The sequence below is a fragment of the Triturus cristatus genome, chromosome 11, assembly GCF_964204655.1.
Source record: "Triturus cristatus chromosome 11, aTriCri1.1, whole genome shotgun sequence".
Lineage (NCBI taxonomy): Eukaryota > Metazoa > Chordata > Amphibia > Caudata > Salamandridae > Triturus > Triturus cristatus.
Genome location: NC_140594.1, coordinates 423,946,491 through 424,090,669, shown reverse-complemented (window position 1 = coordinate 424,090,669; position 144,179 = coordinate 423,946,491). Strand labels below are relative to the sequence as shown.

The following is a 144,179-nucleotide window of genomic DNA, read 5'->3' as shown; positions in this document are numbered from 1 at the left end:
TGGGACCTTATAAGTGTTTAGCCATGCAACAGTTGCATAACTAAATACTTATTAGGTCCCAAATGCGAGACCTATTGGCTATGCAAAGCGGCCGCGAAAGTGAAAGTGATCGCGATCGCGATCAAATATCAAAGCGGCCGTGCGGCTGCGAAAGTGAAAGTAATCGCGGTAAAGCGTGGCGTGCACCCGCGCATATGCACTGTAGCTCTAGGCTGGCCTGGTAGCACTTTTTGGAGCCCTCTCAATAAGTCTCGCCAGACCAGCGCATGCGCTGGGTCAGGCGAGACCTAAAAATGAATGTGTCCTGATGTAATGCAACTGGTACTATGTAAAGCTCTCTGATACCTGAATCGGGTCAAGTTTGCGCTATATAAAACTCTTAAAAATATATATATATATATTTTGTCCTTAGCAACGATTCTATTAGAACTTCTACGAGCGTAAAATGGCACAGTATTTCATCAGAATAAGAAGGAATGATCAGAAGGACAGAGCTCTCAAATTACGCTGTCAAATTTCCCAGATTGAAAGATGAGTAGCTTGTTCATATAAAATGTATTTTTCTTTACCTTCGGGTACTTGTTATTTTGATTTTATACCGCGATACATAGAACACAAAGCACACAGGCTAGATAAGTATATCTTTCACAATGACCTGGGAAGTTTGAGAGTTCTGGCAGCAGACTGGCATATGGGCCAATCAGGAGGCTGGATGAAAGGCCAATGCTTATTAAAGGGCCTTCAACCGATGTCTTGGTTCCGTACACGCCCCCCACCCCCACCCCGGCCCACTGCATCTTTTGTTTAAAAATCACTACATGCTTCCTGACAGGACGCAGTGTTTAGTTGTCTGTGAGAAAGAGCGTAGGATGTGTTACAGTTAGCGCTCTAGCGTTAGACGCTAGAGCGCAAGAGGATACTACGCAATGCGTACGCCACGAACGTGGCGTACGCCGATGTATAAAATAAAGGGGCGCAGCCTGATGAGTCAGTCCGCGCTGAGACCAAGACACGGAGTGTGGTGTCCTTCCTTGCGGCTGCGAGCGTGCGCAGCGAAGGCCTCCAGCAGCGCCAGCGGCACTATCACACTGGCGACGAAGTACGGGATAATCGACCCCGTGTGCCTCAGCTGCAATCCGCGCCCCGCGGCAGTCCCGCGCACGCGCACGTGGACCTGACGGCCCGACTGGAACCGGCTCCTCCCCCCCCCGGCAGTGAAGCTGGGCCCCACGTGTCTGATACGACCACCGGTGAGTGCACGTGTGCACCAAATCACGTCCATTTCGGCAGATGAACATTCCTGCCTCCTGCCTGAGTGACTCTGTTTGGCAGCTGTGCCCTGGCTGGGCCCTGAAGCCCTCTATACATCCCGGGTGTGGGGATCTTTTGCCTCTGCGGCCTCCTCTGTCTACTCCCGCTACTCCCGCTGTGCTGTGTCCCAGGGAGCCATGGGTGATGATGAGCGCCCTGCCCAGGCGGTGCCACTGCACCCCGCGTCCGGCGTCCTGCCGCCCTTCAGTGAGGCTGCTGACCCTTCCACTGCCGCCCCACGCTGGCAAACGTGGATTGGCCGGCTCGATAATTATTTCGCTGGCACCAGCGAGACCGACGGAACCGTGAAGAGGTCCCTACTGCTCCACTATGCAGGGGAGGAAGTATATCTCCTATTCAAGCATCTCCCTAACACCGGGAACGCAGACGACTATGATGCGGCCGTGACGGCCCTCAATGCACATTTCGACCCCCAGTTGAACCCGGATTTTGAACACTTCAAACTACGCCAAGCGAGGCAAAGGGAAGGGGAGTCGGTGGATGCATTCCACGCTCGACTGAGGGTGCTAGCAGACACGCACCTCGTCGGTGATAGAGCCAAGGAAGAGATCAGAGCACAGATAATCTGCGGCATACGAAGCAAAAAGTTACGAACACTCATTCTCCGCCAACCAAACATCCCGATGGCGGACATTCTGGTGCTGGCACGGTCCCATGATCTATCCGACGCCCGCGCGGAGGAGATGGAGATGGCGCTCACACGAGGGGCCGGGTCAGGAGTGACAGTCAAAACGGAGCGGGCCGACGCAGTACAGACGCGTGAAGCGCCCCGCCGACCGGCGGCCAAGAAGCCTGCGGCCTCGTGTGGGTACTGCGGGTATGACGAGCACGGGGGCAGGACGTGCCCCGCAAAAGGAAAAGCGTGTGACAACTGCGGCGTGATGAACCATTTTGCGTCTGTTTGCCGCAAACGATCCACGCAATGAGACCGAAGGGGAAAGAGGCCAGAGAAGACCATGGTGAGACAGCTGTCCCAGCTGTCGTTGTCTTCCCACACCAACTCAGGGCGCAAGCAAGCACAGGCCCTGCGGGAAGAGGCAATGGAGTCCGATGATGACGAGGGAGAAACATACCTGATTTCATTCACTAGAGCCCTCAAGAGCTCGAGAAGACCACAACCGAGGTGCGACGTCCTAGTCGCTGGATCCCGGATAAACGCCGTGATCGACACGGAGGCGTCAGTCACCGTGATGGGAGTGCAACAGTACAATCGCCTCCGACCCAAGCCCGAGCTCCGACGGTCGAAAGCCCAGATTTATGCCTACGGAAGTGACACACCGCTGCCCCTGGCAGGAAAGATGACGGTGCCCGTGAAGTCGGATGACGCAGAGATAACAATTGACATACATGTGATCAATCAGGAGGCAGACACCCTCCTAAGCGGGCATGCAGCCGAAGACCTAGGGCTGATCGCATTCCTCCGGAAGGTACAAGAATCCCAAACGACCACCCTGCTGGACCAGTTCCCGGAGCTGTTCACTGGCCTGGGGAACATCCGACGACCGCCGGTCAAGCTCCACATTGACCGCTCAGTCACACCCACAGCGTTAAAACACAGGAGGATTCCCTTCCACCTACGCCCGCTAGTAGAAGAGGAGCTGAGGAGGCTGGAGGAGCAAGGCGTCATCGAGACAGTAACAGGACCCACCCCCTGGGTATCACCCATGGTGATAGCAGAAAAGCCCCGGCAACCAGGCAAGATTCGGGTGTGCATCGACATGAGGCTGCCCAACAAGGCCATCAAAAGGGAGAGACACATCACGCCCACGATGGATGACATAATCGCAGACCTCAACGGAGCCCGGTGGTTCTCCAAACTGGACCTTAATGCGGGGTACCACCAACTAACGTTGGCCGAAGAGAGCAGATATATAACTACCTTCAGCACGCACCTGGGGCTGCGAAGGTACCGACGCCTTAACTTTGGCATCTCCTCGGCAGCCGAAATATTTCAGAACACTATCAGAGACATCTTGCAGGGACTACCGGGGGTACTGAACGTCAGTGATGACATACTGATACACGCCACAACGGTGGATGAGCACTACCGGCGGGTCCGGTCTACACTGACGAGGCTGAGGGAGTTTGGGGTCACGTTACACAAAGAGAAGTGCCAGTTCTTTCAGCAAAGCATCGAGTTCTTCGGATACACGTTTACCAATCATGGCATTCAAGTGGACCCGAGGAAATCCCAGGCTATCAAAAACGCCCCAGCACCGACTTCCGCGTCGGAAGTCCGCAGTTTTCTCGGGATGGCCACGTACTGTGGGCGGTTCATCCCAAATTTGGCTACCACGGCTGAACCTCTCAGACGCCTCACAAAGACAGACACCCTGTGGCGCTGGGGGCAAGAGGAAGAGGATGCATTCCACGCTATCAAGACCACACTGCTGGACCAAGCTACTCTGGTCTACTTTGATCCGACCAGGAGGACCGAACTGCTCGTCGACGCCAGTCCGGTGGGGCTGGGCGCTGTCCTCACACAAGAGCAGGAACCGGGGAGATGGGCCACCCTGGCCTACGCCAGCAAGGCACTTACTGCAACTGAACAGAGGTACTCTCAGATTGAACGCGAGGCACTAGCCATCCGATGGGGCTGCCGGCACTTCCACCTGTACGTCTGCGGGCACCCTTTTACAGTAGTGACAGACCACCAACCATTGGTGCCCCTGTTCAAGGGGACAGCGCCCCACCCCCCCCCCCGAGGATCGAAAGGTGGGCCATCGGATTACAACAATACCAGATGGAGGTGACATATCGGCCAGGTGCGAAAAACCCGGCGGACTTTCTGTCGCGACACCCGGAAAGTGAGGTGACGTCTCCGATCGGGAAGGAAGAGGAAGATGAAACCGAAGCACACATCGACTTTCTGGCCGCTCTGACCTGCCCTCGGGTACTAACAATCCAGGAGATCATACAAGCCGGGGAGCACGACGCCGTGTTGGCAAGGACACGGGGAGCTCTTCAGAAAGGGTCATGGGCTGATTTCCTACACACCGCCAATTCGTGGGCAGACGAGGAGAAGAAGGATTTGCAGCAGATGTGGCGAGTGCGGAATGAACTAAGTATGACCCGCGATGGCGTCGTCCTGCGGGGATCCAAGATCGTCATGCCGGCCGCACTGCGCCATCAAGCCACGATCATTGCTCACAACGGCCATCAAGGGACGGAGAAGATGAAGACCAGGATGAGGGCAAAGATATGGTTCCCGGGGCTGGATGGCATGGTGGACGATGTGGTAAGAAGCTGCTCCGCGTGCCAGGTGACGAGCGGCCCTGAGCCTCCGGCCCCTATCGTGACAGAAGAACCGGGAAGGTACCCATGGGACAAGATTAGCCTAGATTTCGGAAGCATCCCAAACGGAAAAGTGTCGCTGGTGGTTATTGACAGCTTCTCGAAATATCCCGTGGTGGAAGTTCTACCGTCCACAGCCTTCATGTTTGTGGGACCAGCGCTGGAAAAAATATTCACCATGTTTGGGCGTCCCTCGGAGCTGAAGAGCGACAACGGGCCACCCTTCCACGGTCACGAATTCAGGGAGTTCCTCCAGCACCAGGGAATACAACACCGGCGAATCACCCCTCAGTGGCCACAAGCCAACGGAGAGGTGGAACGGTTCATGAGGACCCTGAATAAAGTGATTCCAATAGCCGGCGTGGAGCAACTAGACCCCGAAAGGGAGATTCAGCGATTCCTGGGAGAGTACCGGAGCACGCCCCACTGCTCCACCAAACAAGCCCCGTGGTCTCTCATGCTCAAAGGCACCCGCCGCGATGGGCTACCCACAGCCCCTGGGTGGGCGCCCCCACCGTTCGAAGCGGAGCAGGCCTTTCAACGACGGGCACACCGAAACCGGCAAGTGAGCCGGGCCAGAGGCAGTCGAGACCGCGACATCAGACCAGGGGACAGCGTCCTCGTGAAGGATCGAAAACCGGGAGGAAAATTCAAACCCCGATATGAACCAGGTAGTTGGACTGTGGCACAGAGGCGGGGTACAATGATCACAGCGGAAAGAGGGGTGGAGTCGACCACCAGGAACATCTCGTGGTTCAAACGCATTCCGGAGGCCACTGACCGCGGCCGGGGGGGGCTGAACGGAGGGGAGGAAGAGATCTCAACCCCAGAGCTGGAACCTGGACTGACGCCCAGCGGAGCCAGCAGCACCCCAGAGCAGAGCCATCAGGCCCCGGCGGAAAGTGAAGCCCCGAACAGCCACCCAACCAGCTCCGGCACTCGTGCCACCGCAAGGTATGGTCTGAGAGAGAACCCCACGCCAAGCAGCCGCCTTAAAGACTTTGCCTGCCAAGCAAGTGAGTGACTGTTATGGACTTCCGTTTATTTTGTTATCGAAGTTGGGGAGGGATGTTACAGTTAGCGCTCTAGCGTTAGACGCTAGAGCGCAAGAGGATACTACGCAATGCGTACGCCACGAACGTGGCGTACGCCGATGTATAAAATAAAGGGGCGCGGCCTGATGAGTCAGTCCGCGCTGAGACCAAGACACGGAGTGTGGTGTCCTTCCTTGCGGCTGCGAGCGTGCGCAGCGAAGGCCTCCAGCAGCGCCAGCGGCACTATCACAGGATGTGGGGCATTTGCTGTTATCGATTGATTATGTAGGTTTGTTCTAGAATGTATGTGTAAATGTTACTTGAAATCGGTGTTTTCATTGTAGGAATTAGGAATGGTGTGAGGATTTGCAACAGAAATGTGCCTGCCGGATGTCTATCGATAATACAGCGAAAACAGGCTGTTTTTCTGGTATAATGCAGTAATTTAGCTTAACACGGGGTGGAGCCCTAAGGCTGTGTTATCTTACCTGTCATTCGCAAAGTGTCAATATCGTTCATGCATTATACTCTGAGGTACTTTTGTAGAAAGAAACAGACTGTAATACCAGCCCCCGTCTCCTGAAAATGTCAACATTGAAGAAATGTACGCAGTTTTTCGGTTCTCTTTTATGTGAGTCTCCTTCAGGCAAAGCACTATCTGCAGGATATTCTTTGAATCTGAGTTAAAAATTTGACACAGCACCTGCCAGAGGAATCATGTTAGGAGACCACTATGCGCCAAGTCCTGGCCTTCTGTGTAGCAGCAGCACACTGCATGCTGGGACTTGTAGGTCGACAAGTCAGCAATGTGAAAGGTGAAATACAAGGTACAAGATTCACAATTAAATGAGCCAGTGGCTAAAAAGCCGACTCTGGCTGACAGCATCACACATTGTATTCTCATCCTTTTATTCAGTGTATTTATTGTGCGTACCTTGCCACAGAGGGCTCGAGTGTGATTGACATAGAGTAAGAAGCTATGTACAAAGCAGGACAGGTTGCAGAGCTATGGAGGGACACTTGCATAAGTGCCGACATGCATGGATTTCCACCAGCCCGTGATCAGGTGTGAAGCTTGCACTAATAGTGCTCAATTTGTAAAAAGAAAAAAAAAGTGCCAGGGCCCTCGTCAGGAGGTCACTACTTCTTGCCCCACCCATTGCCCCTGCCAGCGCTGCCGATGGCAATTCAGACTATTCCCTGCCCCAAAGCTATAAGAATAGCTTTGGAGGCAGCTATTAGTCATTTTGTATACATATTATATTAATAATAAGGGGGCATAATATCAAGCCAGGCGATAAAATTATCGCCGCTTTAGCAGCAGAAAACTGCCGCTAAAACGGCGATAAGGGGCTTGATAATATGCTCTATGGAATTCCAATTGAAGCCCATGTTAGATGTCCTTCACATTTAACATGGGCTTCAATTGGAATTCCATAGAGCATATTATCAAGCCCATTATCGCCGTTTTAGCGGCAGTTTTCTGCCGCTAAAGCGGCGATAATTTTATCGCCTGGCTTGATAATATGCCCCATAGTGCTGTTCTGCTCATCTCTAATTTAAACAGACAGCACCACCATGTGGGAGATGTCACAAGTGCCAGTGTTTACAATTAAGTGCCGGTACCAAGCACCGGAAACCACCGGCCAAAATTAAGCACTGGCACTAACCCATGTGGACATCAAGGATGTATGCTATGTAGGCGGTGTTTGGAGGAAAGAACACACCCACATCCCACTCCTCTTCTAACTAGATTTAGATCGTTGTACACATTGGACGTGCTTGGATAAACTCATGTCCACTTCTATTATACCCCGAATAAATAAGAGAGACAGAGAGCGAGCCAGAGAGAGAGATAAAGTGTGTGGGTGTGTGTGTTTCATGTGCGTGTGTGTGCGTGTGTGTGTGTGTATTTCACGCGCCACTGCTGCCTCTGATCTACCTGCTCTCTGTTGCAAATAATGCAGTATTTTTAGATTGTTGGATGCATGTAAGTGGATGTTTATGAGTGTGAGACTCTGTCTCTGCGGCTACCTTTGCTGTATCTTTTCAGTGGGGGGGGGGGGGGGAAATGTGACCTGCAGTGGCTCATGGTGTACCTGTGTGTTTGCAATCGGCGCCTGCACTGCTGCTACTATTATGTATTCCAGCTAAATCTTTTTTTTCAAAAATGTCATCAGCCCATAATCCCGTGGTCAAAATATTATAAAGACATAAGTATCGTGGGCTGAAATACCGAATGTAAGTATTTCTTTTTTACTGCTTTAGTGTAATATCGAAATTTTAATTATTGTTTACTTTAACATCAGCTTTTATTATGGTGTTGTACTTTTAGATATATATTACCGTAAAACGTATTTAATTAGTTTTTAGTGTTATATGAATGTATAATTATTTCAAGTTGTGTTTATTGGGGATTGGGTGGGTAATGATAATTTTGCACCAAGTTATTTTAGTGGCCAGTACTTCATCATAAAACCCTATCAGTGCTACACCTTTACTGTGTGAGTAAAGCGGCATACCTTATCGGTGTAAATAATGTAACATGTATTTGTAATGGCACTTTAAACTGTTGGGGCATCTTGGTGCTGAATAAGACATCGTTATTGACAGCCCACTCATCAGTACTATTTTTAACTACCTCAGGAGGATGAAAGGTTGATTGGACCCACATGGCTTTGAACCTGAGAATATCAAATCAAACACAGATTTGTTGCTGTGGTGTCCCTTGACCTGCTGTTGCCTCATTGTACTTGCACATACCTTTGAGGTTTGCACTGCTGCTGGCTGTGATTTACCAGTTTCTTGTGTGAGTGAATACCACCATACGTCAGCGCAACAGATGGCCTGGCAGCAGCGTGGGCAAGGGTGTGTGTGTGTTTTTTGTGCATGCACAATTGCATGCTTGTATGAAGATATCTTTGTGTACGAGGTCAACATGTATGGTAAAATTGCTACAGAGAGACTGGAGTGCCACTGACTTTCACACTAGGGGAGACATTTACACACAGAACCACAATTGACAAACTAAAAGCCTCTAAAGGCCCCAGGGAGCCCTCCCCCAGGGCTGAAAATTCCCAAAATGGGGAGGGGCCTGTCTCCTTGGGGCAGATTCCTTTAAGGGAGGGGGCCCGAGTGCCCCTCCCACTCCAAGCCATTAATAGCACAGAGACCCCATTCCCCAGCTCCTGCTCACAGGCTATAACCCGTGCAGCCCATCCCCAGGACATAGTGGTTTCGAAACCTGTGTTTGCTCTCACTCGGCAGGAGCAGTTTAAAATCTCTCACCAAGCAGTAGCAAACACCAAGTCTGCTTCCAGCTGGTGGGAGCTTAAAAAATGTTCCCGCCCACTGGAAGCAGACTTCATATCTGCTTCCCTGCACGCAGTTATGGGGGAAGGGAAACAGATCTAAATATTGCTCCCACTCATAGAGAGCAGTATTATAAGCTACACCCTGTGGGCAGGAGCAATACGCCTCCTGCTAGATGCGGGGACTCAGCTGGGCTCGCGGGTGCCTTGGGGTTCCCCCATGGTCCCCAGAATCAGTGTGATATTAAGCCGGGCCACGGGGGATGAGGTCCCATGTCATGAGTGATGTCACATGTGAGGTCATAAGCAGTGCATGGCGGCGGCACAAATTATAGTTAGCACTGCTAGTAGTGTTTCGCAAAAAAGAAAAATAGTCCCCAAAAAACGAGTGGTCATGGAAGAATGCAAGGAGACACTCAGGGAAGTAGCAAACAGGCTATGAGGAAGCTGGACAGCCTAAAGCAAATCAAACCAGTGAAAATAAAGCATGCACATGTGAATGACAAAAGGCAAAGCCAATGGTAAACAATGGGGGGAATGTATTTCCAGGTCAGTCTCTAGCATGTTCACCGAATATCTTTGCAACCACACAGCTATTCTGTCTGGTAGGTTTTCGACCTAAAAATACATTGCACACACACAAAATTTACCTGACATCAGTGTAGCTCTAACCTTCCACTTTCGGTATCTGGTAGCCATTGTGTGCAGACAATTGTGTGGCATGACGTAATTGGTGAATGAGTTGCTGGCATGCCCTTTAGGTAAGACATTCCTTATTAAAAACACTTTATGCACACCAAAACCTATTTTGTAAACTGTGAGCAAATTTCCAGGAGCAGTTCTGCGCTAGCCACCATAAACACTTGGAGCATAAATCAACCCGTTGTCCTCGGAAAGCTAAAAAGCTGAGTGGTTGCTGGAGCAGCACCAGCCTTTAGCGTGGGCAGGCTGGGCCCACGCCCAGGGCGCCGACTTTCAGAGGGGCACCGAAGCAACCTGAAGCAGCCTGCAGCAGCCTCCCGCCAACCCGGCTCTAAAGAAAAGTGTGTTAACTGTTGTTATGAAGTATGCATTTCTCCTCTCTCTCTTTCCCCCTCACCTTCCACATTTCCCTCCCATTTTCCCAACCCAATGACAATTAACGAGGACGAGTGTGTGTGGGGGAGCAGGGGTAACTGCATTTTGACCAATGCACTTTCAGGGCAAAGGCCAGCTTGGTGGGAGGGCTCGAACCAGTGATCTTCGAAATACTCTGTAGAAGGCACTCAACCTACTAATCTATTTACAAGTTTGAAGTGGGAACTCGAGGTGGCTTGTCCTCGTTAACGCAGACTATGTAACATTTTTCTGAATTGGGAAGTAGTACTGTACAGTGCACCGTAAGGGGGGTGGGCGGGGGGGCGTGTACAGGTACTGGTCTCTGCCCCTTTCAACAATGGGCCAGAGGCCATGAAGACATATATGAAACCCCCCGTGCGGGATGTCGGGTTTCCCCGGCCTGCATGACACCTCTCGGGAGTGCCGGGGATGGGTTGACGGGTTTCTGAGAATGCAGGGAGTCGGAGACAGGAATGCCAAGCATTGGTCCGGGCAGGTCCAGTCACATGCATCACCACATGCAAAGCGGACAGGGAGACATTCCTGGCACCCAGAGAATAAACCTCCTGCTTGGACCCGAACCCGAGCACAGAAACCGCTCTCTGCCTGGCTCGCGCCCACAGGCCTGGACGGGCCTGGAGAACGGATGAGGTAACCCTGGGATTCCCAAGTGTCTCGAAAGGCGGGAAACGTCCCCATCAGCCTACTGGCGTGGTGAGGGTACCCTCCCAGACGCAGGGACACAAGATTACACAAGGGATACACAAGCCACATTCCGAGGAGAGGAACCGGCAGGCAGGTATCGCCAAGATATCCACTTAGAACAAGGCCACAGTTTCTGTTTTCTGACTCTGTGGGTGTCCGAGTCTTCAGAGGCCAATGTTTAGGCCGAGGGGCCATGTTGGATCTGTCTACGGTTCTGGCGCGTTTCAAGTCTCCTGCTGGCGTTTCTTAGTTTCACTCTTGCTATTGGACAAGACCCGAGAATTTCTGTCTCGTTGGTTGCAGGTGTTCACAAACGCAACCTGGGTCCAGTGGGAGGAGCGGGGCAAGCGTAGAAGGAGCAGAAACTACGGAAGCAATCCTACAGTCTGTTACAGTTCATGACCCCTGACACCAGAGGTTGCAAGGGCAATGCCAGAGGCACCGAAGAGCAAATCAGGGGTGCTAACTACTTTTTCTGTTTGCACCAATCAAAGTCCATTGACTTGTCCAACATGGAACTAAGGGGTATATTCACAAGAACGTGTGATAACTACCGCAAGAGTAGCCTAACGCAACTTCCAACATCGCAGCCCAACGCGGGAAAATTACGCCTTGCCAACCAAGTATTCACAACCCGGCGGTATCATGTGATAGTCACCAGATAACGCGTCAACGGCCGTGCAGAATCCAACGCCACACTGCAAAAATGCAAACCGAGAACGCAAAAAAACATGCGACGAGGTCAACGCAGTAAAAAGTCACGAAAACCCCTGCAAATACCACGCGTCTGGCGGGCAAATGCACCACAAAAAAGACAGAAACAACACACCAGAAACATGTCAAAGCACATAGCAACATGGATGCAAAGTGACCCAGCGCAGAGGCCAACGCGAACCCCACAACCCCCACAGACCACCAGCAAGGAACAACAGGGTCGGGGAAGGCCAAGGAGAAGAGGGAGAGGAAGACAGGGTGCAGACCGCAGGACAACAAGAGCAGCGTCACAGAGTTGACAGACCACTACCAGCAACTGACCCACAAGCAGACCACCCGGAATGCAGTGGGAGTGCTGAGGAGGCCAATCCAGGAGGCCAAGAGGCGCCGTCATGACGTGACAACCGGAACGAGGCACAAACTCGCTGCCAACAGGAAGGCAGCAACGGTGATAGGAGGTGGCAGTTCAGCAACACAGGAGGAGCTGGAGGAAACCGAGGCCACAGTCATCAGTGTGGAGACAGTGCAAGGAGTAGGGAGTATGGACACAGCTCGAGAGGACCTGACACAACATCAACAGGGACTGGGGGGATGGGGGAAGATGGGTACAATGGCACACATGCACAATGATGCGTAGCACGCTGCACACCCACAATCACCCAGGATCATGTCCCTCATCCCCTTGGCACACTGCAGCACACACACATAGCAAGAACAGCACACCCACATTGATGACAAGGTGGTACACTGCACATAGCGCACACTGCAGAACAGAGGACACAACTGGCTCCGCACATGCACAGAAACATGCCTACTACATCTGACAGAGCAGGAAACTGTGAAAGGGAAATATACACGTGCAACCTCACATCCGTCATGTAGTCCAAATGTACACTGTCCCGCAGCAGGATTCAGCACCTCACGAACAGTCACATTGCACACTGTCATGAGTGCTTGGTGCTGGCACCCACTTGAACAGTGGACACCAGTGCAACGGAAACTGAAAACACCTGCATAACAGAGTCAACTGCTGAGCAACATGGAGGGAGACAGAGCAAGTCCAGATGACACACAACATGCAAACAGAAGTCTCCATGAGTTACAGTGCACTGTGGTTGGGGCACTAGAGATGAGCGCGCTCATGTGAAGAAAAGGTCTCGGATTGTGTCCCTTCGAGATATTCCTGATGCAGATGCAGTGTGGTGTGTGAGACCTACATCAGCTTCCTCAACAACGTCCCAGTTCTCCCACACTGCTTGAGATGAGATTGCTGCGCAGCCTCTCCACAGCACAAAACACAATCAGTAACAGACGATGGCTTGTGGGGCAATGAGTCAGTGGCTCCTGGAGTGCATAGCAGGGTATCAGTCTGATGATGGCATCCACAACAGGTGTTTATCAACTTCGTAGGCTTGTCAGGACCACCGTTTCGACTCTGGCAGATGGCGGTTGTCCTGGCGGAGGTGGTGTGTACCTCCTGCGGTGATGCAACATCCGGGCCGGTCAGGACTCGGTTTGATGTGCGAGCCCTGGTGGGCCGCAGTTGAGGCCAGAGGCAACAGACAGCGCAGGGCCACATGCACATGGCTTTGATGACCCAAGGACCACTGTCACAGAGGTCATCCAATATTCAATCAGACAGGGTCCCTGACGTGCGCTGCACAGTTAGTGGCCCCGGATGCACAGCGGCCGGCACAGGCACCCTGCCATGGGATAGTGACTTGCGGTGCAGTCAGATGGGCCATGCGACCTGAGCGAGTCCTCATCAATGTCGGAGGTGTATGTTGCGGAGTGTTGCGGAGGACAGTGGAAGGTGTCCTCCAGGGCATGAGGCGAAAGGTCTGATGTTATCCGGAAGCAGCAAATGGTGGGCTGGAATGCCACAGCCTCATTTTTGCCACAAAGTCAGTATCACCGCAACGACAAGCCCAAGTCCATGGACTCAGTCGCTCCCAAAGTCCAAACAGAAAGTGACCATGGGTCTCGGGGAATAGACATCTTGGCACCTAGGCTGAAAGGGGATGCAGTCTGCAATGAGGCCTGTACAATGACACAAAGTCTTCCATAAACATACCAAGGCTAAATTTGAAGGTGTGTGTGACCTATTCAACCGCAGTGCAGGCCGGGGGCAGCGGTCAGCAAGGGCCCACAGCCAGCTGTCGTTGGCTCGCAATGCACAGAGTTAGTGGCAACAGGGCAGTTGTTGGTAGTGTTCGATCACCTCCGTGACGATGATCCTATTCCCTCCAGGCTGCAATGCGTCATCCTCTCACGCCTCTCCCTGCGTGCATAGATATATACTATGCCATTGAACAATCGATGTTCAGTTCCAGTCCTGTGACCTACTCGTGCGCAGCATAGACCGAGGGCAATAGTCCGCGAAGGCCAACAGACATGTGTGGTTGTAATGCTATGCACAGACTTGGTGGCATCACATCGAAGGGAGTATAGTGACATGAACTCTGCCTTAGATAATGTTCACTGCCATGGTGTAATTAAGACTCAGTTCCAAATGTGTGACCTACTTGACCGTGGTGTAGGCCGGAGGCGGCAGTAGAGTACGTCAACGAGAAAGGACTTAAGCAGTCCTCTGTCGTGAAGACCGTCATGGTCTGAGGAGGCTGCCAAGATCGCGGGCCTCGGGCTTGGTGCTTGCGCCTGCACGTGGTGGGCCCTCCGTGACACTGGCGGTGCAGGGGCGGGCCTGATGGGTTCGGGATCCGGCGGTCCGGGGTACGACATGCACACAGGATCGCGGGCAACTCCGCTCACGAGGCCAGCGTCAGCCTCGTGGCTTGGTGAGCGGCGCCACCTTGGCAGAGACGTTGGGCTTTCCAGAAGAGGACCACGCCCAGAGCTACGTGCTTTTTATTCACACCCCTACGCTGGCCTGGCGTACGCCGGGCCATCCCACTCCGCTCACGTTTATGGGGGGGACGTAACAGGCAACATTTCCTCAACCTCCTCCAGTGGCCGGGGTGAAATGGTTGCGTCCACTGTCCATTACACTCCATACACCAGTTGTGTATGTCGCCATGGATATGGGTGTGTTCTGCATACTGCGGTCTGTCCAGCACATCTCTGCCACTCTTGGCATTGTGTAGTTTCCCAATCATGGTTCTCCTGCATCCTTCACACATGCCTGGTTGCCACCTCTCCCCACAATCGGCTATTGTGTGGCTGAGGGGCCATGCCGATGATGGCTCATGTTCACAGCTTGCCCAGGTTTCCATTGTGAGTTGTCCTGTCATGTCTGGTGGGTGGGCATGTTGTTTTGCATGTTGGTTTTGTTTTTGTGACGTGTGCATTGCCAGAGAGTTGTGAGTTGCATGGTTGTGGAGTTGAGGTGAGTGGGGTGTTCATTTTGAACTTTCCAGGGGGCTGTGCATTTCCCTTGGTGCCATCCCGGGGACTCTGGTTGCTGATGGACTGTCAGAGGTTGGAGGAATCGTACACAGTGGGTAGGTATTTGGAGGCGAGATTGGTGGAGGTTCCACGGTGTTCGGTTGTTGCCAGCACATTGGGGTGGGATGTGTGATTTCTGTTGCGGTGATTGCGTGCATCCAGCTATGGCGTATGGTCCTTGCTTGGTCTCCAGCGGATCCTGCGCATTATGTTTGATGTATGGGGACTAGGGTACCAGGCTGTGGTGATGTCCAGGACAGGTGTGAGTGACTTGGATGTGGCTGGCTGTGTGACTCCTCCGACTGTGGCGGGTGTTGGTTGGGGGGTACCAGGGGCCTACAGGTGCAGCACAGCCAGCAGCTTTGTGTGGGGTGGGATGTTGGTTGTCCGCTGTGTTGGTGCCGTCGGCCTCTTGGGCGTTGTTGGTCACGATGCATCTCATTAGTGATAGTTGCGGGGGTCATCCGTGGCGATGTTTTTTGCAGCTTCTATCGTGGGTAAACTGGTGTTGTGGGCTGTTTACACCAGCTTGTGAATGGGGCGATACATTTATCGCAACTTGGCTGCGATAAAGTGCCGTTAACTTGGCGATAGTTCCTTGTGAATATGGCCATAAGTGTCTGGAGCTTGCGCCTGTCACTGGTACACAGACATTGATTTGCAGAAATATGGTAGCGTTGTTGGCCAATCAAACGACCATGTAGTCAGCCATCTGGATGCTTGTGATTTTCTCAGTATCTGTGGATCGAATTGAGCCGCTGAAGTGGACTCTGGCTCCTGGAAGGGGGTGAATGCTGGAGAGATGTGGTCTGATATCAGTGCTTTAAATGGGCCGGTACTGTCCCGTACTGAGTACATGCACTTTTTTATTTTGAGAGGGGGAAGTACCTGCACTTTGCACTTCTCAAGAGTGACATAATACTTTTAATTGTAGAGTACCGGAACTTCTCAGAAACAAGCAGGTACACCGCTACAGGGTACCTGCACTTCTGTTTTTCCATTGCAAGCACTGGTCTTATTTACAGCCAGATGTGATGAAGCAGCATGTTGAACTGCCTGACGTGAGAACCGCCTCCATGCAGGAGTGATTGTGCCAAAAAATACCACAGTTCATTCAGAAAGAGAGAGACACACATGAATGACTATGAGACAGAGCAAAGACAGAGCTGGAGACTAGGTAGTCTGTTGGGCTGCAGCAGGCAGAGGGGGCTTGAGGCCTTTATCTGCTACTAGTAAGTACTTTCTATATATTTATTACCATCCAACAAGGATATGTCATTTGTATTACTCTCAGGCTGGCCCACACCTTCAGTCTTTAACTCCCGCTTTCAAGCACTCAGACTGAGGCCTGTGAGAATGGAAAGAGGAGAAACACTGAATTCCATTGAACTAAAATAGTGTTGACTAGGAGGCAAAAGAGGTGACACACATGACCGTAAAGCCCAAGTGACATAATAAAATATATTTATTATGCATTATTATAAAGTGTTATATGTATATGACTCTTATTCTTTCTCGAAGACCTTTTGGGTTGGAGGTAAAGCCCAGAGTTATGGTCTGTAGAACAATTTGGTCCTGGTTAAAAAAAGCTCCAGTGTTAAGCCTGGCAAGGAGTGACAGCAGTAAGCTGGGTAGGTGGGTTGTGCTGGCAAGAGATTCAGTGTTAGCCCAGACAGGTGTTGCCTACTTTCTTTACCCAATAGAGATCTGGTGTTAGGCATGACAGGTGTAATCTGTCGGCAATAGAGATTCAGTGTTAGGTCTGGCAAGCAGCTGCGGCCGGGCCACTGGGGCTAAGAGGCCACGCCCCCCACCTTTTGGCCATGATGAATAGTGTCTGGCAGTCTGATCTAAGGTCATCCTGACGGACACTGTTCATTTTCAGGTCAGGCAGCCAGGAGCCAGACATGCGCTAAATGCGCAGGCACCTGGTTGCCTGAGCTGAACTTTGATGGGCTGAGGAAGTCGCATGAGGGTTGTGTCACTGATTGCCTCACACCTGGGTGCTTCAGTTTTAAGCTCTGAAGTGCCCAGGTTGAGTGTCAATCAGTGACACTTCATCACAGAGTGGGGTGGGGTCAGCAGTCTCACTGCCCCCATCCCACTCTGTGATGACGTTGGGACTGCTGCCTTCCCTGCCAATGAGGGAATGTAGCAGTTCCAAGCCTCCTTCAAGGCAGAGCTGCAGGTAAGTGTGTGTTTCATTAAAATTAATGTTTGGTTAGTGCGTGTATGTGTGAATGTTTGGTAATGAGTGTTCTGAATGGATGTGTTTGTGTGTGTGCGAGCGCGTGTGAATGCATGGCTGTGAGTGTGTGCGTGTGTGTCCCGTCCGCCCCTCTCCATCCTACACTTACCGGCCGCCTCTGCTGGCAGGTGTTGTCTGTTTTCAAAAGATATTCAGTGTTACACCTGGCAGGTCTGGTCTGCTAGCAGTAGAGATCCAGTGTAGCCTGGCTGCTGTAATCTGTCGCCAAAAGAGATCCAGTGTAAGGCCTACCAGGTGTTGTTTGTTTTCAATAGACATTCAGTGTGAGGCTGGCAGGTGTTGTCTGTTGGCAGGAGTGATCAAGTGTTACACCTGGCAGGTGTCGTTTGCTAGCAATAGTGATCCAGGGTTATGCCTGGCAGGTGTTGTCTGTTGGCAGTAGTGATCCAGTGTTGCACCTGGTAGGTGTCGTCTGTTGCAAGTAGTGATCCAGTGTTACGCCTGGCAGGTGTCATCTTTGGCAGTAGTGATCCAGTGTTACACCTGGCAGGTGTTGTCTGTTGGCAGTAGTGATCCAGTGTTACCCCTGGCAGATGTTGTATGTCGTCTTCTGCTGGCATGAATCATCCTTCTTGTGTTTGATGGCTGTTGGAAAACGAGGCAGCATCTGTAAGGCCTGCACAAATAACATGACTACATTTGTCCTTCACTGGGAACCAAACACCCAATTGTAGCGCCTGACTCTCAGAGGGTAGCATTGCAGAGCAATCTGAGGCTTACTCAAGGGAGGTGGTGTGGGCTAATAATCGCCATTTGCAAGTGCGCAAAAATAACACTCAATAATTGATTGTCCAGTCTGTACTTTGCTTCATAAAAGTAAGAGTACATTTATTAAACACACACACTACTCAATACTATGCACCAATTTACAAATATACATAAGCTGTTGGAATTACTTTGTGACATTGCATAACATCCCCACCCCTCCCGCGGGGGGGGGGGTCTAGTACCACCACTCCTATGTATGCACATCATCTTGCCCCCAATGCAATTAGCTGAACATAACCGGGGGTGTGGGCCCTGCGCACTGGCACCATCCCAGTGTTGACCCACCCCATTACCTCAACAAGCATTAAAAAGGGGTACACCTGCCTTGGTGAAACACGTCCCTGACTGAGCATCCCCTACTGACCATAAAGTATGCACCTCTACATCTTAAGGGCTAGCAGTCTGGGGTCTTCACCTAAGTGCAGCAGCAAGAATACATGTTTAAGCACCCTTTAGAATGACAGTACTCAGCACATTTGTGGATCATTATAGTGCATTGCAATTACAGCCCATAAAGGCATCACAGATGGAATCACAGGATCACGCTTATACAGCCAGACACCCTAGCAGGAATGTCTGCCAACATAACCCCACTTTGCTTATGACATCACTTTTATCATGTACTTCATATTAAACATGTGAACTTCAGTCCCTTTAAAAGAAATAACCATTAGTAAATGCATTCTGGTGCAATTAGACCACTTCACCTCCGGGGGATGCCCTTCTCCAGACATCCCCAGCTCAGCCCTTCACTCCATGATGCACTTCGTAGTACACCCTCAGCTGTAGAACATAAGTTTCAGCCCAGAAGGTATTAAATGCTGGCTGAGCCCTTGAGCGGTTAATCTTTCAGATGCCCCGTGAAACTTATGGGTGGACTGTTCTTCTTTATGCTGGGGGAGGCTGCGTTGCTCCTGCAGCCCCCCTGCACCTCTTTTCACACATGAGGGTGACACCCTCCTCCGGGGGCCACCAGGTCCAAAAAAGATGTTCTCCACATGCCTTGCAAGGCATTATGGGGCACTTCAGGCTCCTTCTTATGCATAATAGATGAGCGGCTCTCCCGCTGTGCTGGTGATGCCGTCCGCTCAGCCGCATCTTCCTGCTTCGGTGGGGGGCCTGGTCCCACCTGGACCACAGCTGAGGGTAGGCAGCTCGGGGAGCCCACCCCCGGCCGCTTCTTTGGTTTTCTGGGGCCGGTCCCACCCGGGCCCCTCGCACCTCCTTCGATTGTCTGGGGGTCACGGTTCCACCCAGGGCCCCCCGCATGCCCATTCAGTGGAGGGCAGCCTGGGGAGCCCACCCCGGCTGCCCCCGCCGGCACTCTTCTGTGCTGCCGCGGGAGCTGGCTCCTGTCTTCAGGTCTGCCCGCTCTGGCGGGCAGATGCCCGGAATCCCGCGAGTCCTCCTGGACCACGGGGGAGTGCGAGGGCACTCCCCCTGCCTGCTTCTGCACATCGGGGCCCCCAGGGTCATCCTCACGGGGAGCACGACGGCGCTCCCCGTCTTTACTTCTTCGCAAGGGGCGCGATGGCGCTCCCCCGCCTCCGTCTTCGGTGGGGGCCAGGGCGGGCTCCTTCACGGCGCTCCCCGTCTTTACTTCTCCTTGGGGGCAGCCCCTGGGACCTGACCCACCCCGGGGGCATCTCTGAGACCGGCGACGGAGCCCCACGCGCTTCGTCGTCAGTCTTCTTAGGGGTAAAAGGTCGCCTACCTTCCAGGGGCCATATCTCAGCCCCTGGGGGTCCGATCTGCCCCATTTTCGCGTCTTCTTGCTCCTGGTGGCACCCCCAGCCACTAGGAGCATTTTCCTTTGCCCTTCGGGTCTCCAAGAGGGTGCATTCTGAAGGGAGCGGTCTTCACTGGCTCCCTGTGCCAGCCTTTCCCCTGACTCTCCTTCTGGGCCTCTCTTCTCCCTGCACAGAGACCCCTGCTTCTGCGCACTGGTCCTGGGCTCTTATTCTGGTGCTGTTAGGGCCCTGGGGGGCAGTCAGGGGGTACCTCCTTCCAACTGCCCATTGCCAGGCGCCAGCACCTTTCGCCTCAGTAGACCACACCCCAGAGAGAGCTTCTCTGTCTGTGCAAGCACTTTTTAAAAGTTGAGTAGGGGGCTGGCAGGAAGTCTCCATTGGTCCTATCAAACAGCTACACATCACTTCCATGCCCCTGATCCCTCCACTTGTCCAGCCTCTGGGTTTGTTCAAAATGGCGTCGTCCAGTGTCTCTAGCCACATGGTCTCTCAAACCCAACACCTTCCCCCCTCACTGCCTTCCTTCCTTGGTGCAGCCTGGTGCCTGGCACCCAGTGACAGCTGCTAATGGATGAGCCTGTAGCCCCACCCATCTTCTCTTCGTGGAGAGGAGGCCTTAGCTTGTGGAAGAAAGGTTATCAATCCATCCAGCTGAGGTCAGCCCTCAGCCTGGGTCTGGTCATGGCTGGCTCAGAGAAATATGACAGTTCTGTATGACCCAAAAGCATACAAATATGACTTTGGACTCTGCAGAATACTTCTTTTCACATCCGCTACAGTGGACTTCAGTGCATGTCTGGAATCTGTAGGCCTTATGGAAGTTACCCTAGCCCATGGATTCCACCTCCCCATAAGGGAATAATGAAGTGAAAAACACAGTAAAACACACTGACTTTCCCTGGCATGTTTCTTTCCAGTGTATAAAGCCTATTCCATGTCACCACCCTATTCTGCATAAGTCCTGCCACACCAGTCTATCTGCACCTGCTCCTTGGCTGCGCATGCTAGGAATCTCCCCTGTGCAGCCCCTACATGTGTGCACACGCAGGTACACATGTGTCTGCATGTAACCAGCCCGGTGTTCCTTACTCCCGCTGCTGCGCAGTGGCCTGGTCAAGCCAGGGGGGCACCAGTAAAATCCCCATGCAGTCTCTTACATCCTGAGTTCACTGTGGGTGAGTCCCAACTTGTGAGGCTTCCCCGCAGTAAAAGCTCAACAATTAGGTGCTCAAAAAGTGAAAAATCTGGGCGGCCTATTGTATCAGAACCACCTTCTAACAATGGCTCAACGGGAGCCTTTGTTTGGGTAAACCACAATATTCCAAAGCTTGCCCTATAAAGGAAGTGACCCGAAAAGGGCCACCCGGGTCATTCGCGACTACCTCTCAGCCTTTCACACAAATGAAGTGTTGGTCAGACAGTAGAGAATACAAACCAAAGATATTTATTATAGATACACTCAAGCGGAGTCCAGTGTGACCAGCCTCCTTAAATTGCCGCAGAGGGACTGACCTTAGACAATATGGTAAAGCATAAAGTACATTCCCAGTACCCTTAAAGAGCCGCCCAACTATGAGTTACAATCCTGGGACCGGGCACACATTATCTCGTATTCAAGGTTACTTCGACTGCCCTCACTGCTCTGAGCAGTGGGAGCAAGCCTATTTAGTAAGAAAGGAATGCAAAATATAAAACATTATATTCATTAGCACAGTAAACTCAGTCTTGGAAAATACATGTACAGAGGACCGTCGGCAGCTGCTTCTCAGTGAGGCAGACACAGAAGTCAGTTTTGATCTTTGCTCAAAATGGCGGCTGAACACAGAATGGTTCAGCGAATGCTAACTTAAATAGTACAGTGTATAGAGAGCTCGCCAAGGGCATTTTTCCAATCCAACAGACCCTCCTTTTAGCATTTGATAACTGATTTGGCTACTATCTAGGAGCTAACAATACCTACATAGCAAGAGGACTACCAATTGCAAGCCAATACATGTGTTATCAGTATTCAAAAGTACCTTCATCGATGGACATGAGGTCTTGTATACCCTGCATCATCAAGGCTGTTGCCTTAGTGTCAGATACTAGAGCATTCTGTTTCGCTGTTAGAGCCTTAGTACAATGAGCACAGCAAGTAGGGAGACAATGTATGCACAGGCAACAGGTGAAAATTCTACCAGCAACTACAGCTAGGAAGATGAGAATCTTCCAACTCCAGGACGCAAGACGCGAATAGACCCTAGAACCACCCAGAGAGGGTCCAAGTACCATTGTCTTGGTGAATGTCTGATGCGAGCCTGTGCAGCTTCTGGATGGCAGAGTATACATTAGGGGCGTGGTCTGAGATGTATACGCAGCAACTACTGCCAATGACGCAACAGGCCCCTCGCCGATCAGCAAGGATGACATCTAACACCATCCGGTTGTGTAAAGCAACAAGCCTCGTAGCCTGGAGCTCAGCTGTAATATTTGTCAAAATACCAGCTGTGGTATTAATGACCCCCTCTACTGCTCGTGTAAGGCGATGAATATTGAGACTGTTAGATATGGTGCCCCAAAAGGGTACAATACCCATCATTGCATCTGTGAACTGTTGCAAAGTGGCATCTATCTGATATATATCTTCTGTGTTGATAACCCTTCTAACTTGGGGCAGGTATGCACTCCTACGTTGTAATCGATGGGCCCTATGGTAAGTGGATGTTCTATATACACTGGGGGAAGAAGGAAGGAGAGATAACAAGTACCTGACCATCCCCTTGGAAGCCAAACATAAGCTTGAGACCCACAGACAAAATAAACATTAGGTGGTGGGATCAAAGGCAAACTACTGCTCTTGTTCAAAATATAGGTGTAATTACAATTGCTCTCTTCTACTTTGACCGGGCCTATTCCCTGAACACAAAACTGAGCTGTCGTGTTAACTATTGGTATTGGCATTGCTTTATCCTTGGTAATATTACAAGACTGAAAACATGTGAAATATTCAGTAGCATTGAACCCCTGGAAATCCGACATTTCATTTTGAAGCCATGTTGCATTTTTCTTCTGCTCATATACATTCATACAAGCTGTAAGGGACAATGTATCAGGGGTCCCTTCCCTTCCTGGAGTAAAACCTTGGTGAACAAGTATATATTCCAACACTGTGTTGTAATCAGCTGTTGTCATATCCATAGTAGAGGAGTGATAATGTATGTACACCATAGTAAACAATATGAACCAACCCTCACAGCTCCCTAAATATGAAAATGGCATTGAGATCAGAACATCACTTTTATGTGTTACTGAGGGCAGTAGACCACATATCCAACAATCTGTAACATTAGACGTATCGTGTGCCTGGTGCAACATCTGCAAGAATACATTGTCAACATATGTTTTGCGATGTTCACCTTTGTGAGGGGCCAAAGTAACAAACATGTGTTCGGGGGTGGTCAGGTGTTGTACCAATCAGGGAATGCACTGGGTATTTCTCCTCCAAGAACCATACTACTCCAAGTACTGTTATCAGAAATACTACAACAATTACTATGAAAACTATTTTACTCTTTAGGGACCAACTAGGCTCATTCTGCTCTAAACTTGGGGCTGCAAATGGCTGTTCTTCCTGAGCAATGAGTCGGCCAAACTGGCACATTATGGAGTCAAGGGGGAAAGAATGCAAGGGCAAAAGACAAGTGTTCCCAGTGTCCGTCAGAGCATCGCTGGCAGACTCCTATTGTTCATCAACTTTGGCGCTGTTGAGCACCGGCAGTGGAGCTGTACAATCCAAGCTCTTGAAGGAATCCCACATCGTCCAGGATACCGCACTCTCCTTCAGGGAAGCACATTCGATTGATCCTGTCCAATGTCTGAACAGCGCACCAATTTTCACCTTTCCCTAAACTACAGTTGGTACCATCAGCAAGGTACACCCTAACTGTCGCAGTCTATTATTACTAATCTGACTTGTCATTTGGTGAACTGTTCCTCTGTCGGGCCACAAATTGTACTTAGCTACTCCAGACACAGAGGGGTCAGCAAAGAGGGGCTCAAACTCAGAGGGGCAAATGGACTGGGGCTCAAGCACAGATTGGCCAACAGAACAGGGCTCCTGAATGGCCCTGACCTCAAGAGGCACTGCTGCATTCAGCACTGCATCATTTTCATCCTCCGTTTGCGTCCACATTAGCCGGGCACCTGAAAAAAGGAACAAAGCGGGGCACCTGCTCCCACTCTGTATCGCCGATGCCGTCAAGGGCCCACTGGTCGTAAGGCAGAGGAAGAGGCATTTTCTGATAATGCTGGGTATGAATCCACTTCTTCCGGCCGACGAACTTGACTGCAGTGCGGGTAGCAAGGAGCACTTGGACAGGCCCCTTGCACCTCAGCTCCAAGGCCTTCTTCCTCTGGAAATTAATTGTTAAAATAAAATCTCTGGGCTGAATGTTGTGCCCAGGCCCCTCAGTTGCCGGCCAAAGTGTTTCATGTATCTGTTGGTGAATAGAACGCAGACTTTTAGTTAACTCATACAAATAATCTATCAATAGAGGATATTCAATCTCAAAAAACTTACGAGGTCGAGGGACACCCCAAACGTTTGCTGGGAGCCCAAAAACGACCTTGTAAGGGTATGACCCTGTTCTAGAGTGAGCAGTCATTCTTGTTGACAGGAGGGCTAATGGTAAAGCGCCTGGCCATTGCATCCCTTTGTTCTCCTGGATCTTTGCCAATTTCAGTTTGAGAGTACCGTTGTACTTCTCAACCAAGCCTGCTGACTGGGGGTGATTTGCAGCATTGAATTTCTTTTTGATATGCAAACCTTCACAAACTAACTGGATGGCCTTTGCATTGAAGTGACTTCTATTATCACTTCAAATCAAACGGGGCAAGCCAAAACGAGGAAAGAACTCCTTCAGGAGTGCTTTCGCAGTCGCCATGGCTGTATTCTCTTTAGTGGGGTAAGCCTCAACCCATTTACTGAATGCACAAACAATCACTAATACATATATCAAATTATTGACCTTGTCCATCTCAATGTAATATATTTGGAGGAACTCAAAAGGGAAAGTGGGAGGTGCAAAATTCCCAGGTGGTGTAGGGATACCCTTTCCATGATAATGCATCATACACACCATACAGTATTTAACCAAATGAGCAGCTGTCTTCGGGTTATAGTCATTTTGCCAAACAGGGTCTAACAGTTTGCAAATACCTTTGGCACTGATATGAGCTGGCCTGTGCGCCATGGTGACTATGGGAAGTACATATGCATCTGGTAGCATCCATCTCTATTTCCCTGACTTATCAGTCCAACACTCATCCTCATCCAAACGTGCTGTGCTAATTCCTCAATAGTTGCCACACTCTGAATCTCCTTGACATTTGCCATTGTGTCCTCAAACATGGCAACCTCAGGGACCCACCTAGTGGGACCTGCTACAAACATCCTTTTCATTTTTGTTCGCGCTGTCTCCTTAGCGGTCTGATCTGCAAAGGCATTGCCCTTACCCACATTATCAGTTATTCTCTTGTGTGCGCTGCACTTCACTATCGCCAATTTATTGGGGGGGGGTCAAAGCTGACAAAAGCCTATGTATCGGGGGGCCATGTAGGATCTTCATCCCATGGGAGGTGAGAAACCCCCTCTCTGCCCAGAGCCATTCAAAATGATGGGTGACTCCGAAGGCATACTGACTGTCAGTATAAATGTTAACAGCCAGTCCCTCACTCAACTCACAAGCTCGAATAAGGGAAACAAGCTCTGCAGCTTGTGCGGACTGATAAGGAACCCAGGAGGTCTCAACTACTGTGTGTGCAATGTCGTTATTGCATATGCAGCTGTTGTAGTGCCATCTTGTAATTTGAAACAAGAGCCATCGACATATAGTTCCCCTTGGGGGTCAGATAAGGGAACATCAGTCAGTTCTACCTGTCCTTTCGTCTCTTCCTCCGTTCGGAAGATACAATCATGTATATCAATATCCTCACTTTCCAAAGGGAGGGGTAGTAACGTGGCTGGGTTAAGAGTGGCACATCTTTTAATAGTAATATGCAGTGCAAAGAGAGTTAGCTCGTAACCGGTCAGACGTGCACTGGTGAGGTGCTGTGTCTTTGTCTTATTCAAAAGGGTATCCACAGCATGGGGTACCATGACTGTGAGGTCAGTATCAAGTACGAGCCCAGCCGATGGCCTTATTGAGACGGCCACAGCCGGGACCGCTCTTAGCTCGGGAGGGCTCTGGCGACGAGGTCAAGCAGGGCAGAAAAAAAGCACATGGCCGTTGCTTACCTCCAATGGCCTGTCTTAACACAGAAAGCACACAGCCAGCCGCTTCATGCATGTACAACATGAACGGCTTCGCATAATCAGGCGTGCCTGGCACAGGTACAGAGCAAAGCGCATCTTTCAATTGCTCAAAAGACTGCTGGCATTAAAGAGTCCAGGGTAGGGGTTCATGCACATCTTTAGTAGCAGGGGTTTGATTAGTAGGGAGTAGCATGGGATCCACTGGCGACAGTAGGAAGTAATTTCAATAAAAGTGCCCACATACTTTTGAGTTTGAGGGATAGGCATTTTAATAATTGTACTGATGCGTTCAGAAGTCAATCTCCTACCCTCCTTTGACAGTAGGTGACTTAAGTAGGTGACCTCCTGTTGACAATATTGACATTTGGAAAGGGACACTGTATGTCCATGATGTGCCAAATGCAATAACAATTTAACCGTACTGTCTTTGCAACCCATTCCTGTGTCAGAAGCTATGAGAAGATCGTCAACATATTGAAGCAACACATTACCTGAGGGAAGTGTGAGGGTGTCTAATTGGGCTTTTAAAGCTTGGCTATATATACTGGAGCTCTCAGTATAGCCCTGGGGAGCGCAACAGAATTGAAAGCTTCTACCAACCAGTGTAAAACCAAACAAATGTCTGCTATCTGAATGGATCGGAATACTGAATAATGCAATTTTCAGATCAATGACAGAAAAGAATTTAGCAGAGGAAGGTATAATTGTCAGAAGGGCAGTAATGTCAGGGACCACCGGAAACTGAGGAACCATTATCTTGTTAACTTCACGCAAATCAATCACAAAACAGTTAACATCTGGATGATCATCAGCGGAACCCAAAAGGGCCCTCTTAAGAATGGGAAGAATAGGGCTATCGAATACATTTTCTGCCGTCTCTTCAACAACCCCTGACTTAATCAAGTTGTGTATAATTTGCAACAAGGCTCGTTCCCCAGCCTGCGGTATCTTATATTGAGGAATACGGGGCAGGCTAGCATTGTGTTTTATTTTGATGGAAACCGGGGGCATCTGCAATAATTCTACATCCGTATCACCCATTGCCCACAACGTGGGCGGCAGGTCTTTGAATTCAGCAGGGAGTGGCGCATCCTTGGACAGACACTGTTTAGCAGTAACCACATTTGGACCCATTGTCATGTAAACACCTTCTGAGGAACAATAAATGGTTGCATGCAGCTTCTTCAGCAAGTTTAAACCCATCAAATGTTCTCCATAGTTAGACATTAACAAAAATGGTGAGTCTACAGTAAAAGAACCTACAGTCAGTGCCAGTGGTTTGGAAATGGTGCTCAGAACCGGTACACCAGAAAAGCCTACCAAAAGATTTTGGCCAGATAGCTGCCCCGGGGACCAGTGAACGAGAAATGGAGCTATTCATTGCACCTGTATCCACCAGAAATTCCTTGGCTGAGCCAGGCAAATCCGTAGTAACATACAGACCGCGCTGATCTACAGGTATCGCAACTGGTCCCTCACTCTGACCTTGGCCGTCTTAACTGTGAGACATCCCCGTCACCTCATCCATGTTGTAGTCATCATGATAATACTGTCCACCCCTAGTGTTGGCAAAATAGTTACCACCCAATTCTGGGAGGCTGCAGCATGCTGGCCTCTGTCCTGTCCACCAGCTCCACGACCCGTCCATGAGATCCACGTCCTCTAGGGGCTGCGACTTTTTTGCAACAACACTGGCTACGCCAGTGTCCCTCCTGTTTACAATATGCACACTGATTCGGCCCTATTGGAGTGGTAGTCTGGCTGGTGCGCTGAAGCTGCCGGTCCGAACCACCACGTCCTCTACCATTCCCCCTGAAAGCCTGCTGCAGCAACACCTTCGTCTTCAACTCTTTATGCTTTTTCTCCACCTTCTCCTTCTCCTCATTCTCCCTATGCTCATAATACTGCTCCATACTCAATATTACTGAAGGGGAGGACGTAGTCCAAGTGCTCTCTGAAGCCTGCAACAGAGTCGCGATCTCTGGAAGCAGGCTTCTAACAAATCCATTAATGAACAAACGGACTTCCCCTTCTACTGACAAGTCCTGTCGTCTAAAATCCAGAAATACACCTTCAAACCGTGTGAAAAAATCTGACACACTTTCGTCCTTCTTCTGTAGACATGCCGTTAACTTGCCCCAATCCACCCTTCTTGGTGGGATGAGAGAGTGCATGTACGTAATTATTCGACAAGGCAAAGCTAATATCTTGGCCGTAGGCTTCTCCCCAAGCTTCCTTTCTTGGTCCCATGCTTTAATCTGATCCCATGTACCACCCAATTCCACAACGTGGTCCTGCGTGTGCACCTGTCTCCAGATATCCACGGGCACCAATAAACCAAAGAACTTCTCAATATTTGCAATTGTCATCACTGTCGATGAAGCAGCCTCTGTTAATTCCTTAGAATATGCAGTAGGAGTTTTCCTAGGATCAGGTAACTGAGTCTTAAGGGACAAAACCTTGCTCCTCTTCCATGGAGTATAAACCCACTGTTCTTGGAACTGGGCCTCTACCCTTGGTCTGATAACAACATCATGCTGGTCCCGTTGCTCTGATATTTCAGGGTGATATATAGGGTGCACCTCCCTCATCGGGAACTGAAACACCATCTTCGGGCTATTATCAAGCAGCCTACTCGGATAGGCAACCAACGTCACAACATTACCAAACACCTGGCCAGGGGCCATATCTGCTATGTAGGCATGATCCTTAATATCGTAGATAATCTGTGGCACTGTCTCATTCAAACACTGCTCCCAAAGCCCAATCAGAGTAGCCGACATGTACTTAAGGGCATGCTGCTGGACAAAAGGCTCATAATCTGTCATCACTTCCCACACATCCTCCACACTGCAAATGGAGTTACGAGCCCACTGAGCTGCCTAATTAGCCACCAACTTTTTCTCGGCTTCCCCCACATCAGATCATATCAACGTTCGTCCTAACCGATCCTTGAGTTTTGTCAAGTCCCTGTCCTCGGGGCCACATACTGGCATCTCAATATTTTGTGATAAAGGGGAATAGGGGGAAACAGTGGAGTGATAACAGGGTTACCAGGCAATAAAGTTACTATTGGCTGGGTCGTGGGCGTAAGAGCAGGAGAGAGAGATGCCAAAGCAATAGGTGTCACCAAAATGCCAACAGACGTAGTTGCCACAGATGGCGGAGACAGAGAAAGGACAGGGGGTGCCGTGGCCAAGGCAGACAGAGCAACAGTAGCAGAGACAGGGACAACAGAGACAGAAGGACCGGGCAGCTGGGGCTGCGAGGGAAGGATGGGGTATACCCTATGTGGGGCATACGGAGGCGGGGGTCGAGCATCCAATAATTCCTACACATAAGTATCATTCTCGTCTCGAGAAACATAAGACTTGTCAACTTGTAATCGAAACTTCCTATCAGCACATTAAATTCCTTTTTTTATATTCTCTCTATCATGCACTATAGCCTTTTGGGGCACTGTCTGCATTCTCCCTTTCCAGGCCTCTTTCTCTTCTTTCATACGTCTCTGTTTAGCCTCCTTCTGCCACGTTCTGAGGGAATCAAACATCGACTGCCTACTCCTTCTCGCAAATAATTTCTCCTGCAGGAAATTCATTTTCTGTTCATCAAAGTGCCAGTCAATGGCCATTGTAACTCGGCATTGTCCCTCGTATATTTGTGCATAGCGTACTAAACATAACAGGGTCATTGCCATGTTTAAATACAGGTCAAAATATGGGGTGCCCTCCGGAGGCCCTGGCTGACTTTTTTCCAGTCAAGCATCAGTAGAACAACAACAGCTCAAACACAGCAATGTGCTACAACAAGGCATTTTAAAAGAAAAACAAGTTCATTACTTATACCCAACAAATATCTGCAGATTTCCTTTACCCAGATCGGTCCTCAGACCTCTCCAAATATGGATCTTAAATGGTACCATGTTCATAAAGAACTCAAACAAATGTAACTGCTTGTCCAAAAACGGTCCTCAGACCGTGCCAAATGCAAACCAAAATGGCGCAATCTCCACAAAGAACCAAAGCAAACTCACCTGGTGCACGCAGGTCAAACAAGTTTATTCTCCACTGCCGACACTTTGGACCAAATGGTAAGATCCAAGGGTTTCACCGTTCAGGACCCCAGTCGGGATGACCTCTGCACGAGGCACTACCCGGTCAGACAGACGGGGCAGCTGCGAGTTCGAGACTCTCTCGTGCAGGGATCCCCGATCTGCCCATCCGACCAGAAGTGGCCCCAACCACCCCACCCGTTTACGGGAGGAGATGGGTCACTCACCCGATGGGGTCCCTGTTCGGGCACCAAATGAAGAAAGTGACCCGAATAGCGCCACCCGGGTCACTTGCGACCACCTCTCAGCCTTCCACACAAATGAAGAGTCAGTCAGACAGTAGAGAATACAAACCAAAGATATTTATTATAGATACACTCTAGCGGAGTCCAGTCTGACCAACCTCCTTGGATTACATGGTAAAGCATAAAGTACATTCCCAGTACCCTTAAAAACCCGTCCAACTTGAGTTTTTCCAGTTGGAAGCTAATGAACAAAGAAGGCACAGAAAGATGAGTCTGAAACAAGCCTGGGACTGGGCACACATTATCTCGTATTCAAGGTTACTTCTAATGCCCTCACCGCTCTGAGCAGTAGAAGCAAGCCTATCTAGTCAGAAAGGTATGCAAAATATAAAACATTCTATTCATTAGCACAGTAAACTCAGCCTTGGGAAATACACGTACAGAGGACCGTTGACAGCTGCTTTTCGGTGAGGCAGACACAGAAGTCAGTTTTGATCATTGCTCAAAATGGCGGCTGAACACAAAATGGTTCAGCAAATGCTAACTTAAATCGTACAGAGCATAGAGAACACGCCAAGGGCATTTTTCCAATCCAATACCTATGACAGTTAGGGGCTAATGGACAGTGCTGCATGTCTGACCAGCAGGAAAAGTCTGTGAGTCAGTGAGCACAGCAATTGGGCTTGGTGGTTATGGTCAAAGTAGTCACTAATATATTAGAAATTTTGCCGGCTGTTTTTCAGGCCTCGTTCGAACTTAAGAAAATTGGCCTTGAGTTGAAGAAGCAGGAATGGTGGCCAAACCAATGAAACCCTGTGCATGATGACATCTCAACCCCCAACCTCTTGTACTAGCGAGTCATCTCATGTACACCTACCATGGGCATCTGAATGAACTCAATGAGGAGGAATCACTGTGGCAGTCTAAGTAACCTTGGGTGTTGCTTTCATCTTACAATGCTGGGTATTGCAATTACAGTGGAGAGTAGTTTGGTCTGAGAGAGATGCAGGCTTGGCTGCCTTGTCTCACGCAGTGGCGTAGCAAGCAGGGGCCTGGGGGGTGGGCAGTCCACCCCGGCTGGCATGAGTTTTGGGGGCGAGCGGACTCCCCTCCAGCTCTTACATGCGTTTGCCAAGAGGGCGACAAATGCAGGAATCATCGCCAGCACCCCCTCCCCGCTCTTCAGCGCATCCGCAGGGTGGCAAAGGCAGGGACCGCCACTGTTCCCACGATGAAGATGGCCAGGCATCCCGGATTTCCTGAGACATTGCCAGTTTTTCACCATCGGTTCCAGCAGATTTCAGTAAAGTTAGCACATGTCCCAGTTTTCAGAGATGGACGACTGAGCTCAGAAGGTGGGCTAGATTTCTTGTGTTCCCCCGCAGGATTCGTTAGCTGCGTTTATCAGGATGTAACTTAATGTACATATATAATATTGTGTTTAAAAGTTGCATTTAATTTCACCTTAATGCCTTATTGTCCGTGTTTTCTACATTGCAAGCACTGACAGTAAAGTTCTTCTGTGCAACCTGGTTGATGCAAAATAGCAGTGGTGGCTGGTGACATTTGAAAGTGGTGTGGCGTAAAAGTTACGCCCGAGTGCACCACAGCCAGCGAGAGCAGAGAGCAAGCCCGAGCGACTTAAGGGGGGTTCGGGGAGGATCTCCCCCGAGACATTGTTTTTAAAAGATTGGGCGAATGGTGCATTTTCAAGCAAATTTGAGAAAGCAAGAAGGTTAATAAAGCAATTGTGAAAGTGTAGTTAGTACATTGCACTTCCCCATTCTGGAACTGGCCCCAAGGCAATGGTAGTAATGCGCAGAGAGTTAATATGCCTACTGCAAAGAACATATAGCATGCAGATCACAAAAAGGTCATATAATGTAAATAGTTCAGTGGATTACTGCTTTTGTTACTTGCAGTTTAAAAGTTCCATGCCCAAGTTAGTGGATAGAGCTAGTAACTGTCATCAGAGAGCTGCATACAAATTGCAAGGCATAGGTTAGAGCGTTATGATTTTTTGTCTCCAGTCATTCATTATCCCAATGTTGCGAAAAAGGGTGCATTTGGCTAGAAATTAATTCTTATTTGTATAGTCAACACAACCATGGTGTTACAACTGGTTTTAAATTATACGTTTGCGCTGCTCCAGACCAAACAGTCAGTCTTAAACTATACTGCCTACCATTATGGATGACATGTGACAACTGCACCATGGAGTCCACGTTTGTTTTATGTAACATTCCCTATGCAATGATTTACACATGTATGTCATTGTCTCTGTATAATGTGTGTGTGTATGAGATGTAAATGGCTCTGAAACCCTACACTACACAGCACTATAAAACAAAAGAAATGCATGTGAGAGAGGGACAATGGGGAGATGAGGGAGGAGGCTATGTAGGAGCATAGTAGATGCATAGAGGCAAGAGTTTCAGATGGATTCGCCTTACAATGATTGCATGTAAAGATGAAGTTTGTCTTAGCCCACTGTAATTCAGTTTATGCCTTGTATAATGATGATGACGCATAACACAATTGCACGCTGTGCCATCCGTGGATTGGAATTTGTTACCAGGTATGTTTTGTTAGTTTTAGTTTATACCCTGATTACTAGCTTGAATTTTACTGCTAGCATTTGGAAGCGGCTGCTTTCAGCACAAACCAGTGTGTTTATCACTTCCAAACGCTAGTAGTAAAATGCAAGCCATTTCGCATCCAACATAAGCCATTGGTCACTGTCCCCCTTCCCTTCCCAGCAAGCCATTCGTGACAGCTGAGTGATTAGCCAGGTAGTACGTCATCATCATGCACATGGCAATTTGGGGATGCCATAATCTTCATACCAGTAAGAAAAACCCATAAAAACAGCAGCAGCATTCGACCTGTGTAATGTAACTGGTGTTCGTGCAGGCATTGTGCTTGTGTAAAGCGCTCCAAGAGTTCGCGCTATATAAAAACCTGCACAAAATACACACACACACACGCAGACCAGGTGACTTGAACCGTGAGTTTGGGTCAATAAACAAAAGATGCTGCCATAGATTTGGGGTCATTCTGACAGTCTCTGTGTTGGACTTGGCCCTTTTTCCCTGAATTTTTTCGTTTTTTAATGCATGTTAGATCAAATAACCAGTGTTAAGGTGCAGGTGCTCCCTTCTCCCAAGGTGGCTGCCACAGGCCCCTGCTACTGCGGAGTGGTCTCTATTAGTAGCACCCTAGATGCCAGGAGATGGCTGGAACCCCACAACAATGTTGCGACACCAGCCCGCCTTTTTTGGTCCCATAGGTAGAATGGGGAAACTCCTGGAATGTGCTGGAACCTTCTAGAAGGGAGGTGTGGTTTTTACTTTTGCCGCCTTGGATAGAGGTCACCTGCCCTAGGGCTACTTAACAGAGGGAGGGAACTTTTTCTAGTCAGTTGGCCAGTGGGAGTGAAGCAGACCTGGGGAACATCCACGCAGGAGTTTTAGGCGTTAGGGCCTAGCCAGGGACTTATGCCTCTGAAAGTGACAGGACTTAGGTACTGCCTTTTAAGTGAGTGAGGGATCCTGTACAGCCCACTGATCTAGCCCAGTGATAGGAGAACCCAGGGGCCATCTGCTAAGCTGGACTAGGAAGGAACTAGTCACCAACTCAATCCCTAACCCCAAGGAACAGAACCCCCCAAGGGCGCCAGTGACATCTGCGCCACAAAGAACTGAATGCTGAAACTTCCTGCCAGAACTGAAGGCTGAACCTTCATGCCAGAACTGAATGCTGAAACCGATTACTGAAACTTCAAGTTACAACTGATTGCTGGACTGCTGGGGATCAACCAGGTACTAGCGCTGTGACCCCTGCGCTCCCTGACCTGGCCTGGGATCCCCTGTGTCAGTACCACGCTGAGCACGGAGCGCTTAATCATCGCGCTTAATTTGTCAACCCCCCCTGGCGCGGGGACCAGAAGCGCGCTCACCGCCGCAGCCCAGAGGCCAGAGGTTGCCTTCAGCGAGTCGGGCCCGCGGAGCAGCCCGGGGCCCCGCTGCTGCCGTCGTCGCCGCTGCCGGGGTCGTAAGAGGCTGTGGACCGTTCCCCCGTCGCCGAGCGCATCACCTGAGGGGCCCGGAGCGGCGAAGAACGCCTGCCGCAGTGAAGACTCCGAGGACGCCGAGATCAAAGTAACCCCCGGGGGCTGGGAGGTAGCGTGGCCGTGCGGAGGCCTGGGACTCACCCCCCTGCTCCCCGGGAGGCTTGGGAAGGACCCGGTGCACCCCCTGTCGACTGGGAGCGGCACCGCACTCGGAGACTCGGGATCCCCTCCGCGGGATTCCCTCCTTGCATCGGAGACCCGGATTCCCCTCCGAGGGATTGCCCCCCCCCTTCCTTGAGACTGCCGCGTATCAAGAGACCGCCTGCTTGAGGCCTGTTAAGTACGGGTAGCGCTGAAGGTTCACGAACTGCTCAGAAGGGTGTAGTGCTATGTTCTTAGATCCTGCCCACAAGTGTTTAATGCTTACTTATCACGAGTAGCACTGTGTTCTTAAGGTCTGCCCAGAAACGTTTAATGCTTGATCATTACGAGTAGTGCTATGTTCTTAGATCCTGCTCAACAGTGTTTAATGCTTGATTATTATGAGTAGTGCTATGTTCTTAGATCCTGCTCAAAAGTGTCTAATGCTTGCTTATTACGAGTAGCGCTATGTTCCCAGTTCTGCTCCAACGCGCTTAACGCCTGATTAGTTCGAGTAGCGCTGCGACCGCCAGTCGAAGCGCTATTGGTATCACGAGTAGCGGTAAGCCCGCAAAGTGTGCCCTGAGTCGCTACTAGTTCCCAGGTGTGGCGCTACGGTTCCCAGTCATATTTCATCGTGCTGATCATTACCAGACGCTGCGCAAGGTGCCACGGCAGAGCGAAACGCTAGAGGCGGGAGGGGCGCAGCGCCAAGGCTATCCGCTGTGTTTACCGCTCTCCCCAGGTTTGCCAGGTATCCCTAGTGAAACTATGAAGAAGGGCTCACGAGTCTGATGCTAAGGTTTACAGGTGTGGCCTAGTGCCTCTTAGGGAATCGCTGGTGAATAGAATGCTGATGTATTCAGGTACTGCCTATGGCACCATCATGAAATGCTGGAGAATCATATGCTAATGTATTCAAGTAATGCCATTGCCATCTAATGAACTGCTTTTACATCTGACTGCTTAGATAAACTTGAGTCATTTGCATAAATCCTACTGTGTGGCGTCTCTAATTGTGTGCATCTCCTGCTTCAGAGGATGTGTGTGTTGTATGGTCGCTTTACACATAAGCCTTTGGGTGCCCAGCCGCTCGAGTAACGTTACCCCCTTAGGGCTTGGTGACCTACACTCACTTTCCTCATTTCAAACCTCTGCTAAACTTTTCATTTTTTTCTCAAACTTTTCATTTGGGTGACCGTGTCAGTTTTAAATAAAGCTAAAAAATTTGAAAGGCATGCAACACTTTTCTCGTTAAGTATGTAGCAATTCAGGGCCCGGTTCACAGAACTAACTTAAGACAAAATCCTAAACTTACTACCATTCTGGAATTCACAGAAGGCACTTACTCATTTTGGTATTCACAGAAGGCACTTACTCATTTCGGTATTCACAGAAGTTAGGACTCCTAACTTTAGGACTCCTAAATGCCTTCTGTGAATACCGAAAGTCTTAAAGTTAGGATTTTTCTCAGTTTAGGAGTAGTAAAGTTAGGACTCCTAACTTTAGGACTCCTAAACTGAGAAAAATCCTAACTTTAAGACTTTCGGTATTCACAGAAGCCATTTAGGAGTCCTAAAGTTAGGAGTCTTAACTTTACTACTCCTAAACTGAGAAAAATCCTAACTTTAAGACTTTCGGTATTCACAAAAGGCATTTAGGAGTCCTAAAGTTAGGAGTCTTAACTTTACTACTCCTAAACTGAGAAAAATCCTAACTTAAGAACTTTCGGTATTCACAGAAGGCATTTAGGAGTCCTAAAGTTAGGAGTCCTAAATTTCCTACTCCTAAACTGAGAAAAATCCTAACTTTAAGACTTTAAGTTTTCCCAGAAGGCATTTAGAAGTCCTAAAGTTAGGACTCCTAACTTCTGTGAAAACCGAAATGAGTAAGTGCCTTCTGTGAATACCAAAATGGTAGTAAGTTTAGGATTTTGTCTTAAGTTAGTTCTGTGAATCGGGCCCTTTCTGTAGATACCTTTTTTGACCAAGGGATTTTTTAAATTGTATTTTATATATTACTCTTGACAAAAGTGCACCAAAAATGTATTTCATGGCATCGTCTGGTACTAAAAAATAAACTCCTATAGCCACAAAAATCAACAACTTACTTTTCAAACAGTCGGGTCTTCAAGTGTTTACAAAATAAACTGTTACTGGTTTTGTGACAAAAGTGACAGGTAAGATTTTTACAGAGTGCGACCCACGTGTTTGGCCAACTGTGAGCCCTTTACGACGACAAGGCCTGGCCACCACCAAATTCATATTGGAGGAAAAAAGATTCTGGCCAGAAATACACTGGTCAAAAGCAAGAGCCAAGTTGCAACACCAGTGATAGTCCTGTGACCTATATGAAAAACGCTGGAAATTATGGCCTGACAGAAGAAGTAAATAGTATAATTTTGATCTTACTGGCTAGCTGAGCTGCCTCCCAAATACACATGCGAGTTCCTATTTCTGTTGATGGAAGATCTTTTACCAAAACCAAATTCAGCTTATTTGCACAACAAATAATGATTTCCAACAATATGAAGGGGGATGACCATGTTTGACGTTCTGTAAGGTTCTGAGAATGTTATTGTTATTATTAACCTAACCTTTACCGAACACGTCCTATCCTCACCTCTGGCTGGCCAGAACACCCCAGCAATGGCAGAAATCACCATTGCTCCGTAGGCAGGCCCTCCCGCCCCCGCAGTGCCATGTGCACAAACTGCAAAAGAACACCCAGGCAGGTAAACCTGACATACAGTCGGGCCGGCAAGCAAGGTGGGGGGAAGGGGACAGTAATTAAAATTAAAAACCTACCTTCCTCGAAGTTCCTCAGCCTCCGGATCAGTAGCACCGCAGCCTCAGCTCCTGCCTGCCGCTGCTCCTGGCCGCGTTTTGCCTCGGCAGACTCCCTCCCCTCCCCTAAGCCAAACACAACGCTGCGATGGCAGCGTTGTGATTGGTAAGGCGCAGCGGAGAGCGCCCCAGCCGGGCCATTTTCTCTATGTAGGCTGCATGCAGCAGCCTACATGGAGAAAAAGAGGGAGTGCGCATGACTGCTTTGTTCGGCCCTGGGGCTGACGAAACAGTCAGTACCCACAACAGTGGGTAAGCCACTGCCCCCTGCCCTCATGAAGGACCGTTCACCCGCCCGACCCTAGCCAGGCACTCCAGGCAATTCTGCTTTCTCGCAGTGCGAGAAGCAGAAACATAAAATGGAAGTTTTACCATTTTATGTTTCTGCCTTCTCGCACTGCGAGAAAGCAGTGGGGCGACGCCCCCATGGAGGAGCCGCAGCTGCAAAATAGTAGTCCTCTCCTAGTCCTGTGGAACGTCCCAAATTTTAACTTTCCTCGTTGGAATGTTTGTTTGCCATCATCATCGCCACTAATAAAACATTGGGCAAGAGTCCCAGAATGTGAGCATTCAGTGCTTTGTGGTACAGGCAGAGTGTCTGCAAGTGGAATCGTTCTTTTATGGGGAATTGGGTAAAGTCTCAGGTCATGGAATAAAGTGGATGGTTAAAAGGCCTGTGAGGATTTGCCAACACTGATGTCTCACAATTTACTGTATTTCTGAAAAAAATATACTAGGATCAGAAAAACAAAATGATGTGGCTGAGCCGCTGCCATAGTGTCCAAAACAACTGAGGAAAGAGGGGAACCCAGATCCCACCAATCTGATGCCCGGCCTGTGCTGAGGAGGATGTCCAGCAGCAAGGAGAGGTGATTTTTAACTATTTAATCTCTGATAAATTTAGGAAATCATGCATCTTTATGAGACATAAAATTCCCCGAAGTTGCCCAACTACATAGTAGGCCTGGGTGGTGAACTCTACTCCGTTTGTGGAGTTTTCCACACTCTGCGGCGCACGCGGAGTTCTAAATAATTTTGCTCTGTGAAGCAGAGATTTGTCCTTGCTTGCACTTGCCAACGTTTAGTTGGCGAGCAAGGAAAATCCAGAGCTAGACCACCTCCCAGCAACATGCCTCAATGCGGGCGGTCACGAATGGTCGCAACCGCTCACATTGAGAAATCATCCCTTCGCAGTGTGAAGCTGCTGCTCGAGTAGAAAATTGACTTGAGTGGCAGAAAGAAGCAATGACCTCTTGCCCTTTCGTGTGGTGCCGTTTGCGCTAGACAAACACCCGGCAGTAATAATCAGCACCAACAGCATGACCTAACGCACTCCGCCACTTGCGGACCACATACTCTGCCCAGGCCTACTACATAGGGCGAGAAAGCAAAAGACACACAATTGATGGACGGAAATGCAGAACAAATCAAAACATTCACCCTCAGTCAAGAGATCTGGGTTAAATCCATCATTCTTTTGCTCACCATGTCACCCCAGTTTAGACTTGGCCATATGCAATCAGTCTTGACCCTGTGCCTCATGGGAACAGTCCAGCCTGAACTGCCAAGCCAGGTCCTCCCTGGACCAGAAACAAGCATCCTAGGACCAGTTTCAGGGTTTCACCCCTCTTCAGCCAGGATAGCTTGATTCCAGTGGCACAGTGAGCCTAGGACCCACGTCTGGGCATACCTGACACACTTAGTACGAGAAAGCAAAAGACACACAATTGAAGGACAGAATGCAGAACAAATCGAAACATTCACCCCCAGTCAAGAGATCTGGGTTAAATCCATCATTCTTTTGCTCACCATGCCACCCCAGTTTAGACCTGGCCACATGCAAATCAGTCTTGACCCTGTGCCTCATGGGAACAGCCTAACCTGAACTGCCAAGCCAGGTCCTCCCGAGACTGGAAACAAGCATCCTAGGACCAGTTTCGGGGTTTCACCCCTCTTCAGCTAGGACAGCTTGATTCCAGTGGCACAGTAAGCCCAGCTCCCACGTCTGGGCATACCTGGCACACTTAGGGCGAGAAAGCAAAAGACACACAATTGATGGACGGGATGCAGAACAAATCAAAACATTCACCCCCAGTCAAGAGATCTGGCTTAAATCCATCATTCTTTTGCACACCATGCCATCCCAGGTTAGACCTGGCCATATGCAAATCAGTCTTGACCCTGTGCCTCATGGTAACAGTCCAGCCCGTACTGCCAAGTCAGGTCCTCACTGGACCGGAAACAAGCATCCTGGGACCGGTTTCGGGGTTTCACCCCTCTTCAGCCAGGATAGCTTGATTCCAGTGGCACAGTGAGCCTAGGACCCATGACTGGGCATACCTGGCGCACTTAGGGCGAGTAAGCAAAAGACACAAAATTGATGGACGGAATGTAGAACAAATCAAAACATTCACCCCCAGTCAAGAGATCTGGGTTAAATCCATCATTCTTTTGCTCACCATGCCACCCCAGTTTAGACATGGCCATATGCAAATCAGTCTTGACCTTGTGCCTAATAGGAACAGTCCAGCCAGAACTGCCAAGCCAGGTCCTCCCTGGACCGGAAACAGGCATCCTAGGACCGGTTTCGGGGTTTCACCCCTCTTCAGCCAGGACAGCTTGATTCCAGTGGCACAGTGAGCCCAGGACTCACGTCTGGGCATACCTGGTGCACTTAGGGCAAGAAAGCTAAAGACACACAATTGATGGACGGAATGTAGAAAAAATCAAAACATTGACCCCCAGTCAAGAGATCTGGGTTAAATCCATCATTCTTTTGCTCACTATTCCACCCCAGTTTAGACCTGGCCATATGCAAATCAGTCTTGACCCTGTGCCTCATGGGAACAGTGCAGCCCAAACTGCCAAGCCAGGTCCTCCCTGGACCGGAAACAAGCATCCTAGGACCAGTTTTGAGGTTTCACCCCTCTTCAGCCAGGATAGCTTGATTCCAGTGGCACAGTGAGCCCAGGACCCACGTCTGGGCATACCTGGCACACTTAGGGCGAGAAAGCAAAAGCCACACAATTGATGGACGGAATGCAGAACAAATCAAAACATTCACCCCCAGTCAAGAGATCTGGGTTAAATCCATCATTCTTTTGCTCACCATGCCCCCCCAATTTAGACCTGGTCATATGCAAATCAGTCTTGACCCTGTGCCTCATGGGAACAGTCCAGCCTGAACTGCCAAGCCAGGTCCTCCCTGGACCTGAAACAAGCATCCTCGGACCGGTTTCAGGGTTTCACCCCTCTTCAGCCAGGATAGCTTTATTCCAGTGGCACAGTGAGCCCAGGACCCACGTCTGGGCATACCTGGTGCACTTAGTACAAGAAAGCAAAAGACACACAATTGATGGACGGAATGCCTACTACATAGACAAAATTATAAATGCTCCCAACTCTAATTGTTATCTTACTGTGGCGTGGAGGCCCAGGTGCCAGGGAAGAATGGGTTGTGTTCACAAATGTTTGTGGTCTCTGGGTACCTGATTTCTGATGGGATGAGGTGGTACATAGATGTATGTCCTCTATTTCAAAAGGTTAAACTATATAAATAAACTTCCAAATTATGGCAGTTAGCTTTGCATAGGTGATTCTTTATTTGGTAATTTACAGTACTGACGATTTCTTACAACCTGGTTGACGACACCATTATGGTTCAGACTTGAAAGCAAACAACAATGAATTTAGATGTGCATGGGTCTAGCTCAAAGATCTGCAAGGATTCTGCCTCCATTTTTGCTGCCTGCACTCAGCTCACGCCTCAGTACCAGCTGCAACCTACAGAAATGCAACAGACCCCCTGAGACCCTACAGCTTTGACCGTCATGATTGATGCATTGCAAGCTCTTTAAATTAGCAGGTAGTCAGGTGTACCTGCACTTCTTAATTTTGAGAGGGAGCGTACCTGCGCTTCTCAGCAGAGGTGCAAACATGTAGCTGGAGAGTACTGACACTTCTCAGGAGCAAGTAGGCATTCTGGTAAAGGGTAACTGGCCTTCTATTTTTCTTTTTAAATACTGTACTTAGCTGAAGCTCTCCACTAGAAAGTGAAACCCGTGTTGGCAGCATATGTATGTCAAATATTTGGAAGTATTAGTTAATGATCAATGAAAGAAAAATTATTATTGGTTGTATTGCAAAATCACTAGGGGTGGGAGAATAATTCTGCTCCTCCTGCGGAGTTGGCGGAGTTTTGCCTACTCCACATTCTGCTTGGAACGTGTAGTTCCGGAAGAACTCAGCACACCGCCTCATTTTTTCTCATGCGCAGCTCGCGAACGTTAAGTTGGCAAGTGAGAATTTGCATCCCCAGGTGCGATTTTTGTGAGCTAGAACTCCTCCCAGTGAGATTTCTCAATGCAGGAGGTTGCAGCAGGTCCCGACCATTCTCGTTGAGATAGCTGCCACTCAAGGACGGCAGAAAGAAGCAGCGCCCTTTGGCGCACTGCATGATGCCATTCATGCTGATTTCACAGCACAGAACAAGCTCCCAGTGCTAAAAGTCAGCGTGACAAGCTGAATTCCACATACTAGCAGAACTCGGCAGTCCGTGTGTCTTGTTTTCGCCTGTCAGATTACATCTGACAGTGGTGAGTTTTTGGATACCGAGGCGATAGCCTCATTACTCCACATTCCTTTTGAGTTTTTTTTAGTCGCTGTTTAGGTTGTCTTATTGATGTGTGACGCTTTGTCACAGTAGAGGGTGGATCACAAGGTCAGCGCTGTGATAGGCCTCGGGTTGCGGTCAATTTTGGGTTGCGGAAGTGTCAGCAAGTTTAGTCGCAGAGTCTTGTATTCGTCTGCCAAATGTCTTCTGGCGGTGATGAGCTTTTGATGGCTGCCGCGGCGGTCAGAACTCGGCAGAATCATGTTGAGCTTTTATGTAGCTCTGTGGAACTCGGCAGATTGAAACTCTGCGAGTTGGGCCCACCCCTAAAAATGACTATGCACTCAGTGTTCGTAAAATGTTATTCTATCTGTGTTATGATAACATACACTCACAGGTGTCCATGCTCCTATAACTTCTGTACTTTAACACCAACTAATATTTAGCTATTCAACAGGGAATACCTGAATCTGGGGCGCTCAGTTACAGCACTTCAAAGCTCGCACCTGACTTTCATGCATACGCAACCCTGGGTACTGGTTTCCTTTGTAAATATCACATAGGATGCAGCAGAGTTAACAAGGTAATTTCATGATGTGTTTTAAAATATAGATACACTGCAAAACAGACCAACCTCTTCCCACCTCCCCTTAAGAGTGTAAGACTCGATCATTGGCTGTGGACTGTAGTAAAATACTGCACAGAGTGTTTTGACTTCTTGCATAGTGTAGCATGGTACGCGTCGGGACAAGATTTTCAGATATAATCTCAACAATAAGCAGAGGGTTTACCAACAACAAACTTTGTATTCATTCGCCTAACCTCTGTGTTGAGTACTGATAGCACAACTCCAGGAAATGTGCAAGACGTTTAGGCCTTCCAAGCAAAATATTATTTTACCTTCTGAGGTTCTCCTCAGAAACTGTAAAACAACATTTTCAGCCTTAATTAGTAATTTGGCACCAAGACTAGGAAGCACCCTATGGTGGGTGCATTAGCTTACCTTTTGGAAGCACTGACATTGAACTGCTAACACGCCTTTAGCATTTGTCAAGGGTTACAGAGCCCTCTTGAAACATCGATATGTTGCTCAATGTCAGGTGAAAATACATGATACCTATCAGACTGTGTCCACTCTGCAAATAGCATATTTCTCCATTCAAATGTCTCACCTCACATTCTCCTAGTCCCCTTCCAGTGCTAGAAGGGCGTTGGAACCAGCCGGATTCCGGTTCTGGCAGGTTGGTCCCTGTTTCTCGGTGCAATGACAGAGCCTGGCCTGGACAAAGGCAGCAGAATTATCACACTCAATATGTGAATAATTGTGAGCAGCTGCCTGCAGAGGGCGCTGATGGGGCCCCGTTTCTCCTTCTCCAACCCAACATGATAAATAGTTGTCTTTTCACTCTAAATTGTTGTTGTTGAGCTGTTGTGACTATGCTGTGTGCTCTAATGTCGACAGATAATTAATTTCTTTTGGTAAAGTCCTCCCTGGGCTGGGTCATTCCTCAAGCTTGCTGAGGCTGCATAGTTCACAGACAACGAATCCATTTTTACCAGATCCTCTCTATGGTTGGTGCACAGGCCAAAACTCACACCTCATGACAAATGGGGGAGCCAATCACAGGTACAGTGAGGCATCCTATCTGCACTGCGGGGGGCAGGGTGTGTGTGTGTGTCTATCCAGCAATCGTTTACATCTGTATGATTGTCTAGTGTGCACGTGCAATCACGTTTGTAGCTACAATAGTAGCCATTTGTGCAGCACACAATAACTTGCTTTTCACATAGTAGCCAAAGTTATACTAAAGATTTCAGGTCCAATACTATAATGCTGCTTAGTTGCAGTTACATAGCGCTTCTTAGCCTCGATGAAGCACTATACCAAATAATATATTACAAAATAGTATTTTGTTTCAGGGGTTTTTCTATTGTAGATTAAGCAATTGACACAGAAACACCTTACATACCAATGCCTCAAGTTAAAGTTAACCCATCACAATGCAACATCTGGGGCCAATTTATCCGCACTTTGCACTGGGTTTGCATCTCAATAGTGATGCAAACCACCACAAAGCGTTGATTTTGGGAGTCGCCTTCACTGGAAATTAGCCCCAAAGTAAAACAAAGTAGACCTTCCCACTGCCTTTGGTACTCAGCATTAAGGGGACATGCCATTGATGGTACTTTGGTGATCCCATGAAACCGCCCAGAGGTTTGAATGCAAACCCCTAGCTACTCACATTGCTAGACAGGAATCAACACCATAAATGGATGCTCCCTTGAGGCTGGTGCAACCTAAGAGAAAAGTTTTCTTTTCTCAAAACTTTACTAACTTTGCAAGTGTGTTGTACTGTACAACACACATACAAAGGTATAAAGTGTTAGACTATGTTAAAACATAGTATATTTTACAGATGTACAAAACTTTATGTTTGACATTCCACACAGACCCTTGAATGATGGTGCAAGAACATGTGAGTTGGCACAAGGCAGCCTAAAGTGTGCTAGCGCAGTGATAGAGAGTAAAACAGCACCATAACTTAATAGACATGGCGCTATCCTGCTCTCTCCCTTTAGCACAACTGTGATCACTGTGCTGCGTTGTGTGAATTGTTTGTATATTTCGGTGGCAATGTCGAAGCCTGTGGGGTGTGTAAAATGGGGTTTGCGTGAGACAAATAAATTATGCCGGCAGAGTTTTAATACTGTATTTATACTTGTCAATTTCTTTTGGAGAAGAGTTTATAATAGCAACACATATGTACTTGCAGACCTTAGCCTGACCGCCACTGAATGCACCACTTCTGACACTGCCATGCCTAACTGGAATATATATCCCTAGGCAATATATTTAGTACGTTTATAAATCATTAGACATATTTGTGCAGTTTAATAAACAGTAAATCAGTAAATCTTTGCAAAACAATCACACTTTTTGAAAAGTCCTATATTGTTTGCCACAAAGAAACATGATTTCTCTTTTTATTCATATATGTGATTGTTTTGCAAAGATTTACTGATTTGTTATAGAGAAATACTGTATTTTAAATAATTGTCATTACTGTTTATTAAACTGTACAAATATGTCGATGTACATATAACTATATACACAAGAGAGAGAAAGATTGCTGATCGATGTATAATTTGTATGTATAAGATAAGGAACTATAGATCAAGTTGTATTTTAATTGCTTAATAAATAATTGTTTTTATGAGAAAAAAAATTGGCAATTTTTAGCCACTTTATGTTTTACACTCAGTTTACTATATCTAAGATGTACTTGACAGACATGAATATCTAATGATTTATAAACATACTAAATATATTGCCTAGGGATATATATTCCATTGATGTTGTGCCCTGCCCTAGGAATTGCTACATAAATTGGACAGGGGGTCCCTGATACTTTTCACTAACTGCCGTGCCTAACCCCACCGCCTTGCTGCCCTGTCCTCTGACCTTCCCTTTTAATATTCACAGTGTCCTTCTCATCGTCGGATTTGGAGCGGTGCGACCGGTGCAGCCCCACCTGGCCTTGTCCTAGGTCCTCTATGTTTAGAAGTAACTTATTAGTTTAAAAGCACCTTTGTGTGTCCGCAGTTTTGAGATAACAATTAATATGTCAAGCTAACTCTGTTGATTATTGTTCCTCCTGTAGTGAGATCAGAGATTTCTCTAGTGACAGTTTTGAGTCATCATAAAGTAGTAGATCAAATAACTGTATTTTATGTGGATAGCTCAGTGGGTTCCTGCATTTGTCACAGAGATGCTTTTGTTACTTGCAGTTCATAAGTAACATTCTAAATATAGCAGAGTGACCTATGAACTGCCATCAAGGAGCTGCATTCAAACTGCATGCTATAGGTTGGAACATTATGTTGTTTTTCTTCCGTCTTTCAATATACTAATACTGCTAAAAAGAGTTTGCTTGGGTAGAAATAGATTTTTATTGGTAAAGCCAATCGCAACCACTGTGATACATTTCAAATCCTGAGTTTGTTCTTCTCCGGAGGAAACATGCTTAAATTATGCCGCCTACTAATATGGATGGCACGTGATTCCTACACCTTGTAGTCCTAGACTTATGTAACATTTCCTATAGAGTGATTTACACATGTATGAACCATTGGCTCTGTATAATGTGTGTGTGTGTGGTGTAATGTGCTCTGATGCCCTGCCATGGCATGAGTAGCAATATAAAGCAAATGAAATGCATGGGAAAGAGGGGCTTTGGAGATATGTGGGGCACTGTTAGAGCATGATAGTGTGGGAATTCTTGGAAGAAGGTCATAGGGGGTGGGGAGGGGCGGTTGGGGCGCCAAAAAGGATTGTCGCACCAGGCACCACCAGCGCCCTATTAGAGGGCTCCCAGTGTTATTAGGTCTTGCTGAGCCAGCACATGCACTGCTCTGCGAGACATTTAGTATCGGGGTTTTCAAAGTGCTGCCATAGGCTTTTGGTGGCCTAGCGCTTGCGTTCATGCGAGCATGCACGCGCGCAGCCGCAATCTGCCTCCCTTCCAGCGCGATCACTTTCACTTTTTCAGGTTGCTGCATGCATGCGTGCACGCATCACTAGCGTGTTTTTTTTTTACATTACTACAAGCTTCCCGCGTCGCACGGCCAATGCTGGTTTTATTGGCTATGAGGCCATAGAGAGGCTCCGTTGATGTCAGTAGCCGGAAGATCCTGGTGCCCCATGTGAACTGGATAGCTGCTGGCAGGTAGATTTCCCCAAGGCGGGCTCACTTAAATTCGAACAGGTCTGTATCATTTTTACTTCCGTAAGAACATGTGTGCTTGCCCCACATCGGCCCTTGACATTTATGCATTCACCTCTTCCTCGCTGGGTTGGTCTGAAAAGCCGCTTGTGTGCCTTGCTGCCTGCAGTAGCAGCGGAAAGGACAACCACCACTATATATGGACTGCTTGCCCACTAGATGCATAATATTTGTGTTTGCTGGGTTCCTGTGTGAAGCTTGGTACATCATGTGAACACTGTTGTCTGCAGACAGTGGTGTAATACTGTTTTAGCTAAAGCTGTTTTATGTTTATTAAGAAAACACGTATACGTTCCCGATTGCAATGGCAACATCGACTTAAAGCTTTTCATACCACACTTCAGCCATTTCTAAACATTATTAATAGCAGGTGTTATTGCCCATTTGAATAGTACTAAATTTACCGACTTCTAAAGAATGGCTTAGGTTTCGAACTTGGTACTTGCCTATAATATTTTATTCCACAATTGAGCGTTTAATGCACTGTGGCCTGAAGCACTGTGAAACAGCTGCACTTGACATGGTACAGACAGACATGTTCAAATTAAAACCACTGACGTTGTCTTGTGACGGACCCCTCGCTAATATTTTTTTTCTATTTCTGGCTTAGACGTGTATTTCTTTGGAACAGGAAAAATATGTTTCAAGCGAAAAACATATCTTTATATTTTTCACAACATATACAATACAAAGATCCTGCATTTGCTACATTTCTGAGTAGCTCACCAAGTTATGTTTTTCCTTGCGCTGTCAAACTTTTCAATTACAAATGTAAATTTACAAATATATTTGTGCTCAGAGGTCAAGTAAACACATAACAAATTGCAAACTAAAAAATAGATTTAGTAGCTTACACTTGGGTTCTCATTTGTATCTAAGCTCAGTTTTGTATATATTTTCTTGTATTCCTGGAACTCCACTGAAAATCATGCTTGTCAATTTATTAAATTATGGGTGCACTTCCAATTACCACAACTAATCTGTTTCTTCATCAAGCTCATAACATTTTAGTTACATTCAAAGATGTGAGTTAATAAGCAATTTCTTCTTTCATAGTCTTATTTTAAATGTTTTGAGAAAAAATACACTCCACTCTTAGTGTAATAAGAAACATTTCCTTGCTGCTTAGCAATGATTTTAATTGTTCTTCATGCTTTCCAATCAACATTTATAACTTTATTGCTTAACGCCATTGAAAGCCTATACACGTGTTTCAAAGCAGTACATTATATTATTTTGCAACCCCTGTGAATACTGCATGCTTTGTGTTGTGATCACTTAATTCGTAGTCTGCCTTTTGATGTTCTGCCTCTTACTGATGAGCCTGCTCATGAAATACATGTTTGAAAGAGAAGAGCACAATGTCAGAAAGGACGTCCTATTAACATTTTTCAGCAGAACGAAAATGCTGTGTGGCAGATGTATTGTTAACAAGTCCCAGCAATGCAGAATCTGCTATAATTTAATGCAATATATTTGTGACTCTAGGGAGCCGAACCCTAATAATGTACTGCACCCCAATATTTTGGTCATCCGTATATTTACCTTTGGCAGATTAGCTCTGGCACCCATGATCTTGTGATAAGTCACCACTCTCATTGACATCAGGCCCATAATCTCAAGTAATTAAAATAGTGACTAGGACCACTCCAGTACTGAGTTCTAGATCAAAAAACGTTAAAGGGTTTTATTGCAAATCTCAATAGAGGCATTACAGAGAAATGCAAAATATATTCAATGATGGCTCAGGTACAGAGTACATAGAAATCTGGATTTTTAAAGTCCCAATAAGCAACAAAAATCATAAGTGGGAAGGTCAGCATCCCTGGGAGGAAAAAGGAAAGGTTCTTAATTTAACTGTCAGAATCGCAAAGGAAGCCAAAAGCAGCTCTAGTAGAAAAGACAAAGTCTCTCTGTCTGTTGTAAAGAGAGACGGGCCAGTTTCGAGGCAACATGGTGTCCCTGGAAATAAAGCTGAAAGATTCACACTTCCCTCTTCCTGACCTCTCACCCCGTTTTTAGGTCTCGCCTACGCAGCGCTCTCCCTCTCTCTCTCTCCCACTACCTCTCTACCTCACTCTACCTCTCTACCTCACTCTACCTCTCTACCTCTCTCTCTCTACCTCTCTCTCTCTATCTATCTCTCTCTACCTCTCTCTCCCTTTCTCTCTCTACCTCTCTACTTCTACCTCTCTACCGCTACCTCTCCACCTCTCTCTCTCTCTACCTCTCTTCCTCAACCTCTCTACTGCTCTACCTCTCACTCTACCTCTCTCTCTACCTCTCTCTCTCTACCTCTCTCTACCTCTACCTCTTTCTACTGCTCTCTCTCTTCCTCTCTCTCTCTACCTCTCTCTCTACCTCTCTCTACCACTCTCTCTCTACTGCTCTCTCTCTACCTCTCTCTCTCTACCTCTCTACCTCTCTCTACCTCTCTATCTCTCTCTACCTCTCCACACCCCTCTCTCTCTACCCCTCTCTCTCTACCCCTCTCTCTACCCACCTCTCTCTACCCACCTCTCTCTCTCTCTACACACCTCTCTCTCTCTCTACCTCTAAGTGGTGACCGAGCCTGATAGCACTGCTTGACCTTTTATTTAAAAAAAACAAGCATTGGCACAGCCAATAGGTCTTGCCTTTGGGGCCTTATAAGTGTTTAACCATGCAACAGTTAATGTTGTTGCACCAATGATATCGTGATGCATAACTAAATACTTATAAGGTCCCAAAAGCGAGACCTATTGGCTATGCCAATGCTTGTTTTTTTTTTTATTCCAGCGCTGCCTCCCTCACATATACTTTGGAATTGACCTCACGCGCTTCCAACAGTGAAAGGTCCCAAGCAACCGACTTCAGCCGTTTTCTTCACTCCTACACAAAATGTGAGAAGTACACAGTTTTCTTTGTCTTACAAGAGGGAGTGTGGATTGATGAATGAGAAGAAACATGAATGTGACCGCAGTGCTGCGAATCATACGTCGCATCCGTATTCTTGGATGAAACAAGACGAAATTGTACATTTCTGCCACAAGATGGCGGCCGCTGTCCTTTGAATTTAGCTTTCCGATGACAAAGCAGATTTTTAACTTTAGAAACAGAAATAGTGGAAAGATGCGAAGTCCATTGAGATTAAACGACGCAGTCACTAACCTAGTGTATTCTAAGAAGAAAGCAGGACCCGCAGAGGTGTTTTACAGCTCCAGGGGCCATTTGCTTAGCTAGAGCTCAAAATAAAGTGTCTTATGCCATGTCATGGCTTAAAGAAGGCAATACAGCCAAGAGTTGCTGTTTTTGCGACAGGTCGAAAAGCCGGTAGAGGAATTGTTGCCTTTTAATGCATGTATAAGGAGAAATATATAATTTAATCTGTCCAAAGCAGTTATATTAGCTCTGTCGCAATACCTTATACATTACCTCCATGCTGTACACAGAGCAATCTGCAGATTTTAACACAAAAGTTGTTGCTAGCTCACATAGTTGGGGAGAGGATGTGTCCTTACGCAGCAGCAGCACAGCTGCCATAAAGTAGTGGGGTGGGTGGGGTCCTGCGGGAGGTCTCACGCGGGGGGGTGGGGATAGGGGATTCCAAAATAAAAAAGAAAATTTACCTTTTGCTACCACGACCGTCCGTCTCCAGCGTTGCGTTCGCCGCCTCGCCACTTCCTGGGTCCCAGAGGCCCCTGGGACCCAGACCCCCATCCCATCCCTGTGCTGCAGTTCAGCGCAGGGATTGGTCTGAGCAGGCAAGAAAGACGCCCTGCTCCGACCAGGGAGTCTGTGGGGTTTCTCCAGCCCATCTGGTCAATGCAGTGGGGCTGCAGAAAACCTAAGTGCACGTGTGTTTTGTTCGGCCTGAAACGGCCGGTCAAAAACATATATGCACTTAGGGAGTGGAGTGCACGTAGCACTTCTCCTCCCCCTCCCATGCCTAAGCCCCACCCCTCCCAACACAGCTGGCTAAAAAAGGGCAAATGTCAAATGAAACGATCCAAGAGCATCATTTTATTTTACATTTGCTGGCTCTGAGCCGGGCAGTGTGGCGGTGCTCCACTGCCATTGCGGAGGAGCCGCTACTGGCCTTAAGGCTAGAGCAGTTAACCTCAACGCTGGGGAACCGGGTTTGAGTCTCGGCAGGGATGCTCAACACCTTGTGATTCTGGGCAAATCACTTAATCTCCCCGTGCCTAACAAAAAATAAATGTGTTCATCTTGAATTCAACTGGCACTCATGTACGGTGCTCTGATACCTTCGGGTCAAGTTCGCGCTACATTAAACTCCAGGGAAAAAGATAAAGGTACTAGAAATGCAGTGACATGTTGCCATGCAGTGGAAGACCCTCTCTGCAAAGGTTGATTGGTACCTTTCTGTTGCTTATTGCAATAATTGGATGTTAAACTGGTACTACCAATGCCCAGACAGTGTTAACAAGCGTAAAAATGACAAAATAATGAAATAATACTATCACAATATGTGACATAATACCCTGCATAATTTATTCAACCCTGCCGCAAAATTTGGGCCTCCACTGCACATTAATTCTAGTGGCCCTGATTATGCCTCTCGAGAAATATTTGATTCAATAACATCCCATATATACCACAACTGCAGTGCATATATAGTACATATACTATGTCATGTTTTAAGCTGTTCTAAGAGGCCCCACGTAGAAAGTGTCATTAAGTAGGTCACCAGGCAATAAATTAAAAATACAGTGCTGTATTGTGCTGCACACCTGCTTGCAGGTGTTGGCTTGCGTTGTGTTGTTTTTCCCCTTCTATAAAACCAAATCGAAAACATGCCTGATTTAAATCACAACGCACCCGAGCAGGGAGAAGTACTCTTTAGTGTATCCTCACAAGTTGTTTTTACTATTGCATTGTAAGTTTTGCAATTGCATTTATATAGTGCTTACTACCCCTGATAAGGCTCTGAAAAGTCTCATGGCAAAGCGCACCCTTTCCGTAAACCAAAGTTAAGCCAGTGGGTATTAGTTATTGATGTAAAGGGAAGAGGTGTGGCGCCGCGGCCAGGGCGACTGACTATGGAATCTGGGGATCACGGTTCGATCCCCGGCGCCGGAGGCAGCTTAGCCTAGCACCATGTGACTCTGGGCAATAGCTTGCTTAATCTTTCCGACGGCCCCGGCGCCTAGAGACCCTTACGGGTGATGGTTCGCGCTTTACAAATGTGGATTATTATTATTAAATGTGTTGACTATGGGTTAGTATTCGGCTCTAAGGAAACTGAAGAATTTCATCCAGTTTCAAGAAGTGGATTAAGTTAATAGGAGTTCGGTATAATTCTTAGAGTGGGTTCATACTAAGGGAAGAATTGATAAGTAAATAGGGCCGACAAGTTGAGATATTGGAAGATTGCAAATGGAGGTTAAACAAAAGGAGAAATTGAAGTTTATGGGAATGGGATATGTAAATAAATTAGAAGAGGCTAGGTGTTGCAGTAATAGCTACTCAGAAGGAGAGTTTATGATGCGTAAGGAGGGGTATGGTACGTTTACTGAAGTATAGTAGAAAATAAGGCAGCAGGCATGTGAACGAGTAGGGTACACTCAGTGGCATTAAGACAGGCAGAGAATTGTGTATTAGGAGATTAACATTCTAATAGAAAGGAAGAGTATAATCTCTGGATAAAATCTGGTTAATTTCATGCAGGGGTTTTCTTTTTGGAATATTGAGATAGAATGCAATCTGGAGAAGATTAAGGGTAGAATAATAGGTTGAAAGTTGAGTACATGTGGGCAGGTGATATACGTTGTTGTGTCTTTCATTCTACTGTTTGGCTGTTGTTGGTGTTGATACAGTCTGTCCGTTTTTTTACATACATATTGAACATGAATGAAATCGTTTGACCTTGTACTCGTATTTTAACATGGTGTACTGCTTTACGCGGTATGTCTGATAGAAGGTTGTTTAGGTTTGTCTCTATATGCTACACCATCATATTTAAACCTATGCTATGCTGTTCCATTGTGAATTGCGTTGTGTTGTGCTAGGAAGCACTGAACTATTTTGCTTTGCATTGTGCTACTGTGCAATGTATTGTACAGTGTTCTGCTGTGCAGGGTTACTATATTTTGTTACAGTATGTCATGCTGTATTGTATTTGACTTTCTATACTGTGTCACTGTATGTTGTGCTGTCTTATGCTGTGCTTTGTTAAACAGCATTATCCGATTATTGAAGGTGATCCTTGCCCAGGATGATTAATTACATATGAAACTATGTTCCTCTAGGAATCATTCAATCAATAATTGAGACATGGTCGACATGATTACATAGAAAAAATAAATGAAATTAACACAAATGATGATTGATGCTCTTTATTTAAAGTGCAAAAAGAACAATAGATGGACAGAATGCAGAACAATGTAATACATTCACCCCAGTACAGAGATCTGGGCCTAAAACCGGTCCTAGGATGTTTGTTTCCGGTCCAGGGAGGACCTGGCTTGGCAGTTCGGGCTGCACTGTTCCCATGAGGCACAGGGTCAAGACTGATTTGCATATGGCCAGGTCTAAACTGGGGTGGCATGGTGAGCAAAAGAATGATGGATTTAACCCAGATCTCTTGACTGGGGGTGAATGTTTTGATTTGTTCTGCATTCCGTCCATCAATTGTGTGTCTTTTGCTTTATTTAAAGTAGCATACAAAAAAGATCAACGGGTAATCAAAGTAGTCAAAATCAATGCAGTGCTCCAAGTGGCGGTGCAGTGAAAAGGTAATTAAGTGAGCCATACTGAAACAAACATATATCAGACTGACACTATTTACAATTTCTACAAACGTTCCCCGCCCACGGGACACAAAATGATTTCTGAGAAACCATTTGTTCTGAGCATTTCAGTTTCAATAGGCCGACATTTCGACCCCCTCAAATTATATCACATGGGGTCTTCATCAGGTCAAAGTATATCACATCAAAAAAGGTAGAAACCTACAAGGGAAGATATGGTAACTGTCAGTACCAAAATGGTATGAATATATCTATGAGGAAACTAGATCTCACCTGACCAAAACAATCTGGTTTCTATTCACACGTGTATTTAGGACAGAAACAATCTGCAAAAGTCAATCCAGCGGTCAATAAGTAACAAAATATATTTTTAAACATGGCGAGGAAAACAGAGACAGCAACTCTGATATAACAAAGGACGAATGCCCTATGTGTTACTACAGCGTGTTGCAAAAACACCAGAAAACACTCCGAAAACAATCCTGATATTAAAGTATGTACAATGGTTTGGCCGCTGTAGGCTGAGTATAATGTTGTAGTGAAACAAAGGAGATCATGCAATAAATGGTGTGGCTGCATGTCAGCCCATGTATTGAGCAAAAGAAGTCATTGTGAGATGTGGCAAGAAAAAACCCGTGTTTCATAAGGGCAATACTGCATGCCAACAAATAAAAACATGCCCTAAATGGTGAGGTAGACAGGATGTATGTCAACTTATGTATAATCGTGAAAAATCACCATGGGCAGAGGTAAGAACACAATTGAATTTAATAGGGCCAATGCTTTCAAGCTCACTGCCAGAGAAGAATTGCACAAAAATTTAGAGTAAGACATAAATATCTCATCTGTATACCATAAACCAAGAGAACAGCCAAGCGGAATGTACCTGAGGCATGCCAGTATGGAGCTCCTGACAACACGTGGCCTGCCCGACACAGTGAACCTCTGATAGAAATAGGTTGAGAGTGTCACGTGAGAAGAAGCCCTGCATTCCTGTGTCAGTAAACGACAATGCATGTGTGTCAGGAAACTTTATTGGGTCTGAGCAGAATTTGCGGTGTCGAGATACGTGGAACTCAGCAAAGTGCAAAGAAATACTCCACTGCACTACGTGGAGTTCCGCGAGCAGCAAAGTCCGGTACTTCGCACTTTACAAGCGGATTTTTAGTGCCAGGAGTTGATCCCACGCTGTAAAATCAGAGCAAACTGCATCACACATTGCGCCAGAAGCCGCTGCTTCTTTCTTGCGCCTGAGTAAATTTTTTACTCGAGCAGCAGCTTCCTCAACGCGAGTGGTAGCGACCTGCCGTGACCGCCCATGTTCAGAAATGTTGCTGGGAGGTGGTCCAGAGCACAATTTCTCTCTCTTGCGCTCGCTAACTTATCGTTGGTGAGCCGCAAACGAGAACAAACTCAATTTCGCATCACTTCGTGGAGTTTTTCAGAATTAGTGGGCAAAACTTTGCGAACTCCGCCGGCGGAGCATGATTGTTTGCCTACCCCTAGTGTGCGCTAAAGAGAAGAAAGGTGCCACATGATCAGGAGCGTCATATATGTATGTATGGAAACTAGAACGCATCACAGCGATTCGTGTATGTGTCTAAGAATTTAGAATGTATCCTAGAGGAATCGAAAGCAAAAAGAGGCATATACAACTGTTCATTCTTCTGAAAAGAGAGTTCTCATTCATGACCTCATCAAAAAGGGGTTCCTAAATGTTTACCGCGAAAAGGACTGAAAAAATAATAAACAGGGGGCCAATTCAAATACTCCCTTCTATAAAGTAACAGATCCCATATTATAGGCAAAACAATGTGAGAAGAGAACAAAAGGGCCCAAACACTGTACACAGAGTAGTGTCATACAGAGAAGGTAAAGATACCAGAAAAATAGACCATGCTTCATTCAATGTACATACAGACAAAAAACAGTCAGACGTGTAGCATGTTTGGACAGAGACTCCCGAGGTAAATCATGCTGTGCCGGAGGGCATTTAAACCATTCTGTGAGCGATAAACTGAGTATTTAATCCATAACTTATGAATTGCATTCATTCAGTCCATCTGCATTCAAGTTTCAATAGTCTGTTCATAGAATTTCCACCTCAAGAATCACATCTCAACACCTCCACCATCTGCCATTTGACGTCCTCCGTTGTGTGGCCATGTTGTTCGAAATGTTCCACCCATGGAGCTCCTGGTGTTTTGCAGTGATATAGATTTTGGAGCATGGGCACCAAACAGCATCGATCACATTATCATAATTACAATTAGAAAAGGAACGTAGTTCATGCTAAACATTTTCTTGTACAAACAATCTAGTTTCAAGACAATATTTACACAGTGGAGCCTCGCTGAAAGCGCTGCGCTACGTAGGGAAGAGCAAAGGGGGCAGAGGACAATACCGATTGCAATGGCGTGGGATATGCTATGTACAGCGTTTAAAAGCTGGGAAGAGCTAACGCAGGCAGTGGAGGTATGACACTTGCAAGGGTTTATTCAGCCGTGGTCTCAGGTCCATAACCACTCTGAGGTATACTACTAGCGGAGTTCCCGGATGGGGAGAACAAATGTGTGTAGAAGTCGGACACCGTTCATGTGGTACAAGGGTAAATGCTGTGGTATACTGTGGTGTGCTTCTGTCCGGGTTTTTTTACATACCAAATTGTGGATTATGAATGTCATAATCTGTATGATGGAGTGACTATCAATGGTGCTCCCAGTTAGCTAACTGCGGGAGGGGGGGGCGGTGGGAGGGATCCAGGGTGGTTCTGTATTAATGGCGTAAAACTGCAACTGTGAGATTAAGTTCCTGAATATGGCATAGACCAAAAGAGAGTTCATACCATGTAACATGTTGATATCAATAACCATGTGCACTGTTATGTGGGACTGATATCAATGTACCTAAATGCATTTTATGGAGTGTATGTCGATGTACCACATGGGTATATGCGAGTACTGGCGGGAGCACAATTGTTGTAACGTGCACTGAAAAACTCAATAAAGTTTGTGTTGAAAAAAAAGACAATATTTACACGCTGAGCTTCTCCCACACTTATAATGGCACTTAATAGGTGGAAGGCCCCACTGAGATTGTAGTGTGGGGGCGATTGGGTCCGTTAAAGCAGCCCTCACCACTTTGTTGCATATGTTGGGTCCCGTTTTGAAAGAACATAATGGTAAATCCTCATGTTTAACAGTGTCCCTCATCAAAATGACAATATTTGTAACTAATGCTCCTAACAGCATTGCTATCCATGTGAAATGTACTCACAAATATATCACGGTCCACTGCAATGGAGTGTACTTTGGGTATTAGCAGCTGTTCCCCGTGTGCATACCAGGCCCTTTTCAATGCTTGTTTAAGCAGTCGAATGGCTATCCCCCATCAGCCAGTCATCTAATCCATAGATCGGATTCATTGAAAAAGTCTTCTTTTCTAGTACAATTCCTCCGTATCCTCAGTAGTTGGCCATAGGGAAGGTTGTCTCGCAGGCCTCTTGGGTGATGGCTAGAGTACCTAAGCAAGGAGTTCCTCTCAGTAGGTTTCCTGGACAATGAGGGGTATAGTGAACCTCTGTCTACTTTGACGGTCAAGTTAAGAAATGTTATGCATGTGTTGTTATAATCCACAGTGAATTGAGTGTTGGAGGAGCATGAATTGATCCAATCAACAAACTATTTCAGTACTATATCATTTCCATCCCAAATCAGAAAGACATTATCTATATAGTGACGCCAAAAACACATATTCTGTCTGTAGTCATTCTGGTCATTAAAAATATGTGTCTTTTCATTGTCGCCCATGTAAAGATTAGCTCCGGCCCCCATAGCCACGCCCTTTCTTTGATAGTAGAGTGAATTCAAAAATTGGAAAAGTTCTTATTTAAGGCAATTTCTATAAGTTGTGTTGTAAATGAGGTGGGTACCCAATGGGGGTTTCCATAGAGCTAGAGTCGTTTTAACAACCCTACCTGCCTCATTTTGTGGGATATTAGTATGCAAAGATTGTATGTCCAAAGTCACTGATAGTTGATTGGAAATGTCAAAATTCATGCCTTCTGTTTGTTGGATAAAATCCATGCTGTCCCTGACATATCACGGAGTCAGAGGTACAAATAATTCGTGAAAAATATCCACATAGTGGCACAAGGGTTTCAATAAAGAACAACAGCCGAAAACAATGGGACACCCGGGAGGTTCAGAGAGGTAATTGTGAATTTTGGGCAAAGTATACAATATGGGCGTTCTGAAATGTCTGGTGTTCAGAAAATTGTACCCAATATGGACAGGAAGCCCATGTCCAACCCCTTCTGCCACAGCTTCTTGATAAGCGATTTGACCTCTGCAGTTGGGTCACCTGTAGCGCGCACACTTAAGTAAAAAAAGGTCTCTTGGGAGGCGGCAGTCAGGGCAAGTTGTTAAATACCGGTGGTAAAGGACCAGGAATTAATTTGTGCCATTGGTTGCAGGTGGTAGCCAACAGCTCTCAATTTTGTACCCCAGAACTCATTTTCAATCAATCTTTGACTAACAGAATGGTACAAAAGGAAGAAAGGAGGAGGAAGGGAAAGATGGATCCCAGTGACAAAGAGAGAAGGCAGATGTGATAAAGAACTCACAAGAGTGACCTAAAGACAAGAAGTGTAGGGTGGTGGAATGAAGTGAAATCAAAAGGCGGCAGCCTTGCTATTCGGCAACCCTAGCATTTGCCAGCGCCAACAGCTGCTGCCTTAAAAAATGTGGGGCCCCTGCATTAATGTTTTTTTGTTAATTAAGAAGTGGCTAAGACCATGACCACTAAAGTCTTGGCCAGCTCGTGCAGCACGTTGCAAATGCTTGAGGCGATGGTTAGATCTGTGTAGGGTAGGCCGTTGCAGCCATCGTGTTATTGTAGTCTGGGCAGAGTTGGGGGCTAGATTGTGCTACCGCAGCAAGCTCCACGCTGGCCTACATTTCAAATCGCGTCCAAGATGGAGTTCCATTGTGCTCCATGTCATCAAAAGAGCATGTGTTCATGCATTGGGCTTACTGATGCATTCTGGAACCTGTAGTCTTTGTTTGCCTGCTTTAGACAGTTGCGCTGACAAATCTGATGACACTGATATGTAACAGAGAAGCCCAGCGAATAGAAATGCGGTGCCCTCATGACATGGCGAATGAGGCGGCTCTGCCAAGATGCAGAGAACTGGACGAGTAAGAGCCTAAAACTGGGTAGATGTGTTTTTTACTATACGGCCCAATGCCAAAGGGAAGCCGTGCTTCTGTTCAATGCTTACATAAGGTATAGATTACTTAAACAGCTTCAGCTGCTGTGGACGTGTTTCGGCACATGCCTGCTCTGCCAGGGGCGGGATACGAGCTGTCAAGTAGGACAATTAAGTTGCAATTTTTAAAGGAGAATAAATCCCTATTAAGCAGACGATTTTGAATCATGATTTATTAGCTCTCGGTCGGAACTGGAAGCTACATCTCCAAACATCGGCCACGTGAGAGGACGACCCCAGGCTCATTATATGGTGGATGATTGACAGAGCCCGACAACTGCAACAGTGCGCTTTGACGTGATGTACAAAGCACAAAGGCCGTAATGATTTGTTCCTGCTTAGTGGCTTCAGAAACTTATTTTCTTGGAGAATTCAGACTTTCCTCGCACAAAGAACAGGTACAGGACAAGCTGCATCAGTGCAAGCTTCCTTCTTGTAAACAGGACAGGCTGCAGCAGTGCAAGCTTCCTTCTTGTAAACAGGACAGGCTGCAGCAGTGCAAGCTTCCTTCTTGTAAAAAGGACAAGCTGAAGCAGTGAGAGCTTCCTTCTTGTAAACAGGACAACCTGCAGCAGTGCAAGCTTCCTTCTTGTAAACAGCAGGCACAACATTAAAAATAACATTAACATTAAATTAAAATTAAATAACATTCCGAAATGGTACAGAACAGGATGTCGCCTTGCAGTGATCACTCACACACAGAAAATGGTGCTGTTCTGGCATCACCAGTGCAAGCTTCCCCCACAACCACAACTGGTAAAACACAACGCAGCTATAGGTAAAAGTGCAGCAAGGCAGCTGCGGGGAACGCTTCCATCACATACACAGAACAGAGCAGGACACTTCTAGCTTCCTAGAATGACAAACCCTAAAAACGAATGAGTGCCACATATATATGTCAGTAGTCCACATATCGCTCACACACCCAGCACAGGCACGCCAGCGGCAGAGGCACCTGCACGCGTCCCTAAAACACTCACAGGACAGGGAGAGGTACTTCAGTGGCAGAGGAATTAGGTCTGTCATGAGAGTGCTCGCGCAAACAGGCAGTGCAGGAATTCCTCACATAAACCGGTGCTGGCAGCCAATAAAGGAGCGTGCTTAATTCAGCTGAACAAGCACAGCACAAGTCCACCCTTCTGTCCCTCTCTCACACGCACACTGATTCATGCACACACGTGCACGCCACGCAGACGCAGCAAAAAATAGATACAGCACAGTCACTTCGTACCGTAACTGCTCAAAGCCCTGTTGTGAATAATGAAAACTATTGAAAGTGTACTCAGTCCTCTGGTCCGCAAGGGGCTTGTGGAGCGTGATGCTTGACCTACTTCCGGGCTTTTTTTATTGATGGAGCAGCTGCGTCCATTGACACCGACTGACTGGTGACTAAAGGAGCATTGTGGGCCGTTCACCGCGACTGAATGCCAGGAGAACTGAAGTGAAATCATCGGGGTGAATGTGCCGTCTTCGGGGACAGTGACTGCCTGATCTGTCAGAGGCTGCGGCTCAGTCCAGGCTAAAACGGGTGTCGGTAAAGATGGAAGGCGTTCTGCCACGGACTGCAAAATGGCTGCCATCAGAATAACCAGGGCCATAAATTAGAAAACCCCATATACTACCTTTGAGGGTCTCAAAATAATGACACACACACCCTGGCACACGCAAAACCTGGCAACTAAGTGCTCTCAAAATGTGTACCCTGCAATATGGCGGCAGCCCTGCATGCCATTTTTCATGGAAACACCACAAACAAGCATTAGCAAAGCAAATAGCAAGGCACTAGTCAGGGGTACGAGCAGGTGGACGAGTCCGCCCGCTATTTTCACAGCGTGGAAGCCGTCCACCCTGCCAAGAATTTGGGCCCCACTGAAAAAGTATGATGAACTTGTCCGGGTGTAATGTGCAAACGGCGGGACACATTCAGCAGCGCCTGCACGTTGCTGTCTGCTTTCGATCCCCAACAACGTGCAGGCGGGGAGGGGGCTTTCTTAGTTCGGACTCCTGCTGGGCCCATAAAGAAGGCGGAATCTGAGCGGTCACCAGGCCTCCTTTTGTTGGAGTCAGGAGCCTCACCCTTAGATGCAAATGCGGCAGAGGGGAAACAAAGGCTCACACCTTGTGAGCACTTCACACATACTTAAGAGAGGCAGCTTTTCACATTGTTCAATCTCTTTTTACTGGCTATGCATGCACTGTAAGAATGTCAGATGTGTTGGCCTTTTCCAGTATTTACACAAAATACATTTAATTTAAACAGCACTTACTACCCCTGAGGAGGCGTTGAAACAATTTAAGTACCTCTATTTTTTCTTGTAAAGCACTATAGGTAGAGGAAGTTTACGCTGACAAAAGGCAACATTGTTTTGTGTGTAGCTCACAAAAGTGCGAATCTTCTGCATGAATCAGGAGGGTTTCCCTATATACTCGAAATATGCTCCAATGTACTCATGATAGACATGTTAAACATAAACATTGATGTGAGGGTTTAAAATCTGATGTCACTTCTTGTGATGCCACTTCCTGCGGTGCTAATTTCTGTGATGTCACGCGCCGTGATGTCACACGCCGAGATGTCACGCTCCACGATGTCACGATCCACGATGTCCTTTGCATTCTGATTAACTAGGTTAGTCCCCCCTCTTCTTTTTTAGGACTTGTGCCCTTGCCAATAGGTTTGCCTACAAGAGCTATTGGCCTTGCCAAAGTCTTTTAGCTATGGTGTATGTACAACGTGGCTGAAAATGAGATAAAAAGCACTATGATGTGGCCAGTTCTGTCTGTGGGATAATGCTTCTATTTTTGCTGGTGAGACGGGAGGGAGAGTTGGTAAGGCAATCAACAAACAATGCAGGGTTGGGGGCAAGCAAAAAATAATGTGGGACGGGGCAAGCAACAAACAACATGGGATGGAGCAAGTAACAAACAGTGTGGGACTAGGGCAAGCAACAAACTCTGCAGGATGGAGGGCAAGCAACACGAGACGGGCAAGAAAGAAACAAAGTGGGATGGGACAGGCAACACACAAAGTGGGAGGGGAGCAAGCAATAAATAACAAGATACGTGAGTACTAGCAGCAATGCAAGATGGGAGGTCAAGCAACAACATGGTGCACAGCAAAGTGTGGGAGCAAGCAGCAACACAGAGCACAAGAGAGGGTTGGGGCAAGCAAAAACAGAGAGCAGGGCAGGAAGGCCAGTGGGGGGCAAGCAACAAAATGGAGCAGGACGGAAGGGTGGATTGGGGGGGCAAGCAACAAGATGGAGCACAACAAAAGGTAGGTGGGTATGGGGCAAGCAACAACACGAAGGGGAACAAAAACACACAAGAAAAAGAGGCTGACACAGAAGGGCGGACAAGCACTTGAAGGAGGCAGCCTACAAAAACTGGTACTCTTATGGAGTGCTTCGGCTAAAAGAAAAAAGTAACTCTGAAAGCACAAGCAGTGGAAGGAAACAAGTACTAGGGATTCTCCATGTGGGCGACAAATACATGAAGAAGAAAAGAAGCCAGCATGCACTGACCAAAGAGAAGCAAGGGCATGAGAATGACAATGAAGCCAACCACTGACCAACGAGAAGCAAGGAAATGAGAATGACAATGAAGCCAACCACTGACCAAAGAAAAACAAGGAAATGACAATGAAGCCAACCACTGACCAAAGAGAAGCAAGGAAATTACAATTTTTATTTTATTTGAAAAGTTTTATATAGCGCTGGCTAGACCTGAAGGTATCAGAGCGCTTTACATGAGGAAGAACATTGTTTCAGAACATAGTTACAAAGTTACATCAATGACAATGAAGCCAACCAAAGGTAGAAGTGGCGGGCTCTAAGCCCACTGTAAGCTGACATTTCTCACAATTGACACCCATGCATTGTCTTAGGCAAGACCTAAAAATGAATTGTCTGTTACATACATATGTCTTACTATTACTCATTGCATTATTGTAGTCTGCTTTTGAAGGCTAAAAACCTGAGTCTGTCCTGACAGGATTCAGACCTGTGAGCTGCAGGTTAAACACAATTAGGCAGCATATTCAGGAACCCAATGGGCTATTTCATAATGTAGCACTCCTACAGGTTAGCCATGTAGCTGAACTAGGAATGGGTCATCTATTGGCCCTAACATGATCCCGTATAGAACAGGCACTGACCGCAAATATAGCATGCCTATCTAGCAGGAGTTCTGTTAGCATTATTGGTAACCACCATTGTGTTTGAGAGACAGATTCTAGGCCGCTGTGACTAGTAACACACTCAATCGATGGGTGGAAATGATTGAATTACTCATAAAACTGGTATTACCATGGTCACATCCATTGCATGATTTTCAGTTTCTCTGTACAATTACAGACAGGGTCTAAGTCAGAGGTCTTCAATCTGTGGAGCGCTACGCCAGGGGGGCCGTGGAGTCCTGGGAAGGAGGCGCGCATTCCCCAGCCTCACTTGTGCCTATAATCCAAAATGTTTGCTTTCATTTTGGAAAAAGACAACTGTCCCTGCTAATTTCGATTGAATGCTTCAGCTGAAGGTTCATTAATTGAGTCTCCTGTGCTGTGAAAAGCCGTCATACCAGGGTGCCTGCTTACCTGAATGCAATGCAAATGTGCGCTATTAGTTAATCTGCAAGTGTAAAGGGTGCTTGGACAGCTTTGTGATGACAAAGATTTGGATTTTTTGAGTGGTAGTGCAAAGAGTTAACAACTGGGCTGTGAACTAAGTGCTTTTAATCGTTATTGTATTGACACAGCCCTTAGTACCCCTAAGGAGGTGTTGAAGGGATAGTTATGTAAAAAAAAAATGCATTACATACACTTTGGTGTTACTAAAATCTACATTATGGAAGCACCATTTTATCGTAAAACTATTTGCACATTTTGTATCAGTCTATCTTATACTGTGTGTAATGCAAGTATAAAATAATGACTTACATATTCACAGTGCTTTCTGTCAAAGCCTGTGACCTCGTAGCACTAAAACTACTCAAGTCACTATTCTCCACTGAACCAACCAAGATTTAATTCTGTGGCTCCCTGGTTACACACAGACATCTGCAGTGTATTAACTAATAGATGTTTCATAATGTACTACAGTGCATTTCCCACTGAGCAACAACTTTTTAAAATGTATTTTTTATTGAAGCTGCCCATTATTTTATATGTGAAAGACCTAAAAAATGTACTGAATATCTTGGGGCTTATTTATGAGAGGCTTGCACTGCCAGAGCATCACTTTTTTTGACGCTCCGGTATTGCAAGCTTCTCAACCATACCTATGAAGCGGCACAAAGTCACCCTGCGTGGGTTTGCATGGCCTCATAGATATAGAGTTAGACAAAGCAGTGCAAGTCACTGCGTTGCCTTACTCTGCGTCAAGGAGGCATTCCATGGGCGGTGTGTGGGTTTTCCCATGCAAAACCCATGGATTTTGATGCTGCCCCAGATCTACAAAATTGTGTAAACCTGGGGCAGCCCCAAAACCTTACACCTCCCAGTGGAGGCATAACGAGGAGAAATGTTTTCATTTCTCCTCTTTTTTTCCTCTTTCTATGTGTGCGGCATTCTGCAGCTCACATACAAAGAGGAAAACACCTCTCTGGATTGTTTTTGTGAAGGGAAGTGCCCCTTCCTGCACAAAAACAATCCTGCCTATGTTGGTGCTAGGCAGCAATTTGTGCACCACCGCAAGGGGAAAGGACAGGGATGCACCGTATTTCATAAATACAGTAAATTCCTGCCCTTTTACATTGGCGTAGGGCAGCGCAGCAAGACGACTTGTGGCACTGCCCTAGGCCAATCCCTCATACATGCGGCCCTCGTTTTTTAGCTACACCTTTGACCATGTCCCCACGCTCACTGGCCTTTGGTTTGCTAAACACTGTTTAATATTATTTCCCTGCGATGAAAATGATTTGCTGTGGGAATTGCGGGCCTTTTTGGTTTTTGATCGTTGTGTATGATGAGGAGTACCAGGTTCTAAGAAATTTTTGTCAGGAGGAGGTCCTTATGCCTAAACTTTTTGACAAGCGGGTCTCAGCATCAAAACGTTTGAAGACCTCTGGTCTCGGCATATGCAAATCAGCTTTTGTCCATATCGTCCAATACAAACTTCCAGGACAGGTTCCCCTCTCCCCGCTTAATAGAAAGTTAAGCACCTCCAGCCATATTGTGACCTTGGAGGGCATTAGTGAGGATCATCTGGATACCTAATGTGTTGCAAGTTTGATATTAACATCTGGGCATACCCATGCTATTAATGGGACGCTGCTCCGCAGTTGAGCTTTAATGTCCTCTTCGGGCATGACTCAGGCTGACTTTCATATGGTGATTCCTGTCTTTAGTGCTACAGTCAGACTACAAACGACTATGACACATAACGTGGCCGGAACCATAACCCGCAGTTCAGATTCATTTCGGGATTTCTACTCCTCACTTTTGTCCTATCCAAGAATATCGTAATTGGCATGTGTACGCCCAGGTTCGGCTTCCGAGCTTGCTGTGTAACAAAGACTCAAACGCACAAATGAAGCCAGTGTAGTAAAAGGTGCCATGGACCCTGATGCTAGCAAGGGTAATGGGTTCCCCTGCCCACAAGTTTGGTAGTAAAATACTCTCTTACAGGGGCGTAGCTTCAGGGGCGGTGTTTGGGGTGTGACACCCCCTAAGAAATGTATTTTCAGGTGAATTCGGGTCGGGTTCAGATGCTTTTAGTCGTGTATGGTGAGGTGTCTGATTTCACCTGGGATGTTTGCATGCGCATACTGACAAAAACGCACACACTCTCTCTCATCTCTGTTTTCAAAGTCCTGAACATTTTTGATCATTTTTCAAAATATTGTCTTTCACTTAGTACTCATACCAATCTGCATTCCTCTCCCTTTCTGCTCCCCCATTAGCCCCTATCATGCGCCCTGCTTGTTGTATAATGTATTTTAACATTATATGCCAGCGTGACTGTCAGGAAATCTGATGCTCACACCTCCCCAATCTTACTGACCAAGCTTCACCCCTGCTCTTTAAAGGTGCAGTGTGGCTCTCAGGCCACTGGAGTCTGGTGTCACTGCATCTGCAGCAGCATAAATATCTAGACCCTATAACTGAGGCCCACGAAGGCCAAAAGATGTCTATCTGAGGCAGCTCAAGTTTCTATTCAGGAGACCCTCGTCCAAGACGTTTGAATTGGGCTGTCACTTTTAGGTAAGGGGCAAGGCTGATTTGCATATGGTTGGCCGATGGCTGTAATTTCATAAACGATCTCAAAATACTGCCAAAAAATGGGTCCTCGATACAGTGGTTCGGATTAATTCAACCGTTTCAGTTCAGCAGTTTTGCACTAAAGTCTGGTGGAGCCTGTGATGCTGGCGGGTTGTTTGTATTGAGGATATGGCATTGACGTTTGGGCTGGACTTTGTCTCTTTGTTTTTTTTTTGGGGGGGGGGGGGGTTGGCAATGCACTCACAACTAAGAAAAACTTACTTGCAAATTTTGGATTGTGATTCCCTGGATAAAAAGAAAACATGGCTGCCCCCTTTATAAAATGCCATTGTGAGATTAGCTATTTAGTGTGTTGGGTGCATAGCTTTCTCCAGAATCTGAGCCTGCTCCTCAAGAGAGCTTTAGCCAAACCCACTATGAGGCTGACCACTGGACGCCACTGCTGGAGAAGAGGCTGTTTACCCCCTTCAGAACGGCCACATTGCGGCTGGCCACTGGCATTCACTACCGAATCGATATGCCTGTTTCTCCTGGGATCTTAAACAATGCTTGGTCACTGGGTGGCGCTGCTGCACAAGTGTCTGATTGCTCCTCCAAGGACTACCAACAGTACACTAATCTTGACTGTTTACTGGAGTCAGACATTGCCAAAGTCCGGGTGGCCGCCGGGTATCACTGGTCCACCAGAGTCTGCCACCCTACTTTCCGGAGGCAGTATCTTATCTGTTTTGTTGCAGAATGATAGGTCTAGGGGGCGACCTCTGCGAGACGCTTAGTGTCACAGAGAGGGGACCGCCATCACTCATTCATACACATAAAATACCACGCTTACCACATTAGAAGCAGCATCCTCTGAATAGCTCCGTGGATTTAAGCACGTACTGCTGAGATTTGTCTGCAATCTACCAGCCACAGGTTTTCATCTCGCAGAAAAGGACTTACCTCTCTCTCTTCCTTCCAAGATCAGTAGAGCGAGTGCCTTTGAAGTACTCCTACCCCATCCTTCTGAACTGAATGACATCTAGGCGCTCTAATGTTGAGAACCAGAGGGGTAGTGATTAAAACGTGCATCCGTGACCGCGTGAAACGCAGTATCGCTCCTGTCTGAAAAACACTAAATTAGATGCATAAGAGTGAGTATCCTAAGGATGAGTAAAATGCAGTGAGCAGTGAGTAATGTATGCAAAAAAAAGCATAATATCTTGGGGCGGTAATGCTGAGGCCCGCCTAGATGAATGAATATGCCTCCCTTTACTAGCCCAAGAGGCCTCCCCTCGGTGCCCGAGGACTGCCTCTCGCTCGTGAGTCTGCTGGCTAGGGGAGGGGCAAGGGCGGGGCTCGGCTAAGTATGCCTTGGGCAGGTACAGCGGAGGAGCCACACATCTCCAGGATAGCCGAGCGGACGTGATCACGGGAGGACGCAGCTAGCACCAGAGCCGGCGGAAGCGAGCGAGCCCCCTTCATCTCAAAGAGAGCGTTGAGTCCGAAAAAGGAGCCACCTGCGGGTTAAAAACAAAACCTCCAAGGAAGGAGCGGCAGAGAACTGCAATCCGTGTGTTTTGAAGGCTGTTTCCAAGGAAGACGGGGCGGTCCTCTCAGGAGTGCGCTTAAAGCGCTTTACGCTCTCCGACGCGAACACAGCACCAGGATTGACCGAGTGCGGTGTTCATCAAAGCGCTGACACTTTTTAATGGTTGATTTTCATATGGATTCTTTTAAATCTTTTCCACAACTTTGATCTCCTGGGACCGTTCCGAAGGGTGGAAACTCGCCAGACGTGCCCAGCACCGGTGCGCATGGGCCGCCCGCCCCGGGCCACCAGGTGAAGCGATTGCCTCTTGGGTCCGCCCGCGATCAACAGCGATCTCTCGATCTGCACGGGAGCAGGAGGGAGCCCCGTGCCCCAGTCTCCGTACTGCAATAATGCGCTTCCCGGCAAGGGACGTAGCGCTGCTACTTTTGGGTAAGTTTTAGGGCGCTAAATCTGGATCATTGATGAATGTGTATATGTGTAAGGGCTGACCCCATACCCGTCACAGTGCAGCGCACTTAGGGTCCTGACCCGCTCCCTGCTCGGACCAGCCCTTAATATTAGTGCTGGATAGTTTACCATCAGTAGCGTGTCCAGTACGCAAGGAAGGAAATGTCCCACCCCCACTCCCCGGCTGCTGTTTAAATGATAAAAAAAGAGCCATATTCAGGGTCCGTGGTTCTCCAGGTCTTTGGCCCGGTGCCACTGCACCTGCTGCAACAATGCAGAGGTGGGAAACCTTGACCTGCATATTGCGGAAGGAGCGCTGCAACTCGCCCCAACCCACTGTGCCACAATGTGTTTGACTGTGCATTCTTGGGTCCTTCTAGGCGCCACCTAAAGTATGTGGCTGCGATGAGCTGTAGGGCGTCTCACTGTCGCTAAGAAATCCTGGTAGTGGTGACCAGAATGTCATTTTAAATCACGCAGTGCAGCCGGTGCTTCCGCCTTTCAGTGTGTACATCCAAGGGTGGGCACCACGCGAGGACCTGCCTTCGTGTGTGCGCAGAGATCTCGGGGGCACCATGTCCAGTATCCGTGGGTAATATTATTATTGGATTTGCCTCCCATTGTTAACACAGGTCCTCAGTACCAGAATGAATGTGTAAATCAACAGTTCCAATCGACTATTCACGAGTAACATGGAAGGGCTCCGTATTTGGTGACCTACTTATGCCTGGCATGGAATTTCTCGATGCCTCTTCTCTGAGCTGGGAAATGGGGTTGGGTTGAGATCCCTCTTCTGGGTGACAACTTAGCATAACATCTTGTAATATCTCTGGTTAAGGTAAGCTACTGGCACCTTACCTCAAACACCTTTAGCATTTCCTTTTTTTTTATTTTTTATTTCAATATACTTTTTTTTTTATTGATTTTTACACACATAGTTATCGTCGCTTTTTCGTTACAGTGTGGCAGCCCAACTGGCTGTCTTTGTCAAAAGTACAGGTACATGGTATATATGTTTGGCTGTCCCCATATCCACTAGCTTGTTATGAGCATAAGAGTGCGTGAAGAGGGAAATGATAGAGAATAAAGAAGAGAGAAGAAGGAGTAGTGTACAAGAAGGTTATTACCTACGTGGGTCAGTTTTGGTCCTGTGGGGGTGTGTCCGAGGCTTTTTGGGCTACTTAGAGCACACCCCAACAGACTAGAGTTCTTCTAAGTCTTTTGTCATTCTCTTCCTTGGATCCGCAATATTTGGAGTATAAATTAACGTCCCAGAAATACCACATTGTTCGGAACTGCCACTTAAGCAATAGGCACCACGACACACCTGGTGGAAGTTTCACGATATCCTAGCTTACAAACTGTGATCTTGGACATCTCACCGAAGTCACTTTGCCTTTACTGGGCAGGTGGGCCTGAATTCTGCAATGTAGGTAAAATAATTGCCCTCTAGGGTTGGTCAGCTGGCCAGTCCGTCCCTCTGTACCGGATCTGGGTCTCACAAGGGCTGTGATTGTAATTCGACCATTGGAATGTTGAGAGCTCCATTGAAGACAAGGAAGAGGCTGGGACCAATAATGGCTGATCTAGGCCTGGTCCAACATTCCTAGGCTTACCTTCAGTTTCCCCTTCTTTACTTTATAATATTATGACCACAGTGGGACGAGTGTTCTAATAGCATTATAGCCCATCTGCATCTGGCAGAAGGGCTGTGATCCAGGCTGGGATCAATAATGGCTGATCTAGGCCTGGTCCAACATTCCTAGGCTTACCTTCAGTTTCCCCTTCTTTACTTTATAATATTATGACCACAGTGGGACGAGTGTTCTAATAGCATTATAGCCCATCTGCATCTGGCAGAAGGGCTGTGATCCAGGCTGGGATCAATAATGGCTGATCTAGGCCTGGTCCAACATTCCTAGGCTTACCTTCAGTTTCCCCTTCTTTACTTTATAATATTATGACCACAGTGGGACGAGTGTTCTAATAGCATTATAGCCCATCTGCATCTGGCAGAAGGGCTGTGATCCAGGCTGGGATCAATAATGGCTGATCTAGGCCTGGTCCAACATTCCTAGGCTTACCTTCAGTTTCCCCTTCTTTACTTTATAATATTATGACCACAGTGGGACGAGTGTTCTAATAGCATTATAGCCCGTCTGCATCTGGCAGAAGGGCTGTGATCCAATTAGAGCACCCTAGCTAGTTAATGGCTCACACCCCTCGTTATAGAACCCCCAACAGTGGTGCAGGCTGTCACTCTGGGAGACAGTTGTAAAGTGAATTATCACCCTCAGAAGCAGGCTTTAATGCTTTCTTATGATAATTGTTGCATAATTCATTTAATATGGTTGGGTGGGTTTGGGAGGATAGCAGGGTGGGAAGACTCCTACTCACCAGCCACACCTGTCAATCAACCTGCACGACAAGGAGAGCAGAGCCCAGTTCAAAGGCTGCCGCCTTTAGGTTGTGGCTTCTGGCTTATGCTTGAAAACCGAACACCAGGCTGCTGGCGCTGCCCAGAACCACAAGCACTTTTTTCCCACTTGGTATGGGAATGCCCTCAGATTGCACAATGCTGGCAGGCTACCTTCACCAACGGCTCTAGAGCACTGGGGACGCTGATCGACCCAACCACAGAGATAAGTATCTCTGTTAGGAGTCCTAGGTGGGGTGAGTGACACAGTGGGTGACATATCCTTGGTGGGAATTGGAACCGTGCTGGCCAAGAGAGAAATGGCGAATACGTGGAACTCTGCCGCCTCGCCACGTCCAGTGGAAACGGGTGGTGGACGGGGGCGCCAGAGGGGTAGAGGTGCTTTGAATCAAGCGGCTGCCCCAAGAAACATGGGAATATATGGGGGAGATGGTGACAATAAGGAGGGCTGCTAAGGAGCAATGCTACTGTGAATAGTGTCTTGTGATGCATGTGTACATGATTTACCACCATTATACACCTGACTGTCTAAAGTTGTCATCTCTTTCAAAACAATACAATTCAGTGTATAGAAAATAAATAGTAGATCGGGTCTGGTGGGGAGATAAGAAAAGCGGGGGCAGGGAATAGGTGGCTGATGTGGCCCCACAACATGTCAAAAGCATAGGATGAGGCTTAGAGAATTAAACTCTCGCAGCTGACATCTGATGTGGCGTGCAGGTCACAGTGCCCAGCGCTCCAATCCCCTTTAGCTTCTGATCTTTATGGACTTGATACACCAATAACCATCACACTGTGTGAGAGCTCACAGAAGTAACACGTCGGTGCTCTTTTTTTTTTTTTTTGCATGTTATTCTTCTGGCTCATGTACCCCCCCACAGCTTCGCATCAGCCTTGATTTTGGGGTGCTCCCTTAGCAGCCATGGGCTGTCTGAGGTGCACATGATCGCTTCCTGGTACTCTTGACGAGTCCCCTAATGCGCCCCAGCCCTGTAATTTCAGTGTTGTGATCTCCCCGGAAAGGAATGCCTGGTGCGCACCTGTAATGACTGTGTTGGGGCCTGGAGAGTGAGGTCATGTAATAGTTGGTTTGTCTTTTAAGCCCTGGGATTCCCCCACATTTCCTTTTCATAACAGATCTCGATTCCCCGACTGTGTCTATGGTTTAGGAGGTAATAAAAGGTGCGCTCCTTTTATTGTCCAGTCCATCCCAACATTTCACAATCTGTTTGAGAGAAGGTGTGCAGGCCTGGAATGGGATTCCCATAGAGGCTGGTGCTTCAGAAGGCCGAGAGGGCTGGGGCCGGGACCAGGAGGCTGGGAAGGCCTGCACTTCACTTCCGGGTTCTTTTATACTGTCCTTCCCAGGATGGAAGTAACTGCCCCAACACCCGGGCTGGATGGAACCTGTCAGTAACGACTGCTTGTCATAATGTCGACCACCTATAGTACACTATACAAACAGAACTATGTGACAGTTGTTGTGACCCGTTTCAGGGATTCTCTGATCGGTTTCAAGAGCCAATCCAACCAGCTGGTTCCACACAGACCTCTGCAGCAAGACCGTTATCCCTCTGAGCTATCTATCAGCAGCCTTTCCTACAGTTTCTCACAGTCCGTCTGAAATAACCCCAGACTTTAATATTGACTCTCCTGTACCGGGTGACTGACATACCGACTGTCAGACTGACGTACTCTCTCATACTGACACCTTTGTACTTTCAGGGTGGCACCCCAACCCTCACATACTTCTAGACACATACTGACTCTAGCATCCTGCAAGACTGACATACCTCATCTCGCATGCTCTCAGACTGGTATACTCACTCTCCCACACTGTCACTGATCGTGTGATTCCTCTATACTGTATGAGGGCTATACTGACTCCCCCCCCCCCCCCCTGCTGTCAGACTGAGGTTGTGACTCCACCATACTGTGAAAATAACCCGTCTCTTCTATACTGTATGACTGATAGAGTGACTGTCCCATACTGTCAGACTGACTCGCATACTGATAGGCTGACATTGTGCCTGTTCCATTCTGTCAACCTACTTGGAAAAAGTATTCCAGGGACCCACGGGGACCCTGGCACCTTCACTGGTAACCCGTTGGCACTAAACAGGCTGGTGGGCGTCACAGGAGCATCGGCAGGTTTCTCAAAGATGCTCCGGTGAGTTAAGCGCGCGCTGCTGACATCTGTGCGAACTGCAGGTCAGATACTGGCACGATCAATGTAGCTGTAGGTCTATGTAAAGAGTACCTTTAATCCAGGTAGCATTAACTGCTGTCCTGTACAGCGCTTAGGTAATTGCTGTTCTGTATAGCGCTTAGAAATGGCAAAACGGAGTATTGAGCGCTATTTCCCCCCCCCCCCAAAAAAACCTTCGAACAATCCAAAATGTCCACGCCCATGCCCATCTTCGTCTTCCCCGCCTTGTGATTCAGATTGTCGGCCGCTAGAACATGGCACCCTCAACTGGAACAACTCACTCACCTTTCGAATGATTTGCTCCCAAGCAGTGAGCACCTTCAAACGCCACACTTTCTCTGGAGCAGCCCCACGCCATCACCGCCCTCACAGTACAGCTTAGTGTAAGAGCACGACATGTAACTCTGTAATCGTTTGGTAATGTCTGCCGGGTCATTCTTCATCCTACTCCTTAAGTCTGTTCACAGGCCTCCTTAAGACCCAACTAACTGTATGAAAGTAGTCCTGCACTCTCATTTCCGGAAATAGGAAAGATTAATATATGTCAATCCATTTTGCCACTTAATGGCTAGGCTCAGAGCTCGGACGTTGGGCCAGTGGAATTATGCGGCATGGGAAGACCAAATTATGCAGCAGTATTGACTAAATTGTTGAGCCTGAAAATACAAAATAATGTGGCACATTTTGTGATAGGACTACTTCATTATCTTGACACTTTTATAGATGTTAACACTGCCTGTGCAAAATGTTCACTTCATTAGTACCGGTTTAAAGTCCAATTCAAGCAATGAGCAAATTAAAGGTGACCAGTCAAGCTTTGTGAATGGCCTTGCAGGGCAGATCCGTTTGAGCTAGAATCATTTTTGTTGTTAAAATCTGCAAATTAAGCAGCTGGTGATAGATTATGTGGCAAATGCATACTTATGCAACAAAAATCGTCAGGATCGTATAATTTCAGTGGCCCTGCCATAGAGGCTTCTTAAGTACCGCAGAATGCCCTCTTCCTCTGTAAGGCAAAGCGCAAACATACCCGGCACAGAAACCGACCGAAGCTCGAAGCAGCAAAGACTTGAGGGAAAGCCATCTCCCATCAATATTTCCTCACGTAAAAGGACAACTCTGCTGCGCAATGTGGTTTCTTCACAAGTGCCCCAAAAATCTGTAACTTCCACGAACTGAGATACACATAGCTTCCTCTTTCTCGGTATTTAAGGCCAGCCTAGAAGTCCCCAATTTGCTGACTGAATACTCCTGGAAGCTGCTTCGGTTGCACCCTGCTCACAAAGCTGGCATAATGCAGGCCCGCAGCCTCTGAACGTTACCATTGCCCGCTATTACTACATGGTGTATTTGTGGAGTGCTGTGATTGACGGGGAGACGTCAGAGCTTGTGCAGGCTGCTGTGATAGGAGGAAATCTGATGTAAGGATACGTGCATGGTGAGGTAAAAGCATGTGCTGTGAGTGGTGGAGGACGATGTTGTTGGATACAGTATAGGTTATGATGGTTGGTTGGAGGGTTGATATACGAGGTAGCACAGGGTGCTGTGATTGGTAAATGGGGCATACTACATGTACCACACACTGCTGTGATTGGTGGAGGGGTGACATTGGAGGCAGTGAAGCATGCACGTGACTGATGGAGCTATACAGTGCACTGTGACGGCTGGGGAGATGGGTAATGTAAGTGGCAGTCCGGTTGCTGTGATTGGTGGAGGGATTCATTTCTGAGGCACCTTGTGTACTGTGATAGGCTGAGGGTCCATATTAGAGGCCGGGCAGGGTGTTGAGGTGGTCAGTGATTGGCATGTAGTGCAAAGCCCTTGGTTTTGAGGCGGTGGTAGAAGTAGTGCACTGCACTGTGATCCCCAGATGGGATGATGTTAGAGGTGGCGCCAAGTGCAGGGGTGATAGGACGGTAGTTCCGTGTTTACAGCCAGGCTCTTCAGCTCCCTCGCCATCCCTCCTGATAATCTCCCCAGCCTCTGCCCACTGGTCCTGCCCTACAAACCTCAGCACCGAAAATGACAGCGGAGGAGAGTGAGGCAAAGGCAGGGAGCACCTGTCCAGATTCTCTTATTCTACTAAGGGCCGGGTGGTTCTGAGCATGTGGGCCTGCTGGGGCGCCCCATGTCCAGCAGTAAGACTCCCCACGTCTCACAGTGGATATCTGTCATCTGTGTCAGTGGTGCTTCTCTGCAGAGTGCCATCTCGTCCCTTCCAGAGCTACTATCCTGTTGTATGACAGAACCACATATGGCCTTTACCGCGCCTTCCTTTACCACGCAGAACTTTACAACAGCTTGCCTTAGGGAAAGCGCTGGACTTTGGAACAGTATAATTTACTATTCCAACTCCAGTCCGCGCAACAGTAGGAAAAGTCCGACGCCACTTTACCTAAGGCCTGTCGTAAGGACATGCGTGTTTGAGGCGCATTCATTGTTCGAATCGTGTTGCAAAGACAACGCGTGGTTCAGCAGTCATTATTGCGGTTTTCCACCCAGGATAAGCCCCCACAAATTCTACTAGCAGGAGGTGAATAACAGGAAGTGATATGAAACGTTCAGGTGTTGTAGCCTTGCATTACAGTAGTCACAACTGCAGACAAATTCTAAACCTGTGCACTTTCCACAGAGAAGCATGTTTTATTTTTTTAAGCCTGGCATTGTATACTGAGAAAGGGAGGTGGCTGGTGCTTCCTGGTTGGGAGGAGGCTCCAAAGATTTGGAAATGAGGCTCATTTGTGGTTGAGCCTACCTTGCTCTAGGAAAGATTGTAGTTTGGGCCTGAGGTGCAGGAGGCTTAGTGAGGTACAAGTGCTCGAGCAAGGCTGCTGTCAGGGTTTCAGTGGAGAGGACTCCCAGCATGCAAAAGCCGAGCCTCATCTGGAAATAAAACCATCCCTTCTTCTGTCTCCTTCGTTTAATGATGCCACCACCAGTGCCGCCACCACCATGTTGAATACAGGGAATGCCCCGGTTACTTACCGGTAATCTTCATTACTCCGAGTATTGTCTTCCTCAACACTTGGTGCGGAGCTGAAGCTCAATTTTTTGTAACTCTGGTGGTGGGGAAGACTTACGAGGAGGTAATGCCTCTTACAGGACAGTCTCTTGATCACAGAAAACTGGGCCTCGTGCTTCTCTCATTAACCCCTTCGCTGCGTAGCGAATTCCGCCGCAGCACTGGGGGGGTTTGGGGTGAGCGCGGCGCCGCCATGCTCATGACGGAACCACGCCGTCATGAGTCACGGGCGAGCTGTGCTCATGACGGCGTGGTTCCGTCATGACTCCACCCACTTGCGCTGATCGCCCGCACAGGCGGGGAAACAGCGCAGCGTGGGCGGAGCGGCCGCCAACGGCCGCAGCATGACGGAACCACTCCGTCATGAGCACACGGCGCCCGTGGCTCATGACGGAGTGGTTCCGTCAGAAGCATGCAAGGGGTTAAGCGATCTGCTCTAGTTCACTCCTTATTATATAATCTACAAAATAATACACACCAGAAACCGAGAGTCGCTATTTATTGTGAGGGTGAAGGCTCGGGGCTCTGTTCGAAGACATTCTTAGGAGGATGGTGCAGAGTGGTGCTATTCCATCTGAAATGATTGGCCGTGTTACGGAGAGGCAGCTCCAGGGTCCTTTCAGAGGAGGTGGCGCGGCCTTTTATGAGGGGTGCTCTAGAGTGCTGTCGGGTGAAAGTGGGTATGTTTTGAGAGGAGAAAGACCTGTCTATTGTCTGCCAAGAATGTTGAGGTTACTTTGAGGAGAAATGCCAGTTTCTGACGTGGTTAGTGTTCTTTTGATGAGGAAGGCCCAGGGTGTTGTTTACAGCCATGGTCAGTGTGATTTTGAGGAGGAAGGCCCGGGGTACTCTCTGCATCCATGGTTTTCGTTATTTTGATGTGGAAGCCGCAGTTTACTCACTGCAGAAATAGTTAGTTTTATTTTGAGGAGGAAGAACTGGGGTGCCACCTGCAGCGATGGTCAGTGTAACTTTGAAGAGGAAGACCCAAGGTGCCTTCTAGAGAGATGGTCAGTGTAATTTTGAGGAGAAAGGTTCCCTCTGCAGAGACAGCGCGTGGCTCTCATGGGAGGGCCGTGCAGGGTGCTGTCAGGGGAGGCAGGGGATGCTATTATAGTCTTAGATGCATTATTATTCCGGCATTAGGATGACGCAGTCCGGCTGGAGTTATTGTGATGAGCTAAGACATTCTTTGAGATGACGGGCACATTCCTCGCAGAGGAGGGACTGCCTGTCAGGGACATGGGCGGGGAAGGCGGGGCCGGCCCTGATCTTTTGGGTTTTCTCTCACACCCTTGATGCGCCACTGTTCCCACGGTAGACGCTTGGAGTGCATCTATTTACCCAGGTGTCGCTCTACCCAACAATTACCGCCCTTCATGTCCCGCCAGCACAGTAATGAACCGCGGCCTGCACCCAGGAGTGCCGTCAGGTGAGGGCGAGGGAGCTCTCCTGAAGGTCCGGGAGGGTGAGCGTCACCGCAAGCGACTGAGGGCTATGAGAGCCGCCATCGAGGAACCCCATTAAAGTCTTTGGGGTCGGTAATCGAGGGATCCCAATTAAGTTCAGAGAGAGGATTCTCAAGGAATCCCACTGAAGTCTGAGGGCGATCGTCAAGGAACCCTTTTAAAGTCTGGGGGGGTCATTCATCCAGAGATCCCCCTTGAACGCTGTTGGACTGATCTCCAAGTGATCACTTTAAAGTCTCTGAGAGTGAAGAACGGGTGTGATCTCGGAAATTTACATTCATATAGGGCCCATCGAAGTGTTTGTGAGTGTGCCATGTGTGGTCCTTTGGAAGCATTCAATAATTTCCATCCATTGGACACCATAGGAACAGTCACTGGGTGTGACATTGCTGAGGTGAATAGAAGCGTGACGACGACTTCACCCCTATTTCTTGCAGGACCTGGAACTCTCATGATAGCTGATGTCATGTGTGAATGCTCGACCAGTTCAGTTTTTTAACTTCAGTTGCTTTGCATTCTGGTACATGTGGTTTTACTTTTTCCTGTTTTTAAGTAGAATTCTACAGGTTTACACAGCAAACCAATTGATGTAATTAAAAAGCCAGGTCTAGACCAACATCTCTTGCCGTACATGGATGCGAGGTCTGTCGGTTCCTGAGATTGGGGCCCATTTAAAGTTAGCAGTTTCAATGCTTGCTTTCTAAGGAGGGAATGCAAAAACGAGGGTTCAGCAATGAAGAGAAGTAGGCTTGGTGGGCATAGGGCCAGTCATATATCCCAGTTTCTAGGTTGAAGCTGAACCCAACCCACACAAGGAAGCCCCCGCCGCCATTGAAGAGGTTTCCTTCCATCTTTCAATCCCTCACTCCATCACCAACTCTTTTTGTAGTCCTGAAGTAAACAAAGTACCACAGTCTGGCCTGTTGGTGCCATACAAAAAAATCTCAAGTTCTGTATGCCTACATTTTCTATACAAATGTGTGAAATTACAGATTTTTCTCAAAAAGCTGTGGTAGCAATTCGCACATTGGAAACATTATACCGGGACCTAAGGATTTGATGGGTGTCTTGCGCTCTTAAAAAGGCTGCAAATATATTGCCAGGCAAACGGGGAGACTCCTGAAAGTAGGAGAAGACCAGGTGTCAGCCGACACATAGGCCTTTCATCTAGACCTCCTGGTCAGAGAGGGACTCGCAAACAGAATATCTGGAAAGGTTGTCACAGGCCAGTCAGTGCCTCAAAGTCTGGGACAGCGGCATGTCAATAATGCTCTCCGCTCACTCCCCCCTGGCCATGACGGATACTCCGAGGCATCCACAGGTGTAAACAAACGCCTGTTTTGTCCTTGGATAGCAGCAGGCAGGCGGGGCACGGCTCATAAGGTTGCTAAACCCGGGGCCTCCACAGGTTTCAAGGGCCAGTGCTGCGTCAGACACCTAAATGCACTAAGAGAACCAACAGATGAGGTAAGCGACCCTCCGAACCCCGGGGCTGTCTAAGGAGCGAAAGGCTTGGCATCCATCACCATACATAACTATATGAAGTGTACAAAAGAAGCACAATGCCATTAGATGGGCATTCATACCACCCAACTGATTGGCACCCATTGTATCAATATCACCTATCTTACTGGCACACAGTATCTGATGCAGAAATATGACTGGCTTGGTTCCCCTCTCTGGGCTCCAACCAGTGACAGTCAGACCTCAAAGTGCCCTTAGCAGCAAGTGCCTAGCCCGCTGAGCTAGATCAAAGGATTGTGAATGAAAGGTCACTGCCGTTTGTTTTGGTGTTAGTTATGGGAGGGTAGCTTCGTCCATTGGTTTAGAAGCCGCAGGTCACCCCTCCATCAGTTAATTGCAGTTTCTCAGTATTGGGAGAGAGTGCCTTCTTTGCAGGTCATTTCCCAAGGAGTGGATGTGTTGGTCACTACCATTGGCCCGGGGATGGCCTCTGATTTTTTTCCAGCTCTACCATAGGCCTCGGGTGCCCCTCTTCACAGGGGCTCCCTGAGTGAAGACTTGGGGGCATCCTTGTGGTGCACCACCTGGCTGCCTTTGGAGGGGGTGTCATTATTCATTGGGTTCATAAATTGTTTGAGTGATTCATACAATGTCATCAGTCTCTCTTATGTGCCCAATTATGGGGCCCAATGAAGTGTGGCCAGTGCTCAAATTTCAATTCATCAAAATGGCAGGCGTAACGGAAGTGACATCATGCACCCTTTGTGTACCTGATGACATCAGGTTAACCCCTTTTTCCAGCTTTACTCCTAACTCTTTAGCTGCTATGGGGCTGGGAGAAGAGCTAGAATAGAAATGCAGAAAGCAGACATGAAGCCTCTTCGCTTTTTGGCCCTGCCGCTGCCGTCGTGAATTCTGAGACCAGCATAAACACATGAAGTGCGATGGGCTTACAAAGGAAAGTTCTGGGTAAAACCTGCTACCCCAGTTACTGGTAATCGATGCTCTGGGCTCAATTTTGGAATGATAAAGGTCTTCCTGTTCACTTTAATGACTTTTCTCAGTGGTGTGCTTTTTGTGGTAGTTTTTTGTGCTTAAATAAAAGAAAAACAGCAGTTCCCGCTCTCGTACCGGCCATCACATTTGAGAGGTGCTACGCCAGCAGCAGAATAGTTTAAGTGCTTGGCGTGTGGAGTGCTTCCAGGAGCGCGGGTAGGGCTAACAATGTTCGCATTTCTCTTGGGGGCAGATGGGAAGTGTTCTGTCAGTATCTCTGCTCACATGATCTCTCACCTGAGGCCACGCCGGCACGTTTTGGTTTGCACGTGCCCCGGAAGTCAGGCAGTGATTCCGAGGGCACTCACTGCTCCGGAATGAGACCGGGCTCTGACTCAGCTTCGGACTGAATTCCAGACAGCATCTGGGTATTTAGGTGCTTGCAATCCAAGGCCAGACTGGCCCTCCCGGGCATCTGGCGTTTTCCTGGGGGGGGGGGGGGGGGGGGTTGAAGAATGGGTGGGGGTTTGTGTATGTTAGTGGGGCCCGGTTTTGTAGCACTGCAGTAGTTTTAAAAGCACTGTAAAGTTCCTTGTATAGGCAGCAGTTTTCTTGCAATATAAGTGTTCGGATAACTCTGGTGATTAAGTACCCACTGGAGAGAGATGGTAGTTTTGTCTAGTGGCAGTTTGGGTCATCTAACGTAGTGTAGAGGGTCAATGTGCCTGCTGCAAAGAACTTGTACCATGCAGATACAAGGAGAGTATTTTATGTGCACAACTCAGTGGGTTACTGCTTTTGTCACATAGCTTCTTTTGTTATTGTGCAGTTCATAAATTACAATTTAAAAACTGGTATCAAAGAGCTGCATGCAAACTCATTTACTGTGCTTTAAAAGTGAATACAATTGAATATATATTGACAAATGTACTGTAGAATGTGCCATTTTCCCCCCAAATTTTCTTAGGGAGAGAATCCCTCAAAGCTCCATCTGTAGTGGTCTGGCTCGCTCGATGCACTCTATATGCACTGTAAGGGAGCTGATCTGACAAATTTTGCCAGGGATGATTTGGGTTCCCAGTCCGGCCCTGATGCAATCCCGTTGCCCCACCCCGGCCCAAGACATGCCTTGCCAAGGGATACCATATGACCGCGGGCGTCTCCGGCGGAGTGTATCCCTACTGCTCGAAACATTATGAAAACATGTAAAGTAAAATGATATTAAAGCAATTAATAAAAACGGCTTTATTATCATTTTATTTTACCTGTAGAGGGAGCTGCAGCCAAGTCATAAGGGCGAGGCCATCAGCAACAGGAGGAGTGGTGGGCACAGGGCGCCAAGTGTGCATGTCGGTTTGGCCGTCCATCTGTAGACTGCCAAACCGACATGCGCCCTTGAGTATCTCCAGGCTGTTGGTAGGGGATTTTAGCAGGGTTTAGGAGCACAGGCTACCAGTCCCTGCTGGAGCATGAAACCAGCCTGCTCGGCTCGGTCCCGGTGCTTCTCTCATGCTGGGTACTACCAGCATGAGTGCAGCGTCTAGATGGGCGCAGGGGAGTCTGGGAGCCTGTGTGTGCAGCTCCTGTGAATTTAGAGCTCAAGAGTGTGGCAAGTTGGTGGGTGGTAGGCGGCAGGAGGTAGGTTTCTTGTCCCCTGCGCTGCCTCGCCACTTTTTCATGCTAGCGGCCGCCACTGCTTATGTGCTTATGACTCTATCTTTGGGAGCAACGTGTTTTCAATCCTAGGCATCCATTGACAGCTTTGAAGCCTTCTGGGGGAGAGGAGGTGTGGTTCACTTAACTTCAACCTTTTGGGGGAACATACCTGTCATCCTCTTGACTCAAAAATGTGGGTGAAGTCAGGTGTCTAAGCGGGTGGTCCCATTAAGGTGAATGGAGGTTAAACACTGTTTTTGGACGGTGATATAGGTTTGAAAAGACCAATAAAGTCTATGAAGGTATTTTATTTGTCAGGTGGGCGAATAAAAGCAAAAAGAGGGCGACACCCGCCCAAGGCGAGTGAGTTGGCATGCAAAGAGTAATGTACCAGACTACAACGGTTAACAAAAGTACGGCTGTGTCTACGTCCCATTCTGTCCCCGGTGGAATGGGAGCATTCGGGCAAATATGTAAGGGCCACACTATAGCCCTATGCGACTTAATGTTTAATATATTCAAATAGTAAATGCCCTAGTGAGGCTATTCATCTACAATGTACACATTTGGCAGGGAAACATGGCCAATTTCCCCCAGGCCCTGTAAAATATAGTATCCTACCTTGTATTGCCTAAACGAGAACAATGAATTATTTATAGGTATTTCCTAAAATAGGACTTCTCATGTCAGAAGCCAAAATAACATCAGGAACCTAACCAGTACATTTAACCAAGCTTCATATACGAAAGGCTTTTTTAAAAAATGTTTTACCTTAAGCAATGTAAGAAATTATGCAAATTGATTTTCAAACGTGGGCTTTAAAAATTAAACAGCGTGTCACAAAAACACCGTAAATTACTAGTATTCTCCTCAAATATGAAAATGAAGCATTACTAATTCAGTAAGTCAAATGTGTTGTCAGATAAGATCAAAAATGCATCCACCATAAAATGGAAGCAGGAGTTCAGACCAACGAATATTATGCAAAATGAAATTGAAGACAGCCAAGGACATGATGCAGAGATAGTGCCAGTAATACCTGCTTCCCTTGTGTTGCTGCTTCTCACTGCAGGAAATCAAATCAGCCAGTGCTTTCAAATACACAACTGTTTTTTTTGTGAATGGAAAACAAAGCTTACATCCAAAAGTGTGGGGGAAAATGTTTTCGATAAAAATTTGAATGTGTTTACCTTAGTTTAGGTTTAGCAGCTGGTAGTTTGTGCCCCTTAAAAGCAGAGGCGCATTAACATGGTGTAGCAACATGTGTGCACTAAAGCTGGGTCTGATGTTTTGTGATGTCACTTCCTGTGATGCCATGGGAGGCCAAAGGTTTGGTGAAATCACTTGCATAACCTCTCTCATTTTGCTGTAGTTAGGTGGCTGGGCTGAGGTCGGTGCTTAATTTGAACATGTGGTCGTCACCGGCACTTTGCTCCCAACACCGTCCCTGATAGGCTACCACCTAGTGGCGCTATCTATCAGATTTTGAGATGAGCAGACAGAAGGTGTTTAATCATTCAATAAACATTACAAATTAATAATATCTGCCACCAATACCATAGTTATAGCTGTAGGTGACCTAGAGTGGTCAAAGTTGTCACACTTACGAAAGTGAGATGGTTGTTACTGCCACTGGCCGCGCTCACAGGGGCAATAAGTGGTACAAGCGGCAAGGGCCTCTCGAGAATAATTTTTACAAATCAAGCACTGGCTGAGTTGTCTGTAACTCTAACCTTGACAGCATTGCTTATAGAATGTTACCACCCTGGGGGTCCATCACCTTAACTCATTCCAATAGCCCACAATATGACCTTGCAGTAGGTCATCGTGCGACTGGACTACGATAGCTAGGCGTACCACACTTGCATGGAGCTGTCTCACTGGTGGAAGAGCCTAACCCTGGGTCCGGTGGAGGATGTTGCCACAGATACAATCAAAGGCAGGTCCTTTAGGCCCTTTTTGGTGTAACCTAAATGGAATTGGGTTTTTTAATACAATTGAAGGCCTAGCAGTGAGACCTAGGCCCTAAGGGGATTGCCTTTACTGCCGCAATATATATATATTCCCTATGCATGCAGCCCTGTGAATAAAACTTGCCCAGAAGTGGATCTGTGGTTGCAGTGGACAAGGAAGCCCGGACGAACCCAAGCCAGTGGGTACACTGGGCTGGATGGACCCTGGGATCTGGATCTCGCAGACTAGGAAGCCTGGACCATGCTTGGGGCAGCTCCGGCCCAGGTTTGTGGATACTGTAGGCATGGAAGCCCCGACGGACCAGACATGTTGATACATCGGGAAAGGAAGCTGAGTCCATCTATTGATACACCAGGCTAGTGCTTTTCAGACCATTCGCCATGTCTTCAAAAATCATATAGAACCCTATCTTTTCTGAGAACTAGCTGCCTCTCGCCTCTGTTTTTCAGAAATCACTTTGAGGCAATAGAGATGATGGGCACTAAATTCATCTCCTAGAGCTGTGGGATTTTTTTTCTCCATAAAACGTTCTCATTTTAAAATGTTTTATCCTTTCCCCCATTGGCTTTTATCTCCTTTTTTTTCTGCTGATCAAGAAACTGATGTTCAGCTCCGGAAATGATGTCACATGATGGGGCAGTGATGTCAAATAGGGGAAATTGCAGCTCTAAGTAGCTGGAGAAGAAGGAAAGCAGTCGTCCTGGAAGTGAGTGAGTTCTGAGTACAGAGCACTGAGACCTATCTCGAATGGCCTCTCTCCACTTGGGGCCCGCGTCTGAGACCACTGTCAACTTCTTATACTCAAAACCAGGGGCCAACCTTGACTGCCAAACATTACTGGCATCACACCCTACCCCTTAGTGCCAGCTCCTCACATTGCCAACTAGCGCCTATTTGTCATACTGCTCACCAGTGTACATCAAACCCTCTACCGCCGGCGAGTAGGACGTTAGACTCCATACCCACTAAGTTCATACAATATTTGGCCTCTCAGCTGAGAGCCAGCAATGTAACCAATAACTAGTCAATTGTCAAGTCGTTTGACACAATTAGAATGGGGAACTGGTACTCCTGTAAAGCGCTCCAATAACTTCGTGTCCAGTTGGCGCAATAAAAAATACTGCAAACAAATTTGAAACATTTTAGTATGTTGATTAAATATTGAAGTGGAGGGAAAAAGCATCGAATAGCGAAAACAGACGTTTATTGAGGTAAGATCCATTTACCCTGATGTATCCAGGAGAACCGAAAAAGTGCTGCGGAAGCGGCTGGTATAGTAGCGTCATTTGCCTACATTTCCACTTCAGATGGGGTCGGTGGGGCGGGGTCAACGCTCTTCCTGTGCAGTTAGCCCCCATCCCATGTTGGGCCTAGTGCCAGTGGGAATTCCGGATCCGGCCTTTCAAACGCTGGCCCCGGGGGGTTTACTTTGAACTTCCCGCCTGTGGAAGACGCGCACTTCCCTCTTTGTAGACTTAACCACCCTCTATCAGCGCGATTCAAAGTGCCACCTGGAGGCAGTTGTGTGTCTGCACAGTTTGTCATCCGTCGGTTTACCGCAGGTGCACAATTATCCATTTCCTCTCTCCTCCTTTCAGATACATGTGTACTAGACAACCCGGTCGGCTAATGCACCTGTTGCAAAAATCTGCAACTGGTTTTACTCACGGTTGTCTTTCCGCTGAGGTCGATCAACACTTTCCTTAACGTTGTGTTTTAATAGCACCTGTTGTTGTGTAGGCTGTGCAAAATTCCATAGTATTTTAAGATGTATGATTAGGGTACTGTACATGTTGGGCAGAAACGATTGGAGTTCAGTGGTCAGAGAAGGGAACACCTCTAGTCGGGTCTCTTCATGTTCCTCGCTCTTGGGGAGGTCTTGTGACGCGAATTCATCTATACGAAATACTGAGACAGGTATCGAGCAAGCCCCCCATTTCTCCGTCCTAAATGCCTGAATTAAGTACTTACAATGGCGAGAACATAGCACTTCATACTTATTTTCGAAGATAAGAAAAAGTATTTTTGTTGTTCAGTCTTCCAATCTGAAGGACTACATAGTGTAAATACTTTGGATCAACAAAAATATAAAATTAAAGTTATGGTTAAATTGTTATTGTAGCAACTACTGTGGTTAAGGATAGGGTCAGAGATCGTAGAAGTGTCAAGTGTTGCTGGTGTCCAACATTGGTCCCCCGGGCTAGATCCATGTCACTTTGTGAGGAGAAACATGAATTATGAGATTTAGGTTAGATGTACATACATTTATCCCATGCGGATATCTGGAAATTCTGTAATGTATTCAGCCAGCGCTGGACACCCAAGCACTTTTATATTCAACCCAACCTCTGCCCTACCCCAGCTCAACTTCTTAATCGATTTTGGCCCTGGTAATCAGTGGGCTACTTAAGCAATATATGTACAGCAATTCAGATCGAAATGAATTTACAGTTTGAAAATGTGAGGAGCCTGCCTTATTCTGCACCTCTAGGCCTAATTTTCTATCCACTGTTTGTAATACTTCAAAATCCAATGCTGAGTTTAGTTTGTTTATTTAAAATGTGAAGTAATGGAAACCCAACTTTGAAACTCCAAGCAACACAAACCAACAACGCATAAAAAAGAAGAAATACAACCCCCCTACTGTAAATACCTCATCAGTAAATGTATCTGGCAACAATCATAAGATGTCAAGAGAATTAACTGAAACATTCAGGAGCTTGGGATTTGCTCCAATATCTACAGAATATGTTGTTAAAGCCTCTTTATAGACAGGAGCAGTCAGAAATAAATCAGAGGCTTGTTACGCCAATCCGACAACTGTCAACTAATTATTACAAAATTTATTGCCACAATTCAACAACACTCGATGTGCTTCTCAAATAGATCTAGCTAATATCTTATGTAACTTCACATATTTGTAATACTATCAAGTTGCCCAAAAACTTAGCGCTTTAGTAATAAAACCTTTTGAAACAGAATTTCTTCTTTTAAGGAATGCTTGGTGTTGTACCATATTGTAGGGGTGGGCGGAACTTGCGTAGTCGCGTTACGCAAAGTTCAGCGAAATGGTAAAAAATCTCTGCGAGCTACGCAGAATTCTGCTACCATGCGGAATCGCTTGTTCCACCCGTTCGTGATGCGTTTTTCCTGTTCGGGGACGCTGTTTGTGTGCTCGGGGGGGGGGGGGGGAAATCTCGCGAACTTGCCAATGCGGTCGCTAATTGGAGAGGCCATCTTGTTTCACTTGTCCCGCCCGCTCGCGATGCGTGTTTCCTGTTCGTGAACGCGGATGTCCGATGGCGCGTCCGACTGACGTGTTCGCGATCACACACGCTCGTGGGATCTCGTGGCGCAAGTGAACGGATAGAAAAACTCGTCGGGGAATGCAGGGATCCCGGTAAGTCGCTCCCGCGTGCGCGAACATGCATTTTGAAAGCGCGAACAAGGGAAAAAATTCTGCTGCGCTGCGGATCGCGGAATTTACCGTCCAGGCCTACCATATTGTCATACAACATATTTTATTCAGACAGTGTATGACATTGAGCAACTATAAAGGTCCCGTTCTCTATTACTAAGACCAAAACTGCAAATGTACTCCCCATCAACCCTGATTGTAACAGCAAGCAACAGACCAGGCCAGGGTCAAGCATCTGAAACCAAACGTACCTGTCTACCGCCTCCCCAGCAGAGAGTTTAACTGCTAGCATGTGTTAATAATAAGCCCAGTACCAGTTTTGTTTATACCTCTGGGGATTTCCCGGCAGGCTGGCCACCAGGGTTGAACTGGTACAGAAAATAGGCCTGGGCACCAATAATAAAAGTGGCTACATGAGTGAGTAATATACCTAAAAAAAAGTTGCACATGTTTGGAAATTGGGGCTGTTTTAAACGTGTAAAGACACGCTGTATAACTGTTTAGCAAGGTATGGAAAACTGCATGGATTCGACATTTTTGCAGGCAATCAACAGTAAAAACCGAACCAGGAGATCATAAAACAAACCCACAAACAGCCAAAACACCGACCCATCCACTGACCTGTCAGACCAACCCATCAGGCACTGCCTGATTGGTGGATCGGCCAGTCCGAACTAGCTGGCCGCCTCAGCTGACAAACTTTAAAAAAATGTACAGATAAACTGAATCCCATTTATGTCCCTCTGAATCCTCTATTAACATTTTTCCAATTGGTTAGCTTGTTTTGGTTCTTATTTTGTGTTCTAGTACAGTATTACAGATTTGCTAATCTGAATTAATGCAATCTGTTTCTCTTGCAGGACTTGTAGCAGCTCTGACGCATGCGCTGGACAACACAACCAACACAAATACCACGTCAGAGCACAGTGGTGAGTTTCTAATTTAAAACTTAGTGGCTACTACTGAGTTTTATCATGACTGAATTATTTCTGTGGGTCCATATGCCAACCAAATCTTGGAGGGGTGCTCAGTGAGATGAAAAAAGGCTTAAGGTTTGCATCCTTTGCCTGTCAATATGTTGGCTAATAGCTTCAGTTATTTATAGAGCTTGGAAGTGGCAGAAGTGTAGCATAAAGCGCTAAATAAACGTGCAAGGTAATGTGTCATGGTTGCAGAAGTAGACTCGGCTTTAAAATCAGGAAATGGTTCCACCGTCTGCTGTCTCTGAAAGACTAGTAGACGTAGAAATGTGTGTCACATGTCAGGCAGATCTCTTATTGTCATGGTAGCAATAACATGCTTTGCTGGTGGGGGGGTTCACTCGAGGCAGAGTATGGGGGTTAGAAGGGAAATATATACTTTTTTTGTATTCCCCCGCTGGCTTTCCAGAATAGGCCTTTGGTCATGCGTAACGCCTTTTCTGACGAAATGTCCACTCTAGTTATGATAGCTCAGTTGGTTCATGTACTTGCTGTGGAAAAAGATGTGAAATCTGATGCCCACTTTATTAGACCCTAATGGGGTAGACGTATTCAATACCACTGAGTGAGAAGATGGCAAATCCTTTAACCACACTTATGCGTACAGAAAGTGAAAACTCCTTTGTTATTCTCTAAGTACTATTAAATGGACCTGTGCCTAGCAGAGGTAGCCTCATAGCGCTTAAAACAATTTTTTTTATTACTATTCATCTTAATGACACTCCTTTCTATCTGAGCTGGAATTAATGAACGCCCGACTCAAAACGCCAAGATTTAAACATGCTTCCTGCATTGATCCCTCTTGCAGGCATATTCATTCGTTCGGATAAGCCATAGTCGTTCCACCCACATAGAGTGCTTTAAACTGAGGCCAAGACAGGGGCCTGGATTTTCCTCGATGCCACTAATGTGACTTTGACATGGTCAAACGTCTGACATTAGCAGGGATTTTTCCTGTGATGGGCAGGAGTGAGGCGATGCTGTGCCCAGCAGGTAAGCCTGGTCTGGGCAATATAAAGGATGCTTGTGCCAGGTGCTTGTGGTAAATGGTCACTGGCAAAGGAGGGGTGGAGGCGCTCTTCATAATGAGTGTGTAAATGAGGTATCATCCAGGAGGATGGGTGTAGGCTAAAATGCTCATGGATGGTACCAGTTCCATTATTAATAAAAGGTTTTTACATAGCACTTCACACCACACTTGTGTCTCGAAGCGAACAGATGTTAATCTTGCCTATTTCAGCCTGATACCTCGTGACTTGCAGGTGACTGCAGAAGGGAGGGTGAACTCGCTGTGCATTAATCCCAGGATAGGGCTGCTCCCAGACCGTGGGACACAGCGCAGCTTTTGCCCAAGGAGCTCGGCCCATGCCAACTCGTGCGCCATCAAATGAGTGATGGCAGACACTTCAAAGTCGCAGAGTAATGTTGTGCTGTTCTCGCCTTTGTTTGCTTTGTGCCCTCTCACAGAGGCTAGAAGGATTTCTGTTATTTGCAATTTTAGCGAGCCGTAGTAATGGCCCACCTGGACTATTGTAACATCGTCTATAAAGTACCTATTAAACATGCCAAGTACACAAACCACTCGGCCAGCAGCAGCGTGCCAGCAAGATAGCTCAGTGGGTTAATACACGCCTTTGATTTTTAAAGTGATGTGAAAGCTGCAAGTCAATTCTGGCAAGGGAGACTCGGTCTTGCATCCTAGCAAAATCTGCAAAAGGAATACCATTTACATGTGGTAATTGCAATATTGGACTCTTATAGCGCTTATAAATAACAGTAGTATCGTATCAAACGCTATATACAGGGCCACTGTAATTATGCGATTTTGCAACCGCAACCTTTTTCACATAGATATGGATTTGCCACAAAATCTGTCATCTGCACAACCTGCAGATTTAAAGAAAATAAATGTTTCTAGCTCAAACCAATCAATTGTTACTAAAACATGGCGAAGTGTTAGCGCGCAGTGGACAGCCCTTCACAACGGTTAACTTGTCATCTTTGAGTTAATTATTGGTACCATTTTGACAAACCAATATAGAAATAAGTTGATCTCTTTCCCCAGACAGTATAACAATGTATAAAAGTCATAAAATGGTTATTACTATTTAAAAAAACTTGCCGCATTATGCCATATCATTTCCCCGCATAATTTCCCTTTTCTTGCCCCCTAATTTACTCAACCTTGCCTCATAATTTGGTGCTGCCCTGCTGCAAAATTCCACTGTCTCTGGATATCTAAAAAAACAAGTTACTATTGGTTACTAAAATGTACTGCCCCTGCTTAAAAGGAGTGCTTGCTTTCTGTCTGGGGATAGAAGGCAGTTTAAGGCTCTTTGCGTTGCCCACATTGTGTGGTGCGGTCAACACAGCGGCTATAGAGTGTCCACACCATATGACCTGACCACCCACCTAAGGCCTATGCCTTACAACCCACAAGCAGGCCAGGCACGGCACTCGCAGTGCTCTTCTCACTGGATTCTCTCACTCCCCCATCACAGATTTAGGATTTTGGGGGGAGGTGAACACTGAGGTGTTGTCATCATCATCCTATCCAGTAAACTCTAGGAACAAGGCAGGAAACTATGGCAACTTTAATCAGCAACCTTCCATGGACATCATTTAGGGGTCACCAGGGGTTGCAGCTGTAACCCCTGGCTTGCTGCTTGCTACCTCTGGCACTGATTTTGCGACCCACCTGGCCTCCGAGCTGTCAAAATCAGGGGCAGCTCTTCCTAATAGACGGTCGTTGGAGTTCCACTTGCCTTGTTTCAGTCAATTTTTTAATTATATAAATAGTGAATAATACTATTCACTATTAGTGTAATAAAAAATGAGTACATTAGCTGGAATATGACCCTTCCTGGAATCTAAGGTAAGTAAAAAATGCTGCTAAATGTATGTTGCATGCATGCTTGCGCGTGTTTATGTGCACGAGAGTCTGTGAATGTGTTAGTATGTGTAAGCATGTGTGTGTGAGTCAAAGTAAAGGTCAAATGGCGTGCAATGTCACTTCCATTTGGCATTTTGATGAATTGACGTCCATGCTTCTTCCCTCTCACTCCCCATTGGGAGCACTGCAAGTGGTTTGCAGACAGTGCGAGCAGCAGTGCTTAATTTCTGCTGGTGGTTGCAGGTGGTGGGCACCGGTGGTGCCAAAGGCAGAAGTGTTGATTACTGAAGCTGCCTAGCGTTCATGCCACCCGATTCCGCTTTCTTCCACCATCCTGCATCTTCATTTCACTCTGTCAAATTCTACCGCTACTTACTCCCTTTGTCGAAGATACTTACTCCCTATGTCACAGTTTCTGTACCTTTTTCCCTCTCTTATCTCCCTCTTCTGCTCTCGGTCACAGTTTGCAGGAAAAAAGTACGTTCCGGTGCCAAAAATTGGGTACTGTGGCCCATCAAATACAGCCGCATAAATAAATTAGGCACTGTGCCAGTATTACTTGCTTAAAGTACTTTCAAATGAACCATGTACAGTTGATATTTTTAACACATTTTGGAGGAGAGTTTCCAACTCCGCTGTAAAGTAGTCATTAAGCCCTATAGAGCTGTGACCAGTGTTTTCGGCCTAGTGTGCAGGGCTGTGGCCTGCCACGGAGAGTAAGACCTATGTCCAAACCTGTCATTGAAAGGCAAATAAAAAATACAAATGTGTGGTTTGCTGCTGCAAGGGTTTTCAACCCCTGCCACTGGATGCACCCTGCCCTGAAAAGAAGCATTCATTTATGTATTTACGTAGGTTTCCCTTTCACCTCCCCTCTGACCCTTTCACTTCTGGGGGCTTTCAAGGATTTTACAGGCCAGATAAATCATGCATTTGGCTGGAGGCCGAGTTCAGGGAGGGTGCGGTGCGAGAAGAGCAGGAACGCAGCTCTCATTAGTGTAGCAGGTGCAGTGGCACCGGGGCCCAGAGGTTTTAAGTGAATACTGCACCCACAATATGGCTATACAGAGGCGCAACCAGAGCCAAATTTCGGGGGGGCTAACCAAAAATTTCGGGGGGGGGGGGGGCTGAATCTTTAAACAGTAGGCAGAGTGGCGCTGATTTCGGGGGTGGGGGGGGCTGAATCTAGGCAGAGTGGAGCTGCATGGGCTCTTAGAAGGGGTGAAACAACAGCGAGGCCTCATTAACATGCAAATGGTCTTTTTAAAGACCTGTGAAGTGCTCGGGCGCGGCCTTTGTGTCTGTCCGGGAAGCGGTCTCATCCCGGGCTGCCACACACGAGGGGGGGGGGGGGGGCTGAAGCCCTTTGAGTTAAATGGGTGTTGCGCGCCTGTGGCTATATGTTACTGTCCAGCCAGAGCGCATGCCCATTGTCATTGCATGCAGTGTTTTAAATGGGCCGGTACTCACCGGTACTGAGCACCGGCACTTCCGAACGGCACTTCTCTGTAGCCAGGGAGAGTACCGGTACCCCGATCCAGGGCACGGCAGTCTCGGTTTCTCTGCTCCAGTGCAGGGCAGAGGCCGCTCTGCCTCCGAGGAGCTTGTAATCACCTTGACTTAAGCATCCTTTTACAGAGTTGCTGGTGAAAATCCCAGCAGCGCCCCTTTCATTGTCCCCAAACAGCAGGGGGTGAGAGGGTTTGTGTCACACTGGGATTAACAGGGCAGGGTCTCTAGACAGACCCTGCACTGTCAATCAGGTGCGCAGCGACCATTCGGGAGAAAGTGCCATCATGACTTTCATTTTGTGCTATAAATGAATGTGTGTTTTTTTTACATAAACAGATTTCTCATGCGTTTTAATATGTGCTGCAACTGGTACAGAAGTCTATGTATGATGTTATTTTGCCCGAAGCCCCACCCCTAGCCCCGCCCACTTGCCACACCTCTATTTTAATGAGTACCTGCACTTAATGTTCCCCATTTAAAGCACTGATTGCATGTGCCAGGGTCCAGGGCACCTTTGCTAAGCTATCGGAGAGGTGGGCACGATGCCAATCCTGCACTAAACTCTATTGCATAACACAGGTGGAGAGTTAAATGCTTGAGGGGATTCTGGGATTAGCCGCTCCGCAGCGTGGTCTCTCCTTGGCAGCAGCTCTCAGAATCGCCAAAGAGCGCCGGGGCCAGAGAATTGGATCAAAACCAGAGCGAAGGGCAATTGCGTAAGATCTCCACAGAGGTATAAAAAAGGCACACTAGGTGAAAAGGCCAGGGTAGGGCGGGAGAATCGAGCAGGCCGGGGAGATGAGCAGTTAGTGCTCCAACGTGCAGGGCCCGTATGTCCCCAAAGGCCCGGTTGTTCAGGGACAGGGTGTGTGTTCTAGTAATCGGGTTGCTGCAAAGAGAAGTTAAGTGACTGGGTGAGGTGACTCAGGTGCTGCACCTCCAATAGGAGGGTCCAGCATGTCTCCAGGATGGCCATATCCATGCCAAATGTGCAAGATAACAAATATTTATATACATGAAATCCAGTTAGAATATTTTATAAATATATATATATATATAATTATTGTATTTATATTCACACTTGGAGCAGAGGTTCCCAATATAGGCCATGGACGGCCAAATCTATCCCCATATTTTCAGCATAACCACTGATTTTAAAACTACTCCAATGTATGTTAATTGTATGTGCATTCACATATTGTTGTGTACATTTATATGGTATAGGGATTTCCATACCCCTTGCAAGGCCTTAACTGCTTTCTCGGTGGTCTGATTCCTCATTTTTGCATCTGGCACTTGTCAAGATCTTTTTATTTTACTAAAATTGTAATCTACTTATTTTGGCTTTTAGCCACTCCTTTCATGTCTTGGTATGTGTCATTTACATGTTTATTCCACCCACTGGGCCATATAGCATGGCACGGCGGGTCACCCAACTTCCCCCATTGACTAGTTTCACTATGAGTGACAGCATTTTACTCTTTCACAAGGCTGCTGCTAGGGCAACTTGTTCTTTTTGAGATCCGAACATATATTTTTGTTTTAGACGTGTTTTTTTACTATTGGCAAGTGTTCAGCAACTCCATCAACAACGTTTTAAAACAAAGTATGACAAAACAAAAGAAGCATTGACAAAGCCAAAAGGCAGCAGTCAATGCAAACCTGGGAACCTCCATGTAAACCCCTAATTAATAACGCCAGGTCCTACCTAATCATGGGTTTCATCTAGCGGACGTTGGAAAAGGCCCCTTCCACTGTTTACGCGTTGGCTCACACGGGACACCTGGGCCCCCTAGAATGGCAGGAAACCGGAAATGAGCACGTGCCCAACATGTGTCATACACTGTAAAGGCTCCAGACGCTCCCTTGGGCCATGTTGGTACAATGTTACTGTGAAAACATAATGGTAGATGAAGTGTTAACAGCTGCCGGCTGTGGGGGGGCAAACCCTACCCTTATTTTGAGTCACTCGCTGCGTTGGAGGGCAGAGGCAGCCAGCCTATCGGGAAAGCAGGAGGTTTCCCGACAGGGCGGCGGCTTTTGACGGCCAGTAGGTTTGGGGCAAGGCCGATCACATGTCTGGATGAGGCACATGACTGGTATAAGCTCCCATGAAATGCTAGAGGCTGAACAGGACAGTTCAAGAAAGGCAGGGGGTGCCAATGTGCGGTGTCCATCTCTGCCATCCACCATTGTGCAGGTGCCGCAACCGTGGGGGACGGGGCCCATACCCTTCTTGCACACATGAGACAAATCAAATGTGTGACTAGAAACGCCGTGCGCGCGGTTGATACGCATGGGCTGTGGAGCTGAATGGCCTAAATAATCGCACCCTACCCATGGTGTGGCGGTCGGCCAAACACCACCCCCTCCGTAGGAAGCCAGCCAGACGCCAAGGGTTGATATCTAATTGACTTTAAGTAGCGGTTCTTACTTCTAAGCCCCTAAGACTCGGAAGGGACCAGGGAGGAAGATTGCGTCACTGTTACTCAATACCTGCACAACGCCCGGGATTAGGCAGCCGCCACCTACACGCGCTCGGGACCGCGACGTAGCGGCCGCGCGCCGGGAATGCTGAGGGCAGGCGGTGAGCGCGAGCCTCCAAGGACAGAAACGAGTGAGGGGAGAGGATGTGGCGTTGCGGCCAGAACTACCGATTTTGGATTTTGGGAACCAGGTTACAGTCTCGGCGCGGCCTCCGCACCCTGTGATTCTGAGCAAATAATTTAATCTCACAGTGCCTAATAAATAAATGTGACCTTTTTTTTAATGTAACTGGTGTTCATGTAAAGGGCTCCAGTACCTTCGGGTCGAGCTCGCGCTACGTAAAAAAAGTGCAAAAAAGCCGAATAATGAAAGGTCAACTCACTACCCTGCCTGACAAGAAATTCCACCTTGGAATCCAGGCTCAGTGACCCTACCCGCCTGCACTCTTTGTTTCCTTTTCCCCTAAGGCTATACCGTCATCTAATTGAAAAAGTGCGGATCAATAACAAAGCCACCCTCTCTTATATGGAGGTGGGAATTCCCTCTAAGCCTTTCTCTTGCTTAATTGGCGATGGAATTTGCTCCGTCTTCCTCAAAATCGGTCCTCCCCTGCCACAGGCCAGGCCACCACTACACCCTCTGGTGTACCTCCCCCTCGCCACCACCACCGCCTTTGATCCTTTGAATATTACCACGTCTAACGAACCTAAAACAATAAAACACCATGAAGCAGGCACAGGTATTCCGATCGGATAATTTGTGGGACATTGACAATTTTAAATTACCCCATGACCGTTTTAAATGACCCCACCCCAATCCTGATTTACCCTGAAGTCGTTCCTAAAGAAAAAAGACCACCGTGCGAACAATGCCTGCATAGAAAATGTTCATCCTCTCTGCAGATCACATGGAGAGTCCATGCTGGGGCAAAGATTCCTTAGAGTTGCCCCTGCAACCCCATCCAACACAGATCTTAAAGGACCAGCGACTTTGACTCCAGTGCACAACTTGCTGGTCACAGCATGCAACATCCCTGCGCTGATTAGAACTCGAGAGACTGTAGTGCGGACTAGAGGCTGTGAGATTGATGTTTGTGGTAGATGAGGTTACGGGTGTGGGAGGGTGTAATCGTCAACTGTGTGATTACACTGAGTGTTTGAGATGGTGCCTGGAATTGCTCCTGTGCTCATAGCCACCACGAGGCCCACTCTCCTGCGTGTGCCCTGCCCATAGGCCAGAATAGATGTGGTCCCTGGTAGCCTTCCGAGATTTTCCTCCCAGCTTTGTGCTGGCAAAACTCGCATGCAGTGTGGAAGTGCACCATAGAATGATGCTTCACCAGCCCTGCAGGGCAGATGAGCTAGCGCGGTAGTTCAGTGGTCAATCACCAACAATTGTAGTTGTGTAGGAGCACACACTTCACTCCTGTGTGCTATAGACGTTGGTTGCAGATCCGAAGCTCTGACACTGAATCTCAGTCCACTGACCAGACGGCCTTTGGGCGAACAGTTTTACAGACCACAGATGAGAACAGCACATGGGAAGCAATGGAACAAAAGTATGCTACAATGAAAACCTATAGCATTGCTCTAGAAGTGATGCAGTAACTTGGGGGCTTCAACTATGCACAGAAAGGTGAAATAGTTCAAGAATTAAGGGATCTTCCACCCAGAGTGCTGGTGTAAGCGACACCACATCCTGAAATCTCACCCCAAGCTGCTGAAAAAGTTCATAAGGCATGCAGAGGTCCTGTTCTGTTCTGTTCAAACCTGGCACAACCCCGACCCCACACAAACCTCACATGTAAGCATTCATCTCACCCCTACTACTTTCCTTCTCGCATTCCATGACCCTTTATTTAGTTGGATGGAGAGCCACATCGTCGTTGTTGTTGGGTTTTAGTGGTGCGTATAATGTAAACAACTCCTTGTGGTCATGAATGGGTTTGGCAAGTTTGGTCTAGTATTTTATATATACTATATTTACTGTTATGAAAATGACAATTGAAAAGAGTCCTAGCTTGTATAATTTTCCACAAGTGTGTAAAACAGTGACCCTGGATACCCTTCGGTGTGGAGACTGGAGATTCGGTCCGTGGAAACCATTGTTATATAGTTGCCAATCTTCCAGTTGTGAGGTGCTTTGTGTATCCACGATTTAGTGGTTGCCCAAACTTATCTTTTTAAAAATTAGTGCTTGCTGCTGGAAGCAGGGCCTGCCTGGCCGTAGAGTGCACCAGGCGTTTCCCGGGCCGGTATTGGTGCCGTGGGGGCCGGTTTAGTCACTGGGGGCCGGTTTTGCAGCAATATCTGCCCCCTGTAACAAAAGCAGGAGCGTGCTTCTTAATACCTATACCCCTGCTCCCAGGGCCGGTCGAGCAGGGCTGGTTGCTGTTCCCAGTCCGGCACTGGCTGGAGGGTGTACTGGTTATAGGTGGGCAGAACTCGCAGAGTTTTACTTTGTGGATTTCCGCAACGTTAAATGAAAACTCCACACGATTCTGCAGAGTTCTGTAAACTGGTGGAAATCGGCACATTGCGCAGCCCACACTTATCTTTTGTGCCGGGAGCTTGTTCCACACTGAGAAATCCGAGTGAACGGCACCACGCGGCACTCGAGGGCATCTTCTTGAGTTGGTTTTGCTGCTGCTCTGGTAGATTTTCTACTCTAGCAGCAGCAGCGTACTCACCGTGAACAGTAGCGACTGCCCACAACCGCCCATAGTAGGGAAATCTCATCAGGTGCCCTCCTAGCACCTGAGAATCACACTAGGGGACGCCAATTCTTGATCACACTTGCCAACTTACTGTTGGCAAGCTGCGCACAAGAAAAAACTCTGCCATGCAGCGGTTGGTGGAATTTGCCTAGAACACCATGTTACACAGTGGCCAAGACTCTGCCAGGGGAGCGGAATTCATCGCTCACTCCTGGTATTAGTACGATTTTTTTTTTAAAGAGACGTGAACGTTGGCATTTCAACAGTGACTTATACACTAATGCATGCAATGGTCTGCTCTGCTCCCGATTGAGAAACCCATCCCACCCCTGGGCGGTGGTGGCAGCTATGCCCTCGTCCCCAACGTGTGAATAATAAAATACCCCATTTAGAGAGCCCTGCTCATGCACGCTGTTTGCGCCCCCAAGGGCCCAATTCAGTGTTTCACTTCCGGTTCGAGCGGAAGCCGAAGGACAAATAGATGATGCCTGCCTTTCATGTGCACCTGGCCCTTGAAGTCCTAACGTCTCCTGGTGCGCAGGCAGCTGGCGGGGTCGCGCGAGGCGGGTCACTGTCCGGGTTTTATGGATAACCGTGGAAAGAACAGGTAGTATCTCCGCAATATGGCGGCGCGCTTTGAAGTCAGCGGTTGCCCTTTGATCCGCAGGCATACAGGTAAATAAATCCTCCCGTCCCTCCCTCGCTCTCCAACACGCAATCTGTTTGCTTTGGAGTTCGCTGCTCCTCGAAGGTGAACTCCCAGGAGAAGCTTCCAAGTGATTAACTGGTCGGCAGCCAAGTTAAACGTGACACGAAGGGCTTCTGAGGAGAAAAATGTTCTAGCCACTTATGTCTGCGAGCTCCAAACCATGACATGGTTTAAGATGCATGGGTCGAGGGACCGAAGATCTTCTACACAGTAAGAATAATTCACAAACTTGTGTGCAAAATACAATTTATTGGGAGCGATTCCAGATCTAGGCAACCCAAATTCGAATTGCCAGTCCTTCCGACTTCCCCTTATCCTTTTTGACTCCCTGTATCACACTTAGCACGTTGTCTATGACACAAAATAACAAAAAATATGGAAAACGTTGGCTGAAGTAAGTAAATGTGATATTACTTCCGGGACGCAGGCCTGACTAATGCGAAATCGGGAGATTTGACCAGCCCATGGTCCCGATCCTCTGCAGAGTCCGTGGGCCTGGGCAGAGTCAGCAGGGCCAGCTTGAGTGCTGGTGGCGCCCTGTGCGATAATGTTTGTTGGCGCCCCCCCCCAATGACCACCTCCACCACGGATTCTCTCACTAGCACCCTTTAACAGTGACCAAGTCACCATAACCACACTCTCTCAGATGCATTGAATTAGTTATATAGCGCCACTCATACCAGTGTAGGGTGTCCGAGCACTTTGCATTAAAACACACACATGACACATTGACAATCAATCATAGGTGTGTAAATCTGTGTATAAGAAATGAATGATACATAAGCCAAAGGACTGAAAGTGTAGGAGTCACATGTCATCCATACTGGTACAGTATAGTTTAAGAGTGCTTGGTGTGGAGAAGCACAAACGCAGAGTCGAAAAAGAAACCGCATAGTTGGGAGTTTTCTTTAATAATAAGAATTGATTTCTAGCCAAATTAACCCTTTTTGCAACATTAATCAATGTTCTAATGTATATTTTGCAGTGTGTATGCAGTTCTGGGATGAAAGTTAATAGCTCACTATTCTATATTAGGACTTTAAGTTATAAATTGCAAGTAACAAAAGGATGTCTCTTTTGAAAGCAGTAATCTGCTGATCTGTTTACATCATATGCACTCTGTAATCTGCATGGTACAGGTTCTTTGCAGCAGGCATATTAACCCTCTGCACTAACTTCACCTAAGTCAAAACCTCAACATTACAAAACACTGATCTCTCTTCAGGAAGATAATTAATCACACGAGTTTTCTTGACATTTATGTGAGGCCTGGTATTTGCAGGCGGAAAGAAACGCTGCAGCAGGCGCTTCAAAAGCTTAGTAAACTTTCAAACACGGCGCCCCCAGGAAGCCAGCATCCGGGGCAGTGGCACCGGCCGCACCGCCCTAAAGCCGGCCCTGAGAGTCAGTCACATATGAGGGCCGCCTCTGAACAGCATAATGTGTTCTACTGTGAGGCTTGGCCAGAAGGATGTTGCCCTTGCATCGAGGCATGTTGAGAAGTGTTTTGGTGTTGCATGTATGACCGAAAGGTGTCTTCAGTGCTTACAGAATGACAGAAAAGATTGGCTAAATGCGCGCGCAGTTTACACTAGCTGGCTGCTCCTCTTCGGGTACCATCTGGGACTTTTGGGGATGGCTATCTCTTCAGCCCATGCCCTGAATGCAGCTGGACAGACTTCCCTTTTACAACTTGTTGCTGTATCCAAATAATCTGTCATGATTTATACTTGACAACAGTGGTGTAACGCAAAACGATGCCCCCTCCCTGCAGGATGCGATAAAGGGCCCCCGAGTCTCCCATTAAATGGCTCACTAATATTCATTGTCCTTGGGCAGAATGGGTGCCCAGTCCATGTTAGGGCCCCCTGAAGGTTTGCGTCCCCCCAGCGCCTCAGGGTCTGGTTACGCCCGTGGTGGACGAGAGTTGGACCAGCAGGGATGGATTTTAAAGTCATTCAAGCTGCATAGCTGCCAGGCTTCCCAGGTTCATGTGATATGCTGCTCCAGTCCGGGGTTTTCCTTTGATTCTGGGACTTGTAGTTTTTTTTATAACGGAATTAACAGAACTACAAGCCCCAGAATTCAAATAAAAACCTGGACTGGAGCTGCACATCACACATGGACGTTGGATACTTGACAGGACTGAAGTTGTCACACGTTTATGTGTGTACTCGGTGGTAATCGGGCCCGTCTATTCCCAGATCCTTCTTCTGTGGCCCTGCGCATATTTCTAGTGACACCAAACACAATAATAGTTCGTTTTTTGTTTTTAATCTAGCGCTTCCTTTCGCCGTTTTTCCGTCTCTGGAATGACAACATCCCACAAAGCGGCTGCCCACTTCTCCAGCTAAGATGACGTTGTAGGGACCAGTTAAGGCCGAGAGTCCACGGAATATGGAGCGGAGTGCCAAGATGCCCTCATAGAACCGGTTGAATTGAGATTTATTTATGAGTGGGGGGGGGGGCTTTAAATCGGAGCCAAAGGGGGAGCAGCGCCAAGTAAGCAAACACTCAGCTGGCGCCGGCGCTGCTGGGTCCCATGAAGGTCCGTGTGTAGGGCCCCTCCCTCCAGGTGATGCATGGTCTGACGGGCCAGGCTGCGAACAAGGCCCAGATCTGTCTGTGGGTCCAGGGCCTGCCCGCCTCAAAGCCAATGGAAGGGGCACCTCTCACTCCACTCTGTTTGCCCAGCGGCGGCGTCGAAGAGGGTGGTTGTGCCGCTTGGAAGAGCCAAGTCTGTCAATACGGCTGCTGGCATGGGACATAAGACCTCCATTCTGGGCCGCAGGCTTCTGAAGTTCCAGCGGCTGCGGATGAAAGAGGGGGAAGTAATAAGTTGTGCTCAGAGGGTGCACTGTACACGTGTGATCTCACTGCCAACATGGAGCCAAGGAGCCCGCGCCGTTCACCCTAAGGTTGAGCGGTCGTCTAGGATTGCAAAGAGTCCTGCTCCACACGATGGCAGCTAGGGCCCCCGGGTCCTATCCAGACTGCTCAAGTCCTGTCAATGGAGGCTGGTGCTACCAGGTCTCTAGATTTACCCTTGTTTCATCGGTGATCACTCTTGCTTGTTTCAGAGTTAACACAGTTTTTGGCTCTACCAGTCCCATTGCAGGTTTTAGCCAGCAGGCTTGGAATACAGGTCCCTGCAGCGCAGTGTCCCCCCACCCTCTTTGGGTAGGCCAGCCTCTTCGGGTCCCCCATTCTGTGTAAGACAGGGGGACTCTTGGGTGCCACTCACCGGATTCTGCTGGGATGGCCATAATTCTGCATTACGTCACAGCCTATCTGGCTTTTGGACAGTGTCAGAAGGGGTAGTCCAAAAGACCGATGCGGCCTGGTATTTTGTGCCAACATGGGTGGTCTTGTACCCAAGGTGGGCTAAGTTTGCCAATAGCATAGCAAGCTCTCCCAGTGCGAGCCAGCAAAACATCTGCCTTGCCCATTGGTCACTTACTTCCCCCCCATGCGTACATTCCACCCGGTACTTCCAAAACAATGTTCTGTGAAACATGTCAAACCGCGGTTCCATGAGGTGTTCTGGCCTGCTTGTGTCCCGGTATGGCTCTTGGTGCGTGTCTGTTAACTGACTTAACCTCCGCCCTGAAGGCCGTTCAGCTACACCAGCGTGTCGATTATTCTGTAAATTCCCTTTTGAGTCCAGTTGGCCTGTGGTCAGCAGAGTTGGACTATGCTCCCTACGTCCACCTCCACCTAATATTAACCAGGGGAGCACAGGCCTCCCACTCGAAGGCCCTTCAAAACGTGATCCCTGAATCCCTCTCCCGCCCTCGTTAAACTTCTCAGGCCATAGTCCAGGGAAGTCAGGTGTCCTGCAGCGCCCCCTCTCAGTTCTTGTATTTTGTCCCCTTCCAGTCAGTGCCCTTGGCCACCACTTAGTCTTCCTTAATTTTAGAACTGGCCCTGGGCTGGGCACTCTGTCCAGGCTTAATAAAATAATAACTGCGTGTTCTACTTGCGCTTTCCACTTCAGTTCTACGGAGTTCAAAGCACTGTAAATAACCCGTGCTAAGATTATTCAGTCTGTTGTGCTTAAATTACCGACCTTGGGAAGATGGAAGCCTGAATCAGCCTGGCTGGGATCCAGATTGATGACTTGCAGATTCGTGCTCTCTTTAGCGGTAAGCACTCAAGGAGCCACCCTGGGAAAGAGGGCAGTCCTTTTAATAGTGTGTGATTCGGGTGGTGTTCTTTTTAGCAGAGGGGCAGGGTTAAACCTCGGAAGAGTTGCCAGGTTAGTGTGATGGGGCTGGGAGTGCCCACTTCTTACATGAAGAGGAAACTTGGAAGTCGTGGGAGGGTTGTGTACAACCTGGCCTACTTTGCACCGGGAGGCTCCTCCTCCCAGCGGTGCATTCATCCGTTTACTTGCATGCATGTTTAAACATTGGTGCAGAAAATAGTCTCAAATGCCACTAGCGCCCTGAGCAGGACATATATGCTCGTGATTTACACCGTCAGGTAAATAAATGACAACCGCGCACAAACGGTGTTTGCAGCCAGCCTCTTGTCAGTTTGTAAAGAGCCGTGAGTTCAGTCTCCAGCCTCTTGTCAGTTTGTAAAGAGCCGTGAGTTCAGCCTCCAGCCTCTTGTCAGTTTGTAAAGAGCCGTGAGTTCAGCCTCCAGCCTCTTGTCAGTTTGTAAAGAGCCGTGAGTTCAGTCTCCAGCCTCTTGTCAGTTTGTAAAGAGCCGTGAGTTCAGTCTCCAGCCTCTTGTCAGTTTGTAAAGAGCCGTGAGTTCAGTCTCCAGCCTCTTGTCTGGTTGTAAAGAGCCGTGAGTTCAGCCTCCAGCCTCTTGTCAGTTTGTAAAGAGCCGTGAGTTCAGTCTCCAGCCTCTTGTCAGTTTGTAAAGAGCCGTGAGTTCAGTCTCCAGCCTCTTGTCAGTTTGTAAAGAGCCGTGAGTTCAGTCTCCAGCCTCTTGTCTGGTTGTAAAGGGCCGTGAGTTCAGTCTCCAGATCGTTGTCGGGTTGTAAAGGGCTGTGAGTTCAGTCTCCAGCTCGTTGTAAAGGGCCGTGAGTTCAGTCTTCAGCCTCTTGTCGGGTTGTAAAGGGCTGTGAGTTCAGTCTCCAGCTCGTTGTCGGGTTGTAAAGGGCTGTGAGTTCAGTCTCCAGCTCGTTGTAAAGGGCCCTGAGTTCAGTCTTCAGCCTCTTGTCGGGTTGTAATGGCCGTGAGTTCAGTCTCCAGCTCGTTGTCGGGTTGTAAAGGGCTGTGAGTTCAGTCTCCAGCTCGTTGTAAAGGGCCCTGAGTTCAGTCTTCAGCCTCTTGTCGGGTTGTAATGGCCGTGAGTTCAGTCTTCAGCCTCTTGTCGGGTTGTAAAGGGCTGTGAGTTCAGTCTCCAGCTCGTTGTCGGGTTGTAAAGGGCTGTGAGTTCAGTCTCCAGCTCGTTGTAAAGGGCCCTGAGTTCAGTCTTCAGCCTCATGTCGGGTTGTAATGGCCGTGAGTTCAGTCTTCAGCCTCTTGTCGGGTTGTAAAGGGCTGTGAGTTCAGTCTCCAGCTCGTTGTAAAGGGCCCTGAGTTCAGTCTTCAGCCTCTTGTCGGGTTGTAAAGGGCTGTGAGTTCAGTCTCCAGCTCGTTGTAAAGGGCCCTGAGTTCAGTCTTCAGCCTCTTGTCGGGTTGTACATGGCCGTGAGTTCAGTCGTCGGTTGCTGCAGGTCGGTTCCCAGCCCCTCTCTTCCCAATGTAGGAACCTGGTTGCAAACCACTACATCCGACTGAATGCCTTGTTAAAAAGCTCCCAGTTTGAGATGCCACATTGTGCCTCTCGAAGCCTACGGACCTTCCCTGGTGGACACACCACAGTGGACGCAAAACTCATTATAGGGCACGAGGCCAACCACGCTGCACGCGAGTCGCCCTTACCTTTCGTAATCTTTGTCCTGGGGGGAGGGGGAGGGGGCATCATTCCTGGAAAATCCAGCTCTGATTCACATTAAAAGCGAGGTTTCCGGGCCAGTGAATAGCCCACACACATCAAGAGCTCGGCCCTTTCAGGGGCGGTATGCCAGCTGTGACCCTGCCGGTGCAGTGACGTGAATTCCTGTCACTCAAGGTGACCATCAAGAAACCCCTTGCTGCTGGACGCGCGTGCAGTGTCCGCGGCTCTGCTCCAAATGGGGAAGGTTCGTCCTCCAGTGCTCATTTCCGATCCCAGGAAGGACTTGACCCCGTTAGGTCATTTGCTCTAACTTGGTCACGGAAATCTTTTTTCAGGCCGAACACAGAATTTAGAGAACGTTCCCGGTCTGGGGCCTCTACTCCTGGTACACGGATTTACCTACTCTATTATTAATGGCCCTGCCCTTGTTATGCACTTTTGTCAGCGTGTTGACCCACTTCAATACGTCACAGGTTCTTTATAATTACAGCGTGGCTGGGGATTCGAGCGCACTGAGAGGTGAAGGTGCGCACTGGGAAAATGGACAGTTGGGCAGGGCATACGAAGACACTTGGACAGGAGCCGAACACTGGTTCAAGGAAACGCACACGAGGACACTGAGACCTGTTTAGCCACGACACACTCCGAAAGAAACACAACGGGACAGGGACAAAGAAAGACCCATACTGGGACAGGACAAGACACATGAACGCTTGGACAGAAACACAATGAGACCGGGACAGAGAAAGACCCGTACTGGGACAGGAACATACCGACATTGTTACAGACCAGACACATGCACGTTTGGACAGAAACACAATGGCACTTGGACAGGGACTCAGGGACCCGGGACAGGAATATAGGTGGGCGAGCCATTGAATGCTCAAACCAGAAGCCTGCCTCAGTTCGTGAGCCTCTTACATCCTGGAGCCCAGAGGAGCCATGCGGAAATGTGGCCTAGTGGCAACAGCTGTGATTTATGTATCATCAGACAATCTAGTTGTAACACCAGCCTTGGCTCAGCAACAAGTGACTCTGGGCAGGTCTCCTTGTGCCGAAAAAACGTGTAGGTCCGCTCTATGTGAAACTCCCAAACATAGAATATGGCCTCTGCCTATCACCCACGCTCTAATTTCATTCTATAAGAATTAAGGACCTGTTGATGTCAGAAAGACGTAGGTATCTAGTGGCTTCAATAGCACAAAGTGAAACTGGAAAATCTGAGGCGATTCCCAGCTTCCCTGCTTGACCAAGCTGATTGATCCAAGGCAAATAGTTTATTATATCGAAGCTCCTCTTTGGTCATTATCACATATGAGATCACCTTCTAATAAGTAAATGCTGAAAGTGCACTGTGCAAAAACCTCTTGTGTTTGATTTAATAGCCTATAATAGTGTTCCTTTTATAATAAGAATCCAGGCCATATATCGGGTACACATGACAGCTGTCTTACCTTTTGGCCTACTTAAAGCATTGTTATGGGGTGGCGAAGGATGGTTTTCAGTTCATCTTTATTTAAAAAAAAAATAGACTTCGCAAATAATCTGATGTACTAATGTGGGGGAGGACCTGGCCTGGCAGTTCGGTCTGGAATGATTCGATGGGAGCAGTGTCGAGGCCGATTTGGCTCTGACTGGGTCCAAAGTGAGGTGGCATGGTGGGCGAAAAAACTATGGATTGGGATGGAGTCCCGAGTGATTGCCAGTTGCTGAGATTAATTCAAGCATTCCATCCATCACCTTGTTGTTGTTGTTGCAGTACTAATGTGAAAAGCTTCCACATTATCATTTTCTAACATGTTTGTTTCATGATTTACATGTCAAATATTTCCAAGGCTCGTGCCCATGCTCTAAGAGCCAGAGCCGGACCTCGGCTCGCCTCTTCTGTTCATGGAAAAGGCAGGCACCCTCATTGGGACAGGAACACGATGGCACTATGACAGGGAGGCATGCACGCTGGGACAGAGAACAATGACACTGGGACAGAGAGGCAAGTACACTGGGGCAAGGAACAGACTGACAAAGTCGCTTTCAATGGGACACTGAAAACTGGGGGACAGGGAGACACGTGGACTGGAACTGGATGGCAGTGCAATTGGGGCAGTTGAACACAACTACTCGGACATCATTTTTGCTGCTCCTTGCCTTTTTTCCTTCTCTCTACTGGTCCCTAAGCACTGTCTTCGGACAGGGAAGTTGCCTGCAATAGGAAAGGGGACACTGTGACAGTGGGGAATGTATCCTACCACCACTGATTGGACACTGGGGAGGCTGGATATATTCTCTTTGGTACTTGGAAGATCCTTTAACCCAGTGCCTAATTTCTAAATAAATAAGCACCGGGGCCCTTGCCAGGAGGCCACTGTAGCTTGCACCAGCCATAGCCCCCGTCAGTGCAGCCATCACAGTACCTACACAACTACTAATCCTCACACTGCTACAAGTGTGAAATTTCAGACTGTTCGAGGACCCCAAATCTATAAGAATGGCTTGTGCAGCTGCTTTTCATTCTTTTTAATGTATATTGAATTAATAAAGCGACTGTTCTGCATATCTCTAAATCAGCAAACAGTGCCACTGTGTGGCAGCTGTCATAAGTGTCCGTGTTGACAAATAAGTGCTGGTGCCCAGCAACGGAAACCACTCGCTCAAATTAAGCACCGCTTAAACCTTTGACAACATTGGGGCGAGGTAGTCTCCTGTCCGGAGTAGGGGAATAGACTAACGTGTGGGAGGGAGGATATTGGAAGGGTACACTTATTGTCATGGGGCCCGGAAGAGAAATGCACTGCGCTCGAGAAGCAACCAGTTCACAAGCAGGCTTTAAAATTGGGAACACAGCAGCCATTTTGGGTGTTAAGGGGCTCGGAGAGCATAGGAGCAAGGGGGTGGGGGGCTCAGATGTTGAAGAGTGAATGCAGCCTCAAAACATAGATTTTCAATGTATTGTTTGTTGGAGGTTGTGAAACGCTGATTTCCCTTTTGAGAAATAAAAAGGTGTTTCAAATGTGTGCACCCCTCCACGACCCCCACACCCCGACGCTCACAGGATGGAAGAACTGATAATTGGTTTGTGTTAGTGAATCAAAATGTAGGACATATGCGAAACATGCCCCTCCTGTCTTGTTTTTTGGCATGGTACTTTGGTGAAATGGGCTGTAGTACTTTTAGTCTTCATTGGGCCTTATTATCTTGGCTGACGAAAGACGGGTCTAGTGGCCGCCATTTTCTAGACCTAAAGCACCACGTTGAGTTCCACTGTATTCCAACGGCAGCCTCCAAGCTGGCTCACTGACACTGGAAGGCATTCTGTTTAGATACCTTCCATTTTTACTTGCATGTGTTGTTACTCCGACATCTAAGACCATAGCTACCATCGCATGGGTGACTGACTGCTATTACTTACACATGCGCTCAGGCTATATCTACAGCAAGGTGACCGGCTATTACCCCCAGATCCAGATGGCCTGCAGATCAGGGACAGAAGGGTGGCAGACTGTTAGCTCCACACCCAGGCAAGCCACATCTCTTGACAAACAAGCATTTACAATGCTATAGGTCTTGTAATTGCGAGTTTTTAACCTCTGGCATTGTAAAAGTTTAAAAAAAGAGCACAGTGTCCCTGAAGCAGGCGCTGCGCTCCGAATTAAAGTAAGAAAATAAACTGAGCGTGGTGTCCCTAAAGCGAGCACCGCACTCAGCATGCACATACAACAAAAACAAGCAGCTGCTATTGTCAATAAAGTAAATAGTGCTCACCCACTAAATAAAGCATGCTGTGTAACGAGCGAAGTAAAAGGTCCAGTCCTTATGGGCAGTAACAAATGGAGACAGGGTGGTACCAATGCGAGACTAACAAGCCAGGGTTTACAAAGGACAATGACACAAGCCAATTACAAATATGGGAGGAGAGTGGGTGAGGATTTCACAGCATACTCCACTACAGCATGCCGCGCAGAGCGAGCAGCGCATTTGTGCGCTGCCGCTAGGTTCGACCTAAAAAGGGGACACTCTCTGTAATGACTCCTACAGCCATGGGTGTCCACCCCTGGACTTCACACCTGGGCCTGTCTTCTCCCGTGTACTTGGTGGGGTCTGCAGACCACCCTTCCAGGTCTTCCTAAACACAGAGAGTGTTGGAGGTCTCCAAGACATGGGCATGCGAAGCCCTCAGCCGGATCCCCTGGATGTACGCAGTAGTTAATGTTGTTTCTTGATATGTTATGGTGTGTGGGCTCATTATACCACAGCTTGTTACCAGTCACAGTGTCCGTCCTCTCTACAGTATGCTGGACGTCCTGTTGCATTCAGTCGTGTTTTGCTGTGCCAGGTCATGCTGTGTGATGTTGAATGTATAACATGGTACCGCAGTGGGTGCACTACTGGTTGCAGCACGAGGGGAGGCAACTGATCCTAATCTTAATATATTTTTTTTTCTTTCTCCAAGTTCCAGTGGTGGCTGCAGTCCGGTCTCACTTCGATGACTGCCCCGGGTCGCACACAGGCTTCTGCTTGCATGGATCGTGCAGGTTCATCGTGCAGGAGAACGTGGCTTCTTGTGTGTGAGTACCCCTGCGCTGGCAGCCTGGGAACCGCTGGGGGAGGGTAGTGCGGTCCATCTGCCTGTGTGTAGTCATTCTGCGCCTCTCTCTCCCTCCTACCCCTTGACACACACATCGGACTTTACACTCCCTCTCTTCCATTACACACGCTACCCCCTCACATCATCCCTTTCTTTTCTACTTCTCTCCTCCTTCCACTTCACAAGCACGCTTAGCCCATTCTATCCAGTGTCTTTCCCCATCACACACATCCGGCATTATTTTTCCTTTCTCTCTCCCTACCACCATCCCTATCACACCACATCAGGCCTTTCCCTCTCCGTTCTGTCACACAAATCACTCTTTACTTACCCTTTTATCTCTCCCCAACTTCTTCATCACATATATGAACTCTTTCTCTCCTCCATCAGATACATCTGTCTTTTCTCCTGTATCCCTCTCTCACCTCGATCACACACTCCAATCTGCCCCATCTCGATCGCACACGTCGGCCTGTCTCTCCTTCCTTCCCCAACACATAAACACACATACTCGATTTCTGTCCTCCATCACACACATAAGCCCTTCTCTTCTGGCTTGCCTCCTCTCTCTTTCCCTATCACATGTTTTTATTTTCCTTCCCACCCAGACTCCCTTACTCGCCATAGAACCTAGGCCTCTCCTCTCTGCACAAGTTTGCCAGCTGTCAATTTGGGAGCGAGTGAGGTGGCTTGAACTCTTCCAACCCCCCCCCCCTCCTCCCTCCTCATATCCTAGGACCTTGTGGGGACAGGTGGTAAGACAAGAGGGTGGCAGGACAAGAACACAAGGTAGTAAGAAACATGGAGCACATGGGAGTTTGGCGAGCGAAAGAAGCACACATGATCGAGTTTTCAGCACACAAAAGAGACAGCGCAGCGGGCTGGTATTTGAAGGGCAGAAGGACAAGAGGGAGAGAGCGGGAAAACGCATACACTTTCTAGCAGTGCTGAGCGAAAAAGAAAAAAGTTGCTCCCTAAAAGTGAACAGTGGAAGCATAGAAGGCAGCCAATCAGAGAGTTGGGAAAGAGGCTCTGCTGCAAGGCAGGAATGAACACAAGATGGACAAGCTGGGGGTAAGGAAAGCCATGAAATAAAAAGCAAGCAAATGAGAGTGGCGATAAAGCCAATAGAGTTAAGACTGGGCAGGCGCAGCCCGTCTAAGCTTTTGTTAAGCCCACAACAGGTCTTTTGCAACCAGATAGCTTCGCTGTGTAGGAGACTGGACCTAAACCCATGTGCTGTGCATTCATTTTCATTCTGAAGTACCATACAAACCTATGTTTTGTACCCAAAATAGTAGGATAACTTTGGTGTCAAATCAAATACCCAGTTTTCCCATTAGGGTTAGGTCCCTCCTCTTACCATATCTACAGCTGATTGCTGCACTTGCCCCCACCCTCGTGCTTCAAATGAAAGTTGTTCTTTCTCATTCCTCCATATTTTGACAAACCGCTTGTACTCTCTCACACACACACACACACACACACACACACATTTTTACAAGATGACTGTACACACACATCTCCTGGCCTCCCACCCAACAGAAGGTCGGAGACTGTCAGAGATACTGAAGTCTAGCTTCCAGAATGGGGAGGGTGTGGGCAGGGAGTGGTGCTAACCCTTCTGGGAATGCGTTAGAAGGCGTGTTGCCGGATGCTGCCTCCATGACGAGTGACTGGAGCTCAAGCTGGACATGTCTTTTCACATTCAGCCGCCTCTTCTCCATATATGGGCATTGTTGGATCCGGTGCTGCCTCAGATCTAGAGGGATGTGTGTGCACAATCCTGATTCCTTGCAGATTAGCATCTAATGCCGCTCGCATACGTCCCTCCAGGAGATGCTGAGCCGGCTGTGCCCTTGTAGGCTGCCGCTAACCAGACCTCTTCCCCCAGCTGGTCGCAAGAGGTTGATCACTCGAAGGAAACGAGGGGAGTCTTTGTTGGTCAGACTAGCCAGCAGTACCAAAGAGCGCACATCAAAGATGGCATGGGGTCAAGGGGTACCAGGTGAAATCCGGGAGAAAGTCTAAAACAAAGGAACTGCTGCCACAAACAGCTTTGGGCTTTCACCATACACTTTCTCATTTCTCACCCTCTCATATCATTACTTCCTTCACTCTCTATCATCTTTACCCATCTCTTCTTTCCTCTTTTTCTCTTATTCCCCCTTTTCTTCTTTCTTATTCCTTCTCACTTAGTCTTTCTCCCTTTTCTCTATCCCTATTTTTCCCTCATCCGTCTCTTCCACAGTCTTTCTCCTACCTTCTTTTTCTCTCACTCGCTCTTATCTGCCTCTTTCTTCTGTCTCCGCTCACCCCCTCCCCAAGACCCTCCATCTCGCACACCCTCTTGCCTCAGTCTTTTCCTCCACCCGCTCGTCCCTCTACTGCTCTCTCCACCTTCTTTCTCCGTCTCTTCCACATCCTGACCCGCCTCTCTCGTACACCCAGTTTGTGTCTGTCGTCGTACACGCCAATTTGGTGGAAGCCATTTTATCATGTCATGCCATGCATCAGAGGATGTTATACAATCTATAGATGCCATCCTGTGAACATGTATTGTAGTATGGCAATGTAGATATGTGAGAAACTTGATATATTAATTTGTGCATCATTTATTCTTTTCCTCCTTATCTATGTTTGACTGGGGTTGTGCATTCTCAGAATATGGGGAGTGGGGATGGCTGGAGCCAGTGGTTCAACCAGTTAGCAGCCCAGTGCAGGACCTGAAGGATGGCTTGTCGTGGGTCTGATACTTATGAAGAAAACAAACTGCACACAAACTCCACTTGCATCTACGCATCTTACCTGTGCACAGCGTGACCCCCACATAGCTATAAACCACAAGAGTAGTAGCACCTCATTTCAGCACTTTCACTACTCACCTGCTTGTTCTCATCTCTGCAGGTGCAGGCCTGGGTTCATTGGCTCACGCTGCGAGCACTACGACCTCCTGGCAGTTGTGGCAGCCAATCAGAAGAAGACTACTATTACCGTGTTGGTGGTGGTGTCGGTGGTGGCCTGCGTGCTGCTCATCGTGGTCTGTGTGCTAATACAGTAAGTGGTTAAATAAATGGAGAGGAATTAAACAACAAAAATAAGTAATAAATTAATGTGTTTTATTAAAACTTCTACAACAACTTCCACAAATCCAAGCAATGAGCATGAGGCTAGTCCCCTGTACTCACCAGGGAGACCTGGTCAGGGAAGCGCCAGAGATCGCAATGCCGTAGTGTGCAGGATAGAAAGAATGGCATTGTTCAGGACCTCCAGGTCCTTTCTCCCACACTAGAGGTAGAGGTGATTATCCCTTAAACCGAGAACCAGTACAATGAACTAATGACCTGTGGCTCTTGGTCACATCACCGAGGGCCAAACAGAATGAGGGCAGCAGTATTTTGTCACTGATGTACAGTGTATTTATGGAAGCCAGGTATGCGACATTGACATAGTCCATTTGCTAGTGAGACTAGTGTTATGATGCCGGTCTCGACACCGGCCAGGGATAGGGCAGGGGGTGGGCGGGAATCCGTTCCTCAAGATTCTGGGACACGGGAATTCTATTACTATGTGCAGGTGTGGTCCTGCTTACAGTGTCTCCAAATGTTTCATGGCATTTGTGGCTCCTCCAATAAGGTGGAGGAGCATGACCCCACTACCTTGGAGCAACAAAAGAAAGGAAAAAATAAAATGATAATAACATAATGTTATGATCGTCTTATTCTGTCCTCCTCCTGCGGCAGCTTGCGTGAGGGGCGGGGCAGCAGAGCAGGGGAGGAGTGGTAGAGCACTCCTAAGTACGCAATGATTGTTTGGCCGGCCCACTCGGGACGCCCAAAACAGTCATGCGCACTTTCCATGTTCTCCATGCAGGCTGCATTACAGCCTGCGTGGAGAACATGCCAACCCCTCCAGCCCCTGGCTGAGCGCAGCGACACAGCGTTGTGATTGGCTGCGGGGAGCCCTGGTGCTTCCTGTTTCTTCCAAGAAGCCAGAAAGAGGATGCAGGAAAGGCTGCTGGCTGGGAGGTGTTTTTTTGTTAACCCGATTCCCCAACCAGCCCCCCACTGGTGATTCCAGGTAGCAGTCGGGACTGTTTCATGGTGGCAATGTCATGCATATGGTGTTATGATTGAGAATGCTGTCATTCACTGGATGTAATATGTACTCACGCTTCATGTGTACAGAGCGACAGTTTAATAAAAATTATTTAATAATGAATGGGCACGGTCTATAGGTGGCACACTTAATATGGGCACGAGCTGGCACAAACCAAGACCATGCAGCCACATGCTAACCCAGCCCAGGCATCATTGCTTACCGTCTTTTTCACAACTTGCCTTATCTTTTGTGGCATACGTTGCTGCATCTCTGTTCTCAGGAAGAACACTTTCGTTGGCAGTGGGCCTGGGGCCCTGATCCTTGCCTTAATCGGTGCCCCCGATCAGACACTGGACATGCCGTGCACAGCATTATCCATCATCGCCCTTGAACTCACACGTGCGCACTGCCGCGCATCATGGTGACATGGTCTGTGAAAAGGGAGGTTTTCAAACTGTCCGTTATTTAGAAAAGGCATGCAGGCTTGAAGCAGAGTCTAAGTTCTAAGATAGAAAAGCAAGGTTCTTTCATGCCTTCCGTGAATACTGCATGTGGCATCATCTCTGCCATGGCATCACTGCTAGCGCCATTTTGGATGCGAGGAGGCACCTTTGCACTAAAGACAGAATTACTAGGTAATTCCATGTGTTAACTGAAACACCCACCCCTAATCACTCCAGGCCTCTTGCTCGCACCCGAACTCCCACAATGAGCTATTCTTCGAGCAGGGATGTTTTTGGCTTTTTTTCTCTAAATTATAGTCTTTAAAACAGGTGGAAATATTGTCTGGGGGGGGGCATGCATTTATTGCCTTCCCCACTCTGGTTATTGAGCTTGTACTTTAGAACATGTTTATGTATAGAGTCGAGGTTCAGTGAAAATTTGTGAAAAAGTGGGGACACCATCATATTCATCCCCGGTCCTGACTCTGCGGCTATCCCTCCCCCATCCACGCATCTTTAGGGGGGTCCAGATGGGCCTGGTTCACCCCTCTATCTGTCCTGCCCCAACATCACTGCTGTTGACTGTGCGGGGGGGAGGGGGGCGACACACACTGCCACACACATTAATTTATCCACGACCTTTCACTGCAAAGCAGCGTTCTTTGATTGAAATGTTTAAATCAAACTGTGTATGTATGTGTGGTTATATCTAAAGAGATAGATAGATTTAAACATGTTAAGTAAACACTATCTCTCCCACGAGCCCCTGTCAGGCCCCACACCCTACTGACCTTTGTAAGTGGTCCTATCAGTTTTGCTTGAGGTCTGTGTGCCCCCACCTCTAAAATTCAATGGAGGTCGCTCCTGAAAGAGTTAATGAGCCCTCCAATAACTGACCCGTAAGGAGTCTTGTAGCCATGCCTTGGGCAGTTAAGGGGCAGGCAGCCATTTAAACAAGCATTTGCAATGCAATAGGTGTCACATTAGTGAAAGTTAGAGCTATTAGTTTTGCAAATGCCAAGGTTTTTCTGTTATGTTTTTTTTATTTGCAGTGGAGTGATCATTTGACCTATTTAAAGAGATAGGAAGGAAAGGGGATGGAGAGCAAACAGTGGAAGCGGGGGGTGGGAAGCGTACGAGTAGTGGTTCCACTGCTGCGGTCGCTCCGCATTAAACCCGGTTCTGTCCCAACACTAACAATTGGTAAACAAAGCAACTGGCTCACAGCCATTATCCTGCATAGAACACAAAATAAATTGAAGCAGGCAGAAGATATGAGGCAAATGAGCATGCTCTCAATAAAGACACATTTTATATGCCACATACGTAAAACGTAAACACACAGTTGAGAATGAAACTGATATAAAACAAGCATTGGCATAGCCAATAGGTGTCGCCTTTGGGACCTTATAAGTGTTTAGCCATGCAACACTTGATGTTGTTGCACCAAGGATATTGTACTGGATAACTAAACACTTATGAGGTCCCAAAAGGGAGACCTATTGGCTATGCCAATGCTTGTTTTTGTTTTTTAAGGACAAGCAGTGCTATCAGGCACCTGCTGCCACTTAGTCCACCGCATCCCACGTAGACGCTGCAACCATCTTTGAGAGAGGTAGAGAGAGAGAGAGGTAGAGCTGTAGAGAGAGGTAGAGAGAGAGAGGGAGAGCTATAGAGAGAGCTATAGAGAGAGGTAGAGAGAGGCAGAGGTAGAGAGAGAGGTAGAGAGGTGGAGGTAGAGAGGTGGAGGTAGAGAGGTGGAGGTAGAGAGGTGGAGGTAGAGAGGTGGAGGTAGAGAGGTGGAGGTAGAGAGGGATAGAGACAGAGGGATAGAGACAGAGGGGTAGAGAGACAGAGGGGTAGAGAGACAGAGGGGTAGAGAGACAGAGGGGTAGAGAGACAGAGGGGTAGAGAGACAGAGGGGTAGAGAGACAGAGGGGTAGAGAGACAGAGGGGTAGAGAGACAGAGGGGTAGAGAGACAGAGGGGTAGAGAGACAGAGAGGAGAGAGATTAAAGGGGAGAGAGAAAGAGAAAGAAGGGGAGAGAGAGTGAATGAAGGTGATAGAAATAGAAAGAGAGAAAGGGGGAGGAGAGAGAGAGAGAGAGAGAGATTGAAGGGGGAAACAGAGAGGGATGGAGAATGAAGGAGAGAGAGAATTAGAGAGGGGAGAGAGAGAAAGAGTAATAGAAAAAGAGAGTGGGCAAAGCTAAAACCATGCCAAAAATAAAAATTTCAGGGACATCATACGTAGCAAATTAAGAACCCAAACACAGACGCACATATTTGGGAAACCCAAATATTCTTAAATACTGCCATGTAAAATGCAGCTCTGCATGTCAGCGCCTAGTGACGGATCACGCACCTGGAATAGCTCACAGAGTGGGTGAATGGGGCGACACAGAGAGAAATTCAACGAAAGGACGCAAATCGATAACCCAGGCTTTTGATAGAGGGGGCTTAGCTAAAACAATGCACCTATTGCCTGTCTGTGTGAGATGCGCCCCCTGTTCCTGTCTGTGTGAAATGGGCCCCCTGTTCCTGTCTGTGTGAAATGGGCCCCCTGTTCCTGTCTGTGTGAGATGCTCTCTCTGTTGTTTCTGTCTGTCTGTGTGAGAAGCGCCCTCTATTGTTGGTGTCTGTGAGATGCGCCCCCTTTTGTTCCTGTCTGTGTGAGAAGCATCCTCTGTTCCTGTCTGTGTGTGATGTGCCCCCTGTTCCTGTCTGTGTGAGAAGTGCCCTCTGTTGTACTTGTATGTGAGAAGCACCCTCTGTTGTTCCTGTCTGCGTGAGAAGCGCCCTCTGTTGTTCCTGTCTGCGTGAGAAGCACCCTCTGTTGTTCCTGTCTGCGTGAGAAGCTCTGTTGTTCCTGTCTGCGTGAGAAGCTCTGTTGTTCCTGTCTGCGTGAGAAGCTCTGTTGTTCCCGTCTGCGTGAGAAGCGCCCTCATTTGTTCCTGACTGTGAGATGTGCCCCCTGTTGTTCCGGTCTGTGTGAGAAGCATCCTCGGTTCCTGTCTGTTTGAGATGCGCCCCCTGTTCCTGTCTGGGTGAGATGCGCCCTCTGTTGTTTTGTTCCTGTCTGTGTGAGAAGCTCCCTCTGTTCTACCTGTCTGTGTAAGAAGTGCCCTCTGTTGTTCCTGTCTGCGTGAGAAGCGCCCTCTGTTCCTGTCTGTGAGATGCGCCCCCTGTTGTTCCTGTCTGTGTGAGAAGCCTCCTCTGTTCCTGTCTGTGTGTGATGTGCCCCCTGTTCCTGTCTGTGTGAGAAGCGCCTTCTGTTGTACCTGTATGTGAGAAGCGCCCTTTGTTGTTCCTCTCAGTGTGAGAAGCGCCCACTGTTGGTCCTGTCAAGTGGGAGAATGAGTGAGATAAAAGAGAGAGCAAGAGGAGAAAGAATAAAGGGGGAGAGAGAGTGAATGAAGGGGAGTGAAAGAGAGTGAGAGAGAGAGCGATAAGGGGAGCGAGAGTAAATGGAAATTTTTTTTTGACAGAGTGCGCAAACCACAGACTGAATGGCCAATAAAAAAAAATGCAAGAGAGAGCTGTGCACGAGTGAATAAGTAATGCTGATATTTTAAAGCACACGCTTGTTGTGTTTGCAAGCACAAGATGCTGGAACGTTGACAAATGATATCATTTAAGACAGATGCCTGCTTCAGGGAGCTATTTCATGTCTTCCTGTTTCTGCCTCGCGTTTCAGGAACATTTGTAATTGCCACAGGATTTGTACCTGTGTAGTGTTTTAACCCCTGAACCACAATGGCACGAGCTGGATTTCACTGAACATATGCTGCGTCCAAACAATTTGCAATACAAATACACCCGCATACGTGGCTGTGTATGCATTTGTGGACGTATAGAAATATCAGCATATGCATAATGAGATCCATGCACAGCAACGAGCTCGGCTTAAGATTTAGATAGCCGAGGTTGGTTACAATTTGTGTTCACTCTGGATGTAAGGATATTACAAGCAAATGGAGGAAAGCGTAATTGAGGCGAAACAAATGTAAAAAAAAAGACGCCAATTTGCGGGTTTTTATATAAAAACACACTGCTGGCACTGCAATCATGTGTTTGCTGGCCCAGGAGTGGTGTGTGCGTGTATGCGTTCGCGCACAGTCTGCTCTTTTTCGAAGCACATACTCGTGCTTGTGGCGCGCCGCTGCACGCTCCCGCAAGGTGTATACCTCCACAAGCACGAGTATGTGCTTCGAAAAAGAGCTGAACAACGGCTAAAGGTCCTCCTATGCAGCGCATGTGCGCTGCGTAGGCAAGACCTAAAAATTATATAAATAACTTTTCCTTTAGGCAGCACAAAAGGTGTCAACAAGTAATATAACGTTATTACACAAAAAGTAGAGCATAAGTAATCCCTTACCACATAATGAGGCGTGCGCCGCGCTGATCTTAACCAACGGGGATGGAGTTGATAAAAACAAATTACCAGCTTCCTGCTCGTATCTAAAGCGCCAGTGGGGCGGGGGAGAGCGTACAGAGGAGGAGGCAGCTGCAGCCCAGGAAAGGGAGGGAAGAGCAGCTGCTCGGAACGGGAAGCAATTAACAAGGGAGGAGTTGCACTGCGTGATGCAGAAGTAAAGGCGTGTGTGTTAAAGGGCGGTGCTCAGCTCTGCAAGAGCCACAGATTATGAAAAAATAAGGGCAAGCTAAAAATGAAAGCGGCGCCTTAAATAAAGACTTAATGTTTTGAAAAGTGGATATGGCAAGCCGCGCATAAAGAAAGGCGCTCGGCCGCTATTAAGTGAAAGCACAACATGTTGCGCTTTGAAAAATAAAGACTTTGTGTTTTAAAATTGTCAAATTAAAAAAAATGGCACTGCCACTATATATAAAGAGAAAGTGACACATGCGAGTGTTAGCAAATAGAAAGAGCAGCTGTTCATAATTATAAGGAGAATAACGAGGAGAGGAAGCAAGTGTGGGCACAAATGAGTTCCTGAGCCTTAAAAAGGATAAATGCAAAAGAGTGCTCAGACGGTAATAAATAACATGACTAGTAACACCAGATGTAAGAGGGGCAGTCCTTATGGTATTTTACAAAAGAAAAAAAGGAGGGACTAGTGACCATATTAACCAATGAAGAGCAGCCATTTACAAAGGACTGTAAAAGAAGTCAATTAGAAAGATGGGTGTTGCTTAATGCCCATATCCCGAATACAGCATGTCTTGAAGAGACAGCGCAAGCGCTGCCTAGGCGAGACCTAAACATTTTATTTACTTAAAATTGAAATGTAGAGGAAGACATTAGCAGGACAGTGAAGTGAAGTTTGACTAGTTCCACTCAGGATTTAGTGGACGAGAGAATATTTTATGGGCAGATTTCCCAGCTAAACACTTGTCAACAAGCCTTTGTTGTTTTTTTTTGTTTTCAGCTGCTGCAGTCTTAGAAAAAATTGCAACTGGTGCCGTGCCCTTCTCTGCCGGCAGGAAAAACCGACAGGGCTCTTGAAGGGTGGGACTTCCTGCTGCCAATCGGAAACAGGTAGGTGTCCTAGGCAACTAATCACTTGCTAAAAGTTTTATCAGCTAATCCTGCAACAAGAACACTCCCTTTGATTATGGGGCCCTTGCTGGCTTTTGCAGCAGTGTTGAGGGGGTTCGGGGTGATGGATAGCGTACGAAAACTGCCTTATAGGGAAATCAGAATTTCCAATCGGCCAGTGACTCTGGAAGGCATAGACTGGGGCAGAGGCAGTCACGGTGTCCTCCTCAGCATCGTACGGTTCTCAACCTTTCAATGGAAGTGGTAGGTTTAAAAAAACCTAAGCAGCATTCAGTTGGTAAACAGTGTAGTAAACACATTATTGATAGCATGTGTAATTTATTTATTATAAAGCTTATTTGTGAGTTTTATCGATTTTAATCTATTTTTGTTATAATTACACAGCGTTTTCCCCTCCAAAGTTGCACTGCGATTTCGTATAATGCTTAGATTTCAGTCCATCTAATAAGTGCACAAAAAGGTGTGGAAAAAGGAAAAGACATAAATAATTCTGTTAAAATATCTTGCGCTTTAACAGCCGTTAGTGGTTTTTGATCAGGACAAGCATACCACAGCTATTTTGTCAGAATTTTTCAGTTTATCAACAGATTATGGATTATGTAAAAAAAAAATTACTTTTGTAGTATGTGTTTTGGAATCCAATATTTAAATTGGTGCTATGCGCATCCCACCTTTTGAAGCTGGTCTAGGCCAGTGGTTCTTTACTTTTAATTTTCAAGAACCCCCCACTGAATCACTACTGGAAGCCTGCCACCCTTTCTTAAGCAATTTATATGATTTGAACCTCAGATAAGACCAAAGAAAATACATAAACACGTGTACAACAAATTAAGCAATTATTAAATACTTCATTTCATTCACAAACCAAAACATATGCAAAAATCGACATTTTTGTCCATTTAATTTTAATTGGAAGGTTGCAGCATTTCAAAATGTAGTTTTATTTCTAAAAGACGAAGTGATATCCTGGACTTCAGCATATCATTTTGTCTTTTTTCCTCCAACTACATGTTCTCTTTTTGTCAACGTTTACCAGTGCCTCAAGTGAGGGCCATCCATCGTCCATTCTCAATCAATCAATCAGTGACACTTGTAAAGCGCGCTACATACCCGTAGGGTCTCAAGGCGCTGGGGGGGGGGGGGTGCCGCTACTGCTCGAACAGCCAGGTCTTCAGCTTCTTCCTGAAGGAGAGGTGGTCTTGGGTCAGGCGCAGGTCGGACGGGAGGGAGTTCCAGGTCTTGGCGGCCAGGTAGGAGAAGGACCTTCCTCCTGTAGTTGCTCTGCGGATGCGGGGGACGGCGGCGAGGGCGTGGTTGGCTGATCGGAGGTGGCGTTTGGGAGCGTAGAAGTTGACTCGGTTGTTGAGGTAGCTCGGGCCTTGGTCGTGTAGGGCTTTGTGTGCGTGGGTGAGGAGGCGGAAGGTGATTCTCTTGTTGATGGGGAGCCAGTGAAGGTCTCTCAGATGTCCGGAGATGTGGCTGGATCGTGGGATGTCGAGGATGAGTCTGGCTGAGGCGTTTTGGATCCGCTGGAGTCTCTTCTGGAGCTTGGCGGTGGTCCCGGCGTAGAGGGCGTTGCCGTAGTCCAGTCGGCTGGTGACGAGGGCCTGGGTGACGGTCTTCCTGGTCTCTGTGGGGATCCACCAGAAGATCTTCCGTAGCATGCGTAGGATGTTGAAGCACGCCGAGGAGACGCTGTTGACTTGCCTGGTCATGGAGAGGGAGGAGTCCAGGATGAAGCCCAGGTTACGTGCATGGTCTGTCGGTTTGGGTGCGGTGCCCAGGGCGGGAGGCCACCAGGAGTCGTCCCAGGCGGAGGGAGAGGAGCCCAGGATGAGGACCTCCGTCTTGTCCGAGTTCAGTTTCAGGCGGCTGGTCGTCATCCATTCGGCTACCTCTTTCATCCCTTCGTGTAGGTTGGCTCTGGCGGCGGCGGGGTTGTTGGTCAGGGAGAGGATCAGCTGGGTGTCGTCGGCGTAGGAGATGATGCTGAGGTGGTGTTTGCGTACGATGGCCGCGAGGGGGCTCATGTAGACGTTGAAGAGGGTGGGGCTCAGGGATGATCCTTGGGGGACGCCGCAGATGACTTCGGAGGCCTCTGACTTGTAAGGTGGTAGGCGGACTCGCTGTGTTCTTCCGTCGAGGAAGGAGATGATCCATTCCAGCGCCTTGTCCTGGATTCCGATGTTGCTGAGGCGCCGTATTAGGGTGCGGTGGCAGACCGTGTCGAATGCCGCGGAGAGGTCTAGGAGGATGAGGGCCGCTGTTTCTCCATTGTCCATCAGGGCTCGGATGTCATCGGTGGCGGCGATGAGGGCGGTCTCGGTGCTGTGTTTGGCTCGGAAGCCGGACTGTGAGGGGTCGAGGGATCCGTTCGTCTCGAGGAAGGCGGCCATCTGCTTGTTGACGGTCTTCTCGATGACTTTGGCTGGAAACGGGAGAAGCGAGATGGGGCGGTAGTTCTTGAGGTCGGTGGGGTCCGCTGTTGGTTTCTTGAGTAGAGCGCTGAGTTCGGCGTGTTTCCAGCTCTCGGGGAAGATGGCGGTGTCGAAGGATGTGTTGATGATGTCTCGCAGGTGGGGTGCGATGACAGCGTCGGCCTTGTTGAAGATGTGGTGGGGGCAGGGGTCGGTTGGTGATCCGGAGTGGATGGAGTTCATCGTGCGGATGGTGTCTTCTGTGCTGATCGGGGTCCAGGCGTGGAGGGTGGTGGTGGGGGGGGCTGGCTGGTCGGTCGTGGTGTGCGTTGGTTGGTTGTTGAAACTGCTGTGTATGTCCGCGATCTTGTTGTGGAAGTATGAAGCCAGGGAGTTGCAGAGGTCTTGCGAAGGGGTGATGTCGTTGTTTCCCGCGTTGGGGTTGGAAAGCTCTTTCACGATGTTGAAGAGTTCCTTGCTGTTGTGTGCGTTGTTGTCCAACCGGTCCTTGAATGCTGTTCTCTTGGCGGCGCGGATCAGCTGGTGGTGTTTCCGGGTGGCAAGTTTGTAGGAGGTCCTGTTGTCCGGTGTCGGATCCCTTTTCCAGACTTTCTCGAGGGCTCGGCAGTTCTTCTTGGAGCTCTTGAGTTCGTCGGTGAACCATGGGGCCTTCTTGCTGCCGGGTCTGCTAGGCGGGGTCCTCAGCGGGGCGAGTTCGTCCGCGCAGTTGCTGATCCACTTCGTGATGTTATCGGCGGCCTGGCTGGGGTTCGCTGAGCTGGCAGGAGGGTGTTGGCTCAGGGAGGTGGCGAGCTGGTCTGCTGTGATCTTGTTCCAGCTTCTGTGGGCGGTGTGTTGCTGGTGTTGGTGGGTCGTTGTTCTCTTGAAGGTGAAGTGGACGCAGCTGTGGTCCGTCCATTGAAGCTCTGTGGCGTGGCTGAAGTCGATGTCTGTGCTGGATGAGAAGACGGCGTCGAGTGTGTGTCCGGCGAGGTGGGTGGGGGTGGACACCAGTTGCTTGAGTCCCAGGTTGGCGAGGTTGTCGAGCAGGGTGCTGGTGTTGTGGTCGTTGTTGTTCTCCAGATGGAAGTTGAGGTCTCCCAGGAGGATGTAGTCAGCGGAGGGGAGGGCGTGCGGGCTGACGAAGTCGGCGATGTCGTCGCTGAATTGCGTGCGTGGTCCAGGGGGTCGGTAGATCAGGGTGCCTCTGAGGGTGGTGTTCGGGTTGGTGTGGATCTGGAAATGCAGGTGTTCGGCGCTGGTCAGGGTGTTGTCGGTGCTGGTCGTGAGGCGGATGGTGTTCCTGTGGATGATGGCGATGCCTCCTCCCATCTGGTTGGCGTTTCGGTCCCTCCGGACGACCTTGTAGCCCTCTGGGATAGCGATGGCGATGTCGGGAGCTGAAGAGGCGTTCATCCAGGTCTCCGTGAGGAAGGCAACGTCTGGGGCTGTGGTGTCGAGGAGGTTCCAGAGTTCGATGGCGTGTCTGTGGACGGAGCGGGTGTTGAGGAGGATGCACTTGAGGTGGGTGCTGCTGGAGTTCGACTTGGCGGGTGCTGGTGCGGGGCTGGTCCGGCTGCAGGAGAACTTGCAGGCGTGGCAGCTGAATGGTCCGTGGGTGCGTCTTGGAGTGGCTTGGTGGCATTCTGGGTGTCGGCCGGTGTTGAGAGCGGTGAGGGTGGCGGCTGAGTACGTCAGGCGGGTCGGTCGGGCTCTACGGGGGCCAGGGGTCCTGGCACTGGGCGCGGTCCAGGCGCGGACGGGCGCAGACGGGCTTACCTTTGGCGCGCCTTCGGCGCACAATCGGCGCGCCCGCTGCGCGTGACCGCTGCGCGTTCGCACGGTCGCCATTTAAGGCGAAGTGCGCGGGTGGGCGGGGCAGCTGGGAGGCGGGAGCGGGGAGGGTTACAGAAGAAAAAGGGGCGGGGACAAGCGGCGGTGGCGGGAAGGGAGGGCGGGGGGCGGAGCGGTAGGCGGACAACCAGGAAGGAGGGTACACACGATACAATACTGAACAGGCACAAAATAGCGACAAAAACGGGGAAAAGCAGAGAAAACAACAGATCAGTGAGACAAGCACAAATACCTGACAAAACAACCAAAACAAGGGGAAAAAGTGCTCGCAGCGGCGGCAGCCGGCGAACGAGGCAAAAACGAGGCAGCAGCGAGGCAAGGGGCACACGCAGCAGCTGGTGGCCGTGCGGCGCGGGGGTGTCCCACAAGTGGGTCACACTCACCTGCGTCGCACGGTCGCCATTTAAGGCCAAGTGCGCGGGTGGGCGGGGCAGCTGGGAGGCGGGAGCGGGGAGGGTTACAGAAGAAAAAGGGGCGGGGACAAGCGGCGGTGGCGGGAAGGGAGGGCGGGGGGCGGAGCGGTAGGCGGACAACCAGGAAGGAGGGTACACACGATACAATACTGAACAGGCACAAAATAGCGACAAAAACGGGGAAAAGCAGAGAAAACAACAGATCAGTGAGACAAGCACAAATACCTGACAAAACAACCAAAACAAGGGGAAAAAGTGCTCGCAGCAGCGGCAGCCGGCGAACGAGGCAAAAACGAGGCAGCAGCGAGGCAAGGGGCACACGCAGCAGCTGGTGGCCGTGCGGCGCGGGGGTGTCCCACAAGTGGGTCACACTCACCTGCGTCGCACGGTCGCCATTTAAGGCCAAGTGCGCGGGTGGGCGGGGCAGCTGGGAGGCGGGAGCGGGGAGGGTTACAGAAGAAAAAGGGGCGGGGACAAGCGGCGGTGGCGGGAAGGGAGGGCGGGGGGCGGAGCGGTAGGCGGACAACCAGGAAGGAGGGTACACACGATACAATACTGAACAGGCACAAAATAGCGACAAAAACGGGGAAAAGCAGAGAAAACAACAGATCAGTGAGACAAGCACAAATACCTGACAAAACAACCAAAACAAGGGGAAAAAGTGCTCGCAGCGGCGGCAGCCGGCGAACGAGGCAAAAACGAGGCAGCAGCGAGGCAAGGGGCACACGCAGCAGCTGGTGGCCGTGCGGCGCGGGGGTGTCCCACAAGTGGGTCACACTCACCTGCGTCGCACGGTCGCCATTTAAGGCCAAGTGCGCGGGTGGGCGGGGCAGCTGGGAGGCGGGAGCGGGGAGGGTTACAGAAGAAAAAGGGGCGGGGACAAGCGGCGGTGGCGGGAAGGGAGGGCGGGGGGCGGAGCGGTAGGCGGACAACCAGGAAGGAGGGTACACACGATACAATACTGAACAGGCACAAAATAGCGACAAAAACGGGGAAAAGCAGAGAAAACAACAGATCAGTGAGACAAGCACAAATACCTGACAAAACAACCAAAACAAGGGGAAAAAGTGCTCGCAGCGGCGGCAGCCGGCGAACGAGGCAAAAAAGATTATACCTGCTTCGTTTTTAGCCTCCAATTTTAAACTTCTTCTTACTACCAGAGCATTTTAAACTTTTCAATTTTGCTTTTTTTGTATGTATAGTTCCCTAATTTGCTAATATTATTTAATTTTCCAAATGGTCGCGAACCACCTGAGTAGGGAGTTACTGACTCCCAGGGGTCCACAGACCACAAGTTAAGTATCACTGGTTTAGAACTGTGGTTCTTAACTGTTTGACTGCTGTAGACCCTCCCAACCCCCCCCACCACTTAAACATTACTTGAATCTAGGCACCTCCCACCCCTGAATCATTAGTGGAAGTCCGGGATCCTAGCCTAAGCAGTTTCAATGATTTGAACCATAAAAAAATACTCAAAAGTACAGAAACGAGCATTTATCAAACAGATTCACAAATTAGGGAATATTTTTATTTAATTCACCACTATAAAAAAATAAATACAAATTTTCATTTTAATGGTAAGGTTGGAGCTTTTCCAAATTCAGTTGCGGCCTCTATTGTCCATTCTATATTCTTTTTGATTCACTTCCACTGCTCCCATGAAATAAACCAAAGGATACCAACTTAATTTTTAGCCTCCAATGTCAATTTCCTTCACATTCACAGAATGTATTACAATTTTCAAGTTCACATTTTGCCTATTTACATACTCTTTTTATTAACCTGTTAATATTATTTAGTTTTCTAAACAGTTGTGACCCCCCGAGTAGGCGTCACAGACCCGCCAGGGTCCTCCAACCACAAGTTAAGAATCACAAGCCTAGACTATCGGTTTCTGTTAATTTGAAGGTCACTGCGTGACCTTCAGACAAGCCCTCTAAGCAATAGAGTGCAAGCCTAAACTGGTGAAAGGTTGACCCTAATATATTTTTTCTTCTTTCTCCACAGTGGTCTGAAGGAGAATGGACCCATATCCATGTATCTCTGAAGCCTGAACAAAGGACCGGCTCTTCCAGAGCAGTAGCCCTCCAGCCATTCACAGAATCACTGCAACACACTCCCATGGAGGAATGCTGCCAGGCTAGGCTGCCAGTGTACGCGCGTGGACACTTCAGTGTGCCTGTGCACATACTCGGAACTTGTCGTTTGAGTCTATCTTGGCCTCAGAACACTTTGCCTGTAAAAGAGCGGAGGAAGTGAATTCTGTGTTGAGCCAACACCTGCTGCCAGTTCATAAGACTTTTCATGATGTATGATGCGGCAGGCCCGCATTCGTGCCGGTGTTGGATAGGAGGCTTTCCGCAGAACGGCTTTTCATCTTATCACTGGATGTGGCTGGAGTAGAAAGTACTCAGGCCAACAAATCCACATATTACCATGACCAGCAGCAGACTGGGATAGTACGGACTGCTCCCGTAAGACTATGTTGACTGCTTCTGGGATTTGTTACATAAGTGTCTCATTTATTTATTATTAATTTTATAAGGCATGAATATATGCCCTCACCCCGGCCTCTTCCAGACTGCTTTTGGGGCATTTTACAGCGATGAACACTCAAACGGAGCTGAAAACATGACGTTCAGTGAGAACATTAGGTTTCATTGTGAATATATTTTAATAATATTGATTTATTTAAGTGTTAATGGTGGACGTGTCATCTCTTGGAGGGGTTGCTAAAGGGTAATACTGTGGCCATGCATGCAGGTGTTTCAGGGCAACGTTCCAGGTCTCGCCCTAAATGCCAGTCACCAAAGGGCTGTTGCGGAGACCACGTGTTACTACAAATCTGCACACTTCACGTATCGAGGGTGGGTCTTGTGGGAACTCTGAAATCTCTAGGTTGTGGTGAGTCTGAAAATGTATGCCGGTGTTCAAGAAAGAAACGATTACAGATGGAAATTTCTGAGAAAGGTGACTTCCTTCACTGTCCAACGTTTCAGAGTAACTAAAGAGAAGTGCGGGTTACGCCAGTTGAAAATTGGTTAGGCATGACATTTCACCAAAGTGGGCTACTGTTCACTCAGTGTACACTCTCACATTACCCTTTCCTTCACATCTCTCATCCAAAAATGCACCTCAGACACTGCCATACAACTGTCCTTGTGCCAGTGACTTGTGTGGTCAAGCCACCATGGTGCTCAAGTTGGCGATGTGAAAGGAAACCACGGTGTAGGCTGCCAACCAAGTCCGGCAAGAGCAAAACCTGTGTTCTCTGCCCATGCTCGAGCTGCTTCAATACTGTAGCTTTTGGGAAACAGCCCTACTGATCAGTTTACTCTTTTTGAGATCAGAAATAGTGCCTACTTGGTGCCTCTTGCATAGGTTTGTGACCAGCCTACTCAATAGATGCCACCCAACATCAAGGCCTAAAATTCTAAACCATATTCTCATCGCAATAATGGCACAGACCACGTTGTAGTGATATAACAAATCATTAATGTCTGTATAGAGTCTGGCTGTGGGCGGCTTATTGAATATTTTGGCTGAATGATAGAGGCCCAAAGATGCAAGTCACTAGGCAGCTTCAACAGTGGCCTTTGTCTGCACCCACCCCAATCTGGTCTGTGCTGTTCCTTATTTAATGTGAAATGGATCTCAAAACCCTGTTCTATCTTGAAAGACGTGGTGTTCCATTTGGGAGTTCACAGTGACAAATTTGTGAAAATGCAAAGTAAAAGTATTTGCTGTACTTTAAGATAAAAGTTTAATTCTATAGAACTTTGTACATTTGTAGAGTAGCTTTAAAGGACTCAACCGCCATGTGGCAGGTAGTGATTGCAGTGTCACTAGTGGATGTGGAGATTTGACTGCTTCATCGCGCTTGCCAGCTCAACGGTAGTGAGCGTAAGGGCACTGATGCTTGGTTTTTCAGTATTTCGCATCCATTTTGATCCACGGACAGGCAGACATGATGGTGGATCATCACGCAGGCTTCTTATTAATGCCTCAAGCATTGACAGTTGGAGAAAAGTGTCAAGAAAGTGCTCATGTGCTGGTGATTGTCAGACTGAGGCATCTGGATTCAAGAAGGAGCCATGGGCCTTTAAGAAAGGTATAGAGTGAGGACGAGTAAACATGTGATCTACTCGGGTGCACTAAAGCCTTGTGAAACACAGTCACTAGTGGAAAGTTGCTATGATGGATGGATATCGGTCTCCGAGGCATGACTCTGATTGGACCTAGTAACATGGTTTAAATATGAGACTTAAAGATCTTGAAACAGTGAAAAACCCTTCCATGAAGTGGTATTAGCAGAGAATTTCCAGAATAACCTTGCATTGGATTGTTGGCTTTGCGTAGGACGAGGTTAAATGGAGTGGGCTTTAGTGGTTTGCATGTGACCAAAATTCACCTCTTTCTTCGCTAGGAGAACTGGAATGATCCCCGAAAGTTAAAACTCACTACTCTGCCTGATTTTTTTTTTCTGCTGCTACCACCAGAAATCCATGTAGTTTTCCCTAATCTGCTTCTTGCCTGTACAGAGTGACAAGTCCCTCTGATTTTAGTCTCTGTGTCTACACAATAATCCGATAACCAGTAATCCTATGTAGAAAGAGCAGGAAAGCATCTGGAAGTGTTATTGTTATAGTCTGGAGTCTAGCGGAGTGTCTGAAGTGTAAACCTGAGGAGTTTCAGGAACGGAGCGGACAGACGTGGTTAATGCTGACTGGTGCATCAACATCTGCAGCTGTGTGATATTTTAGGGTGGGATGTGACCAAATTAGCCACAGTGTCTGCATGCCAAATAATCCTGTCTTACGATATCGCCAACTGGTCAGTCGTGTCTCTGTGCCGGACACCGGTAAGTGGAATGTGGCAGACTGGGCAGCCGTGTCAGCATTTAGGACATCAAAAAGAGGCAGACTGGAGAGATGTGTCTTAATGCAGGATAATGAAAGGTGGATTGTGGCAGACTGGGCAGCCATGTCTGCTTGTAGCATCTAGAAGAGTGGAAGGTGGCAAACTGGCCAGCTGTGTCTACATGCAGGATAACGAAAAGTGGAATGTGGTAGAGCGTGTAGCCGCGTCTGCATGCCAGATATTGAAAAGCTGCATTTTTTTTAGACCCGACAACCATGGATGCTAGTGAGTTGCTATAAGGTGGATTGTGTTTGAGATGTGTAGAGAATGCTGGAAGACTTAAAGGAAGACCCTTCACAGCAAAGTCTACATGCTGAATGTTGTATGATGGGATATATGCATTCACATTTTGTAATCGGCGACATTATGGCTGGAGTAAGTGCTCAGATGAGGTAAGAGATACAGGGTAGAGATGCTGATAAACGAAAATTCATGGAGTAGTGAAAGTGACATTTTCTCACTAATAAATTCACAGGATTGACAATTTCACCCAGATATATCCAGTATTTTATTTGATCTTAGGGGGCTAAGAGAATGGATTTAGCGGCAATCTGCATAAAGCGGGCACAGCTCGAGGGGCCATTCCTACTTTATATACCTGCGCTGCCCAATGACCCATGAGACTAGTGGCAGCGAAGGGGAAAACCAGAGGTACCAACTCCTATCCATACCTGCTGCTAATTGATGTCAGTGCATGGTGTATCAATATTGGAATGAACTATCCTTTCAGGTGGTGTATGATAGACTGACCTTGGTAGGAATGGCTTTGTGAACTTTTCTTTTAGGGTGGTATATGGTAGACTGGCTTGGGTAGGAATAGCTGCATGCACAGTGTTTTATGTGGAACATGGTAGGCCGGGCTGGAAAATATGCAGACTGAAAATTACACTAAGAAAAGTCCTAGTCCTAGTTTCATGTGGGATGCGATGGACTGAGCAGTCTTGTCTGCAAGCTAGAGCTGTAATGTGTAAAGCAGTACACAGGCCAGAAATGTGTGCACAGAGAATGCTGTAAAGTGGAATGTGAAGACAACATGGACACTGATGTGTAATCTGAAGGACCTTCTGCTCCTGTAGCTCATATGTTGGGGGACTTCCACTTTTTTTTTATGGGAAACAAAATTGAGTCGAGGGCGCATACTGACTGCAACATGAAGGTCTACCACCATTGTTCATGGATATTTACAACTAACATAATGCACCTGTCTTTGTTTATTGTGCATCAAATCACTTCATTGCAATGAAGATCCAAATGTGTACTTTAGGAACGTCAAGTTATTAGTGAGATCCAGTAATCGAAGATACTGTTGAGAAGAAAAGGAGTATATATATAGAAATGTTATACATTATCATCCAGTACCTTCCCCTGTGACCCCAAAGGGATCAAATGAGGGAATGTTTATTATTCCATCACGACGGTAAAGTTCTAGTACCTGAAGCACATTGCTATGATTGGAGTAAACGGATGTTGAATTATGTGCCAGTATGACAGCTCAGTGGCTTAAATACCTGCTCCATAGTTGGGCATAGTTTGTGTGCCTTGTTTGAGATCTCTGCAGGATTCCAAATCCTTTTCAGATCAATACAATGAGTACCATTGATGTGTATCATAATAACAAGACCTGCTGTTAAATGGCCAAGAGGCAATTTAATTTGTAGTGTGTGTTCTGTAGAATAGTAAATATTAGTCATATCATTAGTATTACATGACCAAGACAAAAAAGGTTAACCTCTTTATTTGTTGTACTAACGAAAATATTGTTTCAGATGTCCAGGTGCTTTTTTTTATTTTTTTATTTTTAGCTTAATGTTGTGAAATGCAATGTAGATAAACATTAAGATACTTTGGCAAATCTTGCAGCCGCAGAAACATAACTTTATTTATAGATTAGCAGTATATTACAGCATCAACTACTATATCTCATTTCCTTTGGTCATGTGTATGTTAAGGAAGCCAACAGACAATCACCACAGGAAACTGTGATTAACTTCATTTATGGGGAATGCAAGAGGCACTAGACTTCTTAATTGGTAGCTCTGAGTATGAAAATCCTTGGGTCAGATAGCTGAATACCTGAGATATTGTTGGTTTTCAATAAGATTGTTTTCCCAAATGTGATCATACATTTTTGAAAATGTGGAGGATTTTGATGATTCACTCAAAATCTTTGGTACTGAAATTAGATATATTGGTATACAATTGAATGAGTCACTTACAAATTAGTTAAAATTTTTAGGAAGAATGAAGTTTCTTTAACTTCTTTGAATACCTGCACAATCCCATCTTTTTAGACCAGTTTGTGTTTTCCAGACTATTTTGCATGGGAACACTTTACCCCTATTTCTGAAATTCTGCAATGTCTAACCGCTACAAATGAGGTATGCGATTGACTATTTTTAATCTGCCCTTCCAATTCACTCAGCTTTCACCTTCCTCACCCAATCCTTACCTTGACCAGACTCAAGCCACAACCTAAGTGCGAATATGGGATCATCAGGTCTGTTCCAAGACAAGTTTGCCTTTTTATTTATTATATGACATATTGATTCTCTATAATGATGGAGGCATAGCCTAAAGAAATGTGTTCCCAAGTAAGAAAGCATGTCTTACTCTATACCAGAGCAAAGCCTGTGTTGTGCACCTATTTAGGAACATGAATGTTTCCTAAATATATTGCCAATAATTGATAGCATTCATATTTATTAAAGGACCTTTGCATAAAAGCAGAGGTTTTGTCCTATCCAAATGTATTTTTTGCATGTGTCTAAGTATTCCAAACATCAATGGATCTTAAATGATCTATAACAACAATTTAAAATAACATTAAACCTTTGCCACTGACCAATCTCTTGAATTCACTAGAACACGGTGTATCATCTGTAAACTTTCATTTTTGGCGGGTGTTTTTCTATTCTACCCAAACTATATATTTATATATTTTTTCACTTTACATAATCTGCCCCTTCTCAGTTTCAATTATTTTTTCATTTTGGAATGATTGGGGCAAATAAAGCATACAGACTATCTGAGTGCATTGTGTATGAAGTCAATTCTTTCTTTAGTTTTGCTTTTGTCAGTATTTTGCTATTCACTCTGTCTAAGGCTACTGTAGGCATCATGGTTGCATGAACATGGGTCTGCTTTCTTGAGGGGGAGCAAATTGAGTTTGAGGATTAGACTTTTACTCCGTTCTTTCACAATATTCTTGTAGATGCTCTGGATGAGGACTTCTGTGATTACAGTACTTCTAGAGTTCTTTTTCCTACTTACATTCTTATGGTCTTTATGATTCTTTAGTTTTAATTCTTTTTTTTAGTTTTAGTATATCTTAATTTAATTTTTTCAGCAAGAAATATATGGATGACTAGACACTTAAGACTTTTGTATACTTAGATGTACAAAAACTAGTGGGAGGAATCAATTAATCACGTACAAAAGTATTTTCTTTACTGTTTGCAGAAAGTTATGTAGTTTTCTGAAAAGTTCCGGCAAAGTGTATAAACATAAATTTGAGAACTTAGATCCATATTTGGAGTAAGAATCCATATTGTTCATTCATATAGAAAGCAGAATTAAAGGGGAGGGCACAATAAAGACCCAATAAGGGAGAAGAGAGAGACAGTGGTGGAGGGGATAGAGTGAGTGGTTGGACTATGTATTTGGCTGACCACTTTTGATCGGATGACCTCTGTTAGCGATGCGCAGGTTTTTCAACAATTCCCTTACCAATTTGTTTTTGTATTTATGAGGGCTTCGGTGAGCTAATACATTTGTCTAGATTTTCCTGTAAATTTCTTGTGGGCTTGCTTTTGTTGAGATACGAGTTTAAGGAATTGTCAGCATATCTTGTGAATTGAATCAAGGCCCCTTTACTTGTGGATAGAGAGTAGTTTGCAGTCTTCTTTATCTGACATAATGGACTTGGCACCCATGATGATCGTGATATCTGACATAGCATTGTCATTTTTGCACAGAATAGTTTGACATAGCATTATCATTTTTGCAGAGAATTGTTTTTGGGGTGTCTACGTCCAGCCACAAAAGTTATGTTTAAAACAAGGTTATGTATTTACTAATTTTGTCCCAGGTGGCTTTAGTAAACCGGCATTCAAGTAACATATGCTAAGGTTTCCTTAATTTTCATTACAACTCAAGCAGAGTTTTGTTTCCAGTAAGCCTAATGTATGTTTACTTAGCAGGATCCAAAAAAGCATTGTGTGCTTCCTAGTACCCACAATAAACTAAGGAGGGGGCAATTTTGTCGACTGTTAATCTTCATCTAATCTTTTCCCAGAGTATGGGGTCCTACACCTAGTGTATTTTTTCCCTTTAAATAATTTTCCCACTTAGATTTTATGTTATTGGACATTCTTGAAGGTTTTTTTTGGGTGCGGGGGATAATAGAGTTTTGGAATTATTATATCCACCTTGTTAGAAATTTTTGATTAACGTTGGTTCATGGCTTATTTTAGTGTTGGTCAAAGCCCCTTGTATTTTTAATAACAAATAAAGGTCTATTTCATCTGAGTTGTACTTTGTCGCAATGGAGGAAAATGGTAATGGATCACTCTTTGTGCCAAAGTGTTTAATCAGTTTCCTTTTCAGTCCTTCAGAAGCAAGGTTTTTCTTTGAATCTTGATGTTTTGATTTTGCCAGAGAGAGGCTATTGTTGAGCCCTTAATTTTGTTTTGAAGTTTATAATTTAAAAGGCGTAGGAAAGAACTGTATTTGTAGCAGCAGTGGCAGAGTGTTCTGATGTTTTTCACTGTTAACGAGAATACGTCCGGCAAATGAACTATACTTTGTTCAATTTTAAATCTAGGTGGGTGGGTAGGGTTAAGCTCAGAATGAGAATCATTGAGTACTTGGTCTTGTTGAAAAAGCTGTTTGTTATCTATGGATATCCCCAAAATTTCTTCCCCCGGTCTTTCTGGAAGTCTTAGTTGGAGTTGAGCTATTCTTGGATTTTAAGTTTGCCAGATATTTTTCGGTATAGGCTTGTCAAATTTATTGGAAAAAGGCATTGGAAAGGGAAATTGGAGACCTGCTTAAAGTAATTATCTTTTTACATTTTGTTACTTTCAAGAGCTCCTTAATTGTTAGCTTTGGTGCACTGTAGCACCCTCCTACTTAATCCTCAGATTGATTTCTGCTTCAGATAATCTTTTCAAGAGCTTATCCATTTCACAAAGTAGTTTGTTTCTAGTTTTGACACGACATTGCTGCTATTACTAGCATAAATTTGAAAAAGTGAATTTTATTTGAGGGCTTTTTCGACTTTAGAAAAATTTACTGCTGGTTGCTAAAATGTTTATAAACTGCAAAATATTTTTCTTTTATATCATAACCAGACAACCCTGTTTTTTAGAAATGGTTGCCCTAACATCTTCTTAAAATGTTGCACTGAGCAAAAAAGTTGGTATTTAAAGTTTTTTATTTTTATTTATTACATGCAGTAAATACTTTTTTTGATTTGTTACGTTTGTGATTGTTCTTAGTCCTGGGACTCTGGCTAATAGTTATTTAAAAATGAGTGTTAATAAATAAAGTTATTTTCAAAATTCTTATTGAATCTGCATTTTGTTTAGTGTCTCCTTGGGTAAAAAAAGTAAAGTTTTTATTTTTCTCGATTCTTTATTAGGTCTTGCCTACTAGACCGTGCAAACTATCTGGTTGCAAAAAGACATAGAGGGTCATTAGGATGGCGGGCGGACTTTGTCTGCCCGCTATCCTCTCGGTGAATGGGACTGCCCGCCATCGGTGCGGGGGTCCCGTTGCAGACATTAGGATGCGCCCGCCACACTGACGGGCGCATCCTGCATACTTGACATTGCGGCGGGCGGTGCTCTCAGCACCGCCCGCCACAATGCCATGAAGGCATGTTGTGCACTTCCATGCACAACATGGCAGGCACCGTGCGGTGCCTGCCATGTTGTGCATGGAACTGCAGGTGCACCCCCCGCTCCCCAGGATCCCTGGGGGCCCGCTATGGGCCCCCAATGGCAAAAACCACCTGCCTGCATAATAATATGGATGGCGGTGTCTTCCAGACACCGCCACCATATAAATTGCTTTTCCGCCCGGTAGGCAATCGGGCGGATGTCCTACCGACGGAAAACCGGCGGACAGTCTTCCCGTCCGCCGGGGTGCCCCGGCCATGGTAATGTGGCGGGGGGAAATTTGTAGCCGACTGAGGTTTTTGACGGGCGGATCGCCACTGCCATACGGGCAGTGGCGATCCGCCCGTTATCCTAATGGACCCCCTAGTGCCCGCATACAGTGGGCTTAGAGAGTGCTCTTTGCTTACCATTGGTTGGCATTCTGGTCGCTGTCATTTGATTGCCTTTTATTGGTTAGCTTGAGTGGTTTCCTTCCTGTTCTTGTGTTTGTCCCTCCAGTGGTGCATACTCCCATTACCTGTGTCCTTCCACTGCTTACTTTTCAGGGCCCATGTTTTTATTTTTGGTTCAGCACTTCATGAGAGTGCAAATGTTTCCAGTTGTATCCGTCATGTACTTCTCTTCCCAACCCCCCAACTCCCTCCGCTTCACTCCATCAATCAATCACAGAATTTGTAGAGCGCACTACTTACCCGCGAGGGTCTCAAGGCGCTGGGGGGAGAAAAAAGGGGGGGGGGGGAAACCACTACTGGTTGAATAGCCAGGTCTTGAGTAGTCTCCTGAAGGTCAGCAGGTCTTGGGTCTGTCGTAGGTTGAGTGGAAGGGTGTTCCAGATCTTGGCGGTGAGGTGGGAGAAGGATCTGCCACCGGTGGTGGTTCTTCGGATGCGCTGGACGGTGGCGAGGGAGAGGTCGGCGGAGCGGAACAGGCGGTTAGGGACGTAGAAGAGGAGTCGTCTGTTGAGGTGGGCTGGGCTGGTCTTGTGGAGTGCCTTGTGTGCGTAGATGAGGAGTTTGAAGGAGATTCTCCTGCCGACTGGCAGCCAGTGCAGGCTTCTTAGGTGTGGGTTGATGTGGCTGTGGCGTGGTACGTCGAGAATGACACGTGCAGAAGCATTTTGAATGCGTTATAGTCGTTTGATGAGCTTGGCCGGGGCTCCTGCGTAGAGGGCGTTTCCGTAGTCGAGTCTGCTGCTGAAGAGGGCCTGGGTGACTGTTCTTCTTGTATCTTTCGGGATCCACCTGTAGATCCTGCGAAGCTTGCAGAGGGTGTTGAAGCAGGAGGAGGAGACGGCGTTGACTTGCTTGGTCATGGAGAGCGTTGAGTCGAGGATGACTCCTAGGTTGCGTGCGTGGTCTGTGGGTGTCGGGCCGCCCCCAGTGCCTTCGGCTATCAGGAGTCCTCCCAGGTTGATGGGTTGGAGCAGAGGATGAGGACCTCTGTCTTGTCCGTGTTCAGCTTTAGTCGGCTGCTCTTCATCCAATCGGCGACAGCCTCCATGCCTTCGTGGAGGTTGGGTTTGGCGGTGAGGGGGTGTCTGGTGAGGGAGAGGACCAGTTGAGTGTCGTCGGAGTAGGAGATTATGTTGAGGTTGTGCTGTCGGGCGATGCGTGCGAGCTGGGCCATGTAGATGTTGAATAGTGTCAGGCTGAGGGATGAGCCCTGGGGTACGCCGCAGATGATCTCGGAGGCTTCGGATCGGAATGGGGGGAGGCGGACTCTCTGTGCTCTGCCGGAGAGGAAGGAGGTGGTCCATTCCAGGGCCTTGTCTCGGATCCCTGCGTCATGGAGGCGTGCGCATAGAGTGCGGTGGCAGACCGTGTCGAAGGCGGCGGAGAGGTCCAGCAGGTTGAGGGCTGCGGTTCGCCGTTGTCCAGCAGGGTCCTGATGTCGTCGGTGACCGCAATGAGGGCGGTGTCTGTGCTGTGGTTGCTGCGGAACTCGGACTGGGATGGGTCCAGGATGCTGTTTTCTTCGACGTATCGGGTTAGCTGTCTGTTGACCATCTTCTCGATGACCTTGGCTGGGAACGGGAGCTGGGAGATGGGCCGGAAGTTCTTGAGGTCCTTCGGGTCCACCTTGGGTTTTTTGAGTTGGGCGTTTATCTCGGCGTGCTTCCAGCTCTCTGGGAAAGTCGCGGTCTCGAAGGAGAGATTGATGACGTTGCGCAGGTGGGGTGCGATGGAGCTCCATGTTGCTCTCACTCTCATGTGGTTTTTCCCTGACTCCCTCTGTTTTGTGCTCATGTACCCCGCATTGCTATCTCTCATGTGTGCATCTCCCTTGGGTTCTGCTGCCCCCCTCACACCCGCCCATTCTTCTCCCTCCAGTGCGGTCTCCTCTGCTCTTCTTTGCCACCCTTTTCCTGCCCTTCTGATTCTGGTGCTGCCCCCTCTCATCCTCCCACTGCTGACCACTCTCCAGCTCCCGCAGTCTTTTTTAAAATGTATTATTTTTAGGTCGAGCCTAGCGGCAGCGCACATGCGCTGCTCGCTCTGCGAGGCATGCAGAAGTCGAGTATGCTGTATAAGCCTCTTCTTCTCTACGCCCATATTTTTGATTGGCTGGTGTCATTGTCCTTGGTAAATGCTGGCTTCCGATTCATTATGAGGCTTGTTAGTCCCTCCTTGTAACTGCCCTGTCTCCATTTGTGACCGCCCATGACGACTGGATCTTTTACTTGGCTCCATACACGGTCGGCTTTATCTAGGGGGTGAGCACTATTTTGTTTATGGTCACTCATGGGGACAATGGCGGCTGCTATTTTTTTTGTATTTGTATCCTCAGCGCAGTGCTCGCTTTAGGGACAATACGCTCAGTTTATTTATTTGAATTTAATACTGAGTGTGGTGTCCACTCCCGGGACACCACGCTCTGTTTAAATGTTATTGTTTTTAGGTGTCGGCTAGCGAAGGCTGCGCTTGCGCAGTCTCGCACGCGAGATATAGTGACTTGGAGAAGAGGGGCTTGAACCCGCCCCTCTTCTCTCCTCTTCTCCATTGGCTGGCCTCTTAAATGCTGGCCAGCCATTGGAGAAGAGGCTCGTCTCGCAAAACAAGCCCCGTCCTTTTCGGATTCGGGGGCGTGTTTTTTTGTTACTTTTCGCTGGGCGTGTTTTTCTCTCCTCCAGCCAATGGCAAGAGGAGAGAAAAGAAAAACACGCCCCCGAATCCGAAACCGCCGCTGCCTTTCTCCGAGGCATTTCTGCTTCGCCTCGGAGAAAGGCAGTGGTGTGCTTGTTTGTAATCTCCCCTGCTCTGACCTTCCCCGTGTACTTGCTGCCTCTTTACTTTTATGCCAGCTCGTCTGCCCTCACACTTTCCAGCCCCACCCGTCCTCCCCTGTTTCCAGGCGTTTATTTTCCTATTTAAAGTCCTGCGTACAGTTAAAGGGGCTGAAGGATCACGCACGCGCTTTCGCTGCAATACTTCTCTCTGGCGCGTGCTTGCGTACTGCTCCCCCTTCTCGCGCAGCTTTGTGCACCTCCCTAAAGGAAAGCGACTAGGCCGTGGCCATTTCGTAGTGCAGCCTTTTCAATAACTAGGACAGACGCGTGAGCAAAGTTAATTCTTAGAAGAATGTAAATTAATGTAAGCGGACATTGGCTTTTAAAGTAGTATAGCAATCGTCAGCTTGTACCTATTTCTTTTTGTTAATTCACACGTTTTCATTCATTTAAATTTGACTCTCCACAGGCTATAAAAAAGATCCTTATGTTTTTAATGTATTTGCATATTGTATGGTATTTTTTTCCATTTACCTAAGCGATAGTTGTATTTCAAAGGTGGTCCAACTTCTCTGCAAGAGAGAGTGGCTGTAAGTTGAGCAAGCGAATTAACACGGTGTCTGATCTTCTGTTCCATCAACCTGTTGGCCATTTCGAAATGGCGTATTTTCCTGTAGAATGTGTTGTAACCGGACCACTACGTCAAACCATTCTAAATTTATAGAAATATGCAAGCACGAAACTAGAAGGGGGCACCGCTACCAGCATATCGAAGCTGACACTATTCTGCAAATACAGCTTTACTAGCTAGCTTGTCATTATGAACTACAATATAGTTACATATAAGATTCCTATCCCGGGATCTAAACGTTTCTAATGATGGACTAACATTTGTTGTCATAAGAAATCAAAGGACTCGGAGACTCTTAAAGATGGCCGCTGTGTTGCACGGCACTTCCTTGCCGTACCGCCTCTTCGCCGTGGTCGGGAGCGCGGCGATCACACAGCTCACTGTCGCACGCTTGTGTGTACTGGTTGCACGCGCCCCCTCATGCACCGGACCATAGCCCCTTGTAACTCTCCACCCCTCCCCCAGCAGCCCGTGAGTACGTCTGCCCCCCTTCCCCAAGGTTCCGGAGGAGGGTGGACTCCCGGACCCACATCGACTCGGCAACCCTGCCCGTCCCCCTCGGCGGACCCCCTCTTCTCCCTCCTGCGCCCCCACCCCGGAGCCAATATTCTGGAGAAGAAGCGCCCCCCCCGCGGAGCGGAGCGCGGCCCCGGATATGGAGGCGGGAGGCGGGCCCGGTGAGTCCCGGGGGGAAGAGGGACCTCCGACCGGTGAGTGACCCAGAGAACGTTGGGAGGGGGCCACCAGAGGCCAAGGGGAGCTGACTCAAGGAATTGTGGCCTCGGAGGTCGTGGGGGACCAACAGACATGGTAATTGCGTGTGTAGTTCGGATTGAAGTGGGTGGTGGGGACTAGCGTGTGGATTTAAGTATATCTTGGAAGGGAAGCTTGGGATCTACAGTAATGCTCCTGATGGGGTCGGGCCCCCGGATGAATGGTACGTATTTAGTGATTGAGATAGTCATGCAAGGCAGTTAACGGAGCGAGGTTTCTGGACTGGGATTGGGGATGGGAGACCTAAGGACAACACTGAAGGGGTACGGATTTTTTGGGAATGGGAGGGCAGATGTGGTGTCAGTTGTGCACAGAACCCGTTCACTTAGTTGTTGCGTCTTGGTGGTCTGTGACTCCTTTTGGCATCGGTCTTGGTGGTGTCTGTGCGTCCACTTGGTTGCTCGTAGTGGCATGTGCCTTCCTTCGGCGCCCTGTTGAAGTGCATGACTCACTTGAGTTGGGTCATGTAAGGATGCTCTCCTGTCCTTGAGTTGTGGTGCCGTGCATTCCTCTCTCCCCGTGTGGATCACAGTATTGTGCGTGCATCCCCTTGGTTTGGGTGTAATGGGCTCGTCTCCTGCTAGCCTTTCCTTGGCTTGTCTCAGCTTGTGATGGAGCCTGATGGCATGCATTCCCTTTATTAAACTTTATCATATCCCTACGCCAGTTTAAAATGTGGAGGGTTCCCCCTCCCCTCCCCTTCACTTCTTCAGCCCCTCCGATCAGCAGCTAATGCTACATTAAAGATAGCGGTGATAACCAGTTCGAAGTTCAAATCTCTTGTTCTTGTTGGAAACTCGGAAATATTACTCCCCATAAACTCGTGTACATCTGTTGTCCTCCCACCTTTGACATTCGTTTTTAGCCTTATTTACAAAGATATGGTCTCTGGCAGGCTTGCACGAACTCTGAATTGATTACCAAGTGACTCCTGCACTTCCTCTCAGTATCTGGTGCTGGAGATCAAATCCATTACCCATTCAACCTGAATTCGTTTTATCACCCTATGTGCAAATGCTTGGAATGCAATGCATGCAGTAGCTTTTACTTGTCTACATTTTTTTTTAATTTGTGATCTTTTCTTCACCGTTGTAATTTTAAGGAACTAAAATATAAACTAAAATAATGTCAGGAGCAATGCCAATAGCTCTAACTTTAAAAATGCCGAGACCATTGCATTGTAAATGCTTGTTTAACTTTTATAGTGTTCGCGGTGCCTGCTTCAGGGACAATGCGCTCTGTTTGTTGTTTTTTTTTTAACTGTGAAACTGAGCGTGGCGCTGCTTTAAGGACACCGCATTTGTTCTCATAATTTGTTTTTAACTTTAACACTGAGAGCGGCACCGGCTTCAAGGACACTGCGCTCAGTGTTAAAGTTAAAAAAAAAAAGTAACAAGCACGGCGTCCTTGAAGCGGCGCCGTGCTCAGTTTGAAAACTTAAACAAGTTTTTGTAATGCAACAGGTCTCGCATTTATGCAAGTTCAAGGTATTGGCATTGTAAATGACAATGTCTTCAATTTACGTTTAAAAAAAACAGAAATAATAGGAATTGTCATTTACAATGCCAATAGCTTAAACTCGCGTAAATGCAAGACCTATTCCATTGCAAATGCTTGTTTGTTTTTGGTAGAGGACCAGGAAGCAAATTGCTGCTTTAAAATCCCTTTTGCACTACCTCTTTAATTTGCTATCTGACTCGAATCAGTAATTTATAAGAAAATGCTCCCGTGTCATTTTGTAATCCCGTATGCAAAGCAGCGCATGCGCAAGGCATTAATTGACCCTTTCTGATGCGTTTTCACTGACCCTCTGCCTTATTTCAATCTCAAGGAGCAATGGTTTTCACACAGGTGGCTGCTTGTCTCATGTACTGAGCTTCTACTCTTTCCAGACTGAGACCCCTCAGAGCCTGATGAGCTGCATTCCATCTACTTCTACCTCCAAGTCTGTCCCGCTGTTCCCTTAGACCAATGTTCTGACTGCTCAGCTCTTCGAACCATGAATTTTGTTTTGGCTTGGACTCCTCTACTTTTCCTTCTGGATGTTATCCTCTCTCTTTTAGCTTAGCTCATCTCAAACCTCCTTTGAGGCTATTTCTCCTTTGACTGCTGCCTGATTCACCCTTGCTTCTGGCCTTCCCCCTCCATTTCATCTTGGGCTGTCCCAGTACTCATTTGGGCCTAATATTCTCCCTGTGCCCTTTCCATGCACTGGTTTGGACTCATCTGCTCCTTCTACTGGACTATTTATTTTACTATACCTGATCTGCTCTCCTTATTGACAGTTTCCTTTAAGACTGCTCCTCAACGAGCTCAAAATTCTCTCATCATCTCGTTTGCCACTCACTGACACAAGATATGGGCCTCACCGTTCCCTTTTTAGGTGCCCTCACCAGTCGGAACCTAAGCCAGTCTGACCATCCTTTTCAGTCTGCTCTCTCCCAGACCAAGACGTAGCTCTTTCCGGTGCATGCTCACTCCTCATCCCTTCTTCCAGGACCCTCCTCCACAATTAATGCCAGGATTTTTCCTTGCTCACGCCGACATTCATTCTTCCTCATCACCCCTTCTCGGGGCCTGAGCAACTAGACTCCTCTTCCAGGCCCACACATCCGGTTGCAATTGACTGAGAACAACAAGTCTACACTCATTCTCTTAAGTTGTGATATCTTTTTTTTAAGTTTTTGTGCATAACTTGGAATTTGAGTGATTTGGATTTGCATTATCACTTAACAAAACGTTTTCTTCTCCAGCAACAATAACTTCAGAACAAACATACTTGGGTTCGAGTTATAAACCAAAGCAGTGTCCAATGAACATTCACCTGTTACTGATATTACACCCAAAATAACTTAACTTTTCTTAGCAATCAGAGACCCTCTGGTGCCATATCCGAAAATATCAATACAAACGAACTTACAGTCTTCCCCAGAGAAGACAACAACACTGTATTCCAAATTGTCTCAAAATTTGGGGTAATTGAAATGTCAATGTTGTCCTTATGTCACGAGCAAATACTACCAATATTATCCCACTGCTGATCACATAGTCCTTTAAATATTTTGTGCCCCAGTTTAATCATTCAGAATTAGAAAATGTTAAACCTCGCTAATCTTATGTGTACAGATGTCATATTTTCTTACTGGCAATAACGCTCTATTAGCAAGTTCTCCTAGGTAGCACCTCTTGCGTTTAAATGTGGCGCCATGTTTGATGGCCCTTTCAAATCGTGACCCAATTCCTGGAAGAGTTCTACCCCACATTTCCTACAGATACAACGAAAAGAAAGACTTCCCAAAGCTGATGTTACAGCATAGCTCGTGATCTCTATTTTATATACATAATATCTATATTTCTACAGCCTTATTGAAAGGTCCTAAATACATATCTCACATAAAAATTGCTTTCCAAACAAAATAACTTGCAACTGGAAAGATACATATACACTAAGACAAAAATTCTCATTGAAAATGTATTCCCTGGACCCTTTATTCGAACTATGCATGGTCTGAAAAAGCCTAATTGATTCCTCTAAGACATTTGAGCTTTTAATTATCTTTCATAATTTATTAATCAAATGATAAAACTTCAACATTCAGACATGCAATCCTTTTGCTATTTAATCAAATCAGGTCGAGATAAATTCTTCTTTCCAAATACCCCTGATTTACTTTATTAAAGCTATAAATGATAACTGACAACTGTTTAAGCCAATAAAACTCAATTTTCCAAACAGGGGGGAATGTTTCAGAATTACTTATGGGTTATAATTCCCACAACTTGTATTCGAAATGAGAGATGTGAAGGTAAATACGTGCTGGACCAGTATCTCTAAACCATCCCCATCTCATATCCTCCTCCTTGTACCGAGCAAAACCATATCATGCCAACCTGATCAATATCAATTGTTCTCAATAACAAATTAGCAGAGAAACAAAGCAAACTCCATGTATAGTGTTATTACTGAATTTAAGTATCCTTACCATTACTTCTCTTATGGTCAGGGAATCTATTAACCATTTGACACCCTATTACAAAATGTAGAGAAGGGTAAAGAGTTCTCTATCAAGATTTAAACCTTTAGGAACCATTTACATCTATCTTTGCATAATTTTTCTTTAGCCCTCAGTCTCTGTTCCATAGCTGCCCCTCTTCAATCAGCTCTAAGCGACTCAATAAATGTTCGCTGCTTATCATCCTTCGAGCCATTTTTCACCACTTCAGATGACCATCCCTTCTTAGGCATGGTAGGTGGTTATGTCTAGTATGAGCTTGTGTTCAAAACAGCCAAGTCTGTATTGCCTTCCTGAATTCCTTGTGGTCTTGGATGCTGATAAAGAATTCAGGAATTGTCCTGCTTTGCAAAATAGGAGGTTCCACCGATGTGTTTGTTATTGAAAGGAAATTTGTTCAATAGGGTACTAGGACTGTTTGGAGGGCTGCCGGGATGTTGTCATGGCGATTGACGTGTGAGAATGTTCTCGTCTCAGCCTTCTGGATTCTTTGATGTTCTGCATACAGAGCAGGACCCCAGTGCAGTCCATTTACATAGTCAAGAACAAGGCAGGACAAAGGAAATGGTAGCCTGGACTTTCTCTGAGAAACCTAGATACTGGAAAATGTTCTACATAGCACATATGGTTTACACTACAACGTTTTGCGAGTTACCATGGACTTGCTGGAGTCCGTGGCTACCTATAGGTTTCTCACTTCTGTTGGTGTTGCCAGTGGTACCATGTTTCTTGAATCAGATGGTCAATGGCTTGTGTTCTTGCAGTGTACGTATGTCAGGATCTGTTTTGGACAGGTTACATTTAAGCCCATATTTCAGCATTCATTAGTTTTCAACTCGTAGGCCGTTTTCCAGTGCTGAGGTGTCTTTGCTCCATCAGGGTTTCTGGCTGTATGATGATCAGGGTGTCATCGCTATAGTTGAAGACTGTCCGATTAATGGATTTGTTGAGGTGTGGTAGTGGACTGAGGTATTTACTGAAAAAGGAGTGGTCAGATGATCATGCCTTGAGGTACACCTGCATCAATACCATTCGGCATTGAAGTGACTGGAGGCAGCAAGATGTCTGTTGATCTCTTTGTAAGGTAAGATCAGATTCAGTCGTGAATGTTAGCCCAGAATACCCTTTAGTGTCTGTAGGCTGGCGTGGTGGTTGAGTGTCTAAAGCAGGTATTAGATCCAGAGCCAGACGTCTAGCTACTACATTCCTATCCACCTTGGTCTTCAGGTGGAAGCCGGTGTGGATTCGTGGGATTCCATTTGTTGATCTGAGAGTACGTTGTTTTCTTCCAGGAAGTCCGTTCTGAATGAAAGACAATATTTCAATCACTTTAGCTAAGAACAGGTCATCTGGGAAGATGCTTGATGATAGCTGTTGAAGATGGGCAAAGCTAGGGTTACGGTAGCAGGTGAGAGTAAGATGTTCTTTAAGTTTTGCGGTGTTCTTGCATCTGATATTGAGCCTGCAAGTCCACTGACCTTAATCAAATCATACAATTTGGAGGCAACATGTTTTGGAAGGAGGACATGCTCCTGTGTCTTTTGGTCAGGATTATCTTCTTTACCTTAGCCTTGGAGGGCTGGGTGTCGGGGTTGAACCCCAA

At 47.5% G+C, this 144,179-nt stretch overlaps 1 protein-coding gene across 1 annotated transcript; it reads left to right on the top strand.

Moving 5' to 3' along the window:
• Positions 1–67,332: 67,332 nt before the first annotated feature.
• TGFA (transforming growth factor alpha) lies at positions 67,333–125,814 on the top strand. The gene is made up of 6 exons (XM_085636230.1): positions 67,333–67,924; positions 87,448–87,516; positions 108,230–108,344; positions 111,272–111,421; positions 118,298–118,407; positions 125,120–125,814. The coding sequence occupies exons 1-6, from the start codon at positions 67,885–67,887 to the stop codon at positions 125,125–125,127; spliced, it is 492 nt and encodes a 163-aa protein (XP_085492356.1). The 5' UTR covers positions 67,333–67,884; the 3' UTR covers positions 125,128–125,814.
• The last annotated feature ends 18,365 nt before the right edge of the window (positions 125,815–144,179 follow it).

What these genes read in the sequence shown, in the direction of transcription:
- TGFA (XM_085636230.1), top strand. Translation starts at nt 67,885, where the DNA reads ATGCGCTTCCCGGCAAGGGACGTAGCGCTGCTACTTTTGG. An exon ending in CGTAGCGCTGCTACTTTTGG is followed by an intron (nt 67,925 to 87,447) that starts GTAAGTTTTAGG and finishes TTTCTCTTGCAG; the next exon opens with GACTTGTAGCAGCTCTGACG. An exon ending in TACCACGTCAGAGCACAGTG is followed by an intron (nt 87,517 to 108,229) that starts GTGAGTTTCTAA and finishes TCTTTCTCCAAG; the next exon opens with TTCCAGTGGTGGCTGCAGTC.